This window comes from Rhinoderma darwinii, chromosome 9 (assembly GCF_050947455.1).
Source record: "Rhinoderma darwinii isolate aRhiDar2 chromosome 9, aRhiDar2.hap1, whole genome shotgun sequence".
Classification (NCBI taxonomy): domain Eukaryota; kingdom Metazoa; phylum Chordata; class Amphibia; order Anura; family Rhinodermatidae; genus Rhinoderma; species Rhinoderma darwinii.
In genome coordinates this window covers 88630761-88742305 of record NC_134695.1, presented here as the reverse complement: position 1 = coordinate 88742305, position 111545 = coordinate 88630761, and the positions used below count along the sequence as shown (strand labels likewise).

The 111545-nt window shown below is 44.2% G+C and overlaps 3 protein-coding genes across 5 annotated transcripts; 2 read left to right on the top strand and 1 right to left on the bottom strand.

The window, feature by feature from the left end:
- The first annotated feature begins 6846 nt into the window (after positions 1-6846).
- MYLK3 (myosin light chain kinase 3) lies at positions 6847-31089 on the top strand. The gene is made up of 13 exons (XM_075837105.1): positions 6847-7374; positions 11203-11293; positions 11493-11859; positions 13472-13830; positions 15052-15157; positions 21942-22035; positions 23160-23269; positions 25276-25417; positions 26230-26300; positions 26380-26508; positions 28281-28433; positions 28749-28881; positions 29469-31089. Exons 1-13 carry the CDS (start codon positions 6847-6849, stop codon positions 29538-29540), a joined length of 2355 nt encoding a protein of 784 aa, XP_075693220.1. The 3' UTR covers positions 29541-31089.
- A 1958-nt stretch (positions 31090-33047) lies between these two features.
- ORC6 (origin recognition complex subunit 6) lies at positions 33048-46144 on the bottom strand. 3 transcript variants are annotated; one of them, XM_075838424.1, is made up of 8 exons: positions 42980-43103; positions 41288-41417; positions 39174-39337; positions 38384-38473; positions 37196-37308; positions 36961-37035; positions 35738-35900; positions 33048-35632 (listed from the first exon to the last, which is right to left on the bottom strand). In XM_075838424.1, exons 1-7 carry the CDS (start codon positions 43042-43044, stop codon positions 35773-35775), a joined length of 765 nt encoding a protein of 254 aa, XP_075694539.1. In that variant the 5' UTR covers positions 43045-43103; the 3' UTR covers positions 33048-35632; positions 35738-35772. The 3 variants fall into 3 exon arrangements, with proteins under 3 accessions (XP_075694539.1, XP_075694540.1, XP_075694538.1); XM_075838425.1 differs by lacking the exon at positions 42980-43103 and adding an exon at positions 46058-46144 and having other exon boundaries at positions 33048-35900; XM_075838423.1 differs by having other exon boundaries at positions 33048-35900; positions 42980-43102.
- Positions 46145-46179: 35 nt separating this feature from the next.
- VPS35 (VPS35 retromer complex component) lies at positions 46180-95583 on the top strand. Its single transcript, XM_075838422.1, has 17 exons — positions 46180-46325; positions 50300-50398; positions 58606-58702; positions 59999-60122; positions 60343-60525; positions 63491-63704; positions 63802-63885; positions 64551-64660; positions 65332-65428; positions 66811-66959; positions 73448-73655; positions 73765-73920; positions 82656-82778; positions 85386-85565; positions 86768-87007; positions 90974-91117; positions 93733-95583. Exons 1-17 carry the CDS (start codon positions 46296-46298, stop codon positions 93910-93912), a joined length of 2418 nt encoding a protein of 805 aa, XP_075694537.1. The 5' UTR covers positions 46180-46295; the 3' UTR covers positions 93913-95583.
- Positions 95584-111545: the final 15962 nt, after the last annotated feature.

Genomic DNA, 111545 nt, shown 5'->3' with positions numbered 1-111545 from the left:
AGCTGCCTGGACCGCTTTGTGGCACTGCTGCAAATGAACATTTTATGGCATTTGTTATTTATTGTATAGTCGACTTTTTCATATTAACCCGTCAAGTTGTTAAATATTGTATTCAGAGGTTTCTGTTTCTAGGAAAGCTGGGTGACCGCCAAATGAATATCAAATCTGTCAAGACATGGAAAAGAGGGTTGAATAACTAGTTTGATTTGCTACTCAGGACTGTGGGAAAGCTGGGTGACAATACATATATCTACAGATTTTATTTTATTTGGAGGGGTGTTATTGCTCTTACACCTATTCTATAAGGGTACGGCCACATGGAACAGAACTGACCAAGCCGCGATTCGGCCAACAGCTGTGTTGACACCATGTTTGGCGCAGCTCTCAAATTGCCTGTTAGAGCTCGTCCACACGCTGCGGAATAGCTGTTTTTTTTCCGTCCGGGATTGCGGTTGGAAAACACAGCAGAATACAGTAGCAGCGCAGTGGGTGAGATTTAACAAATGTCATCCACACGCTGCGGAAATATTCAGTGCAGAAATTGACCCGCGGTGCGTATTTTTCGTACGCAGCATGTCAATTCTTGCTGCGGAAAGTGGAATGAATTGCTGCGTTTTTCGGAGAGGTCAGCAGCCCCCAACGTTGAGAAAAACGGCGCAAAATACGCACCATTTTTTGCCGTAAAAACCGCAGGAAATGGTGAGTTTTTTCCGCAGCGGAAAGTCTGATACTTTCAACGGAATTCCGTTGTGTGTGGACAAGCCCTTAATGGTCACATGTTGCTGCGGGTTAAACGGCCCTTTTCTCAGGCAATTCGACTGCCGCTCTGAACGTGGAGACGAAATTGGAACCAGGAGTGTAAGAAAGTAAATAAGAACCCAGAATTGTATAGAATCTTAGGTTTCACTCACGCGTTGCGATTGAGGTGCAGTTAAAAGAACATTGAAAAATCGTATCTGGTGTTTTTTACTGCAATTGGTGCGTGTATATATATATATATCCAAGAAAAAGAGACTGGAAGCAGCACTCAGCAAAAAAATGTGAATTTATTCACCCAACACAGCAACGTTTCACTTCCTCCATGGAAGCATTTTCAAGCAATGAATGAAAACCACACATTGACATATATAGACAGAGCCACAGCCCAATTAACAGGTGTAATGAATCGTAGTAGTTATACAATGTATCAAAAAATACGATATATTATAAAAGTGTAGCAAAAAGTATAGTGCAGAAACATATGAGTCAATCACTGACATTTAGATGTAGATAATCACAACTGTATTAAGTGACATGTATGTGCATATAATAGTGAAAACATATTAATTACAGATTAATCAACAATCACAGTATGATACACAGAAGCTGGCACTCACCAATCTAGGTAAACAAGGACCATCTGTCCACGAGAAGTCAGTGAAAAAAGAAAAAAGAAAAAAGAAAAAGAATTCCGGCGCCATAATCGCCATATTGCGCATGCCCCAACTCACACCGTCTATTGGCTACTGCCAACACGTGCAAAACAAAGCACTATGACCCTGTACATCGCAGTCTGATTACAACATCATAGAGGGGCCGCAGTCCCGCGCAGGCGCAATGCGATAAAACGCTTTAGCTACGCCATAGTGAAAACTGGAAAACTTGCCAGTAATGCGATACCATTCTCGGGATGTATGCACAGCAATGGCTGAAAAAGAACCCTGCACGGAGAGATATATATCACATCAGTATTCACAAAATATGTGGTAAGAATGTAGGTAGATAAAGATAGTAAATAACATCACAATGAAGTTTTATTAAAACCCAAAAGCTCTTTTTTTCTCATAACTTGAAACACGAAGTAACCTAAAATGTATCCGGGATGAGGATCTGACATATTTGCATGTCGAGATTCTTCATATGACGGTATTCCCTTGATTGATTCATTTGGGGGATACCTTGACTTTTGGGTTTTAATAAAACTTCATTGTGATGTTATTTACTATCTTTATCTACCTACATTCTTACCACATATTTTGTGAATACTGATGTGATATATATCTCTCCGTGCAGGGTTCTTTTTCAGCCATTGCTGCGCATACATCCCGAGAATGGTATCGCATTACTGGCAAGTTTTCCAGTTTTCACTATGGCGTAGCTAAAGCGTTTTATCGCATTGCGCCTGCGCGGGACTGCGGCCCCTCTATGATGTTGTAATCAGACTGCGATGTACAGGGTCATAGTGCTTTGTTTTGCACGTGTTGGCAGTAGCCAATAGACGGTGTGAGTTGGGGCATGCGCAATATGGCGATTATGGCGCCGGAATTCTTTTTCTTTTTTCTTTTTTCTTTTTTCACTGACTTCTCGTGGACAGATGGTCCTTGTTTACCTAGATTGGTGAGTGCCAGCTTCTGTGTATCATACTGTGATTGTTGATTAATCTGTAATTAATATGTTTTCACTATTATATGCACATACATGTCACTTAATACAGTTGTGATTATCTACATCTAAATGTCAGTGATTGACTCATATGTTTCTGCACTATACTTTTTGCTACACTTTTATAATATATCGTATTTTTTGATACATTGTATAACTACTACGATTCATTACACCTGTTAATTGGGCTGTGGCTCTGTCTATATATGTCAATGTGTGGTTTTCATTCATTGCTTGAAAATGCTTCCATGGAGGAAGTGAAACGTTGCTGTGTTGGGTGAATAAATTCACATTTTTTTGCTGAGTGCTGCTTCCAGTCTCTTTTTCTTGGATATATGCATGAGGAGCTCGTCACTCCTTGATATTTGGAAGCTAGCACCAACCGTTTCTGGCTATTGACACAGTGCTGCTCCTATGTTTGGATCTTCTCTATATATATATATATATATATATATATATATATATATACATACATACATACATACACTTGCCCCACCCCTCTGTGAACCCTCTCAGCCATTCAGAAGAGCTCAGAGGGGTCACATGACACTGCAATGCAGCAGGAAGAGACAAGTAGTTACATGGGTGGGGCTTGCACCTTCTGACCCTCTGATTGGTGATTCATAGGGCCATGTAGTGGGTGTAATTCCGCCTACTTTTTCTCCTTGGCAGGGCAGAATACTGATACCCAAATCTAAAGGGAATCGGTCTTGGTGATAGGTTTCCTTTAAGCAAATATATAGACAAAAATGCACAGAAATAGACAAGGCGTTCCAATTGCCTGTCCTCATAACCTGTAGGACTTGGTGGGAACTAGGTTGTCAGAACCCATCCTATAGCATTAATAAAGACTTTTTTACATGTTCTGTAGACGAGAGAGATGTCTTCATGACTATCCTGGAGCTCTTCTTTGATGCCTGCCGCTTTTAGAAGATAAGGAGCTGTGATTTAGTCAAAGAGTCACCGTGTCTTCGTAGAAATGCATTGTCCCTGCTCTCCCCTCCTCTTCTTTGTATTTTTTTACTGACTTTAGTGCATTTTTGGGGAGCCTGGGATATACAATGTCTTGTGCATTGAGCTCTGGAAAACAGTGGCTGGAGGGGGAGGGGGTGGCATTATGTTTACTTGGCAGGAGATAATCCTTTCCACACCAAGGGGTGTTACAATGCTGATAGAGGGGTCAGCTTCTCTCACATTCAATTCCCTCCCAGCAGCTTCTATTAAAAATATTTTTTTCGGTATTCCACTTGTCTGCAACCCCAACCTGACTATAAAGTCGTATCCGCCATTATTACTGTGCATCACCCATATTTAATAATGTCTTCTACGAATCCATATTTCGTTTGCGTGCCCGTTTATATTCCTAAATCCTTCCGCAATTCTGGCTAATCCAGATCCAATCCAGTCCTCGGACCCACTCCCCGTTTGCTGCTGTATTAGGGGTCAGCTATGACCACTGACTCCGGCTCAGCTGCATTGTCTATTGGAGTCTGAGGTAGTCCAAAAAAAATCCACCGTCTCATCAGAGGCTCGGGCTGCTGCTCCATCCATCCCCCATGCTTTACACTGCATAAATGCCTAATATAATATTCCATTTAATACACTGAACAAATTGCAATGAGAATTTTGTACATTTGTACAGCAGTGCCAGTGAAAGAGCATTGTATTGATGCCAAGGAGGGTCTTTAATAGCCCAAAATATATTCCTGTCTCAACGGATGCTTAGAAAGTTGTACAAATATAAAAAAGAACCTCTCTAATGAATAATTACAATGGGAGTAAATAAGACGTATCTTATAATCAAAGACATAACTTGCACCTGTAATTATTTGCCTGCGCCCCTAATTCTACCTGACGACATGTCTTCCTGGAGGATCTTCACATAAGATCAGAGACATAAGATCACTCTCAGCTGAATGATCATGTTACATCTATAGGAGGGAGATAAGCGGCTACCAGACACACTTGGCGCCGCTTATTGAATTGGATACAGTCTTTAACTGGTTAAACCTGTTCAATCCTTGTCTCCATATCAGAGGAATGTCAGGCTGAGATTATAGACATCGGATTATGGGTGGATCCTGCAGAAATTTTCCAACAATCACGTAATATCTATGGTCAGCTTTTACACCGGCATATTTTTTTGCCTTTTTTTTTTTTTTAAAACCCCTGAATGCAGTCCCTATTAGGCTATGTTCACACGGGGTCTTTTGCCGAGTTTTTTGACGCGGAAACCGCGTCGCAAAACTCGGCAGAAACGGCCCGAGAACGCCTCCCATTGATTTCAATGGGAGGCGTCGGCGTCTTTTTCCCGCGAGCAGTAAAACTGCCTCGCGGGAAAAAGAAGCGACATGCCCTATCTTCGGGCGCTTCCGCCTCCGACCTCCCATTGACTTCAATGGGAGGCAGGAGAAAGCGTGTTTTATGCCCACGGCGCTCAATGGCCGCGGGCGAAAAACGGCGCGATAATTGCTATTCACACGGAGTATTTTGGGGGAGGAATATCTGCCTCAAAATTCCGTTTGGAGCTTTGAGGCAGATATTCCTCCCCCAAAATACTCCGTGTGAACATAGCCTTAGGCTATGTTCACACGGAGTGTTTTCAGCCGTTTTTCGGGCCGTAAACATCATGAAAAACGGCCGAAAAATTGGAAGCAGAACGTCTCCAAACATCTGCCCATTGATTTCAATGGGAAAAACGTCATTCTGTTCCGACGGGGTGTTTTTAACACGGCCGTTATTCAAAACGGCCGCGTAAAAAAACGGTTGCGAAAAAGAAGTGCATGTCACTTCTTCAGCCGTTTTTTGGAGCCGTTTTTCATAGACTCTATAGAAAAACAGCTTAAAAAACGATCGTTAAAGACGCCAAGAAAAAAAAGTCTGAAGATCAGGAGCTGGTTTCCCTTGAAAACAGCTCCGTATTTTGAGAAGTTTTTTATTTTGTGTGTGCACATGCCCTTAACAAAAATGGCTGAAAATACGGAGCTGTTTTTTACGGCCGTTTTTGGGGCTGTTTTTCTATTTGTCAGTGAAAAATGAGGCATAAAATAACGCCATGTCTGAACAGAACGCCATATTTCCCATTGAAATCAATGGACAGATGTTTGTAGGCATTCTGCTTCCGATTTTTCAGCCGTTTTTCGGGGCGTTTACGGCCTTAGGGTGTGTTCACACTGAATATTTTCAGCCGTTTTTCGGAACGTAAATGCTCCAAAAAACTGCTATAAATGCGGGGGCTGAACGCTTATAAACATCTGTCTATTGATTTTAATGGGAAAAACTGTTTTTTTACGCGGCCGTATTTAAAAACGGACACGTTAAAAAAAAACGCCTCGTAAAAAGAAGTGCATGTCACTTCTTGAGCAGTTTCTGGAGCCGTTTTTCATTGACTCAAAAGAAAAACAGCTCCGAAAACAGCCGTAAAAAAGGGGCTGAATATCAGAGGCTGTTTACCCTTGAAAACAGCTCCGTATTGTCAACCGTTTTTTTGTTAAGCGTGTGAACGTAGCCTTAGGGTATGTTCACACAGTTTTTTGTAGGCAGAAAATTCTGCCTTAAAATTGAGTCTGGAATTTTGAGACAGAATTTGATCTACCTGCACGCCATTTGTTGAAATCAATGGGAGGCGGTTTTGGATGTTTTTTGGCGCGTTTTCCGCATCAAAAAAAAAACTGTGTGATCAGGGCCTTATTCATTTTTTTTTTTTTAAACTCTCTTCCAGTCCCTATTATTCTATTGATCAACATATGGACTTGGCCAAACCCTAATTTCCGTTGACTGGGTGTGATAATGACAAGAACAAATGAATTGCCTTCTTGTATATGTAGAGGAGCGGCGCGGGCCTCTCGTCAGATTCCGTTTCCAAAGAGCCGGCGATATGTGAGCTGTGTATACTTGTCATTGGTGTCTATTTATAGACACAAGTCACAGCCGAATCTTTCAGCTTTGTCATTCCCCAAAGGTGCCGTGGACCTCTTATAATAAAACACAAAAATGTTCATATTTTTCGGCAGGTCCTTGTACCAGGTTCTGCTCCGTCAGTTCTTGAAACATGAAGGTTTGATATAGATTGGATTAGGACGGTCTCACGTTGTCCCTGTTCCATGGTCAGCCAGCAGCCCTGCCGATTCTTAACATGCTTATCCATCACCACCCTCTCAGGAAAGAATTTAAAATGTCCCTGTGACGTCAAAGGACCACCGAAAAAAAGTTCAGTGGCCAAGTTTAGACCGTTGTTTAGAGGCCTCACAATGAGAAGGCAGATAGCACCGGTTAAATCTGTTTGCACACTAGGAATTTAACGCCCATTTGGCCGTCTAAAGTTACCGCCGTATAAACCTAAATCCCCCTCGTAGAGGCGAAATTAGGAAAAGGATTACCAGGACACGACCGGATTAAGAGGGTTTGTCTGCACCATCACAGAAAATGAGCAAACAGGATTCAATAACCTCTTGCTTGGCCAAAATGTACGAGAGCAAATTCGACCATTCTACAGGGACTGGAAAGTCCCAGATGAAGACTCCCGGAGGAGTCAATACCACGGACCGGAAGCTGAATCTTCTCAATGAGAAGATGGATAAACTCTTAAACTTTCAGGAAGACGTCATGGGAAAACTGGAGACGGTTTATCACGGCATGGACGTGCTAGAAAGAGGAATGGACAGACTCTCCGCTGGTCAAGGACCTGTTCTGAGGAGGATAGAAGGACAACGTGACCCCAGCGACGGTAATGAGCAGGTCAAGGAGCACGGTGGAGTCAACGAGTTAATACATTCACTTAAAGTGTTACATATGGATTCTGTCATCCAACAAGAGAAGCTTGATGGTCTTCAGAAAATGGTCTCCACCGTGGACAAGGTGGTGGAGTTTGTCGGGAACACATTGAGAAATTCTAAAATTGTGGATTTTATTCTGAAAGGTTCAGTGCCGTGGAGGACGGAGACGCGTGAAGAGGTTGGTTCTATTATTTTCTTATAAAGTTCTTGCATTGAAAGCCTATGTAGGAAAGGTACAATCCTGGGGACCTCTTAGAGGGCCACTAAACCTAAAGTCCTGAGTATCTATGAGGGCAAGGGTCGAATCCTGGTGACCTCTTAAAGGGCCAGTAAACCTAAAGTCCTGAGTATCTATGAGGGCAAGGGTCGAATCCTGGTGACCTCTTAAAGGGCCAGTAAACCTAAAGTCCTGAGTATCTATGAAGGCAAGGGTCGAATCCTGGTGACCTCTTAGAGGACCACTAAACCTAAATATCTAGGAAGGCAATGGTCGAATCCTAGTGACCTATTAGAGGGCCAGTAATCCTAAAGTCCTGAGTATCTATGAAGGCAATGGTCGAATCCTGGTGACCTCTTAAAAGACCAGTAAACCTAAAGTCCTGAATATCGATGAAGGCAAGGGTGGGATATTCTGGTGACCTCTTAGAGGACTACTCAATTTAGTCTAGAATATCTCTAAAGGCAAGGGTAAAATTCTAGTGACTTCTTAGAGGGCCACCAAACCTAAAGTCTTGAATATCTATGAAGTCAAGGGTGGAATTTCGGTGACCTAAACCCTAATGCCTTGAATATATGGATTATGAAGGCAAGGATGCAATCCTGATGACCTCTTAGAGGACCACCAAACCTAGTCTATCTTCTCTCCATTTGCAGGGCAGTTGAATGCAGCCTAATGTTCCCTGTTATCCGCCATCTGAGACTAGAAAAGAGGCCGTGTGTAGAGAGGTCATCAATGGGATGACTGATAAAAAAAACCCCTCAGCTATCCCATATCCACTACCTCCAGGAACATTTACATCCACATACGTGACTAATATTAGCCGCTTATCTCCTAAGCGAGGAGCTTCAGGTGTACTGGCCCTTTAAGACATATTCCCTATGAAGACTCTCGTAGAGTGATTATGATGAAGCCGAAATACGTGATGTCCCATCTGAATGACTCTTCACTTGAGGGCCGTGTTATTCATGTCTTGCAGATCTGATGTGTTAGTAATTGATAAAGTAAAGACTTTAATGATGAGATATTCCGCCGGCGGAGCCCCTTCTCCCTTCTCGTGTGATTAAGGGGCGGCTGAGGGGCCACTTCACTTTAATTAGATTGATTTCAACCAGTTCCCCAGGAGACGTGTGGGAAACGTGATCAAGTCGTACATGCCGCAATATATATATTTATCTAGTACTTATTAAATGGTCAGTTTAACCCCGCGCGGTGTAGCATCTCCTCTAATCCTCTCCAGGCGAGATTTAAATCCCATTGATATTTTCCGCACCGGGGTCACTTTAAATGAATACATTTGGATTGTTATGTAGAGTTTCTTCCTTCCTCTGCTCCTCCTTGTCTATTGCTCTGCGATGTATCACTGTAGTCCTGAAATTATACTCATGAACCAGGAGGCTCCGGATGAACAGACCCCCAGATAGGAGAATATTGCAGCTCCCGCTTTCCTTCACCGTACGAACATTGGCGATACGTAAGCAGAGCGGCGGACAATTAATGTGAAGGTCGATACTATTGAGACATGTCAGAAAATGTCATCCATGGGGAAGGGGGGGGGGGGGGAGTCGGAGCTGGGCCCCTCACAGATCCTTAAAATGACGGGGCCCACATCGGAGTATCATGCCCCTGGGCCTTTCAACTTGGCATGTAATAGAAATAGATATTACTGCCCATTCATTTCAATTAGTTCGAGATCTTGATCATTTATCGATTTCCAGTACAATTGAATGCACTATCGCTCTCTGTTATCAGCCGGGGAGAAGCTGACTTTAGGAAGTGTATTGCTCTCTTTTATCAGCCATTTCAGACTAGTGCGAGGCCAACTAGTGTCCCTTAATGGCCCTACTTATGATCACTATTTTGTGACAGATCTACAGCGGTGGTCCCCAACCTGAGAACTACAACTCCCAGCATGCACACCAGGGCCCTCAGCTCTCATAATATTGGCACTTTCTTCCAGCACATATGCCGCAGTGACAATTATCTCCAGGACTCATTTTAGAGATTTCTCCTACATTATCTAAGATGTCGCGGTCCTTACATCCTCCAGGACACCGGTGAAACGCCTTCCAGGGACAGAGGGGATATAACAGTCCCTGTCCCCCTCCCCCGGGGTCCTCATGCTCTACATTGCAGCTTTATTATAGTCTCAGCATTCACCAAGATAAAGAAAAGAAGGCCAAATTCTGGAGAATGTTTACTCGTGACGATGTCTGGCGGCGAGTTGAACGCTTTGGCGCGCTGCGTGTTTCTTCAGCAGAAAGACTGAGAATATTGATTTTACAGAACCCGTCGCCTGAAAGGATCAAGAACTAATTCTTATAAATTTTAACTCAAAAGTCCGAGAACTCTGGACACAATTCTCGTCTACAGCTTTATGGTCGCCAATGCCAATCTGTACCCTAAATAACACCCCTCGGACCCTCATATTCAGATTTTCTAAATGGAGTTTCTAATTTTATGTAAATGAAGCTTAATTATACGACACTGAAAAGTTCTGCAACTTTCAAATATACTTTGTATTTCAATTCCTTACCGTTTTCAAGATCTGCGCTATCTGTCAGTGAATGGATACAATCTTGTTGGCATCCAGAGGCTGACAATCCATCCTCAAATTATCCAACTAACGAAGGTGCATAGTTTACTACATAAAAGAGCACTGATGCACTGTAATGAAATGCGCTCACCATTTTTTCAAAATCACTGCTTGCTGTCAAGTTAATGGATACATTATTCTTGCTATCCAGAGGCTGATAATCCGTAATGATATTGTCCAACTGACACAGGTGTAGGATTAATTACATGAGCTCTCTTACACTGTAATGATATGCACTCACCATTTTTCAACATCTCTGCTACCTGTCATTGAATGGATAGATTCTTGTTGACATCCGGATGACATCCTGCCCTAATCATGTCCAACTGACACAGGTGCAGGGTTTATTATGAGAGAGCACTGATACAATGTAATAAGATACCCTCACAATTTTACTGCTTGCTGTCAGTGAATGGATACATTTTTGTTGATCTCCAGAGGCTGATAATTCGTCATGATATTGTCCACCTGACACAGGTGCAGAATTCATTACATGAGTACACTGTAATGAGATGCACTCACTATTTTTTAAGATCTCTGCAACCTGTCAGTGGATGGATTTATTCTGGTTGACACCCAAAGCCTGATAACCCATCCTGATTATGTCCAACTGACACAGGTGCAGGGTTCATTACATGTGAGAGCACTGATACATTGTAATAATAAGATACCCTCACTATTTTCAAAATCACTGCTCGCTGTCAGTGAATGGATACATTCTCGTTTACATCCAGAGGCTGACAACCGGTCCTCATCATGTCCAACTGACTCAGGTGCAGGGTTATTTATATGGGAGAGCACCGATACACTGTAATGAGCTGCACACTTGTGTCAATTGAACATGGAAACAAGGTTTCCGTTCCGTGAAAGCAAGCAAAGAACTTAAAAATTATGAGGAATTGAAATGCAATTTTTAAAGCTTACTGCATACAGTGTTATTATTGAGATCAACGTATTACAATATGCAGTAAGCTCCCCCTAGTGGTGACTGCCGGCAGCCAGAATGTTATCATGTAGCTCTGAGTCTATGCAGGGGATTTGGAGCTCTGTATCAGAAAAACTGCTCTAGAGATATTGTATATCAAGACAATCAGCACAGAATGTTGTACCTAAAAACGACATGGTGTTAAAAAGTGGAGATATATAAAATGTGTCCTATTCTATAACGGAAGATTTTATTTCCTTAATTTAAGGCTAAAGATAAATCCGAAGAAAAAGAGACTAAATCAAAGCATGTGCTCCCCAGCAGAGACCCTCAGGCTGAGACGCAGCGGGCCACAACAGGTATGTGAGGGCTGGAGTTGGGTGGTAGAGAATCTTTATATGGGCCCCTATGGTCCAGTTATTCTATAAACTTGGATTGAGTGATGGATAAAATGCTGAAGGCTCCATCATGTATTCCTCAACAGGAGGTTGAAGTTTTCCTGGTTTATTGCACTGTGCCCATTCATTGACCCATGATGCCTTGTTGTCTTCCTCCCAGGTGCCCATAAAAGCAATTCCCCGGAAGAGAAAAAGATCACCCTAAAGACCCCCCACTGTAGCGGCCTTCAGACCAAAGTTGACTGCACAGGTGGACAACCTCCTCTAGATACAATCCGACGCCAAGAAACATCTCCTACCACCAAGCCATGGGCTCAGAAAGTAGCCGGAGAAAAACCTCAAGAAAAAAGTGTCCACGTCGACCCAAGTGTCCCGCACGGTCAACGTTCTCACAGCCAAACGGACCAGGACAGCAGACTTGAGGAACGTAAGAAGATTCCAGAAGAACCTGGGGGGAATCAAAGTCCCCTCAATAGAAAATCAGTCTCCTTGATATCTCCACCCTGTATAGAAATTCATCTCCCAAGGTAAAGGAAAAAACACCAAAGAACCAAACAGCTAGGGTGGTCCGAAAAAAGCATATTGAGACCCAAATATGCCCACCATGTTCAACCTACGAGATATCTGTAATGAAGGAGTAGAGGTGACTTGACACGGGACGAGGGTCGAGTATCAAGACAGTGGTCCATCTTGGCCATGAACATACTTCTAAACTCCAACATCTTATGGCCATACTTAAAGGATTTGTCCAATTTATGAAACCCATTTTCGTACACCCTATTATTAGTGAATTGTGAGATAATAGAGAGGGGGGGGGGTCCTCTGTTCATCTCGCAACCAGAGTGGAGAGCGGTTATAAAGAGCGTCTCTCTCTCTGGAGGACCTGACCTGTCCTGTATTACACAGACAACACATTGATATGAATGGACACTGTGTAATGCTTCATTTCCCCTGTGGTGGCGCTGCAGAGAAGTTGAACACTTACTGCCAGGTTTCCCCACAGATTACAGGTGATCGCTGGGGTCCCAACTTCATATACTTGTTCATCGAGGGCTGCGATGTCTATAGCCATCTAAGTATACATCCCTTCCCCACCGTAAAAAAAAACAAAAAAACAATTATAGTTTTTTATCTACAATTTTTTATTCAAAAAGTCCAAAAAACCCCCCTTTTCCCATTTGCCCCCAAAAGTAATGTCAAAAATGAAAAATATAATTGATATCACCGCGTCCATACAAGTTTGAACTATTACCGTCGCACGGACCTATGTTAGTCTATGGGGCCATTCAGATGGTCAGTGATTTTCACGCAGCGTACGTGCGCTGCGTAAAACTCACGACATGTCCTGTACTTGCCCGTGTTACGCGCAGCACGCACCCATTGAAGTCAATGGGTGCGTGCAAATCGCGCTCGACTCACGGAAGCACTTCCGGGTGCCGCGTGTGATTCGCGCAACAGTAGTAAAAAGAGTGAATGTAAACATAAAACCAGAGTGTCATCATGATGCCGGCTGCGCGAAAATCACGCAGCCACGCACCATATGCTGATGCCACATGGAGTTTTTGCGCGCGCAAAACGGACACGTTCGTGTGTATAAGGCCTTAAAGTAGTAAATATAATGTAGGCATAAAAATAAACTATATAAATTTGGTATCGCCGTAATCGTATCGACCCACAGAATTAGGTTAACATGTGATTTTTACCGCAAGCTGAACGCAGTAAAAACGAAACCCAAAAAACTATGGGGAAATTGCTATTTTTTTTTTTTCATTTCCCCTTACAAAATCATTTTTCTAAATTACCTAGTACATTATATGGGGAGTTAAACCACTTGTCCAGCAAAAAAAAAAAAAGCCCTATGACTATGTCAATTAAAAAATAAAAAAGCTATGGCTCTTGGAAGTCGAAAATGGAAAAATTAGAATTAAAAAAATGACAAATTGCCTGGTCAGTAGCTGTAGTATTCTCCTGTATGAGGACTGAATAGGACCCCCAACCCAGACCAAACAATCAGGTTACGAACAAAATAGTCTATTTCTGGATTATTGGGAATTCTGAACAATTGGGTGCCGGATTAAAGGAATTTTCTTGCATTTACTCCTAGGAGAACCTCTTCTATTTATCTATTGTATTTTTCAGGGAATTTTCTCAAATCCAAGTGGAAGAAGAACCAGAAATCAAGACAAATGCACAAACGCAACACATGAGTAGACGGGAACCGTCATCTCGGGGAGAAGTTACCAGTAAGGACGGGCAGGTGCCCCCTGCCACCAGGACCTGCGAGACTACAGGGACTCTTAAAGCCAGGAAGACTGAAGAACATGCAAGAAGTGACGGTAAAGAAACCGTCCAAGGAGGAAAAAGTGCGGTGAAGCACCAAAAAGGAGACCAGGGCAAGAAGGACTGTGATGCCACCCGGGCAACAGATCAGAGCCAGGCCTGCAGCTCACCCGATGACGTCATCAGACTGCTGGAAGACGCTTCTCTACATATCATTGGTGGGTAGATCACGTGATCACTCCGGTTCATTGATCTTATTGACACGCGCGGAGTGACAGGGGATCAATGTGTTTTACTATTCTGGTTCTGAAATAAAACGTCACCAGAAAATATGTCCCTTTCTTTTACCAGAAGGGGACTTATATCTGTGTCTTGGAAAGCTGGGTGATAACCAATTTGTTCGCTATTACAGCTCGTCACCTAACTTTTCTAGAGTCCTGAATGACATTTAGGCAGTGATATTTCCATGTGGATTTTTGATATATAGGAAAAGTCCAATCACAATAGAAAAAAACTTTTTTCTCCCTATAACAAAGTTTGGGTCCTTTTTTTTTATACACCCTAACACCTCCTTATAATCCTATTTTGAAGGCTGGATGTGTGCTGAATTAGATCATGAAAGCAGCGCAGAGTATTTTAGGAGATCAGTGTGCTGCTCTTGTGGAGGCACTGACCTGCGAACTAAAGTGATGATGTCTCTGTGTACGGGACTGCATGTGACAAGGGGCAGTGTCATGATGTGAGGAGGGGGTTGTAGGCAAATAGGAGGTAAAGTGTTAGTCGTACCTACAGCAGCACAGAGTATTTCATGAGAAAAGTGTGCTGATCTTACAGGGGGGCAGTAACCTGTCCACCCATGTGATGATGTTAGTGAGGACAGGGCTGCATGTGACAGGAGCAGAGACAAAGGGAAAAAGCAGGTGAAGTAAAAGGAGCAGGTATCCACAGCAGCACAGAGTATTTTAGGAGAGGAGTGTGCCGATGTTGTGGGTGGCTGTGACTTGTCTGATTATGTGATGTTAGTGAGGACAGGGCTGTATGTGACAAGGACGTGATGTGAGGAGAGGAATGGAGACAAGTGGGAGGTCAAAGACTGATGGAGTAGAGGGAGCGGTCCCTCCGCAGCACAGAGTATTTCTTGGGAGGAGAGTGCAGATCTTGGGAGAGTTGGGCAGTGACGTCATAATGACATATAATCCTCCTGTAGTTCCCTATACAATAGCGCAGTCCAAATCTTCAGCGGCCATTGTGCTACAATTGCAACTCAACAATCCGGTCACGATGGAAATTGTAGCTTTGTGACAACCGGAAATACAACGATTCAGAAACTGTAATTAATTTGCTGCCAACTAGTATGGAAACCCCCGAATGTGCCATCTTTACCCACATCTGCAAAATGGGTGATCTCCATCTTCAGACTTGTGTTTGTTATGTTACAGATGACTGTCCGCCGCCTCCTGCACCGTTCAACCACCGAATAGTGAGCATCAAACAAGCCATCCTATCATCCATGTACACGGTGTGCCAACATGAGGTCCTGGGAGGGTAAGTTGTGGGGTACAGAGCTAACAAGTGGCATAGCTATAGAGGAAGGGTCGTCTCTGGGGGGCCTGTAACAAGACCTAACCGGACATCAGTACTCAGAGGGGTAAGCTCCCGAGCCCAATGCAAAATCTCTCAGGGTCCCCCATCTGTCATGTGCCATTTATAATGCTGGGGTCTTCTTAGGCGGCAGAGTGGCTGTTGGTTCCACTCAGACACCAGGGCCCGGTGTGATTGCCACCTCTGCACCCCCTATAGCTGCACCCGTCAGTACTAGAAGTGGAACGGTTGGGTGGAAACTTGTTACAGATTTTGCAGCGGAGCCCCAGTTTTTGGCTGGCAACCAATATGGCGCAGAAAACGTTCCTATAATACTGAATGGAAAATCTGTCTAGTTAAGCAGTGATATTGGGACGGGGAACCTGTCACTACTTAAAGGGTAACTAAACTTTTAAAAAACTTTTGACATGTCATAGTGAGCACGGAGACCCCCACGGATCACTAAAATGAGGCGGCAGAAGCACTCGGGTGAGCGCTTCCCAATCAGAAACAAAGCGGCTCAGTGCTCACCACCGTGTTTTAGTGATCGGTGGGGGTCTCTGCACTTGGACCCCCACGGATTAAGTCACAGTGACAAGTCAGAAGTTATGTCCAAAGTTTTTTAAAAGTTTAGTTACCCTTTAATTACGCTTTTCTATGCAGTATTTATGGGAATCTGGGCCGCAGGCCCTGCGGGAACTGTAATGGCGGCCATATTGGTCGTCACCCGGCTTTTCCAGGAACATAGATAACGAAAAAAAGCTATAAAGAACTTTTAACGACCTAATAGAAGAGGCAGACGAAGCCAACCCCTCCTCAAAAAGATGCCGGCGCGACATTCAGCTAATTACCGCGGATCCGGTTTCACTTACCCTCAGCTGTTATCACTGGGGGAAGCTGTGACAAGTCACACAATGTAATGCAAGGACGTGCCGGGTCCGCCAGAGCGGTTCTCCTTTCTGGGACATAGGGGGGGGGGGGGGTCCCAAGCAGGGGACTCCCCTTTATGACATCTATATCTCTAATAGGGCCTATGGACAGGGTTTGTCCTAATGGGACAACCTCTTCAAGAATTTATATATTTACATGTCTACCTATAGAAAACCTCCATTCTTTACACTGCTGGCTGCATCCAGAGAATTAAAAAAACAAACAAAATGGAAACAAGTTTTATATTACAAAGTGACTTCTTTTCTTATGACTTATTTATAAAAAGTTGACACAAGTTTTGGTTTTCTAATATATTGGGGGGACAGTAGGGGTAATGGAGTGTATTAGGGGGCTAGCAAATGCGGCTGAAATCCAAGCCATGACGTTTTCACAGCACCGCGCATTAATTAACCATGACATTTACAATTTGGCAGTGAAATTGAGTTAGAAAACAGAAACGACTTCTCTTAAGATGTTTAATCCCGAAAACCGTCTGTTTAAAAACACCTACAACTTGTTTGTGTTGGCCGATCTATAAATGTCACCCAGATCCGTTCACGAGCCAGAGGAACGTTTAACCGTTTGGTATCACTGGAATGCAAGGAAATAGCGGCGGGATATAAACCACGGTACCCAGGAATCTCCCGAAGCCAAGATACGGCTCTTATATTTGCTTATATTCTAGGGAATTGAATAGAAAGAAATTCCCTAATAAAAGTCTTTCTTAGTCTCTGTTCACATCTGCGTTGGAGACTCTGTTGCAGATTCCTTCAGATTGAATGGGAGGAATAGCGCTGCACGTGACAAATCCAAGAGACCCCATTATTAGCCAATGCGGTCCGTCAGGCGCCGGTGGTATCGGTTGTACGTTGGTTACAACATTGCATCATGGTCGGCGTGCATCGTTAGGAACGGCGACCACAAGGCAGATGTGAACGGAGTCTAACGTACAATCAGTATGGCTGTCATTACAGCTTGTCACTCAGCTTGGTGACCACCAGTTCATCACAGGAAGTTACATTTGCTGTACTACAGACTGCCTCTCCACACTGCACAGACTTGTTTTGGCTCCCTACCACTCAAGCAATGGAAGACAAGACTTGGGATGCAAATGAAGCTCCCTAAAAATGCTATCCATATTACCCCTATAATAAAACATATAAGAACCTACATACAAGCAGCCAATAGCGGCAGCTTGCATCAGTGCACGGAATACAGGTGCTTGGGAGACATGGGACTGGACCATACGAAAGAGGCTAGCAAGTCACACCGTGGCCACTATGACAATAGATTGACTGCCTCTCCCTGGTACACAGACTTGTTTTAGGTCCCTCACATTCAGGCAACGGAGATTAAAAGAAGACTGGTCAAAAACGTATGCAGCTTCTATCTGCTGTACAATAAACTGCCTCTCATTTGTACACAGACCTGTTTTAGGTCCCTCTCATTCAGGCAACAGAGATTAAGAAAAGACTAGTCAAGAAACCATGTAGGCTTTTATCTGCTGTACAATAGACTGCCTCTCATTAAAGCGTCTCTGTCACCACATTATAAGTGGCCTCTCTTGTACATGATGTGATTGGCGCTGTAATGTAGATCACAGCAGTGTTTTTTATTTAGAAAAACGATCATTTGTGACGGAGTTATGTCCTATATTAGATTTATGCTAATGAGTTTCTCAATGGACAACTGGGCGTGTTTTACTATATGGCCAAGTGGGCGTTGTGGGGAAAAGTGTATGACGCTGACCAATCAGTGACCAATCAGCGTCATACACTTCTCTCCATTCATTTACACTGCACTAGCGATATAGCTAGATCACTATGTGCAGCCACATAAACACACTATAAGCCCTTATTCACACGACAGGGTTTCCCGGCCGGGTGACGGCCGTTCATAAAACGGCCGTCACCCGGCTGCTATAGGAACAATAGACCCCTAATGGGGCTATTCACACGACCGATTTTTTGACGGCCCGGGAAACCTGGCCATCAAAAAATGGGACATGTCCTATTTTCGGCCGTTTACCCGGCCGCCCGGCTCCCATAGAAGTCTATGGGGCCTGGTAATATACGGCCATCACCGGAATGTGTCCCGAGTGATGGCCATGTATTCCGTCGCTCGCTCTCTCCTCACAGTGCAGAGTGCATGTGAGGAGGAGGAGTTGATGCCATTCGGACGAATGTCTGTACGCTGGAGATACACCTTGTGGCAGGGCCGGGGTGTACAGCAGCTGGAAGGGAGCACTGTGCTGGCTCCCTTCCCCTGCTTGTTTTAAAAGCGCCCTGGCCCGGCGACACATTCGATGGCGCCGCTAGCAGCTGCTGCAGCTGCTACTACTGTAGCGACGCCACTATAGCAGAGCAGGGAGGTATCTCCCTGCTCTATGTGCTAGTCCCACATTAGCTCCCTGAAGGAGCAGAATCCCCGTGTGTTCGGGGATTCCGCTCCTGGACAGAGCGCTTGATGTCTCTGTCCATATCTGGGCAGTGACATCAGGGGAAACTCCTGAAGCGGAATCCCCGAACACATGGGGACTCCCCTTCAGGAGTTGCCCCTGATGTCACTGTCCAGATATGCCTGGCCCGGAACGGATGCAAAACCTAATGTAAACTGGCCGGGAAAAACGGCCGATTTTATCGGCCGACACTCGGGCTTGGGCGGGACCCTGTCGTGTGAATAAGGCATAACGCTACTCATGTGTCCTGACAATGAATAGACATTACCTCCAGCCGGGACGTGATGTGTATTCAGAATCCTGACACTTCTCTGCACGTCTCTGTGATTTACAGCACAGCACAGTGAGATCTCGCTGTAAATGACAGTTTACAGCGTAATCTCGTGAGATTAAGCTTGCCTTGCTGTAACTCACAGAGACGCTACAGAAGTGGTCAGGATTCTGAATACACATCACGTCCTGGCTGGAGGTAATGTATATTCATTGTCAGGACACTGCAGTAGCGATATAGTGTGTTTATGAGGCTGCACATAGTGATATAGCTATATCGCTATGTGCTGTATAAATGAATGGGGAGAAGTGTATGACGCTGATTGGTCACTGATTGGTCAGCATCATACACTCCGCTGTACAACGCCCGCTTGGCCATATAGTAAAACACGCCCAGTTGTCCATTGAGAAACTCATTAGCATAAAGCTAAAATAGGTCATAACTCCGTCACAAATGATCGTTTTTCTAAATAAAAAACCACTGCTGTAATCTACATTACAGCGCCGATCACATCATGTACAAGAGAGGCCACTTATAATGTGGTGACAGAGCCGCTTTAAGGCAAAAGACATCAAGAGAAAACTGGCCACTAAACTATGCAGGCTCTACCTGCTGTACATTAGACTGCTTGTGCATGGTACACAGACTTGTTTTAGATCCTCCTCATTCAGCCAGCAGAGATCAAAAGACTAGTCAAAAACGGATGCAGCTTCTATCTAATATACAATAAACTGCTTCTCTTTGGTACAGACTTGTTTTAGGTCCCTCTTATTCAGGCAACAGAAATTAAGAGAAGACTGGTCAAGAAATTATGCAGCTTCTATCCGCTATACATTAGACTGCTTCTTCATGGTAAACTGACTGGTTTTAGATCCTTCTCATTCAGTCAGTAGAGATCAAGAGAAGGCTAGTCAAAAACGTATTCAGCTTCTATCTGCTATACATTAGACTGCTTCTTCATGGTACACAGACTTGTTCTAGGCCCCTCTTATTCAGGCAACAGAGATTAAGAAAAGACTGAAATCACGCAGTTTTGATATGCTATACATTAGACAGCCTCTCCATGCTACACAGATGTGTTTCGGTCCCCCCTATTTAGGGAACAGAGCCCATAATCCTACTTCAGGATATAAACATCAAAGGAAAGGGGGAAAGTGTAGAGTCATGCGCTGTCTATATACTGAGGGGAGGCTTAAAGGGGCCATTATGCAGCAAATATAGATAGGATCTCGCACACAGCCCCCTTTGTGTATGGTCTATCATGTTCTTGCAAGGTTGTTTTTCCGCAGCGGATATATTTACACCCCGCGGTATGCGATACAGAAAGCAGCGTAACATTGTATTACACAGTTAGCGGACAGCTGGGCGAGAGGCTAATCCATTGTAAAGCGTGAGAAAGATGAGATTTAGGCTTCTGGTCTTTCCATGGTGTTTACCATGTACCGGGGCTATTTATAATCCGCGATAACAGCAGCACTTTGACAAACTCCCGAAACATCTCTGAGGTCTTTCCTTCAACATAGGAACACAGGACACGGGTTGTGTAACTTTTTCCATTCCTTTGGCCGCTGTTTCTGTGGCAGGGCGGGGGTTAACTATACAGTACGCAGTTATAAATGTATCCAAGTTGCGTTTGACTTTATTAAATTTTTTACATTTTTGTAATGGAGAACTCATTGTCTTAAAGGGCAACACCCCTCAAAATGGACAATTTGCCGATTGCTTTGTTAGATGACATTCCTGATTTATCCTTGCCGTAGGATACTGATCTGCCTTTGTATTATCTTGGGGACCGTATTCGTCCACGGTTAAACGGCTGGACAGTTCGGACCACCCCTGTACAGCGGCCGCCTACCCCAGCCATTCTATCATTGTGGGGGATTCTACTGCTGGGACCAGGCGATCTTGTCCGTTCTCTGTGGCTTTACAATCAGGAGCAATCTCTTTCGGGTGCATTTACATTACATGTTTTTGGCCACGCTGTAAAAACCTCATAAAAACTGCGCGCAATTTTACCGTAAATTGCCCCAGTATTGCAATGCGATTTTTCACCCATGCGGTTTTAAACCTTCAAAATAAATGTTTTAACTGTAAAACCGCACAGCCGTAATCTGCATCACAAAACCGCGGCAGATCGTGGTAAAACAGTGTGCAATTATATTCCACGATTTTTGATGCAGTTTTTATCGTGTGGCCAAAAATTTCTAATATAATTGCATCCTTAGGGGGAGTTCACACTGAGTTTTTTGGCGCAGAAACCACGTCAAAAAAACGTCCGAAAACGCGGAGGTGTTTTGTTTCCTGGGTAGTTTGACCGCTCGTGGAGAAAAAAAATAAAAATAAATCATATCCTATCTTGGAGACTTTCTCACCTCTCAGGATGGGTTCACACACCCTATTTACGGACGTAATTCGGGCGTTTTAACCTCGAATTACATCAGAAAATACGGCACTAAAGCGTCGGCAAACATCTGCCCATTCATTTGAATGGGCTTTACGATGTTCTGTGCCGATGGTGATTTTTTGTTTACCGGCCGCTGTAAAAAGACGGCGCGTAAAAAAGACGCCCACGTCAAAGAAGTGCCTGTCACTTCTTGGGACGTAATTGGAGCCGTTTTCCATTGACACAATGGAAAAATAGCTCCAATTACGTCCGTAATGGACGCAGCGAAAAACGCCGGCAACATGCCATTACGGCTGAAATTCAGGAGCTGTTTTCCCCTGAAAACAGCCCCGTGATTTCAGCCGTAATGGACGCTGCTGTGTGAACATACCGTTAATCTCCTTTAAAATCAATGGGAGGCAAAAAAAACAAACCAAAAACGCACCGTTCGTTTGGAGAGTTTTTAAAAAAAAAATAATTAACGGTTTTCACATTTCTTCAATTAAAAAAAAGCCTAAAAATGGTCAAAAAACGCTTTCGTTCCAAAATCTGCCTGAAGGAGTTTTGAGGCTTGAAAAAAAACTCCCACAAAAGTGCCCACAAGGTGGCTCACATCCAGAACGTATACATGTGGGTCTTCCAAGTAAGTGAATATAGACTTTAGTTGTATTGTACCATGTATTTACTTTTCGATGTTGATCACTAGGGGGCGCTTCGGTCAAGTTCACAAGTGTGTGGAGATTACGTCTGGCCTCCGTCTGGCTGCAAAAATCATCAAAGTGAAAGCACCCAAGGACAGGGTAAGTAGAGGGGTACAAACTTATGAGACTAAAGCCCACAGGGGTTCTCTGGTTTCATGTTAAGAAAGTCTAATCATTATATAATGAAACTTATACAACTTTCTAATATGTTTTGTGTTTCAATTCTTCCCCATTTTAAAGATCTCTGCTTGTTGTCAGTGATTGAGAACATTCTTGTTAACATCCAGGAATTTAAAACCTGTACAGATCTTAAACTTCTCAGGGCTGAGGATTTGCTACATTGTATCCAAGCTAGACAGTTCTCTGTGAGCTAAAACACATGAGCAGCACAAATCTCTCTCATGTCCTGGTAGTTTGTTACAATGTATCAGTGCAAGTAAAATCTTTCTGCTTGAATTGCAAGTGCACCACGGTTATGCCAATGATTGTATCATATACACGCTCACACACCACAACAACTTTAGCGGAGATCCCATAATCCACTACAAGTTTTCTCTATCACACTATCTGGTATAATCACTATCTCTCATTGGATGCACAGATCCAGCAGGGGGCAGCAGTGTGATGTGAGTTCCTGCAGTAGGAGAACTAACAAGAAGTCTGCAGAATTTTGAAGGCAGCTTTGGATGTGACTAGAGTATAAGACAAAATAAGTCACGCAAACTTTTTTTTTTTTTTTTTTTTTAAAATTCATATGCCTATTCTAATACATTTTACAAGAGGTAAATATATCTGTAATAAAGCTATTCCTTCCAAAGATAAACCAGAATTTTCTTGTTATTTTTGCCTTATTGGGTATTTCAATATTTTGAGGCATGATGTGTGACTACAGCTGTCTGTGGAGGCATTTGCCCTTTAGTGCAGAAAAGTGTAGCAGGGAGGCCGGGGGATCTGACAAGCTCAGTGGATACATTTGCATATTCATGAGCCTTTTAGTGGGAAATGCGGTCAGTGATTCTAGAACATGCTCAGATCGGGATCGGGGGGAGTAGAAAAGGGCACCCCGGCCCCGCCGCCCGTCACGAGGGCGCCTGCCGGCCTGTAATTATCCTTTTATTTCCTCCTTCTCCTCAGTAGGCACCTGGATCACCAGACCCTTCATCTTGTTACACGGCAAGAAAACGATCATTACATCGGTGACTTGTTTTTTTTCCCTTTTACAGGACGAGGTGAAGAATGAAATTAATGTGATGAATCAGTTAAATCACGTCAACCTGATCCAGTTATACGACGCCTTTGAGTGCAAGAACGACCTGACCTTAATCATGGAATAGTATGTATCTCAGCAGGAGGGGGGGACTCCGCAGAATTAAAGAACGTTTCCCCTTTAAAAGTTAAAACCGTCCCCAGTTAATAAATCTCAATTCCTTCATCTGTCAAGATTATTTTTTTTTCATGTTAATAAAGTTTAATCCTATTCTAATGAAGTTATGCAACCTTTTAATATACATTGTTTACATTTCTCCCCATTTTCAAGATCTCTGCTTGCTGTCGGCAAATGTGAATGTCCCCGTTTACATCCAGTGGCTGAAACCCAGTACAGATCTGCTACTTCACACAGCTGAGGGTTGGCTCCAGTCTAGAAATACATGAGCAGCACAAATATTTCTCCTGTTCTGATAGTTTGTTACAATGTATCAGTGCAGATGAAATGTATCAGTCTGGAGTCCAGGCTGTTGAGCTCACAGAGGATTGTCTAGGATGGAAGAAAAAAGCCTCTAATAGCCATATTACACGGGCCAATGATCGGGAAAACGAGCGTTCAGATGATCATTATCTTGTGTAATCAAGACAACGATGAAGTATTAGGTCTGGACAGGTTATCAGACTCTATATGTAAACAAGAATGTTCTCATTCACTGACCACAAGCAGAGATCTTGAAACTGGTAAGGAATTTAAATACAAAGTATTTTAAAAAGTTGTACGACTTTTCATTATGAAATAATTAAAGACAATTGGAAAAACCCTCTAAAAAAAATATTTTCAGCAGTTTTTCTCCTTCCAGACCACCCAATGTCTTTTTGACGGCGGGGGGGGGGGGGGGTGTGTGTGTGTGTGCAGGTCTGGAGTCTACAGTGACAACTTTTTAGTGTCGCTGTAGAAAAGGCATAAGCGCAATCATCCCCTAAGCAGCATCAGTAACGAACATCTCATGAACGAATAAGCAGCCTCCTGAATACAGCTGGGATTAGAGGAACCTCCGATCACAGCTGTTTAACCATTTGATCGCCGCAGTCTGTGACCGCTTGATGATCAACGGGGACTCCCCTCTCTAATCTCGTCACTGGAAACCCAGTCACATAACCGGTGACTGGGTGAACCCTCGAAAATCAGCCCTGGGGACCCAGAAAGGACCCCAGGGCTGTCTTGTCAGTTTGCCTGAAGGGCCCCAGGGCTGTCTTGTCAGTTTGCCTGCTGTTAGGACACACTATGAGATGTCACAGTGACACAGTGTAATATATAATACAAGAGTATGCGAATACATTAGAAGTAAAAAATAAAGTTATTAAAAAGTTATCCTTATCTTTATGGAATTAAAAAAAAAAAAAAATGTAACAAAAAAAGAATACATTTTTGTTCCCCCAAATTGCGCAGGAAAAAAAATGATTTCTCCCGCATGAAACAAGGACTCATATAAAAAAAAGTCAATGAAAAAAAGTTATGGCTGCTGAAAGGCAGAGCGGAGGGCCGGTTCATTAAGGGGTTATTAGTCTGTGTTAACCAATTTCATAATATATCTGTAGGGAGGGGGGGGGGGGGGTTCTGCTTTCTAAATGATAGAATTCTGTCTGAATGCAGCCACCACTAGGGGGAGCTAATGTCATGTGGATTTCTACAGGTAACCACTATCACAGTGTCACACAATGCCAGACCCCTCATCACCTTGGGCCCCATAGGTTTGACTTTAGGGTAGGTACAATACTTTATTTATATCTGATCAGGCCCAATATTGTCGTTATTACAGCTCCAGCAAGGACCGTCACCCAGCTTTCCTAGAGTAGAGAATGGTAAATCTGCCTAGTTATGCAGCATTACCTGAATGAAGGATGTGTCATTTACTGTAACTAGACATAATGAGGACTCTAGGAAAACTGGGCAACTGCGCCAGCTGACAGAAAGTGACAAACTGGATTTTTCAGCATTAGTTCAGACAGTGGGACTCATAAGTGTTTGTGCCCTGCAGCCCATCCATGGGCACCACTAAAATCTGCCTTGGATCCAGTGATCTCCTCTAGTTACACATCAAGCTGTAATGGATTTTCTGTTTGTTTCTCTAGTCTGGATGGAGGGGAATTATTTGACAGGATCACGGACGACAGTTACCACCTGACAGAGCTGGACGCCATCATGTTTACCAAACAGATATGTGAAGGGATTTACTACCTGCACCAACAGTATATTCTTCATCTGGACCTCAAGGTAATGTCCTATGGCAGGGGTCTCATCACTACAACCCCCTTTTCATGTGCCCTATTAAGGCATTTGGATGTCATCGAGGGGGCCCCCTGCCCTAGAGACCTGACCTGTGGCGTGCCACTACATACTTGGGTCTGCTATTCATGAACCTGAGAAAGCTGGGTGACTACGACATTGATTTTCACCCATCTTTCCCTTAATTTAGCAGAGGGCAACTAAAAGGGGAAGTCCATATTTGCAGTCTTTTTGTATTGCTCCAATGCATCTAAAATTAAAAAAATGAAGAAACTTTGCAAATAATCGACTAAAAACCTATTTCCGTTTAGTGTATACAGCTCCTATGCAGAGCTATGGGCTCCGTGATCACGCCGTCATGTGTTACTCTCCATCTGTCCTCTCTTATACTGGCTGTAGGTGAGCAAGAAGGAGAGGGAGTGAAGTAACACATGACTGAAGAATCAGACTACAGAGTTTGTAGTCTGTAACCATAGAGACACATAGGTCTGAATAGCAGCTGTATACATGTGTCTCCATGGTTACAGACTACAAACTCTGTAGTCTGATTCTACAGTCATGTGTTACTTCACTCCCTCTCCTTCTTGCTCACCTACAGCCAGTATAAGAGGACAAATGGAGAGTAACATAGCCCATAGCTCTGCATAGGAGCTGTATACACAAAACGGAAATAGATTTTTAGTCGATTATTTGCAAAGTTTCTTCATTTTGTTATTGATGCATTGGAGTTTTTTAAAAAAAGTAGTTCATTAACTATGCAAGAAGCTGCTGTGACACTGACGAGTCTTTGTATCCTTCAGCCAGAGAATATTCTGTGTGTCAATCGCACTGGAAACCAGATAAAGATTATTGACTTTGGGCTGGCAAGGAGGTGAGTGATCGCTGTCGTCATCAGGGGACTGGTCCAGCTCCCAGTCATGACACTAATGATTTTTTTTGGTGATTTTTAGGTACAAGCCACGTGAAAAGCTGAGAGTGAATTTTGGGACACCAGAGTTTTTGGCGCCAGAAGTGGTAAATTACGATTTTGTGTCCTTCCCCACGGACATGTGGAGTGTAGGAGTCATTACCTACATGCTGTGAGTCATGTGCTGGCTTGGATGTCACATACGCTAATGATTTTCTGAATCATCTTGAAAAATCCAGAATTGTAAGCTCAGAGCAATCAGGGGAGAGGAGGGCGAAACTGAAGAGGTAGAAGACCCAGGTCATGGCTCCGCAGCCAACAAAACCCCCCTGTATTGGACGCACCATGACTAGAACAAAGCTCAGCTTCTCTTCCAGAAACAGCGCCACTCTTGTGCATGGGCTGTGTCTGGTATTGCAGCTGAGCTCTATTCACTTGAATAGGGATGAGCTGCAATGTGTAAACAAGAATGCGCTTATTCACTAACAGAAAGCAGAGATGTTGAAAATGGTGAGGAACTGAATCAGGAAGAATACTAAAAAGTTGTAGGTTTTATTATACAATGATTAAATCTGTTGTCTCATCCTGACAACCCATTTTTCAATTAAAGATGACTCAGTGATCAGCCGCTCTAATGAAGGGCCGACCATGTAATACATCGATAGGCTGCGTCCGATACAAAAAAAAAAATTCTAGCAGTATTTCTGCAGCGGAGATTGCACCCAAATAACAGCACCACAATTTGGTGTCGTTTTGAGCAGAATTCCCTGCGGCTTCCAGGACGCATGCGGAGTTTACTTATACGCAGCGTATCTGCCCTGTGTGAACATACCGATGACCTATCCACAGGATAGGTCATCAGTATATGATCGGTGGGGGTCCGACACCCAGAGCCCACACCGATCAGCTGTTCCGGATGTTATGCAGTGGTCGGTGCCGGAAGCAGAAAGCTCCATACACCATATAGCGGCCGTACTGCAACTCAGCTCCTAGTCACTCGAACAGGAGAAGAGCTGAAGTGTTGCAGTACGGCCGCTATACAGTGGCCCTATGAAAAACCGCCCAATGCCCAGACTACCCCTTTAAGTTTTTGTTTTTCGTACTTGTGACAGTCACACTCAAGTTGTCCAGCCTCAGATAGTCCAAAGCTAAACACACTTGCCATTGATGCCTCGGGAAGCGTCGGCTGAATAAGCTTAATAATAACTTTCCAGAAAAGAGGTGACGGGTGATATTACGAAGGTGTATTCACACGGTGCGCTTTTGCCGCGTGGCCAAAAATCGCACAGAGAAAACGCATGCAGCAAAACCGCACTGTGTGAATACACCCTAAAGAGAAACACAATTGACCATAACAAAACGGGGTGTCTAGGTAACTAAAAACACATCATCATACACCATATTAGGGAAGTCATATCTTGACCAGGGTGGAGAGCGTTTACATAGAGGGTTTCTGGAGGATCCATCCTGTATTACAGACAACATCAACACATTGATATGAATGGACACTGTGTAATACCTAATCTCCCCTGTGGTGGCGCTGCAGGGAAACGAAACACTTGCAGCCAGGTTTCCCCACAGATTACAGCTGATCGCTGGGGGTCCCAGCAGAGGGAAACTTTATGATCAGCTTATTTTCCAGACACTTATTACAAGTAGGGATTGTCCAAAGCGGGGAACCCCTTTAGGAAATAGTAATTGGATTGTACAAAAATTACATAGTACGGTGGTCTCCGACCTCTGACTTTCAAACCGTTGTGAAACTACGTCTCCAAGCAGCTGTTAGGGCATGGTGGGAGTTGTAGTCTCACAACAGCATAAGAGCCCCAGGTTGGAGGCCACTGACTCAGAACATATAAACTCAATAGAAAACTGCCTCTTTTGTGCACTTTTTTAGTTTTAGTTTAGTTTTTTACAGTTACGTTTTCTTCACCCTGGTTCTAGACTCAGCGGTCTGTCTCCGTTTCTGGGTGAAAGTGACGCAGAGACCATGAACTACATTGTGAACTGTAACTGGGACTTTAACGCTGAGACTTTTGAACAAGTATCGGAAGAAGCCAAAGACTTTATTTCTAGACTGTTGGTGAAAGAAAAGAGGTAAGACTCAGGATCGAGTTATCTTCTTAAAGGGGATCTACAACCATTGCTATAAACTTCTGAAGGATTGATCAACAAATTTCCCTCCCAAGCTGCAATAAATCAGACACGGCATGGATGTCAAACCTAAGGGGAGGAGCCAGAGTGTGGGAGGGAGGAGTGAGCAGGGACTATGCATTTGTATAAAGCCCGGGTGACTCGGTAACTGAATATGCTGAACACCTAGCTCATTTGTTGTAAGGGGTACCTGATAAATATCAGACTTTTTTTTTTCTCCCACCTTTCTCAGAAGCTATTCTATATTTTGTCTCCTAGCTGCAGACTAAGTGCCGGTCAGTGTCTGAAACATGAGTGGCTGGTCAACCTGCCTTTAAAAGCCCAAAAATACAAAGTGCGCCTTAAGTCACAGGTCCTGCTTCAGAAATACATGGCACAGAAGAAATGGAAAGTAAGTGGTATATTCTCACAGCCAAGTCGAAGTAAGGTCTTTAGGAGCTCATACACATTATGGAAAGTCTGGATGCAGTAATTCATGCAAAATGAGCCCCGACCAAGTATTGAGGGCAGATACTGGACAGACTTCTCAGTAGGACAGCATTACGGTATTAAAAATAATTTTTTAAATTGGGCTTATATAATATTCTAATTTTCTGAGACCCTAAATTTTGGGTTTTCAGTAATGGTTCCCATAATCATCAACATTAAAAGAAAAAAAGTGCTGGAAATAGATCCCTCTGTGTGTAATGAATCTATAGAATATATTAGAGACACTTTTTGAATTGAATTACTGAAATAAATTAACTTTTTGATGATCTTTTAATTCATTGAGAAGGACTGGGGCAGCGCCTGGTTGAGGGGTGTCCTACAAACAATCCACGGGCAAGAGGTATACCCTCCCTAAATGTTGGTGGATTACTTTATACTCAGTGGAGTACCTTACTTTGATGTCGCTCATACCAGCCTGGGTGCCACAGGGCAGTCTGCCACGTACCCGCTTCTTTTTACCGTTCTCATGTCCGTCTCTCTCTCCTCTAGAAACATTTCTACGTGGTCACTGCTGCGAATCGTCTCAGGAAGTTCCAGCTACTTTCCCCGAAGCCCTCCTAGGGCGACGACGGATCACGCTACACATAGAATGTGCCGTCTCGTCACTGGTTACTGCGAGAGCTGCAGCAACACAAGGACATGGAGAGCTCCTCACGGCTTCAGGAACACAGTACAAACGTAGTTATTTGTCATAGAGTATGTGGTGTGTGTAGAGTTTACCAGTCAGGACGCCTTCTTCAGGATCTTCAAGCTTCCACTTAATCCCATCTCCTCGGCTTTCCACAAAGGACGCCGTGCGGACAGAGAATGCGTTCTCATGCTATGGCCAATCTACCCGGTCCGATAGTCATACTGGAAGTGGGCATTATAGATAACGCAACGGGATGGACATTGAAGAATGGCATCTGATTAGCGATTATCGGCCAAAAAATGTAGCGTGATCACTTTGGAGTCCTGCCCCTACACATTCGATCAATGTCGGCCAAACCCGCTGACTTCAGCAGGACCAGCCGACTATCGAATGTGTAAAGGGGGGGGGGACCCCACACCTCCAGTGACGGCAAATCTCGAGGGAAAGAAGGATCAAGTATGTCGATTTTAACAAACCTGATCTTTTGTTCCCGTGGAATATTCCCATCTACTTGTTGAAAACATATGTAAGCACGGTCGCGTATAGAAGTACATGGGGGAGTCGGGAGGAACAGCGGTCAGTATTGTAAAGGCCCCGTTCACACTGAGTTTTTTGCAGGCACAAAAAAATCTACCGCAGAATTCCTTCCGGAATGTTGAGGCAGATTTTGAAACGCTCAGAAACGAGCGCAGCTTTTTTTTCTACCTCCCATTGATGTCAACGGAAGGTCAGAGGCGGAAACCACAGCAGGAGAGGACATGCCGCTTTTTTTTCCCGCCCACGAGCGGCCAAAAATATCCAGGCTAGAAACGCCTAGACCTCCTACTGAAATCAATGGGAGGCAAATTCGGACTTTTTTGGCGCGGATTCAGATGTGGATTCAGATGTGTGTGAACAGGGCCTAAGGCTGTTTCAGTTTTTTGCAGCGGAAACTGCAGCAAAAACCACAGAAATAAATGGTCGAAATTCCCTCCCATTGATTTCAATGGGAGGTGGAGGCGTTTTAAAAAAAAAAAAAAAAAAAATATTTTAAAAAACGCTCGTGGGGAAAAAAGCGACATGCCCTATCTTGAGGCGTTTTCTACCTCAAAAACCCCATTGAAATCAACGGGAGATGGAAATAAACGAGTTTTGGCACGATTTTTTTTTATGCGTTTTTCTGCAAAAAACGTTTGCGGTTATGAATAGGAAAAAAAAACGCCTTAAAAGACCGTGGCAAAATAACGCTTCAAATCACAGCAAAAAACACATGTGATGCAAATCCACTTCAAATTTTCTGCCTGCAAAAAAACCAGCGTGTGAAGAGGGCCTAAGTGTACGGACCAGCCTCAGCCTTGCACGGATTGCTTCTCTACCCCGCACAGGGATCAGTGATGGAGACGATTTGCTTCGTTATTGAGACATTTGATACATTTCTTTATCATTGTGAAGTTATAAAGAACATCGTGTGACGGCGATTGTAAGTTTTGGTGATTAAATTATGGGATTTGTAAATTAATAAACTGATCGAGTAGAAGTCGTCGTAGATTTATTTTATTTTTCTTCATTAGAAAAAAAAACTTAGTAAATTGGGCTTGGTACATCTGGGCTGGATTCACACACGGCATTGCCCCAGAATTTTTTGGGATCATAAAAGCTGCAGCCGGATGTTATTTAAGGTCTATGGTAATAGAAAACAAAGAGTCGACACGCGCACAGTAGGTTTAGTTTTTGTCATTTGTCAAAACGCCATTCGATAAAAAATTCCATCAAACCTGCTTGAAATTTACGGCCTTTGAATAGTTTGAAGGAGGACAACCTATTATAAGGGCATGTTCAGACGTGGCAGAAAAATCTGTATATTTGACAGTTAATTCAGACGTTGCGAATATCCCAGCGTACTTGTTGCAGGTTTCAGTCTTTGCGTTGCAAAAGTCTGAAATCCGCTGCTTCTCCGCAACAGACGGCGCCTGCTGCAGAGTCCAAATCCTACACCGCAGCCTAAACGATGCACTGTTATTTTACGCAACGACTAAACCAAGTTACCTGAAAAGCAATAGAAACTAAAAGGAACAAAGTCTGCAGCGGAATTCCACCATGTCTGACCATGCCCTAAAGCCGTTGCAACATGATGTGAAATGACGATATCAAAAGGTTGAAGTTACAGGACTCCAGTAAGAAGAGCTTCTCTGCCTCTGGTCCCCATGACTACACATCCTGCCCCCGGTCCCCCATGACTACACAACCTACCCCCGGTCCCCCATGACTACACATCCTGCCCCCGGTCCCCCATGACTACACATCCTGCCCCCGGTCCCCCATGACTACACATCCTGCCCCCGGTCCCCCATGACTACACATCCTGCCCCCGGTCCCCCATGACTACACATCCTGCCCCCGGTCCCCCATGACTACACATCCTGCCCCCGGTCCCCCATGACTACACATCCTGCCCCATGCTCTGATAGCTCAGCATTATCATAGGGGCACCGGAAATTCTTGACACCAAAGCAGAATCCAGCGGTCCTTGTTTTAATTGGATTAGTTGCGCTGAGATCCATTAGTCCTATGATAACATTACGTTTCTATAGCAGAGGGGTTGTGTTCCCTCTTAGCTACGCGCTCTGGAAGAGGAAGGAGTTAACATTTCACATTTAAATAAGAACTACACTATCAAACACTTGATATGTCAGACATATGAAAAGTTTGGATCTGTGGGGTCCGGGTTGATGGGACCCCCACCGTTGCTGAAACTAAGGCGCAGAAGAAGGTCTATGAACGTCGTCTTAAAGAGGACGATGATCACAGAGGAAGGGGCTCAGCTGAGCGCTTCTACGCCTTAGTTACAGCAACTTTGGGGGTCTCCTCAACCCAGATCCCACCGATCTAACTTTTTGATATCAAAAGTTTGTTGAAAGTGTAGTTACTCTTTAAAAGTCTACAAGCCAAATGACACTGTCCTGCAGGGAAGCTAAGTTATAATGTCCAGAGCACACAGTGGGCAGGAAGTGTTGTCATGGGATCACAGAGAGAATGATTTACCATGTAGTTGGATGCAATCCGCTGTTTCAAGCTGGGGAGAGTATTCCTAGTGTAGATTTAGTGCCCCTTTAAGAGGCGAGAACTTGTAAGCTTCGATATCAGCTGAAATGTTAGACCAAGATTAAAAAAACCAACCCCCACGTCTCAGCCAGACGTGACGACAGCCGGAATACAGATTCTGTTCCGATCAAGAGATTCCCTGGCATTATAGTCTTGTGGCTTTGACAATCCTCGAGGCACAAGACAATAAAGGTCTTACGATCTGCACATCTCGTTCTTTATCCCTCGAGACATTAGAGCATGAAGTGAAGTAAAGTAAACTCGTAGTTTAGAGAGACACAAAGTCAGCACAGAATTACTTAGAGTTCACTTTGTGTGTTGTTTTAAATTAAAAAAATTTTTTTTAAACACCAAAATTCATCCAAATGTCAAATCTTTATTTTGACAAAATAAGAGGCAACAAAATTAAAAAAAACATTTAATATTAAAATTCCTCACACGGCTTCCCATACTATATGTACAAGGGACTGAGGCCTGTTCTACAGCATTTAGTGAGTGTAATCAGTATATAATCTAACAGATGCCCCGAGAACAGTATAAAAGAGGCCTCTGCAAGCCATCGCATCCTTGAAGGCTTTATTCACAAATCCGTGTTCAGTCTGTGAGATACAGACCGTATGGCCGCTGTATTTCCCGGACCGAAGACTGTTCAGGGAGCCGTACCCCAGGCATCATAGCCATCCAGGAGGGTGCGAGTCACTGCCATAACTGTGATGCTCGGAGTGCGGCTCCCTGAACTGTGTGCGGTCTGGAAAATGCAGCCAACATATGGTCCATATATCACAGACCAAACGAGGCCACGTAATTAGAGGCAGGCACTATGTTTAGGCTACACAAGGACGTTGGCCATGACACTGGCTGAGCGTCCAAAGATCACTGTGTGCACCGCAGGTCATTAAAGGGAAAGTGGCCACAAGAAATCCAAACCTGCTGGATTTCTTGCGACTGTCAGAGTTGCCACATTCACTTTAATTGCAGCAATCATTGATGAGCGACTTGTGTCGCAGCTAAAGTCTTTGTGTATCCCTGGCATTAGTTGCATGCAAGCAGCAGGATTAATGCAAACTCAATGTTACAATATTCCCAATTTCTAAAAATACCTCTGGAGATCAGCAGATTATTAAGGAAAAAGCAAACCCCCAAAAAAAATAAAAATCTGCAGCACTCCCTCTCTGTTAAAGGGGTTTCCAGTGAGAAGAAATTGATCCTCATGATAGGCCATCAATATCTGATCAGTGGGGTCTGACTGTCAGCACCTCCGCCAATCAGCGGTTTTGAAGGGGCCTCATGCGAGCACTGCCCCCTTTTTATTCTCTTTACTCCTTAGGGTATGTTCACACCGCCTATTTTCGGACGTTTTTCAGGCCGTAAACGGCCAAAAACAAAGAACGAAAAAAAAAAAAAAAAAAATAGGAAGCAGAACACCTACAAACACCTGCCCATTGATTTCAAACGGGAAAAACGGCGTTCTGCTCCGACGGGCCGTTTTGAAAAACTGCCGCGAAAAAAGTGCAGGTCGCTTCTTGGGCCGTTTTTCATGGACTATAGAAAACAGCTCCAAAAACGTCCGTAAAAAACGCAGCGAAAAACCCCACAAAAATCGTGAGTGGCTTAAAAAAACGTCTGAAAACCAGGAGATGTTTTCCCTTCAAAACCGCTCCGTATTTTCAGTCGTTTTTTGAGTTTGTTTGTGAACATAGCCTTACTGTGACACGCTGACACTTGTAGCGCTGGTTCACTTGAACGGTAGAAGGATGTAATACTGTGAACCACCACTACAAGTGTGTTGGCGTTTCACAGTATAGAGCAGCGACAGCAATGAAGTGGGAGCAGCCGCAGACCCTTCAAAACAGGTGATTGGCAGGGGAGCCAAGAGTCGGACCCCCCCACTGACCAAATATTGCTGGCCTATCCTGAGAATAGACCATCAATTTCTTCTTACTGGAAACCCCTTTAACTAAATAAATTGCAATGGATGAAACCAGCAACTAAATCTACATGTGACACACAACTTTAGTTGCAGATTTCTAGGCTGGTTCAACTGTTCATGTACGCAATGTGTGGACTTGGTCTACCATCACAAGTATGGGGCTCATTGGAGTTTCAGAATGCTATTCACAGACAGGAAGCACAGATTTAGAAAAAGGTAAGGAATGGAAAAACAAAAAAATTATATTAAGAAACATTTACATAATTTAGTCATTCTAAGGCCTCATGGACACGACTGTTGCGGCCGCACGCTATCCGCAATTGTGGATAGTATAGAACACATGCTATACTATGGGCCAGTGCACACTACCGTGGTTTCCACAGTCTGTGCATTGTCAGGACCGGGAAAAATAAATACAAATAAAAAATAGGACATGCCATTTTATGGAACGCAAGCTCGGTCCAGGCTCCTTGAAGTCAACGCACATCTGGTGTGTGTGCACGGTACGGGATGGCGGACAGCCCGCGGATGACACTCCTTGGGCGGTCGGTGCCCTAATCACGGACCGTGCACACAGCTACAGCCACATTCATGAGGCCGAATAGTTTCGGAATCTTTATGCCCAAGAACAGCAACTTAGTGACGCCGTAACTTAAAACACTAAAGTAAAATAAAAATAAAAAAAATCAGTGAATGGGTCTATATAAACACATTCGGCAGGAACGCCAGGCGCTTTCTTGGCGTATACGCCGACTGTGGTTTACAAACACGGTGCCAGAATTTTTAAACACCCGTATAAAACACAGGAACATGTGAAGTAGAGAAGTAAAATTAGGGAGCAGCAAGATCATTAAATAGACCTATGGGAGTTCTGACGTACAAGTCTCGGAGCATATAATACGGACCAGTCTCTTCCTCCATCGATGACCAAGCGGAAGGTCTTACGGCTCAGAGATAAAGCTGCAAATTTCCACCCAACACACTGAAGATAGGACGAGGATGGAAGACTCGCTGCAACAAACCATAGTCCTTAAAATAAATAATAAAACAATGCCCAGCTTTGTCGCCAAGACATTATGATCAAGTTGACCCAGCACGGAAGAGGTTAAAACGCACCATTAAGGTCCAGGCTCAGGTTAGGTCCTTGCAGGTTATTGAGGTTTTGCAGCTTTGGTTGCATTTTCCAGTATGTTTTTCTTCCACTCCTCATAGTCCCTCTCCTTGTTTCCGTCCTCAGTGCGCGCCTGTTTACGCGGGATCTCCTCATCTTCATCGGATGCTGTTCACATAGACAGGGGAGGGAATTACATGCGACTTCCTTGCCATTTCTCGGAGTATCACATGCAGTATAGTGTGCCGGGCTATTAAACATTTACTGCAGCTCCGAGCTTAGACAACACAGCAGGTGATCACTTTACTGGTGTCAATACAGGGACGTGGTTGGGAGCCTTTCACCTAGATATTCACCCCCCCCCCATTCCTTTATTTCCTATTGTAGTCCATTTGTAGGTACGTCACAACATGCTCGTGTGGCATACGGCAGAGGCGGCCAGGCTCGTGCGGCATACGGCAGAGGCGGCCAGGCTCGTGCGGCATACGGCAGAGGCGGCCAGGCTCGTGCGGCATACGGCAGAGGCGGCCAGGCTCGTGCGGCATACGGCAGAGGCGGCCAGGCTCGTGCGGCATACGGCAGAGGCGGCCAGGCTCGTGCGGCATACGGCAGAGGCGGCCAGGCTCGTGCGGCATACGGCAGAGGCGGCCAGGCTCGTGCGGCATACGGCAGAGGCGGCCAGGCTCGTGCGGCATACGGCAGAGGCGGCCAGGCTCGTGCGGCATACGGCAGAGGCGGCCAGGCTCGTGCGGCATACGGCAGAGGCGGCCAGGCTCGTGCGGCATACGGCAGAGGCGGCCAGGCTCGTGCGGCATACGGCAGAGGCGGCCAGGCTCGTGCGGCATACGGCAGAGGCGGCCAGGCTCGTGCGGCATACGGCAGAGGCGGCCAGGCTCGTGCGGCATACGGCAGAGGCGGCCAGGCTCGTGCGGCATACGGCAGAGGCGGCCAGGCTCGTGCGGCATACGGCAGAGGCGGCCAGGCTCATTCTTCTACTATAGACGTACTGGTGTGGCACCTTTTGCAGGTGAATATAACCGCCATAAGGAATTTTGTAAGTACTACCTTTTTTTATTATATATAGAGATATAAAACGGCACAAAGAGCATCAAATTTATCAAGAATCTGAATGTTTTCCTCACAACTGGTTTGGGATGTAGTTTCATTGAATATTGCATATGTTATTATGTAAGAAAAGCTCCTTATTAATATTCTGCTCTTCACTTACCTCGGTCTTGTTCTATACATTCCAGTAACGTCCTCTGTTTTTTCCGCGGCTGCTGTGTGATTGCCGTGTTTTCCTCTAGATTGTAAAGACGACGCCGTCAGTATGAGGAGAAAACACTTGTCATCACAGAACAATAAACATGACGGGTTACAGTCCCATCCGCAATCTATGAACGACTCGTTCTAACCCCAAGGGAACATTCCTTCTAAAGTGGATAAAATCATGAACCACTCACGGCAGATCTGAGCTCCAATTTTCTCCAGCAGAATCAACAAACGCTCGAATATGTCCTTCTTCACTCCTGACGCAGCAAGTAATTTGTTCTTTTCCACTTTCAACTTCAGGCACCTAGGACACAATTTATAATTAACCGGCTATAGTTTTGTTTTTCATATATAAAAAAAAAATAAAAAAAAAATAGCTGCTTATTGAATCCGTATCAATAACCAATATACTGTTCTTAACCTTCCCGACACCTGACATGAACTTACGTCATAGCCGGCTGGGGGGATGGAGCAGGCTCACGGGCTGAGCCCGCTCCACACAACGTTGGCGTCGGCCGTATGATACAGCCGACGCTTCCCTGTAACGGTCCCCGCTCATTTAACCCTTTAGATGCCGTGGTCAATAGTGACCGCAGCATCTAAAGCGTTAGAAAGGGGCAAACCCCTCTGACAGCCCGTCGGCACCCGGAACACGCGATTGCGGGCTGCCGATGGTGGTTATGGCAGCCTGGGGGCCTAATGAAGGCTGCCATCTTTGTTCTCCTACGAAGTCCTACTTCACAACTTCATATGGGACGGTCAGTATAGCGATAGAATGCCATATTAGTATTGCAGTAAATCACGCAAGCGATCCAATGATTGCTGGTTCAAGTCCCCTAGGGGGACTAATAGACAAAGTAAAAAAAACAGGTAAAGATGATGCTCTCGGCCCTTGCCTTCGAAACCCACAGCCCCATGTAAACAATATAGCCACTGGCCTACACCAGCAGCTGCCACCCAACTGCATGTATCCAGAGAGCATCATTTTTAACCATTTATTGGTGATTTATACCAATTCTACATCACGACCACCATTATTCATGAGCCAACTGGACAACCCCTATCCATATACCGTACTAGGGCATATGGATTTTAAAGGGGAACCCCGATTAAGACCCCTTCCCCAGTGTTGCTGCAAAGAACAGTGTACTTAATGCAACCATGTATTACAGTCACTCATTCATTTCAATAGGTGCACATGTAATACTACATTTCTCCTGCAGCGGCTTCTGAGTGGAAAACGAGTGGCTGCACGGAGCTTCCGCCATTAACCGCCAAGTTGGCTTATTTCTACGAAGCAGTTCAAAGGGGACCACCCATTTAAACAGACTTGTATATGGTTAAATGAATCATCTTGTTTGAAAGAAAAGCATTCCTACCTGCACGCCGCACACAGGGCCGCGGTGATGAACAATGGTTTGGATAAATCAAGGTCTTCCTGCTGAGCCTGTGGCAGGCTGGACTCATATCTACAAAAAGAAGACAACGGATCTGAAGAAGGAGAATAATTCATAGAAAATATCACACAGCAACGAGCTGCGGCATGAGCTGACAGGAGCCCAAAAGATTTTCAAAATGCATCCTAATGGATTAACCCTCTGAAGCACTTACAATCAGCTTTATCAGGTGCCCCAATAATAACAATTTAAAGGGTGCAAAATAATAACCCCCTTTTCTGGCTGTGTAAGGATATATGTACAACAGGGCACCTCTAAGCCGATCGTCCAGGAAGGACGCAACTAAGGGCTGATGAACGCTGGCACGGAGCCGAGCAGCCGTACAAGGCTCCGCAATGCTTCTAGCAGAGCATACCGCCATACACACGAGCCATTGGAGTGCGCCAGTTTTCTTTAGGATTCATATAGAGTCCTACAGAAAAATAAAAAAACTCCATATGAAAAATCAGAGATCACCTCTATGGCAGCTCCGTACAGAGCACAGTATTAATATGGCCACGTGCATGAGCCCTAACTAATATGAGAGGTAAATCCTATTGCAATGTGAGACACAGAGTCTGGTTGGAAGTGGCGGTAGTGTGCAGGGCCCAGAGATGGGGCCCCCACAGAGGACATAGCCTCGTGTTCTCAATGTTATTTGCCCATATACAGCCCTTTAACGATTATGTTGGCAGCCAAAGCCGGGAGGGTAATGGGCACATGGTTTTCTGACCTGTTGAGGATTTTGGACGCAGTGTTTATGGCCTCCGTGCAGCCATGCTGAACTGCCACGTCCCTGATGCTCAACTTGGAATCCACCCCCAGCAGGCACTCAAATGACTTCAGACAGCTCAGATAAACCTTCTTGTTCAGTCCAGATAATCGAACCAGATAATCCTGAAAAAGGAAATTAAAAAAACAACACATTTACCCTTCGTATAAGATACATTGTAAGTGTTGAGGGGATTGTACTGCAGCGACCACAAGCTGAACATGTAAGTATCAAGTGATAAACATATCATCCAGACATTATAGGTTATACCGGTTTCTGGGTCAGCGGGGTAATAAGCAACTTGGCCGCAATTACTAGTCACGAAGGGGTTGTCACACAACTGTCCCAGATAACCTGCTGAGCTATGCAGCGATACCAGGCTCGGGTGACCTGAGTTGTAAAGGATTAGAAAAACAGGTCTGCATTGTTCAAAAAACCAGCAACACACCCGTCCGTGGGATGAGCAGCATTGCAGCGCAGGCCCCGTCACTGGAATGGAGCTGTAATACCAGACACCACCCATGGACAAGTGCGGCACTGTTTTTGGAAGAAAGCGGCCATGTATTTCTAGCCCTGAACAACCCCTTTAAAGTGCAGCTAAATATTTGACAAACTTCTGACATGTCAGAAGTTTGGATTGGTGGGGGTCCGAGCATGGAGACTCCCCACCAATCTCTAGAACGAAGCAGCTGAAGGTCTCGTGTGAGCGCTTAGCTGCTTCGTGTCTGTTCGGCTTTTTCCGGAAGGCCAATGTATCGGAGTACGGGCTCATAGACTTTGTATTGAGTCCGTACACTGATACATTTATTTCCGGAAATAGACGAACACACGAAGCGACTGACCCTCACCAATGCTCGGACCCCCACCAATCCAAACTTCTGACATATATATGACATGTCAGAAGTTTGTCAAACGCTTAGCTACACTTTAAGGGATATCTAAACCTTTGATAACTTTTTTTGGGGGGTTTTAACTAAAAATATGTATCAGTGTGTTTAATAAAAAAAACAAAAATAAGTTTCAAAAGGTCTATCAGTGTGATTGGTGCAACTTTCTAATTAGTTTTTAAAAATTATTTTTACTTGAGATACAGCTGCTTTGTATCCTGTATACAGATCAGCTGTATCATGCGCTGAGACCCGAATCCGTCAGGTCAGTGGCACTGGAAGTTTCAGTGTCAGCCGGTCCTGCGTGTCTCGGTTCATAACTTAGATGTGATCAATAACGGGTGACAAATACGGAGGACCCGCTGTCACTGACACCGTCAGTCCCACTGACCTGACGGATTCAGGCCTCAGCGCACTATACAGGATACAGAGCAGCTGTATCACTAAAAATAAAAATAATTTTTAATAAAAACTAGATTAGAAAGTTGCACCAAAGTCACTGAAACCTTTGAAAACGTTGTTTGATTTTAATATAAAAGTGTATATATAGCCTTGAACCATTTTCAGTTTAGGGGTCTGGGAAAGCCGGGCAGCAGCCCATTAGGGAGCCATAACTGAGGTGGTGGTTTTTTTACATTCCTAGAGACGGGTAACTAATAATCAGGGATCAAGAATGTGTAACAACTTGACAGAGGAGGAGAAAAAAAGAACTTTACTGAGGAGTTTGATCTCTCGAGTCCGGTCATTCTGGAGATCATCATTTTGACTGGATTTCCCCTTAGACCAGGATCTCACAGTTTTGGTTTTTTTTAGCAGTGGATCCAAAACAAATGCCTGATGCATCGCCCGTCTTTAGTGTCCACTTCTGAGACTGGCTAAAAAAAAAGCTGCATCCAAACTGCGTGTGTGAACCTGGCCTAAAAGCGATTGTCTCACGAAAACGCATCTTTAAATTTAAGCCGGCGCAGTGTTCAGCGGATTGCTGCGGTTTCAGCTTTGGAAACCCCAACCTGCTGCGATCACTTTGGCTGGCCAGATCCACCAGCTGCTCTCCGCTGGGACCCCCTCTATGTCATCCACGTGCCCTAATAGGGGATATGTACAGGGGTTGTCGATTCGTGACCACCTATTATTATTATGGAGCTTGGTTATTCAGTAATGTTTGTAGTGATCCCCCAGCGATCACACCTTATCAATCGGTTGATTCAACGAGGCGGCGGCGAGCTGGAGACACATGACCGCGCTGCTGGTCGCCGTAGTCAGGGCCGAGAGTCCAGAACACTTCACCTGGGACAGGCGCAGGAACTCCTCCGCTTTCCTGAAACGAGTCAAGGTTAAACATGCAGAATGATTAATATATAATGTCCCCTCTGATGTCCACATTTATTATCTATATTAACCCCTTAACGACCGGTCACGTGCATGTACGTGACAGCGGATACGGGGAAGTATGCAGCGGGCTGAGCGCGCTCCATAATCAGCGGGTGACGGATGTGTTACACAGAAGACACCTCACTGCAACTGGCGGAATCAAAGATCACTTTGATTCCGCCCGCTCAACACCTTAAATGCCGCGGTCAATCACGACCGCTGCGTTTAAATTGTTAGAATCAGGGGGGCACCCCCTCAAACACACCATCGCGCCCCCCCCCCCCAGCCTGGAGGACTGATGAAGACACCCAGGACCGCCATCTTTGTACTCCTTTGAAGCACTGGGACCCCTTCAAAGAAGACTGTCCAGATCATAATTTCCTGCAATACATTAGTATTGCAGTAGATCATGCAAGTGATCCAACGACCGCTGGTTGAAGTCTCATAGGGGGGGACTAATAAAACAAAAACAAAAAAAAAAAAGTTTAAAAAAAAAAAAAAAAACTGTTAAAAAGTTTTTATAATGTTGGAAAAAAAAAATTGGAATAATTAAAACAAAAAAAGCCTTTTCCTATTTTTTCACTAAAGCAACATTAAAATTAACATAACTGGTAACATTGCGGTCGTAAAAGTCCCAACTATCACAATATAGCGTTGTTTAATCCGCTAGGTGAGCGCCGTAAAAATTCTATATGTCAAACAAGCAAATTGCTGTTTTTTGTCGCGTTAGCACTCCAAAAATGTTTTTAATAAAAAAGGTAAAGGTCCCATGTCCCGCAAAATGGTATCGGTGAAAAAGACAGCTCGCCGCGCAGAATTTAAGCCCTCACATCGCTAAATTGATTGAAAAATAAAAGTTATGGCTCTCAGAATATGGCGAACATTTTTATTTTTTTCTTCAAAATATGGCGTGATCTGTTTTTTGCCCATTTCACCTCGCAAATAATTTTTTCCAGCTTCCCGGTACATTATGCGGTACAATAAATGGTGCCATGAAAAACTACAACTTGTCCCGCGAAAAACGAGCCGTCACATGGCCATGTATATGAATAAAATTTACGTCTTTTGGAAGGCGGGGAGGAAAAAAAAACAAAATGGAAAAACTCGAATTGGTCGGGGTTAAAGCTGTAAATTGGAGAATTTGTTGTGCAATCATCATCAATTACCCATGCAACTGTTTGGTAGTTGATTACAAACTATGGACTGTACCAACCATCAGCCCTGGCAGTCATATTGGGAGCTGTAGTTCTACAACAGCTGGAGAGCCGCAGTCTGGAGGCCACTGATATAAGGGGTCCAGTTGTCATTGAGGCAGAAACGAGCACAACCCTCATAACAGAAAACAGGACCAGGGTCCATGACAAGGTTCGTCAGTGCACAAGACTGTTCGCAAACGTGATTGAGGTGTAAAGGAATGGCTGATAACAGCAAGCAATAGCTTTCATTCAATTGCACAGCAAGCAGAGATACAAGTGGATGAAGGTTCAGCGTCTCGCCAGACACACGTACCCCAGGACTTTGCTGGAGGTGATCCCCAGCTTAGGCGCCAGTCTCTTCAGCGTCTCCGACTCCATGATCAGCAATGTTAGCTATTTCGCGGGAAACCCGCGGAGCCACAGGTAATAGGTCTCTGCTAGCCGCGCCCACAAGCGTTATCATTGGCCAGCGGACAGCCAATAGACTCTTGTGCGGTAGCGTTCGAAAAGGAAGTGAGAGGTAAAGGCTGGCGCGCTCCCAGCATGCAAGGCGCGCGGCTTGTCAATCAATTGGATGTAAATGAATGGGGCAATGCTGGCACGGACCGGTGTGATCACGTGATCTGTCAGATACCGGAAATCAGGAACTTGTGTGTGGAGGTTACACCCTGACTGACGCAAGGCTGACACTAAGCGTATGTTCACACACTGCAGTTTTGGTGCCGTTTTTTTGGTGCTGTTTTTTCAGCCACAAACTAAGAGTGGATTCAAAAAAGAGGAGAAGTAGCATCTTTTCTATATACTTCCCCTCCCTTTACGAGCTATTCCAGGTTGTGGCTTCAAAAAACTGCATGGAAAAACTGCACTGTGTGAATAAGGCCTAAGTAAAATGAAGGTTCATCTACATGAGGCTGCATTAGTGCCGACACCATAGCTGCCCCCCCCCCCCCCCGCACAAAAAAAGCTTTCAGGGTGACTATACATTGAAATGGAATTGTATAAGCCCCACCTTCAAATTCTGACTACACAAATAGTGCCAGAGTGCCCCAAAAAAACCATGAAGCCTCTGGCTTTGGTTATGGGGCTTTCAGTGTTTACCTGTGGGGACTCTCAGGAAACGTTATCAGGACTTTCTGTTTATGTTTATGGCCATATCAGTGCCTGAGTACCTCCATATCAATGTCAGAGAATCTCCATATCAATGCCAGAGTACATCCATATCACTGTCAGAGTACCTCCATATCACTGTCTGAGTACCTCCATAGCACTGTCAGAGTACATCCATATCACTGTCAGAGTACCTCCATATCACTGAGTACCTCCATATCACTGTCTGAGTACCTCCATAGCACTGTCAGAGTACCTCCATATCACTGTCTGAGTACCTCCATAGCACTGTCAGAGTACCTCCATAGCACTGTCAGAGTACCTCCATAGCACTGTCAGAGTACATCCATATCACTGTCAGAGTACCTCCATATCACTGAGTACCTCCATATCACTGTCTGAGTACCTCCATATCAATGCCAGGGAACCTCCATATCACTGTCTGAGTACCTCCATATCACTGTCTGAGTACCTCCATATCAATGCCAGGGAACCTCCATATCAATGTCAGAGTACATCCATATCACTGTCAGAGTACCTCCATATCACTGTCTGAGTACCTCCATATCAATGCCAGGGAACCTCCATATCAGTGCCAGAGGATCTCCATACCAATGCTAGAGCACATCCATATCAGTGCCAGAGAACCTCCATATCAGTGCCAGAGTACCTCCATATCAATGCTAGAGTACATCCATATCTGTGCCAGAGGACCTCCATATCTATGCCAGAGTACCTCCATATCAGTGCCAGAGTACCTCCATATAAGTGCCGGAGAACCTCAATATTAATGCCAGAGCCCCTTTATATCAGTGCCAGAGTACCTCCGTAAGGGAGAGCCTGAAGGACCCCCATAACCAAAGCTGGTGACTCACAGAAAACACCAGAAAGTCCCCATAACAGTGCTGGAGTGCCCCATAAAGAGACCCTGAAAGCCCCATAACCAAATTTGGTGCCCTGATAAACAGGACCAGAGTGCCCCCATTACAAGAGTATTCTGATATGTATGGTAGGTGGAGGTCTAATATCTGGGACCCCCGACCTATCCGGACACCAGGGTTCCCCCTGTTCGGCCGCCCACAGGAGAGAAGGGGGAGAGGTCTCATAGTGGCAGTATAGGGGGTTCAGAAACAGAAGACGCACCCGGCCCTGGTACCTGGGGGGTCCAGTCTCTCCTCTGCCACATAAGAAGACCCCAGTATTATGAGTGGCACACGGTAGGAGCGGGTCCTGTACTGATTTTGTATTGGGGCCCAGGAGCTTTAGGTTACCCCTCTGCAGGCAGCCGTGCTGGACCAGCCCCCGCTTCATCTCCTCCAATATGCGGCCACCTTGGATTGCTGAATGGGGTACCGGGACCCCTGTTCTCCACATAAGTGGGGGTCTCATTTATGTCAGACCTGTGGATATATAGATGGGCATGTAGTAGCGTTCTTCTCCCATGGTATACGGGGGCATTGCCAAATTTGTGGTGGAATCTGCACCCTTCTGATATACTTTGTTTAAATTACTCACTATTGTAAAGATCTCTGCTTGCTGTCAGTGAATAAAAACATGTACAATCCTACCATTATATCCAGTCTAGACAACCCTCTGTGAGGTGATAACATCAGCAGCGCCAATCTCTCTCCTGTCCTGATAGTTTGTTACAATGTATCAGTTTGGAGTCCAGACTTTCTCACAGAGGATTTTCTACACTGAATTGACAATTGTAACAAACCCTCAGCTGTGGGAAGTATTAGGCCCCGTTCACATCTGCATCAGTTGCTCCGTCATATTTGTCGGACAAAATAGCGCAGTAGGCAGCGCTATCCTGTTCGCCAAAATGGAAAAGACGTAACCCATTAAATTCAATGGTTTTCTTCGGGCGCTGTTGGTGTCCGTCATTTGACGGATTTGGCGCTTCGGTAATTCGTTTCCTAAGGCGGAACAGAATGATGGAAATACAAGCACAGATGTGAACAGAAACTTAGGTCTGTACTGGTTATCAGTTTCTGGATAGAAACTATAATGTTTTCATTCACTGACAGCAAGCAGGAGTGGTGAGAAATATAAACTTTATTTGAAAAATGCAGAACTTTCCATTATTCAGCGAGTCCTGTTCTTCTGTCAAGTGGCTAAACAATACAGTAGCCTTTTCTTAGTTATATCTATTCCTGGAAAAGCTGGGTGACCACCTAAATGGCCGCCATTATGTGACCCGCAGGGGTAGTAGTCACCCAGTTTTGTCCCTAACAACTGTTGGATTATGAGGTAAACTATCCTGCTTAAGGCTAGAACATACCCGTCCGCCTATGCCCACCTCACACTACACGCCAGAGGACACGGCCTGGCACTGGCACAAATCTGACAGGACGGTGCCAGTCTGACGTTCCAGTCTGAGCTGCCGCGTTGTGATTGGCTGCACTCACTATCCATCATCCCTTTCATATCCAATCAACGTAGAGCACCCTTCACTACGACAGTTGACCAATGAGAAGCGCAGTGTCTTAGAGAAAGGCGGGGCCGTGTCTGCAGGTCACATGACTGGAAGGAGAAGCGGAGACATCATGGTGAGTTTTGGGGTCTCTGATCCCCGATGTGTGGGGGACAAGCCGGGGGATTCCTGCGGGAGCTGCTGGGCGTTGTGTACGGACTGGAGGGGCTGGTGGTCCGGTTATAGACTGAGTACTCGGCTGCTGGGCGGTGCTGGGCCCGGACTGCTGTCTAGTTGCTTGGCCTGTGCCCGTATTGCGGTATTAAGGGCTCCTTATAGTTGTGGGGTGTGTGATGTGATCTATAAAGCTAATCCGGGGCGGCAGAGATCCTGTGCAGGTCATAATCCTGTGTGCGCTGCCGGGATATAATGAATATGAATGTATATACACCCGTATACTATGTGGTCAGCTGTATATACTATATATTACATGTATATCAATGCCGCGGGTGCCTTACTGCTGATATGACATGTACCCGCTCATTATACACATATATAGATTTATATTGGTGTCCTTCGGTTCCGCTCAGGTGTCCGTCATTTTGACAGAATGCAGATCTTTTCTTCATGTCAAAAATGACAATCTGCGAACGAATCCCGTTATGGCGCCACTGACGCATGTGTGCGCGTTGTCTTTCCGTTCAGGTTTTCCGTTAAATGAACGGAAAGACAAACCGACAGCATGGTCTCCATTTGCAATCCCATTCCTTTATTTTTTGGGTTTGTTTGCGTCCGTTCCGCTAGATTCCCATTTTTCTCCCGGAAGCGATGGAGCGGCACGCTACGCTATTGTTTCCTTGAATAAACGGGACACTAGCTCCACTTTTTGTGATGTGTCGTGTAGTTTTGCAGATCCTTTTTCTACTGATCTTCAGTTATTCCTTCACGTTTTCTCCATTCACATTCAGAGCGGCTTTCTGCTGGTTGTCCTTGGAAACAGACGACAGTTAAGCTCCACCCCATTGTCAGACATGTGACCTAACACATTTTAGAGATCGCAACAAATCTCAGTCACGCACAGCAGGAAAAATCCGCAGAGAAGCCGTTTATAAATTGGCCTGTGGCCGCGGTTTTTCGGGCGTAATTCCTTCCAGCACTCTGGTGTAGTCTTACGCATTGTTTCCGCCTAGTGTGTTCCTACCCTTAACCCCTCAACGCATTATCACATAACTGTACGTGATAAGGGTTAAGGGGAAGTAGGGAGCGCGCACACCGGCTGAGCGCGCTCCATACACAGCGGGTGACGTCTGTGTGACACAGCCGACACCTCCCTGCGACGGGCGGAATCAAAGATCACTTTGATTCTGGCCGTTTAACACCTTAACGCCACAGTCAATCGCGACTCCTGCATTTAAATTGTTAGAACCAGGGGGGCACCCCCTCAAACACGCCCTGGGCACCCCGTGGCATGATCGGCTGTTTACAATGGTTGTTATGGCAGCCTGGGGGCCTAACAAAGTCCCCCGGGTCTGCCATCTTTGTACTCCTTTGAAGCCTTGCCTCTGGAGAGACTGTCAGGATCCCGTTATACTTCAATACATTAGTTTTGCAGTATATCATGCAAGCGTTCGAACAATCGCCGGTTCAAGTCTCCTAGCGGGACTAATAAAAAAAAAAAAGGAAAAAACTGTTAAATCAAGTTTCTTACAGTGCAGCTAAACGTTTGACAAACTTCTGACATCTCATAGTGACATGTCAGAAGTTTGGATTGTTGGGGGTCCGAGCACTGAGACCCCCACCAATCGCTAGAACGAAGCAGATGAAGGTCTCGTGTGAGCGCTGTGCCGCTTCGAGTCTGTTCAACTTTTTCCAGAAAACCGATGTATCGGAGCACGGGCTCATAGACTTTCTATTGAGCCCGTACTCCAATACATTTATTTCCGGAAAAAGCCGAACAGACACGAAGCGGCTGAGCGCTCACACGAGTGAACGCCGTAAAAAAATAAATATATAAAAAACGCAAAGGTCACCTTAGCTCTCAAAAAAATGGTATAAAAAGTGATCAAAAAGTCGCATGTACCCCAAAATGGTACCAATAATGACAGCTCGTCCCGCAAAATTTTAAGCCCTCACACTGCTAAATTGTTGGAGAAATGAAAAATTCCTGGCTCTCCGAGTACGGCGACACACTGTATGGGATGGAGCGATCGTTTGTTCCCGCACATTTCTGCTATGTCGGCGGCACGTCACTGTTTACACCGGGAGATCTGCTGTCGACTGATATTTCTTGCTGCGTAAACGGGCAGATCGGCAGATGATCGAGCGTTTGGCCGTTGATCGGCTGATCGTCGCCCTGTTTACACAAGAATGATCGGGAACGAGCCTTCATATGAACACACTCGAATATTGGCCCATTTACAAGGGCCCCAACTCCTCTGAGCTCCCACAATGCACTGCTCTCAACTGGAAAATCCGCAGAATTCTGAATTCCGCTTTTGTTTCGCGAGAAACCGAAGCTTGAATCCCCCGTCGCCTCGTTTTGCAAGTGCCACACTCTGCTCGGATTGACCCTACCGTCCAATCAGGAGACCAATAGAGCCTTCACTCAGAGTAGAGGGGCGGAGCTGACAGCGTGCACTGAGGAGAGCCATGGAGCACTTGCACTTCAAGTGACCGCCTCAGTGGCACTTGAGACCACAGCATCGGGGGGATTAAATGTGCAACTAGGTCTCCCTCTACCGTATATCGTGGTTTTAGAAATTTAGAGGCCACAAAACTGTTGACAGATTCTCTTTAAGCCTGCAGAATTGTGAGTGCAGCTCTGGAGTAAAATACATGCTGGTCATAACCTCGTGCTTGTGCTCCGCTAATATATATTCATTAGGTACAGTCGAGGACTTCTTAGAGTGATTGGGTTACCCTATTCAAGGGACCACGAAGCTTATTACGGGATTTTGGATGGGTATTGAGGGGGGTTAAAGGCTGGCACGGTGCCCACGTGTAATGCATTGATGTGCCAGGTTCTCTGGATGGCAGGGGGATCTCCTCTATAATGCCCTAGTAGTTTTATTTGTAGATTAGCTGTCCCATCCCAAATAAAGGGGTAACCGTGTAACACCTGGTGCCATTGCGTGCTCCTGAGCAGGCTAATATCGGGGGGTCCTGAGCGGACGGCTTCCCCCTCAATGACTTCTATAAGCTGTAGTATTATAGGTTATATAGACCGGGGTTGTTGCTGTTTATGCCATTCCCTTATATATTTTGTTTTGTTTTTCTTTGCTCCCTCACGTCTGGTTTTCAGGGCTGCAGAATAATTCCGTAATAATTTTGCCGTCGCCTGCGTTTACCACAACTATTATAATGAATAACGATTCCTAGTTATCCAGAACGCCGACATATTTGGTTGTTTTGCATAATTCATTCTTATTGCTAAACGCGACGATGGCCTCCATGCTGCGGGGGCGGCCGATGTGGTCGCGGATTAATATTCAGCCTGCGAGTCGGAGCCGTAAAACATAAGAGAGGAAGTTGAAGTGTTGAAAACGGGCCTCGTGATTACGCATTTCTTGTCATTTGGGATCTATGGCTCCATGGGCACAGCGAGGACTATGAGCCAGCAGACGTGTTGGCGAGACATCTCACTGTGCCCTCTGACCCTGTACTTTTAGGATATGTTCACACGTGGCGGAAATGCTGTGGAATTTCGTCATGTATTTTATCCGCGGATTTAACATGCAGATTTCTGGCAGAATTTGGACGTTCCCTTGATGACCTATTTCTAGGATTTTATCCCTCATTGTGTTATGGCTCTGACCTCTACCGATCGCTAGAACGAAGCGGCTATGGTGTGTCGCTCGATAGGGCCCAATACAGTGCCACTCTTCTCCATGGGCAGTGTGTGGTACTGCAGCTCAGCTTCACTCAGAGGCCAAGCTGCAATACTAGGCACAGCACACGGATGATGGGGGTGCTCTGTCTGGTACGTCTCCAAAAAAATCCCGCAATCTATAAGCGGATCCCGCTGAATGTGTCGTGATGCACTGAAATGATCTATGGCCAGCGTTCACACCACTGCGTTTCTGTATTTAATTTTTATAATTTTCTTCCCAGCCGACCACACAGCAGTCCCCGCAGGATGAGCAGGAGAAACTTCTGGATGAAGCCGTCCAGGCGGTGAAAGTGCAATCCTTTCAGATGAAGAGGTGTCTGGTAAGTGATATGTAGAGGAGGGGTTAATGTAGACCTATTGGTGCAAATAAGTGGTGTTACCCCTGGCAACCACTCAGAACCCAGCTGTCATGGAGATATAAGCAGTCAGCTGATGGGTTGCCATAGGGAACGCGACTGTACCGACCTGCCCTGTGTAATGCGGTCTTCTCAAATAATGCGTGTATAAACTTCAACCTGAAATCCTCCTAGTCAAAAATGGAACGGAGTACATGACAGGAGCAGGGGAACGACAGGAATAATCTTTTTGATTCATCTTCTTTCTTCGTTTCCTGTATACAGTTCACTTGCTCAAGACTTGATCTATGAGCCAAGTTCGTGTATGTAAGGCTATGTTCACATGCTGTGTTTTCGGCCATTTTTTTGGGGCATAAACTCTGAACGCCTCCAAACGTCTGCCCATTGATTTCAATAGGAAAAGCAGCGTTTCGTTCAGACGGGACGTTTTTTTCATTCGGCCGTTTGAAAAACGCACGTAAAATAATGCCCCGTAAAAAGAAGTACATGTCACTTTCATTGTCAATAGAAAACCAGCTCCTAAAAACGCATAAAAAAATCTTTGATTCTTTAAAGAGAACCTGTCGCCTGCCCCAAAAACTCCAGCTGGCATCTGTTAGATTACGGGCGCCTCACAGATTCTGCCGCTTTTTATTTTTTTCTTCCAGCCCCCACCGTTGCAGAGATATCAGTGCCGTTTAATTTTGGTGCCCGATATGCAAATAATGCATTTGAGTGTCAAGTGGGCGGGTAACACCTGTCACTAAATAAGAGGTAACGGCCCACTTGACAGTCAAAAGGCCTCATTTACATATCGGACACCAGAACTAACGGCCCCGATATCTCAGGAACGGTGGGGACTAGAAGAAGAAAATAAAAAACATCAGAATCTGTGAGGCGCCAGCAATCTAATTGGGATGTCAACTGCAGTTTTTTTAGGCAGGTGACCGACCGGCTCTCTATAAAAATGGCTGAACATCTGAGGCTGTTTTCCCTTGAAAACAGCTTTGTATTTTACAGCCGTTTTTACTTTAGCTTGTGAACATATCCTAAGGGTTAAAGAGGATCTGTCACCTCCCCTGACTTGGCTGTTTTAGTAAATACTTGTATTCCAAATGAAATTACAATTCTGGAGTATATTTTCTTAGAACTCTGCGTTGTGCCGTTCCTCTGTTATTCCTCTTTGAAATGTATGAGTAAATTGACAACTTGGTGTAGCCATTCCCCTCGTCAAAGGGGCGTGGGCTAACAGTCTCATTGTCATCACTGATTGGTCAGTGTCAGTCTGTGTAAGGACACACACACACACACACACACACACCCAGTTGGTAACACCCAGTTGTCAATTTATTCATAACGTTCTAGGAGGAATAACAGAGGAACAGCACGATGGAGAGTTCTAGGAAAAGATGTTCCAGAATTGTTTTTTTTTTATGAGGAATATAATCATTTACTAAAACAGACCTGTCAGGAGAGGGGACAGGTCCTATTAAAATGCTTTATTTATTTATTATAATCCTTATGGCAAGAGCTCCACAACGATACGTCGCCGGCGAGTTGCAGTCAAATCGCAAATTTAACTTTGCTGCGATGTTTCCCTATGGAAGAAAAAAAAAGTTATCTACCATTTTTTCTTGTTGAAACGGTTCTAGGAAATTGTCAGTTCTGTGGCGAATGACATTACGGTACTGCGTGGATAAAACACGGCCGCCCTCCGCTCAGGAAACCCCTGTCTATCTGCTCTATTAGAGTATATTGATGTGAAGGAAGGGGGGCCCCCCGCTCATGGTTGCCCTCTATAAGGCAGAAATGATGACTCCCACTCTGACAAACATAAGACACCCGTGTGTTACATGGACGGCCTTTCCTCTGAATTGCCACCTTGTAATACCACGTTTCCCCTGTAGTGGCCGCTGCAGGGAGATGTCTGACTGGCTGAGGCTTCGGGAGTAGGATTCATGGCTATCAACTGATCGTCACGCTCTTTTCTTACGGAGGAAACTGCCAAAACTCTCATTGTTGCTCTGATTCACTCTCGTCTTGACTCCTGTAACTCATTACTAGTCGGTCTTCCCCTCACTAAACTCTCCCCTCTCCAATCTATCCTCAATGCAGCAGCCAGGTTCATCTTTATGACCAACCGCTACACCAACGCTTCTAATCTGTGCCAGTCACTGCACTGGTTGCCCATCCCCTTCCGAATAAAATTCAAACTTATTACTCTCACCCACAAAGCTCTCCACAGTGCTGCACCTCCTTACATCTCCTCCCTCATCTCTGTCTACCACCCTACTCGGGCTCTACGTTCTGCCAACGACCTTAGATTAAAATCCTCCATAATCCGAACCTCCCACTACCGTCTCCAGGATTTCTCTCGTGCTGCACCCGTCCTCTGGAATGTGCTACCCCAGACAATCAGATTAATTCCCAATATCCACAGTTTTAAACGAGCCCAGAAAACACGTCTTTTTAGACCGGCCTATAACATTCCCTAATCTGACTCCTTCCCATGGCCCTACTTTTAGATTAGTCATCAGAATAAGATTCCCTCACGCTCCTTCTCTTCATGTCCGTCATACACGGATACTGGCTGGTGACCGGCTCATGCAGCTTTATGTTACCACCGCATGTGTATAAAAATGGCCGGACCATTGTACAGAACAAACACTATTACACCTTGTGTCTCCCTTATGTCCTCATAGATTGTAAGCTCTTGTGATCAGGGTCCTCACTCCCCAGGTTTGAATTGTAAATGAACTTTGTCACTATGTAATGTCTGATATTGTTTGTTTCATGTTCCCTCTAAATTGTAAAGTGCTGCGTAATATGTTGGCGCTATATAAATAAAGATTATTATTATTATGTATTTTTTTTTTTCTGCACTGGATCTTTTTTTCAAAACTTTCACTTTTATTAGAAAAAAAAATGGTATAACTTTTTATAGGTTATTCAGCCGATGGGTACGGTATTGATTATACCATTAGTAAAGTCAACCGATCAGGCTAAACTTGCAGAGCTCAGATAAATCCATCCTGCGTTGCGTTCATCTCCCATATGGTCTCCTGTGTTATTTGCCGATGTTTTGCCAGATCTGTGTGCCGGAGACGACTTGTTTCCATGTTACTCCGCAGTGAAGCGTTGCCATAATTGCTGACAGTTTTCTGGAACATTTGGTCCTCCGGGTGCCGTGCTGGTCTCGGCATAAATTTTTACATAGAATCATCATAAGTAAATGTATACTGCTGCTGTATACTACTTGTAGGAATAGAGCAGAGAAACATGCCGGTCATCCTTAAAGGATCAGTAGAGCGAAAATGGGACCCTCACCAAAAGGATTGGAAACCCCAGGCCCCCCAATCAACTATCCTGTTTGCATTGGGGTGGAGTTGTATGGAGCAGTAACTGAGCTTGCTCGCTGTTGTTCCATGCGACTCGATGGGACATGCCGAAACGGCTGAGTGTTCATGTCCCTTTTTAAAATGCTCCCCTTCCCCCAATAATTTGGGGTCCAACTAATATAAAGCTATTACAGGAGTCTACACAGGAAGTGATGGAGTGTAGCGCCACCCGCAGAGACCAGGGGAGCTGCGTACAGAGCCTTGTGTGTGTGTGTGTGTGTGTGTAAATATATATAGTCAAGGCCCTTATACACTGGCCAATAATCGAACGAGGGCTAGTACGAAATCTCTTTTCCAATAATTACACTGTGTGAACGCACGTTTGTCGGCTGATCAAATCTTTTATGCGGCCCAAAAATGTTCTTGTCGGCAGCAAATCTCCCCGTGTAAACATGGGACGTGCTGCTCAGAGGTTAACGATCGTTCCATACAATCTGATCATTTCTTATTTTGATATGTAGATCGGCGCTCGTTTACCAGACAGAATATGTGTAAAATGGCCTTTACTATCGTACCGTATCTAGGCCTCCAGCAGTACAACTTGCCCAATCTTTCATGATAACGAGATGACTCTGCTCATCATGTACCTGTATATACAGCAAAGCTGACAAGTGAGCTGCAGGAGATATTGGCTTTTCATGACTGCTCTAAAACTGTCATTAAACACTGTCCCAAAAATAAAGGAAATAAATGGTCAGTCCTGGCTTAAAAAAAAAAAAGGTCTGACCTCCCCCGCCCCAGAAACCACACAGTCTTGTCCATGGGCTCTGTACTGTATTGCAGCGAGCAGCATTACCAGACGCAACCTATTAGTGTTCCTTTGATTGTTTGATATTAACGCTACAACCGGGCTGACTGCTGTGCGGTGGAAAAGTATAGCCTAAAAAAAATACGTCTCTTCTGACTTTTGCGGGACAGACCATAATAAAAAAAAATTAAAATACATGTCAAAAAAGCCAAAATGTGGAAAAAATAAACAATACCCCCGCTCACAAAAAAATGTTCTCCCCCGCCAATTATTGTTGTAACGCTAGCCCTGACCCAATTACACTAGAACAGACATTTAATATATCAAAATTTATAGACCATCATGATCACGAATAAAAAGTCTATTTGGGGGTAACACTATATTATTGGCAGAAAAAAATTGATACAAAGATATAAAGCATATTTTCTAACTTTTTTTTTTTTTTTTTTTAAACTATAAACCTAATAATGCTGAAAAGGCAAACATTATGTGTATACAAATGATAAATAAAATAAAAAATATCCTGCATTGCTCAAAAAAAAAAAAAGGCTGAAAAATTGCGCCGCAAACCAGACAAATAAAAAAGTTACAGCTGTATAAAAATAGTTACTGTTTGTGGTCCTGAACTGGTTAAACAAAAGATCAGTAAGCAATGCTGCATCCTTGGTTGTACGCTATTAGAAAAACATGGACGCTTTCTTCCAAAAACTGCACCACCCCTGTCCTGGTATTGCCTATAAGCTCCATTGTAATGAATGGAGCTGCAATACCACGCACAACCTGATGACAGGTGTGGTGCTGTTTTTGGAAGAAAGCGTCCATGTTTTTCTAATCATAGACAACCCCTTTAATTTCTTTGTGCTGCAGAGGAAAAAAAAAATAGTTTCTATGGAGAAGATTTGCACGTAAGCGCCCGTCGCCCCGCATTTCATCTACACAACCGCGTGCGGGTATTTGCCTGCTATTGCACAGTGAAAGCGGAGAAAAATTCTACATAAAAAATAATTGTTGCAGAGCCAGTGCCCGTCTCGCCTGGTCACATCGTATTCCCCGTCATTAAACTGATCCGTTTGGTAGATGTTGATTATAATAAATGGGACGAATTCTCAAGATTTATTATTTATTAAGTGACGATAAACCACTTTGCATAATCATGATGGAGCCTTTGTAGGGACATGTGGCATTTTTCAATTATATTTTTCGGATTGTAGAAATTGGCATCGAATATCTACACTTAATTGGCAAATTCACCGGACCCTTAGTAACGTGGAGTAAAACAATGCTGAGCCTATTTATTTTAATGGAGCGCAATGAATTAAACCACAGAACGCGCTACAACTCATGCCTGGCTTATCAATCCACATCTGCCTAATTTCCCACGGGACAGCGACAAAAATTGGTTCTCTAATCAATGTAAATCACTGTGAGCGTCTGGGCTGGCAGGACAAAATTATCCACCACCAGATGCAGACCGTGATCAGCCCGACCTGTCACATCCCACTCCCCAATAGTTCTTGATTATTCCGGTAGTGCTTGATGCGGCAAAGTTATTTTTTTCTTATTTAAAAAAAAATAAAAAATCTATAAATATAAGGGCAATTCAAGGAACAATCATGAAACCGAATGATAATGGAGCAGTAAATATTGACAAAATATAACTACATTATTACTGTCCCAATATACAGGTCTACAACTCCTATAACATTGCTCTCTATATTCAGTAATATAACTACTATAATACTGCTCCTATTTACAAGAATATAACTACTATAATACTGCCCCTATATACAAGAATATAACTACTATAATACTGCCCCCTATATACAAGAATATAACTAATATAATACTGCTCCTATATACAAGAATATAACTACTATAATACTGCCCCCTATATACAAGAATGTAACTACTATAATACTGCCCCCTATATACAAGAATATAACTACTATAATACTGCCTCCTATATACAAGAATATAACTACTATAATACTGCTCCTATATACAAGAATATAACTACTATAATACTGCCCCCTATATACAAGAATATAACTACTATAATACTGCCTCCTATATACAAGAATATAACTACTATAATACTGCTCCTATATACAAGAATATAACTACTATAATACTGCCCCCTATATACAAGAATATAATTACTATAATACTGCTCCTATGTACAAGAATATAACTACTATAATACTGCTCCTATGTACAAGAATATAACTACTATAATACTGCTCCTATATACAAGAATATAACTACTATAATACTGCCCCCTATATACAAGAATATAACTACTATAATACTGCCACCTATATACAAGAATATAACTACTATAATACTGCCCCCTATATACAAGAATATAACTACTATAATACTGCCCCTTATATACAAGAATATAACTACTATAATACTGCCCCTATATACAAGAATATAACTACTATAATACTGCCCCTATATACAAGAATATAACTACTATAATACTGCTCCTATATACAAGAATATAACTACTATAATACTGCTCCTATATACAAGAATATAACTACTATAATACTGCTTCTATATACAAGAATATAACTACTATAATACTGCCCCTATATACAAGAATATAACTACTATAATACTGCCCCTATATACAAGAATATAACTACTATAATACTGCCCCTATATACAAGAATATAACTACTATAATACTGCCCCTATATACAAGAATATAACTACTATAATACTGCTCCTATATACAAGAATATAACTACTATAATACTGCTTCTATATACAAGAATATAACTACTATAATACTGCTCCTATATACAAGAATATATCTACTATAATACTGCCCCTACATACAAGAATATAACTACTATAATACTGCCCCAATATACAAGAATATAACTACTATAATACTGCCTCCTATATACAAGAATATAACTACTATAATACTGCCCCTTATGTACAAGAATATAACTACTATAATACTGCCCCTATATACAAGAATATAACTACTATAATACTGCCTCCTATATACAAGAATATAACTACTATAATACTGCCTCCTATATACAAGAATATAACTACTATAATACTGCTCCTATATACAAGAATATAACTACTATAATACTGCCTCCTATATACAAGAATATAACTACTATAATACTGCTCCTATATACAAGAATATAACTACTATAATACTGCCACCTTATGTACAGGAATATGACTATTATAATACTGCCCCTATATACAAGAATATAACTACTATAATACTGCCCCCTATATACAAGAATATAACTACTATAATACTGCCCCCTATATACAAGAATATAACTACTATAATACTGCCCCTATATACAAGAATATAACTACTATAATACTGCCACCTATATACAAGAATATAACTACTATAATACTGCCACCTATATACAAGAATATAACTACTATAATACTGCCACCTATATACAAGAATATAACTACTATAATACTGCCCCTATATACAAGAATATAACTACTATAATACTTCCCCCTGTATACAAGAATATAACTACTATAATACTGCCCCCTGTATACAAGAATATAACTACTATAATACTGCCCCCTATATACAAGAATATAACTACTATAATACTGCCCCCTATATACAAGAATATAACTACTATAATACTTCCCCCTGTATACAAGAATATAACTACTATAATACTGCCCCCTATATACAAGAATATAACTACTATAATACTGCCCTATATACAAGAATATAACTACTATAATACTGCCCCTATATACAAGAATATAACTACTATAATACTGCTCCTATATACAAGAATATAACTACTATAATACTTCCCCCTGTATACAAGAATATAACTACTATAATACTGCCCCCTATATACAAGAATATAACTACTATAATACTGCCCCCTATAGACTATAATTAGAAGCTCTTCTTGCAGTCCTATTACTGGAGTAGGAGGCAGTTGTAACATCTGTGCACAGTCTCTTTTATGATGGATTTATATAACGGTAACTCCCGTTTCTAATCATTTATTCCTCAGGATAAGAACAAGTTGATGGATGCGTTGAAGCACGCCTCTAACATGCTGGGAGAACTCCGCACCTCCATGTTATCTCCGAAGAGTTACTATGAGCTCTGTATCCTTTCAGTACCTGTGAGTCTTCAGCTTTAGTCTAGATAGAATATTTGGAAAGCTTGGCGGTGGAGTACCCCTTTATTAGACTTTTTCCTCCTTTTTACCCTTGCAGCTCTTTTCTGTTCCTTGTCATTTTGTATCTTCTTGGTTTTCTTGATCAGTCGCTCCCCTCCCCCCCGGTGACACTTTGTTGACTTCTTCCCGTTGCTGTAAGCATGTTATTTCAGAGTCCTGTCACTTGTATATAATTGTAGATGACGGGCCCTTCACACTGATTGCTGTTGGGGTCATCATACTCCTCTTGAGGACAGCAAAATTGCAGTCGCTTCTTCATATTGTCACGTTCAAGACTTCGATCCATGACGAGATGTTACATCGATGGCCGGTTTCTTCTTCTATCTGTCGCCTGCGGATGAAGCTCCGATAACATTTATGACCCTCCGACACCCAGAACTGTCTATTAGTTTTCACTGGCAGTGAAACATCTCCTTGTCTCGTGGTTGCTCCTATTGCGCCCCCTCATGGCCATAATTTTACGTGGTAATGAAATACATGAGCGATCATGGTAAATTCGTTTTTGAAGTGCGCCTATGGGATTATTTAAGGTGTTCTCTCCGCATAGGCGCTGGTGTCTCACTTCTAGAATATTTCCCCGTTAACCATTAGAATGAAGTTGCGCTAGAAAAGCGCCACAACGCTGCTGCGGGTTTGGCCGTTGTCTGTAATCGGCTTCTGAGGAAGTTGAGTAGAGCCAACAAGAGATGATGTTTCAGTGGAAGGGGGTCTCCGCGACATGCCACCGATGTCTATGCTGAGACAACCCATTTAAATGCCATTTCCCATTTAAAGGGACATTCCCACCTTGGACATTTACGGCAAATCTACGTTCTAGTCTATAAATGTTCGATAGGTGTGGGTTCAACCTTTGGGACCTACACCTATCTCTAGAATGGGACCCCGATCCTACCTTCTCTTGCTGCTGTCCGGCCACGACGTGGTCTGGAGTACGATAACAGCCGAGCTCGCTGATCTACATTGTTTCCACAAGTCCCATAGAAGTGAATGGGAGTTACAGAAACAGCGTAGCACAGTTAGCACTGAGAAGAGCGCCGGGATACTTTTTTGTAGCGATCATTAGGGGTCCCAGCTAAAGCTAACCACCAGTGAAGACTTTTGACATGTCTACGACCTATCCAGAGGTTTTGTACACTACTATAGATTCAGGACCAAATTAATTTGACCGTGCGTGAAATCTGCTATTTAGACGGTCATGTGACCTTAATGTGATCCTCCTCAGACATGGCGATCTCCGACGAGCTCCATTACCTGGAGGTTTATCTAACAGATGAGTTTGCCAAAGGAAGGAAAGTATCCGACCTGTATGAACTTGTCCAGTATGCCGGGAACATCATCCCCAGGCTGTGAGTAGGACTGTTGGTGTGGTTGTCATCCTAGCACATGGAATGGGATTGTAACCAGATTATAGAGCTCTGCCGGCCCCTTTATTCTAGTCTTCTGTGGCCTTCGCTCACAGATCCCCTTCTGAGGTCTCAATCACCTGTCTACGCTGTGCGGCCTCTGGGGGGGGTTCGTATTTACCTGTAGATCTGAGACCTGACTGACTTGTCCTTTCTCTCTCAGTTATCTGCTGATCACTGTCGGTGTCGTCTACGTGAAATCCTTTTCCCAGTCAAGGAAAGACATTCTGAAGGATATGGTGGAGATGTGTCGCGGGGTCCAGCATCCGTTGAGGGGACTCTTTCTACGCAATTACCTTCTTCAGTGCACCCGGAATATCCTGCCGGACGAAGGAGAGCAGACCGAGTAATGATAGCCATATCTATGTCATTAAAGGGGGTTATCCCACCAAAACAACTTCTCGCCTACATGATGGGTGATATGCGTTTGATCACTGCGACCCCCACGCATCCAACAAACGGGAGTCCCCTGAATGACAGAGCGGTGGTTACGCATGCGTGTGGCCTCTCTATTCCTTCTCTATAGGGCTGCAGTGCTTGTACATAGAGCATGTGTGACCGCCACTCTGTACATACAGGGGATTCCGGACACCCGTTCTCCGGACTGGTGGGGGTCCCAGCAGTGTGGGTTAGAAAAATGTTTCCAGATAATTATACGTTACATTCCTCATGAAAAGCGCCAATTCCTGGTGGTGTGTACTGGGCATGTAGACACATAATCTGCTCCATTCAATAGACTTGGTTATTGGGCACCAGCAGAGTCTAAGGAAGGAGATGCACCCTATGTCCCAGGAAGATGAGGGGAGGGGGGGCTAAAGGGTTATTTCAATGATCGCTGGGATACTTGTCCAGCAATGGGACTCTCACCTTAGACAGCGGGGTCCCGTATCCTCCGCTGTGCCATTGAGCATGGCACTCTCCATTCTAGACTATGGGGCGTTATGGACACCGCATGGAAGGATCTCTCTCTCTCGTTTGGCAGCGCAGGGGAATGTCAGAGATGGGAGGATGAAGTTGCCCCGAATATAAGGAGGCCAGGGTGGGGGAGGCCAGTGCTTCAAGAATAAAACTGACCCTACAGGTGGGTGGTGGTATTGTGGGCGGGGAGAGGGGATACCTCAGCTACTCACCCCCTCTGTATCTTCCCAAGTACATACCAGCATGGTCACCCCTTTGCCTCTCTGGTTAGATGGAGCGCTGGTGAGGATCAGGCTGGAAGCCGGGGGGATCCTTGGCTTGATGACCGAGGCGCTCTGGTGCTGTTGTCTTTCCTTTGGTCGGGGACAATGGCGTGGTAGATTTGTCCCCATGCGCCCTCCCTCTCTCTCTGGGATAGGAGTGTCATGGCGCTATACTTGCGTGCAGGCGAGCCGATGAGAGATTCTTCCAGTTCATCACTCACAATGTCCGTGCCCTAGGAGAAGATTGTCACAATTTGTATTGAAATGCACGGTCAGATGTTATTTGTGTATTTAGGATGTTCCCCCTCCCGCCGCCCCAGACATCTCTTTTTTTTAGTTGTACTGCTCAAATCTGTGTTTTGGGGGAGTACCGTATAATACTAAAATAAGCACTCAGGGTTTTTTTTTCTGGGCCCCCCCCCCCCCACTTGCAAATGTGATGTAGATGTGTATTGAATTACTTGGTGCTGTATTTTATAGGTAGAAGTTCCAGACCGCCGTAAGGTCACATGAGCTCCACTCTGACAACCCAAATCCTACACCGTCTGTTGTAGGAAGCGTAAGTCAGTTTATAAGTGATCAAGCCCCTCATAGACTTGCACTGAGAGCCTGACTTCCAGTTCTACAGACAATGCTATAGGATACAGGGAGTCCGTATAAAGATCATGCGGCGGCCTGGAACGGAGCGGCTACCCCTGACATACAGTACTAGGTAAGCCCATACACATGTCTACAATACACTACAGTACTGTACATTTGCGTTCAGGAAAGGGGGTGGAAAAAAAATAAAACCCCAGAGTGCTTCTTTAATCTGTGGGGCACCGTATAATACTATGAAGGGGTAGTCTCACCACAGTGACTGTATCTGACATGGTCCCTCAGGGTCTTTTTACACCGGCCAAGGTGGGCCATAAAAACGAGCGCCTATCAACGAGACGGCTCGTTGATTGGCGCTCGTTTGCTCCTTACATATCTGATCATAGTGTGAATCAGGACGTCACCACGATCGCTCATCCCCATTTCCATCACGTCGGCAGCACATCGTTGTTTCACAGGGAGATGTTCTGCGTAAACGATACGATCAGCTGACGAACGAGCGAAGGGCAATGATCGGGATGAACGCTCGTTTGACCGATCATTGGCTTGTGTTAAAGGGCCTTTATTCCCCAATCATAATTTCACAAAATCTGTTTTATTGAAAATGCCTCCTTGTCCAGTTAATGAATACTCACAGTCCTTGGGGAGGGGAGGGGAGGGGGTGGGTCTTCTGATTATCTAGATTGCTATTGTAGTCATCCACCAGCAGTGCAGTAAACGCACAGCCGTCCAGTCCCTGATCCTCGCTGCCGGTCCAGAGACCACACTAGACAATACACAGTCCACTGGCCTCCGTCCTGCACCGAGACGGTGTAATTACCTGTATCGCACCACTGTGTGCAGGAGAAGCCAGGAGCGGCTGCAGATATATACGGATATCAAGCCTTTGTTTGGAGCCCGTGCTGCAGTGAAATACGATTCCTACAACAACCTATGTCCTCTGGTGTTTTATCAGATCTCTCCCCCGCCTGCCCCAAATGAGATAAGAATCGAGGAATAGTCTCTCAACTCTCATTTGGATTTTGCCAGCGGTGCAGAGAGAGACCTGATCTCAGAGCGCCGCACGACAGTGAGATGTTTTATTTACCTGGACACAGGCATGTGGCGGCTGCTAGGCCGTCCGCAAACAAAGTCAAAGGGCGCAAAGTGGGAGCAGGAAGGATGAAAATAAAGGGTTGGTAAGTATAAAACACTACAAAAAAGAACAACATGTAAAAACGGAGACAGTAAAAACTGCATCAGATGAGAAAAAACACAAATAATGGCCGACCGAGCGTTTCAATGAAAATGATTTGATCTTCTATTTAGGAAATGGACACTGAGTAATAAATTGGATCCCGGAATAATTTTTACCTTGGCTGTAATCTTGCGTTTACCCACTGGGTCTGTGTCCCCCAATGACGGCTCTTTACCCGGAGGCCGTGGGCATTTGCTTCCTGGGTCGTAGATATTACCGTCCTGGTTTGCTTGTCTTTTGTATGGGATTGATAATCTAGTAGATTGTGATGGTGTTGATCATCCTTTGTTTTGCAGCGAGGAAGTTACAGGTGACATCAGCGACTCCATGGATTTCGTACTGCTGAATTTTGCTGAAATGAACAAGCTGTGGGTGCGTATGCAGCACCAGGGCCACAGCCGGGACAAGGAGAAGAGGGAACGCGAGCGGCAGGAACTTCGTATTCTGGTGGGAACCAACTTGGTCCGACTCAGTCAGCTGGAGGGAGTCAATGTGGAGCGGTATAAGCAGGTGAGCAGTACGTGCTTTACTGCTGCAGACTGACGCTTCTCCTGGGACCGGATCACTGGGAACAGCCGGGATTTATGTTGTCTGTTTCTCCATTTAGATTGTGTTACCGGGAATACTAGAACAGGTTGTTAATTGCAGAGATGCACTGGCTCAGGAATACCTCATGGAATGTATCATACAGGTGAGCACAAGGTTTATGACCCCTGAGATAGGCGAAGACCTTACCGATCCTTCTGTCTATGCTATTGTATGTCAAGTCATTGCTGCATTTGGGGTTTTCTTGATTAAAGAGAACCTGTCACCTCCTGACATGTTTTAGTAAATAATTGTATTCCCCATGAAGTTAAAGTTCTGCAGCGTCTATTGATAAAACTCTACTTTGTAGCGTTCCTCTTTTATTCCTCCTAGAAATGTATGAATAAATTGACAACTGGGTATTACCAGCTGAGGGTGTGTCCATACAGAGACTGTCCAATCAGTGCTGACAGTGAGACTGTAGGGACACGCCCCGTTGTCAAAGGGAACGCCCAGTTGTCCATTTATTCATAAATTTCTAGGAGGAATAACAGAGGAAAGACACATTGCAGAGTTCTAAGAAAAGATGCTCCAGAATTGATATTTCATGGGGAACACAAAGTATTTACTAAAATAGATGTCATGGGAGGTGACAGGTTGTCTACTTTAGACAATCCCTTTGAATAGCCCCTCCTAGAGCGCATTGGGTAATGGACGGGAGGTCTCCCTAAACTCTTGGACGACCCCTTGGAATTGACCATTCATCTCCCATCCATTTGCATACTATATAGCAGCCCCCACATCTTACATAACATGCGGTTTGTCGCTCAGGTTTTCCCGGATGAATTTCATCTCCAAACACTGAACCCTTTCCTTCGCGCTTGTGCAGAGGTCCACCAAAATGTCAACGTGAAAAACATCATCATCGCTTTAATCGACCGGTAAGTGTATAGTCCCCTCCATGGCACCGGCCGCTTGGCGGGATCACTCTATGGAGGTGCAAAATGGAAGATGTCAGGGGTGCGAGATGGCTGAGGTATAGGACTCGTGGTTCCATCCATTGAGCGCATTGACGTTCCTTTAATATAGTGGCCTCCAATCTGTGGCTCCCCCAGCTGAACTACAACTCTCAGCATGCCTTGACAATCTGCGGCTAGTTGGGCATGCTTGGAGTTGTCGTCTTACAAAAGTTGGAGTCCTCACAATCACTGTGGGGGTATTTTCCAGTCTGTATATCAATATTGTATGAGAGTAATTGCTGGAAACAGTCAGTAAGTAGTGAGTAAGGTTATTAATGCAGGATGATCAACGCTCAGCTGACGGCACATTAAACAATAGTTACTATTTTTAACAATTACAGTTAATTTTTATTTTATTTTTAATCCTTTCTCATTTTTAATTTTCATTTGAATTAGTTCAGCAGCCCAAATCCCTCTCCTGTTCTGATTGTTTGCTACAATGTATCAGTGCAGGTAAAATGTATCAGTCTGGAATCCAGACTTGATGCAATTGTAGCAAACCCTCAGCTGTGAGATGCATTCTGACTGCACAGGTTTTCATACAGTAATATAATTTCCACACTTATTGACATTGTTTCCTTCGTCTCTCGCAGGTTAGCCCTGTTTGCACATAGAGAAGATGGACCCGGGATCCCCGCTGACATAAAACTATTTGACATTTTCTCCCAGCAGGTGGCCACAGTCATACAGGTGAGCGCACACCACAGAGGTGACGCTATATCGTGTAGGGTTACACTATCATTGTGGAACTGTTAGGCCGGGTTCACACAGAGTTTTTTGCACGCAGAAAATCTGCCTCAAAATTCCGTTTCAGATTTTGCTCTGCCTGCACGCAGTTTTTCGCCCGCGGCCATTGAGCGCCACGGGCAAAAACACAGCGAAATACGCTTTCTCTTCCTCCCATTGAGGTCAATGGGAGGTCAGAGACGTAAACGCCCGAAGATGGGACATGTCGCTTCTTTTTCCCGGGAGCCGTTTTTTCCGCTCGTGGGAAAAAACGCCTCCGTCTCCCATTGAAATCAATGGAAGGCATTTTCGGCCGTTTCTTTTACGCGTTTCCGACACGGTTTCCGCGTCAAAAAACGTGTCAAAATTCTGTATGAACTGACCCTTCGCGCCCCCAAATGGTGATAAATAAAGTGACCGATTTTAGAATACACTTTCTATGAATGTAAAATCTGAAAGTTAACGGGTATGTACCTCCCATATATAAATGTTCATTTATGGGCGCCGGATTATCAAATATTCTGGATTATTGAATAGTCTTAGAAAAGCATATCAAATATACCTGTAAGGATAGAGAACCACGAGGCAGACCAATCAAAAGAAGGTATGGATGTATCATCTGGTATCTAATCCAAGGAGTCTTGGTTTTCTCTGTTCAGTCTTTTGGCTATCAGACTTTCTGGATTATTGGAAGTCGGTTAAAAGGAATAGTTCTTTGTTCTTGTACAATTTAAAGGGGTTGTCCATGTCCGGACAACTGCTGACCCATCCACAGGATAGGTCATCAGTATATGGTGGCTGCGGGTCTGACACCCGGACCCGGCACCGATCAGCTGCTCCGGATATTTTAAGGGGTATGCAGTATTTGGAGCCGGAAGCAGATGGCTCCGACCACTCCATAGCGGCCGTTCTGCAGAATAGGAAAGGAATCAGAGCTGCAGTACTGGAGCTCGGCCACTATTCCGTGTCCGGAGCTATCTGCTTCCAGCATGGACGTCCGGTGCCCGGAGGCAGACGCTGCAGCTGATCGGTGCGGGGTCCGGGTGTCAGACTCCCACCGATCATATACTGATGACCTATCCTGTGGATCGGTCATCAGGTGTCCGGTCGTGGACAACCCCTTTTAATCTATTTTCTGAAAATCTGATAATCTTGCTCTCCAAGCAGAAGACTGAGCAGAGAAAACCAAGTAGGAAATTTCTCAAAATTTCTTTACTATGAAGATCTATTAATCGGGCACCTATCAAGTCCCATTCATGCCAGAATACGGGAATTTTACTGTGACCCACCTATAGGTAGATGTCGTGAATCTTAATGTCCGTTCTTGTCTCCCTCCCCCGATGCAGTCTCGTCAGGACATGCCATCCGAAGACGTCGTGTCCTTGCAAGTGTCTCTGATTAACTTGGCAATGAAGTGCTATCCTGATCGGGTGGATTATGTGGATAAAGTGCTGGAGACGACCGTGGACATTTTTAACAAGCTGAACCTTGAACAGTGAGTAGATGAGAATAATAGATGGTCCTCTCTAGTCTCCATAGCCGACATCTCCTCCTCTTCAGCAGAACGCTGTCCGTTCTCCATTGTTATTAGGAATGGCGCTAAGCCTTAATAAGACAATGGGATCCTTACACGTTGCCTGCAGACAGGGCTGTGTCACAGAATATGCGATTTAATGTTGCCACTTAAAGGGGTTGTCCTGAGTGTAAATCGTTATATAATGAAAAGTTCTGCAACTTTCTAATCTATTTTGTGTTTCAATTCCTCCCATAACAAGATTTTTGCTTGCTATCAGGGAATAGAAGAGTTCTGGTTTGTATACAGAGGGTGAGCAACCTGTAGAGATCTAATACTTTTCACTGCTGAGGGTTTGCTACAGTTATATATGGTCTAGACCAGGGGTCTCAAACTCGGCCGGGTAAGTGGGCCGCATATAGAAAAAATGGGAAGTTGACGGGCCGCATTACTTTCAAATTTGATACAATACAAAATTATTGTTTAATCAATTAGTTATTTGAACTACTATAACACTATATTACTAGAATAATACTACATTACTATAATAATAGCGCTAGGTTTAAAATGTGAGATATTTCTCCACGTGCTTATTTCAACAATCCAGCTTTCCAGTTTTAGGCCCCATGCACACGACCGTGTTTTTGCGTCCGCAATTCCCCCGCAAATCCACGGGAGAATTGCGGACCCATTCATTTCTATGGGCCCATACACACTATCCGTGTTTTCACGGGTCTCCGCATGTCCGCACATCCGTGCCGCAGAAACTCCGGACATGTCCTATTATGGGCCGCAAATGCGGTGCGGACATGCCAATAGAAGTCAATGGGCCCGTGGAAATTGCGGATACACCTCCGTGTGTCATCCGCAGTTTTGCGGATTTGCGGAAGTGTTGCTAGGCGACGACCGGGAATGAGTTCTGTCGTCATCATGTTTTAACTAGGCTTTTTTTTTTTCATCCGCATTTTGCGGATTACATACGGATGAACTGCGGAGGACATACGGATGAACTGCGGATGACATTTCACGGAACACGGTCCTGGAATTTGCGGACCAGAAAAACACTACGGTCGTGTGCATGAGGCCTAAGTGTCGCTAAATGCAGTCCGGCGGCTCAGTTAGCACACATGTCAAGATTAGGCAGCCCCTTTTTAGATAGTGCCCTCTGTGGATGCTGCCGCAGTGCCCTCTGTGGATGCTGCCGCAGTGCCCTCTGTGGATGCTGCCGCAGTGCCCTCTGTGGATGCTGCCGCAGTGCCCTCTGTGGATGCTGCCGCAGTGCCCTCTGTGGATGCTGCCGCAGTGCCCTCTGTGGATGCTGCCGCAGTGCCCTCTGTGGATGCTGCCGCAGTGCCCTCTGTGGATGCTGCCGCAGTGCCCTCTGTGGATGCTGCCGCAGCGCCCTCTGTGGATGCGGCCGCAGCGTCCTCTGTGGATGCGGCCGCAGCGCCCTCTGTGGATGCGGCCGCAGCGCCCTCTGTGGATGCGGCCGCAGCGCCCTCTGTGGATGCGGCCGCAGCGCCCTCTGTGGATGCGGCCGCAGCGCCCTCTGTGGATGCGGCCGCAGCGCCCTCTGTGGATGCGGCCGCAGCGCCCTCTGTGGATGCGGCCGCAGCGCCCTCTGTGGATGCGGCCGCAGCGCCCTCTGTGGATGCGGCCGCAGCGCCCTCTGTGGATGCGGCCGCAGCGCCCTCTGTGGATGCGGCCGCAGCGCCCTCTGTGGATGCGGCCACACATCCCTAGATAATGCCAGTGTCCTCTTCAGATACTGTCACACACCCACTTGTAGATAACGCCACAGTGCCCTCTGTAGAGGCTGCCCCAGTGCCCTCTGTAGAGGCTGCCCCAGTGATGTCAGGGGCTTGCCCAGAGCTGGAGTCCCAGGCAGAGTGCTAGTAGGCATCCTGACATCACTGGGACTCCTGCTATGGGGAAGCCCCTGACATCATTGTCGATGTATGGACAGCGATGTTAGAGGCTTCCCCAGAGTCACGGAGCAGAGCCGATAATAGCGCTCTGCCCGAGACTCCGCTCTGGGGAAGACCCTGACACACTGTCCATATATGGGCAGATATGTCAGGGAATTCCGCAGCGTCCCGGAGCAGAGCCTATACTAGCTCTGCCCGGGACTCCGCTATGGGGAAGACCCTGACACACTGTCCATATATGGGCTGCGATGTCAGGAAATTCCACAGAGTCCCGGAGCAGAGCCGACACCAGCGCTCTGCTCCGCTCTGGGCAAGACCCTGACACACTGTCCATATATGGGCAGCAATGTCAGGGAATTCCACAGAGTCCCGGAGCAGAGCCGACACCAGCGCTCTGCTCGGGACTCCGGCTCTGGGGAAGCCCCAGACATCGCTGTTCATATGTGGACAGCGATATCAGGGAATTCCACAGAGTCCAGGAGCAGAGCCGACACCAGCGCTCTGCTCCGCTCTGGGCAAGACCCTGACACACTGTCCATATATGGGCAGCAATGTCAGGGAATTCCACAGAGTCCCGGAGCAGAGCTGACACCAGCGCTCTGCTCGGGGCTCCGGCTCTGGGGAAGCCCCAGACATCGCTGTTCTTATGTGGACAGCGATGTCAGGGAATTCCAGAGTCTCGGAGCAGAGCCGATACTAGCGGCTCTTGCTCTGTGTCCCGCGGGCCGCAGATGACAGCCCCAGGGGCCGCATGCGGCCCGCGGGCCGCGTGCTTGAGACCCCTGGTCTAGACGATCCTCTGAGATACACACAGCAATAGCACACGTCTCTGTACAGGTAAAATGTATTGGCTGGAAGTTTAAGGGTTAAAACTGGACAACCCCATAGAACATTTGCAGGTTCCCCGATTATGTGCCAATTAGAGGGATCCAACGCGAGGTCCGCTGCAATGAGCGCTGTTGTCGCCATGGGTAGCTAGCGGTGGGCCTTTTTTCCCCTTGCAGCATAGCATCACATGGAGCCCATAGAAATCAATAGCTTTGCCATGTAATCCGCAAGTAAGCCGGGTCCTCCAGAGCGTCTCCCTTCTATGTTATAGAGGGGGTCCTAAGGGGGCAACAACCCTCTATTACATCCATATGTTCTAATAGGTATAGGGTCAGCAAGCTTAGTTACCCCGGCTGTTGTGAAACTACAATTCCCAGCATTCCCCGAAAAGCTTTTGGCTGTCAGGGCATGCTGGGAGTTGTAGTTTAACACCTGGAGTGCCGAAGGTTGCTGACCCCATGAATAGGGGTTTATCTAAAAAAACAGCACCTTTTAACAAGCCCATCAGCTGTGTGAGCAGGACTAGGTCAGACATGTTTTTAGCACCTGCGTTTAGACAAGTGTTCCCATTCATTAATAGCAAGCGGTGACTGTCCTGATGGCGCATATGGATGATAAGGGTTGTCTAAACCAGCAAGCCCATCAGGATGTCGACTAGAATGTCCCCATTCACTGACAGAAAGCAGAGATCTTGACAACGCAAAACATTACAAAGTTGCAGAACTTTTCATTTTACATTGATATTTAAAGAGGCTCTGTCACCACATAAGTGCCCTGTCTCCTACATAAGGAGATCGGCGCTGTAATGTAGGTGACAGTAATGCTTTTTATTTTAAAAAAATGATCTATTTTCACCACTTTATTAGCGACTTCAGATTTATGCTAATGAGTTGCTTAATGCCCAAGTGGGCGTGTTTTTACTTTAGACCAAGTGGGCGTTGTACAGGGGAGTGTATGACGCTGACCAATCAGCATCATACACTCCTCTCCATTCATTTACTCAGCGCATAGGGATCCTGCTAGATCCTTATGCGCTGTCTTATACTGACACATTAACGATACTGAAGTGTTTAGACAGTGAATAGACATTCCACGGGATGTCTATTCACAATCTCTGCACTTCGTTACTCTGTCTATGGTAGTTACAGCAGAGGAAGCGTGATCTTGCGAGATCTCGCTGTAAATGACAGGTTACAACGAGATTACACTTCCTCTGCTGTAACTACCATAGACAGAGTAACGAAGTGCAGAGATTGTGAATAGACATCCCGTGGAATGTCTATTCACTGTCTAAACACTTCAGTATCGTTAATGTGTCAGTATAAGACAGCGCATAAGGATCTAGCAGGATCCCTATGCGCTGAGTAAATGAATGGAGAGGAGTGTATGATGCTGATTGGTCACTGATTGGTCAGCATCATACACTCCCCTGTACAACGCCCACTTGGTCTAAAGTAAAACCACGCCCAGTTGGGCATTAAGCAACTCATTAGCATAAAATCGCTAATAAAGAGGTGAAAATAGATAGTTTTATTAAATAAAAAGCATCACTGTCACCTACATTATAGCGCCGATCTCCTTATGTAGGAGACAGGGCACTTATAATGTGGTGACAGAGCCTCTTTAAGCTTTATTAACATATCACGGGAAAGTCATCTCACAAAAATAACTGAATGTGTCCTTCCTCCAGTCATCCCGCTGCATGAAGTAAATGAAAACTTTGCCGCCTCAGGCTGCTCCAGCATGCGACCTATTTTTATAACCTCTGTTGTCTGTGCCGGCAGCGCTGAGCGTCGTGTTCGCTGTGACTCTGCTCTTAAGTTGACTCTCATCTCTGAGACGGGCACCTGTTGATCCCTCGACATGCCACAAACAAGAGAATATATAGCTGGTACATTCGGTTCTGTGTCTGTCGGTGACGGCCGCTCTAGTCCGGGGTCATGTGCCCTTTTTTAGTTATTTACAAGCAGTTTTCTCGGTACGGGATTCATGTTGTAATTTTGCTTTAATGACGGGAGACAAGTGTTGCTTAGGAAACTTTTTTAAAGCAACCGTTGCCCTCTGACTCTTCATGTGGTGCCTCTACTCAAAGGGAAAGCAGTCGCTGTACTGTGTGTTGCTTTAAGACCAGGGAAAAACCTGCCCCCTGGACACGTGGCACTTGTATGAATATAATGAGTGGTGTGTACGGGTTGGCATGTGTTCATATGGTCTGCGGTCGGTACTCTCAGGCCCAACCTCTAGGATCCCACACCATTGCCGAGGATGAGGCTCCCTTTAAATAGACTTGAATGAGAGTGTTGGCATTTCTGATTCACAGGTTATAAAACTTAAAAAAAAAAAAAAAAAAAAAGTGTCCACCTGTTGAGTCACTTTCTTACTATGAATCCTGAGTTATATCCTGTATTATACTCCAGAGCTGCACTCACTATTCTGCTGGTGGAGTCACTGTGTACATACATTACATTACTTATCCTGTACTGATCCTGAGTTACATCCTGTATTATACTCCAGAGCTGCACTCACTATTCTGCTGGTGGAGTCACTGTGTACATACATTACATTACTTATCCTGTACTCATCCTGAGTTACATCCTGTATTATACTCCAGAGCTGAACTCACTATTCTGCTGGTGGAGTCACTGTGTACATACATTACATTACTTATCCTGTACTGTTCCTGAGTTACATCCTGTATTATACTCCAGAGCTGCACTCACTATTCTGCTGGTGGAGTCACTGTGTACATACATTACATTACTTATCCTGTACTCATCCTGAGTTACATCCTGTATTATACTCCAGAGCTGCACTCACTATTCTGCTGGTGGAGTCTCTGTGTACATACATTACATTACTTATCCTGTGCTGATCCTGAGTTACATCCTGTATTATACTCCAGAGCTGCACTCACTATTCTGCTGGTGGAGTCACTGTGTACATACATTACATTACTTATCCTGTACTGATCCTGAGTTACTTCCTGTATTATACTCCAGAGCTGCACTCACTATTCTGCTGGTGGAGTCACTGTGTACATACATTACATTACTTATCCTGTACTGATCCTGAGTTATATCCTGTATTATACTCCAGAGCTGCACTCACTATTCTGCTGGTGGAGTCTCTGTGTACATACATTACATTACTTATCCTGTACTGATCCTGAGTTACATCCTGTATTATACTCCAGAGCTGCACTCACTATTCTGCTGGTGTAGTCACTGTCTACATACATTACATTACTTATCCTGTACTGATCCTGAGTTACAGCCTGTATTATACTCCAGAGCAGCATTTACAATTCTTTCGGCTTTAGAGACTAAATCTCCCAGCATTTTCAGCTCGTTCAGTGTCTACACAGTTTGCTGTGGTGATTAATAGTCTGGGAAGTGTTGTCTTTGCACCAGGATCTGTACAGTCATCTGATGTAGACCGCTTTGTTTGCACCCACTCATATCCTGCAGTGTCCAATACAATCACAATTGGAACTGGCCAGTATATTCTCATACCTTGTCTTGTGTAGCAGCTGTGATGTAGTGTGAGGACAATATGTATAAGCAGAGTTTGTCATTTGGCTCACATCTTTATCTGCTGCATTGTCTTCGCTCTGAATTATCACCCCCCCCCACATGCAACTTTCAGCTCTGCTACATCTGTAACCAGAGTAATGCAAACCGGGCTCTAACATGTGGCTACATGTGTACCTTTCAGCATCGCCACGAGCAGCGCAGTCTCCAAGGAACTGACCCGGCTACTGAAGATACCGGTGGATACTTATAACAACATCCTGACGGTGCTGAAGCTCAAACATTTCTATCCACTCTTTGAGTACTTTGACTACGAGTCCAGAAAGAGTATGAGCTGCTATGTGCTGAGCAGTGCCCTGGAGTACAACACGGAGATTGGATCTCAAGAGCAGGTAACGTCTGAGCCGCGCCCTCACTCTGGTGCCCCCCCCCCCTGTTCCCCGCCCCCGCTCTGTTCTCCATGACCAGAGATTAATGCGATCGCCCTTGATGTTCCGACAGGTGGATGCCATCATGAATTTAGTATCAACGCTTATTCAGGACCAGCCGGACCAGCCAGCAGAAGACCCCGATCCAGAGGACTTTGCTGATGAGCAGAGCCTCGTGGGCAGGTTCATTCACCTTTTGAGGTCCGATGACCCCGATCAGCAGTACCTGGTAAGTAGTCAGTATATTGTCATCTCGGGGACATCTACTAAATTGTTCGTTATTTCCATATAGCTCAAGTAAAAGAGGCGCTCGTATGTCCTTCAACTGCCCTTCAATAGTAGCTACACTTTCATGACTTGTCCACTGGGGGCACTGTTTATTGATGTAGATGATAATTGTTTGCTGTGGTTGAGTCTTAATGATTGAAATGTAAGGCCCAGTTCACACGGAGTTCTTTGACGCAGTAACCGCGTTGGAATGCATGCCAAAAAACGCCTGAAACCGCCACCCATTGATTTTAATGGGATGCGGAGGGAGGTGTTTTTTTTTTTTTTTTCCCATGGCGCTTTTTAGCGCTTGCGGTAAAACAAAAAACTGCATAATTTTTCTTCTCGCCGTTCCGCCTTTGACCTCCCGTTAAAATCAATGGGAAGCAGAAAAAACTTTATTCACTGTTCTTTGGCCAGCAGCGCTCAATGGCCGCAAATGAAAAGCGTCACGAAAATCACAGCAAGAATTTGCAGGAAGGTCAAAATTCCTGAAGGAATTTTGGGGCAGGTTTTTCTGCCTGAAAAAAAACTCCATTTGAAAACGGCCTTTGGGATGATATTACATTTGATGAACGTTAGAATTTAGCCGGCAGCTCCAGAGACGTCCTGCAACCGCTTATCTCCCTTCCTTCAGGGGTTGGTGCTTGATTGATTTGTCAGGATTTTGATATTGATGGCTTGTCCTTAGAACAGGCCATCAATATCCGATCGATGAGTTTCCAACTCCTGTCAGCCCAACCGATCAGCTGATTGAATTGACCGCTGCGCTCGTCCCCTTCATGGTTTACCAGCACAGCGCCATGCATTTGGCAGTGGCTTTGGCTGGTATTGCAGATCAGTGACATTCACTTGAATGGGAACGAGCTGCTGTACCATGCGCAGCCACTACAAAATGTACAGCGCTGTACAATGAAGGGGATGTAAGCACTGCAGCCCCTTTACACAGCTGATCGATGGGGGTGCTGGGAGTCAGACTCCCACCGATCTGGTAATGATCGCTTATAGTAAGAGTAGGCCACCAATATCCAAGTCCTGGAAAACCCTTTTAAAGAGCTTCTCAGCTTTGGACAATCTCTACTTGTTAGAAGGGTCCCTTAACAATAAGCCGATCACAAAGTCTCATGTTGGAGCCAAGAGCGATCAGTGATAATCTGTGTGAGAACTTGACAGTAAGCGTTCAATTGCCCTGCAGCGCCACCACAGGAGAAATAAAGCATTACACAGTGCCCATTCATATCAATGGTAATAATTCACAGCTAGTAAAGTTGCAGTCCTCTAGTGACTGGTGCATTTGCTTTAATGAATATTGGGGGTCCTGAGTGACCTACCCTTTTATTGGACAACAATCAATATTGACCACCATTACCACTCTCAGGGAAGGTAAGTCACCGTATAATGATACATAATTGCCATTTATGACCCTAGGAAAGCTGGGTGACAACCCCAGTGGCAATAATGGTGGCCGTTTTGGTATAAGAGGACGACTCTCAGATATATATATATACTAGGGGTATGTTCTATCTTCTTGTAGTGCTTTGCTCTGCAGTAATTGGAGGTATCCGTCTTATCCGGCAGATGGCTGCAGATTGTTCCAGCTCTGACTCTATTACATTTCATACGAGTGATTACTTTCATGCTGCGCCTTTTCATAGGGACGTTCTTTGTGCTCAAATTACCATTATGATGTATTCAATCGCCTAATTCTCATCCTATCAATCCAGTTTTAATATCCTTTTTATGGAATGGCAGCAGATGCCGGAGCGTGAGTCAGCACATCCCCCCCCCCCCCCCGCGCCGTGCCGCTACCGACACTGCTGTTATCTATGGCGGCCAGAAAGGTCATCGTTCTTTACGTGTCCATCCAGAAATCCCTGAGCCCCCTCCCATAACTATATCCTTATAAACAGCAGAGTCATTGCTCCTATTTGTGACGACGGGCTGTGTATTATTTAGCTATAATTATGCGAAACGCCCCCCCCATAGATTGCAGCCACTGAGATAATGATGTTCGTCTCACTATATTAATGCCACTTTTAGTTGAATCTTTCCTCCCACGGGTCTATGTTTTGCTGTACACCTACTGGGGGGTCTAACGGCACTATTCATCCTAATCCCCTTAGTTTATGAAATGAATTCTAGAACTGCAGTAAATACTGACACAAACGAAGGGCAATTAGGGAACGGGAGCAGGAGGAATGTTGCTGTGCATAATAACGTAGATCTGTATGGTATTCGGGGGCTGTGAAAAGCTGGATGATGACCCTTATGGGCAGCGTTATATCCGCATCATCTGTTGTGAAGCTACAACTCCCAGCATGTCCTGATGTGCTGAATGGTTAGAGCGCCACAACCTGTAGAGACTACAACTACCCACATATCTTCGCATCCACACACTGCTAGGTCTTGTTGAGCGTTGTAGTTTCACACTTCTGGAGAGCCACAGACTACAGAAACTACATGTCCCAGCAAGTAGTGATGTCCTCAGTCTGCCGGGGCTTGTTGAGAGTTGTAGTTTCTGTTGCCAGTCTCTCTCCAGCAGTGGGATACTACAACTCTCAACAAGCCGTTTCAGCTTGAGGACATCCGTTCTTGCTGGGACTTGTAGTTTGCTTGAGAGCTACAGGCTACGGAGTGTGATACTACAAGTCCCAGAAAGTACTGATGTCCTCAAGCTGAAAGGGCTTGTTGGGAGTTGTAGTATCCCACTGCTGGAGAGCTACTGGCTACAGAAACTACAAGCCCCAGCATGTATGGATTACCTCTGGCTGCCAGGGCTTGTTGAGAGTTGTAGTTTCTCAACCACAGGCTGCAGACCATTGCTCCACAGTAATGCCTTATCCGCCTTCATGTCCCTTTGCACTTGTATTTGCTTCCCTGCGCCGCTGATCGGCTTGTTAATTGTAAAGTGAGAGAAGCGGCTCTGAGGAAGTGGGACTGAGCGCTCGGATCCTTTCCTTAGTGTAAACGAGGTCACAGTCTGCACGCCGGCACCTCTCGTCTTACAGCGGGAAAATTCTGATTAAGTCGCCTCCTGCCGAGACTTGTTACTTTCCCGGCAGTGGTTTTAGCTGTCGCCACCGCCGCTCCTGACAGCTCATCATCGCCATGAAAAGAGGCAATTTCCTCACCGTGTCCTGTGTCTACCGAACTAATGACAGGACGCAATGCACAGCGCCGGGTCCAGTCCAGCCGGGTGGTCTGTGAACAACCTGCAGAAATCTGAGTATTAATGAGCCGCTTATTATAGTCTGATCAGCGGGTATTCACCGGTCACATGACCTAATGGTGTAAATAAGTCACGTCAAGCCTAATATGCAAATGAGATGCTAATGAGTCCATAGGGATTTTTGTCCGTTCTATGGACTCCTAGATTATTCAGACTGAATGTAATGCATTAAACGGGACTGTAGGTCCTGAGACTGTCCCATCACGTGAGTGCTGCTGACCTTAAATGAACTGTAACCTTTCTTTGGCCGCTGCGGTAATTTATGGCAGCCCCCAAACCTTTCCTGCAGTTGTAATATCCCTTGGAGCAGGCGTCCGCAACGTTCGGCACACCAGCTGTTGAGAAACTACAACTCCCAGCGTGCTCTAACAGCCCACGGCTTTATTATTCCAGTCAAATGCTGTCAGTGCATGCTGGGAATTGTAGTTTCACAACAGCTGGAGTTCGAAGGTTGCTGACCCCTGCCTTAGAGGACCCATAGATCGGGTATTCCGACCCCTCCCCCATCGCTAGATGGATTTCGACGTGGCCGATACTTGGTTCCTATGGGAGATAAGCCGGTGCCAGTGGAGTCTGGGAACGACTTATTCCCCTCTCACAATTTAAATCACGTGGCCAGGCTGAGCTTTCATGTGTAGATTGCGGCTACAGTGTCCATATACAATAAAAGTCTAAACTGTTAAAGTTGCATGAAGGCGCATGTGCAAGTAGCAGTACGGCGCACCGGGCTGCAGTAACATATAATCTCATCTTCCATGCGTATTTTTTATTTTTATTAGCCGTGATATGCAAATGTACCAACATAATGATTCTTCATGACTCCTCCAGACGTGTAGCCTCATTTTGTTAAGTGCAGTGCCCCTTTTAAGGGAACCATTGCTGTTTAAGGACTCTAAGGGTATGTTCACACGACCTATTTTCAGCTGTTTTTCGGGCCTGAAACTGCAGGGGCTGAACACTTCCAAACATCTGCCCATTGATTTTCAATGGGAAAAACGGCGTTCCGTTCCCATGGACATTTTTTACGCGGCCGTTTCTAAAAACGACCGTGTAAAAAAACGCCTCGTAAGAAGAACTGCACGTCACTTCTTGAGCTGTTTTTGGAGCCGTTTTTGCATTGACTCAATAGAAAAAAAGCTCCTAAAGCGGCCGCAAAAAACGCAAGTTGCAAAACGGCTGAAAATCAGAAGCTGTTTAACCCTTCAGGGATCAGTTCTGTAGTGTTTCATCTCGCCAGGGAGTCCAGGGGCCTCCTCTGTAAATACGAAGTGATTCATTATCTTATTCATTACCTATTTAATTGACTTGGATTGATCCAACGGCAACAAGTGGGAATTTTTAATGTAACATCATGGCTTCTAATCCCCTCTCGGACCGCGTCGTAATCAATTCCTGTGTTTTCCTTTTCGCTTTAAATTACCGCCAACTCTCCATGATCAATCAAGTCCACAGGGGCTGGCAGCAAGCAGAGGTCTTATACGTGTTAGGAACCAGGATTCCTTATTCTTTTAAGTCTAATTGACCTGAATAATAGGGATATTGTGCATGATCTTGGCTCTCGGAAGGCTGAATTGAAGCAGAACGTTTTTGAAAGCTGCTGAAACCCATACACGCGTATATGAAGTATCCCCTGGAGCCGCCGCGCTCTGTTCCGGAGAGCTTGCGTTCTTAATTGCTTCATGTAGCACACGCTTAAGAAGTGGATTTAAGAAGTTGAGAAGCCGGCAATTTTGCTGTATCGCTATGGGGGGGATCTGTATTTGCCCCGTTATTCTTTTATTAATCTCTCAATGTTTTGTATCTGGAGAACAAGCGTTTTTCACAGAGAAAATTACGGAGCACTTAACCACATTGCTCAGCGTGCCGCCTAGTACTGTGTACAGCGGATGTCATGCTAAAGCCGGGTTTGCTGTAGTCCACACTAGGGCTGGGCAGTTATGACCTAAATCCAAGTCACGATTGATTGAACATGTAACCTTGAGTACGATTATTTAGGCCACACCCCTATTGCATGCCACACCCCCTATTTGCATTCTACACCTATGATTTAATCTTTATCCCCTGAGCCTGCTGTATACTACTGTATATAATATACCCCCTGACACTGCCCCCACACGTTATAATGCCCCATAGCTGCCCCCACACAGAATGCCCCATAGCTGCCCCCACACGTTATAATGCCCCATAGCTGCCCCCACACGTTATAATGCCCCATAGCTGCCCCCACACAGAATGCCCCATAGCTGCCCCCACACGTTATAATGCCCCATAGCTGCCCCCACACGTTATAATGCCCCATAGCTGCCCCCACACGTTATAATGCCCCATAGCTGCCCCCACACGTTATAATGCCCCATAGCTGCCCCCACACGTTATAATGCCCCATAGCTGCCCCCACACGTTATAATGCCCCATAGCTGCCCCCACACCTTATAATGCCCCATAGCTGCCCCCACACCTTATAATGCCCCATAGCTGCCCCCACACGTTATAATTGCCCCTATAACTATCTCCACCGTATAATGACCCTATAGTTGCGCCCACACAGTATAATGCCCCTACAGCTGCCCCCAATGGTGCCTGATCATAATAATATACATACTCCCCTAACCCTGTTCCAATGATGAGTGGAGGAGATCCCTCTGCTCCTCTGGTCTGTGCAGCTCGGCGTAGACAGGCGCGATGATGATGTCACTGACTCGTGTCAAGTCATACATAGTGAATGGTAGAGCAGAGACCTTGTGGTTCCCTGCTCTACCATTGGCTTTCAACTGTATCTGCGTACTGAAGATGCAGATACAGTTTTTAAACCGGGAGAAAAAATTTGATAAAACAGAAATTCGCAAGATGATGTCGATTTTAATTGTGTGCGACTACAAGACTGTATGTTCTGCCACATTCTATCTAAACTGGGGATCTGAACCTCTATGTATCCCAATTTTGAGAAATCCCCATCTTTTAGATTGGATACATAGATCTGAACTGCTGCGAGTTCTGCTGGGAGAGAGGACAGAGAGCTGCTTCATGGTCTTCGCACTAAACTCTTACTGCAGGGAGTATACATAGGGAAATACTATTAAAACCACAAGACTCTGGGTATAGTTTTCACATTTACAACCTAGGTAGTGGAGCTGTACGTTGCTCTCATCCATCTTTGTTTCTTCTGCTCCATAACCGTGGTTCTTGCTGATCTACAGCATTGATGTGGAGCAGGGGGCCAGTAACATAGACTAGGTTTATTAGCTACCAACACCAGCTACTGGTAAAATGATCATTTCATGTTGTATTCCACTTTTGGGGAGTATCTATCTTTTTCCATTGGACACCTGGAGCTCAACTGCAGGGAGTTCTGCTGGGAGAGAGGGCAGAGAGCTGCTCTGTTACTGCAGCGAGTATATAGGAAATACTGCTCAAACAACAAGGTCTCCTTTTTGGAGGGCACAGTTTTTATGTTTGCACCCTAGGTAGTGGAGCTGTACATTATTCTCCTCCATCTTTCATTCTTCTGCTCCTTAACCGTGATCTAGAGCTTTGGCGTGGCGCAGGGGGCAGTAGCATAGACCGGGTTTATTAACATGCTATCAACACCGGCAACTGGTAAAATGATCGCTTCCTATTGGGTGAGACCTGCGGAGTGCCTGTAATACAACAAGGTCTAGCTCGGTGGTGGTCATTAGCGCCATGGTCATTGCTGCGGGGAGCTGACCCCATCTTGTTCCTCCTTTTTTAAGAAGGTTTGGGATTTAATGAGCAGCATGTATGTCACGGTTGTTGATAAGCTGCTGGTTTGGGAACGGACTCCGTCCAGCTTTTAATAAGGACATTTTCTTTAAGGACACGGAACAATGGCGGTTCATTACACACACACACAATTACTGCGACCTGCAGATGTAATCCTAAAAATAAACGGAATAAGGAACTTTTCTCTCTCCTCTAGAAATATAATATAATGGAGGGAAAATATATCTTTAATCTGCATCTGATAATCCAGAAACATCAGAAACCAAAGACGGAGGGGAGATTAGAAAAATGGTTCGCGCCACTCTTGTCCATGTCTGGTACTGCAACTCAGTCCTTTTGACTTGAATGGGCATAAGCTGCAATACTAGAAATGGACAGAAGTGTTTCTTTTTCTAACCCTGGACTACCCCTTTTAAAGAGGACCTGTCACCTCTCCAGACATGTCTGTTTTTAGTAAATGATTGTATTTCCCATGAAATAACAATTTTGGAGCCTCTTTTCTTAGAAATCATTATTGTGCCAATCCTCTGTTATTCCTCCTACAAATTTAAGACTGAAGGGGCGTGTCCCTACACAGTCTCACTTAGTCAGCACTGATTGGACACTGTCAGTCTGTGTAGGGAAACCCCCCCCCCCCCCCAAACTGGTAACACCCAGTTGCAAATTTATTCATAAATTTCTAGGAGGAATAACAGAGGCACAGTCCAACATGGAGTTCTAAGAAAAGATGCTCCAGAATTGTATTTCTATGGGAATAACAAGTATTTACTAAACCAGACAAATCCGCAGCGGTGACAGGTCCCATTTAATTTACGACACAGGTCTGTTTATGTTCATTTAGACCTTTCATTTCCAGAGGGTCTATGGCTAAGCGTCATGTATCCTCTCATTTTACCCCTAGTCTCCCATATAGACCGGAGCTAAGTCCCGTACACGATGCTGGACCTATTAAAGGGGTTTTCCCATCTTGGAAAATTATGGCATATCCACAGGATATGCCATAAAAGTCAGACAGATTGGGGTCCCCCCGGACACTTCCTGGTTAGGCCTCCTGTCCGCATGTCGGCCGCATTTCCCGGACCGAACACCGTTAAGGGAGCCGGGCTCCTAGCATCATAGTTATGTATGACGCCAGCTGTCACTGCCTCCCCGCGGGACTGTCACGTACTGAAAACCTGTTTCAGTACGGGACAGTATTCCCACGTGAATACAGGGACACCTAACGTCATACATAACTATGATGTTAGGAGCCCGGCTCGCTGCACGGTGTTAGGTCCGGGAAATGCGGGCGACATGCGGACTGTATATCGCGGACCGAATGCGGTCGTGTGCTTGAGGCCTAACCATGAAGTGTCCGAGAGGCAGCGGAGCAGAGTAGGCTAGAACGGGGTTTAGGGGGCCCCATTCTAGAAATCGGTGCGAGTCCCAGAGGCGGGACCCGCATCTGTCGAACTTTTATGGCATATCCTGTGGATATGCCGTAGTTGTCCAAGATGAGAAAACCCCTTAAAGTTGGAGTTTGGTGTCTGTAACTTTAAATTGGCGCTTCTATAAGACACCTGAGTAACGCTCCGCTTACATCCTGCACCCTCTCAGCTGCAGTTGGATAATTCTTCTCTCTTCTAGGGCCGGATGTGGCGCCGCTCACCGTTGGGATGGAACAGATTACATTGTAATGTGTGTTTTTTGTCTTTCTCTGATCTCTATTTGTATTTTCTTATTTTAAGATACTGAACACGTCTCGAAAGCATTTTGGGGCAGGGGGAAATCAACGAATCCGCTTCACGTTACCGCCCCTGGTATTTGCAGCATATCAGCTTGCTTTCCGATACAAAGAAAACTCCAAAGCGGTGAGTGATTTGTTTCTTAATCTTCAAGATCTCTGCTTGTTGTCAGTAAATTGAGTCATGCAGAGGCTAAAAAAAACTACAGCCCGAAGACCTTTCACAGATTAAGGTTTTGTACAATTGTATCTTCCTGTGTTCTGAAGAGTCTGAGTTCCAGGATGATAAATTTTACCGGCTCGAATACATTGTACCAAACCATCAGCACAGGCAATGCTTCTTATTTTATCCCAGACTATTGACGGGATTGTATCCAATTTAAGTATTAATTTGTTGGCTCTAGATGTAAACATAATATTCCCCTTCACAGACTGCAAGCAGAGATCTTGAAAATGGGGAGAAATTTAAACGCAGAGTGTATTACAGAGTGGCAGATTTTTTTATTTTTTTTATCCTACAAGGATTAAAGGGGTTTTCCCAGCTCCGACATTTATGGCAGGGCCACCGGGTATGACATAAATGTTAGGTGCGGGTCCCAGAGGTGGGACCTGCATGCATCTATGTCTAGAACGGGGTCCCCTGACCCCCGTCTTACCCTTTGCTGCTGTCTCTCGTGCTAATGGGAGTTACGGAAACAGTGTAGCCAACGAGCTATGCTGTTTGTGGACCTCGGGCGCTATGGAGACCGCGTAGCTTGCTGTGCTACGCTGTTACCAGGACTCCCATTCACTTCTATGTTAATTCCGGAAACAGCGTAACAAAACGCACTCCGCTTTTTCTGGAAGGCCCGGCCACCTCTTATTGGCCGGAGGGCTGTGGCAGAAGGTAGGACGGAGGTCAGGGGGGCTCTGTTCTAAAGAAAGGTGCAGGTCCTATATTATATACCATAATTGTCCAAAGTTGGGAAAACCCCCTTTTTAAGTTTTTTTTATTTACAGCGAAAAGACCCTTTTTTAAGGTCCCATGCACATGACCGTAAATTTAGTCACGGTCTGCAATTACGGACCCATTCATTTCTATTGACCACGGACATCTCCCCTCTTCCCGTATATTTGCGGGAAGGTGTCCGGGGCCGTAGAAAGCCTCTGCAAAAGGTAGGACATGTAGGACTTCTTTATGGGAGCACGGGCCAAAAATGCGGGTGGCTGTCCGTGGCCAGCTATGCCCGTAATCGCGAACCGTGATTACGGACACGGCGGTGTGCAAGTGGCCTAAGGGAGAACTCCACTCTGCTGGGTGACATTATCGTAAAATATCTCTCGGGTGGCGGATTTGCAGGGTGAGATCTCGGTAAACGCCCTTAGAGCTGAGATGTGGTGGAGACGTCCACTGGTTTTATGTTATTATAGAATAGAGCGTCGCGTTCAATCCTCCTCGAGTCATCCTGAAACTTTTTTTTAAGAACCAATATGGCTGCCATCTGCCTGGATCTATCCCTTGCTCCAACATTCTTGCTGTTCTGTCGTCGGGAATGCCAGTTAGCAACCCCGTTGGGGATGACAGCGTCAACAACTTTGTTGGCCACCCAACTTTCCAAGAAAAGGATGTAAGGAAGAAACGGCTCAATATAATTCTGACCATTTGACAAGAGAGAACAACTCATGGACTTATATGTACGGATCATATTCAGTTCTGAAGGAGGAGGGGGGGGGGCTCCGTAATCTCTTCTCGCAAATTTTCGTACTATTATGTCCTAATTGCAGTCCTCTAACTGTAATAATGTGCCCGAGTAATCGTGCAAGTGTCCGTGATCACCATGGGGGCCCAACTGGATCCGAGAAAGCGTTTTTCGCTGCGTTATACGGCTGTTTTTGGAGCTGTTTTTCTATAGAGTCCATGAAAAACGGCTCCAAAAATGTCCCAAGAAGTAATCTTTTTCGTGCGCGTCTTTTTACGTGCCGTTTTTGGAAAACGAGGCGCAAAAAAACGCCCCAACAGAACGCTGTATTTCCCATTGAAATCAATGGGCAGATGTTTGGAGACGTTCTACTTCCGATTTTCTTAGCCGTTTTTCGAGGCGTAAACGTCTCAAATTACGCCTGAAAGCACTACGTGTGCACATACCCTAAAAGTTCATCTATAATATGTACGGATAAAAACTAAAGCTGGTCCTGAATAATACAAGTCATCGTGTAACTACGTTGATGGGGAAATCAAAAAAGTTACAGCTCTAGTAATGCGGCAACGAAAAACAATAATGCCCAGTACCGAAGACCCAAAACAGACCCATCCTTAAAGGGTTATTTAAAGAGGTTCTCCGCTTTGGACAATCCCTATGTTAGACTGCTCCCTTAACAATGAGCTGATCACAAAGTGTCCACCCTACTGGGACCCCCAGCGATCAGCTGTGATCTGTGGGGAAACCTGGCAGTAAGTGTTTAATTTCCCTGCAGCGCCGCCACAGGAGAAATGAAGCATTACACAGTGTCCATTCATATCAATGTGTTGTCTTTGTATTACAGAACAGGGCCTCCATGGCGAGAGACGCTCTATCTAACTTTAACAGAGGACCCCCTATTAACTCCGAATTCCCCAATAGGGTGTATGACAATGGGTTTTCTAAACTGGACAATCCCTTTAATCTAGTGCAGTGTTTAAAGGGTCTCCAGTGAGTTGCTGTCTGTCTGACGTTCCTCTATGTGATGGTTTCTTTCTCCGTTCTCTATCTGGCAGGATGATAAGTGGGATAAGAAGTGTCAGAAGATCTTCTCCTTCGCTCACCAGACGATCAGCGCGTTAATTAAAGCAGAATTGGCCGAGTTGCCCCTCAGACTGTTCCTCCAGGGGGCTTTGGCAGCCGGAGAAATTGGATTTGAAAACCACGAGACGGTGGCCTATGAATTTATGTCTCAGGTAATGACCCGCCCGCGTCTGTCAGGTATTTTTTTCCCTTGCTGTCACTTGATGACCTTGTCGTCTCGCGGGAGTGTGTCGTCTGCAGAACAAAGCCGCCTGATGGTTTCACGCTCGTCGTTCATCGTAGAGGCGGCTCAAGGCCTTTTTAAAATGTGAATGACCAAATGGGATGAAATGTCCTCCCCCTCCTCCGCTCAGATGTGGTAGTCTCTGCACAATGCGGTCCTAGCTAGTAAATCACCATTAAATGGCACGTGAACCATTAGTATAGCATTTCTACAGTTTACAGATCTAATAGTCTACATAAAATGTTGACCTCTGCTTCCTGTCAGTAAATGGAAGTCTCCTTTTTTTTTACATCTGCCCAGATCTGGTCTTGCTGAGGGTAGCGGCACAAATCTCTCTTGTCCCAGTTTACTGGCTGATATCTATTATTTACAATATTATATTGTAACAAGCCTATCAGCTGTGTGAGCAGGACTAAAATAAATTACGTTTTTTATCTCGCAATGTGAAAAAAAAAAAAAAACTAAATTCACTGACAGCAAGCATTGATTTTGAAAATGGCAAAGAATTGAAGCAAAGTAGATTAGAAAGTTGCAGAACTTTTTTTTAGTAAGATTTACATCCCTATTATTTTATGGAGATTTTCTATAAAGATTAATTTTTACGGAATCAAATTTGCCTCCGTAATCTTGCAGCAATTACTGGATTCTTATCTCTCTTTGGGTTAGTTGATCGTAGTTTATATAATCCATTAGGTCTTTTCTGTACTGTGAATCAGCTCCCACATACTGAACTCATGGTGGGCTTGTTCTTAAGCATTGCAGCCAATCAAAGCTGCAGTTTAAAGCATGGTGAAGGGACAGCGCAGCTACCTATGATGAGCCAGAAGGTGGATTTTAGATTTCCTTAGACTCCTATTAGACAATGCAGCTAAGCTGTGGTCCCTGATCATAGATCGAGATAGATAGATAGATAGTTCATCTATCTATCCTATGTATCCTATCCTATGTATCCTATCCTTATCTATCTTTATCTATTGTATCCCATGTATCCTATCCTTATCTATCTATCCTATGTATCCTATCCTTATCTATCTATCCTATGTATCCTATCCTATGTATCCTATCCTTATCTATCTATCCTATGTATCCTATCGCTGTAACCAGATTGTCTTCTCTATAACCGGTCTCCAGGCATTTTCACTGTATGAAGACGAAATCAGCGACTCTAAGGCTCAGCTGGCGGCCATCACCCTCATCATTGGAACATTTGAGAAGATGAAATGCTTCAGTGAAGAAAACCACGAGCCTCTGAGGACCCAGAGCGCGCTGGCTGCGTCCAAGCTCCTGAAGAAGCCGGATCAGTGCCGGGCAGTCAGCACCTCCGCTCATCTCTTCTGGTCCGGACGCAACACGGATAAAGATGGTGAAGAGGTGAGAAGGTGTTCAAGCTGTATATATATATATATATATCCACATCTAGCAGCAGGAAGGCCACATGGGCCCCCTTTTTGTTTTATGACTTTTTTTACCCATTTCAGAAGTAGATAGAAATGCAGCAACCTGTCGCCAATATGATTGGAATGTTGACAGCAGCACAGAGTATTTCAGGGATGGAGTATCCAGATCTTGTTGCAGCTAGTGTGTTGTTCACTCATGTGATGGCAGTGAGGTCAGGACTGAAAGAGATGGGGGCAATGTTATCATTTAAGTAGATAAATGAAAGGAGCAGGGAGCCACAGCAGCACAAAGTATGTCAGGGGAGAAATGTGCTAGCCCTAGGGTGAGAAAGTAGCAGGGTATTTTTTTTTGTTGTCCTACTGGTGGAGAATAACTGTATTTGTAAGTGTTATATGATCTATATTAGAAAATCGCTACTTTTAAATCGCTGGTTTTAGATTCTCAAAATTTTTAAGACCTCTGATTGCTGCCAGTGAATAGGAACATACTTGTTTGCATTCATACGTTGAAACCTGTACAGGCTGGATACAATCTTAGCAGAAGTTTTCAGTCTGTGCAGGGTTTGAGGTTCATGATGTAATCAATTCACTGACAGCCGCTGGATGAAAACCAGTATATAACTATTCCCTGAGAGCATGCAGAGTTATTGAAAAATAGGATTTGAAACACAAACTATATTAGAAAGTTGCAGAACTTTTCTCTATTCAATGAATAAGCTTCGTTGTCCTTATAATGGACAATTCCTTTCGTGCATTTCAACTGGTGGTCACAGTCAAGATCTGGGTAATTTGAGTCTTCTTAAAGTGACGCTCCGCTCAACAGCTAAAAATCGATATTTAGCCCACAAAGGAGGCGTTTCCCTTTTAAGACAGGAGAACGGGCTGGTTTTGACCTATTCAGTTGATGATCAGGATGGACTAATAGTTTTTTATTTTTTATTTTCTTCCGTGCAAATATTCTCTGCCCCGGGGCACGTCCTGAGCCATTGTTGTTACTCCATTACTGGTAGAAGCTTTACAGGGACTATATCCCAGCCCTCCATTCACTGCTCGCTCTTTGTATAAGGTTTCTCTCCCTTTTAGTTGCCGTTTTTCTGGCTCTTTCATGTCGGTGCTCCGGCCGCTCTTCAGACTTTCCTGTTTTTAATGTCTCCGTCACTTAGGAACCACTTTGCTGATTGAAGTCGGAGGTGAAACCGGCTCCTTCGCTTTCCTAGAACATTGTTCACAAGATGTTTGTTACTATAAGGCCCCATGCACGTGGCCATACCCGTAATCACGGTCTGCGATTACGGGCACTGGCGGCCGCGGACAGCCACCCATTTTCGGCCCGTTCTCCCATTATAAAGTATGGGAGCACGGTCCGTAAAAAGCAAAAGATAGGGCATGTCCTATCTTTTGCGGAGGCTTTCTAGGTCCCGGACCATCCTGCGAATATACGGGAAGGTGTCTGTGGCCAACAGAAATGAATGGCTCCGTAATTGCGGACCGTGATTACGGTCGTGTGCATGGGGCCTAAGACTTGCATCAGAAGCGGCTGCTTCTAGTCACGTGACTCTTGCTTATATGGCCAATTAAAGGGGCAGACCCTCCACAAACTTTTTAAAGGGGCAATGGTCACCAGACAGACACTTTATAACCGGGCAGCGGTCCTCAACTCCCAGCATGCCCAATACTCCCATTTCACCACTTGATAACAGATATGATCTTATTGTCCTCATCCAGAAAGGCGCATTTCTGAGAGATGATTCCTCACATGTCTCCGCAGTCCTTGAGTTGTATTCTACTTCATAGGACACATAAGAGAATGACGTCAAGGACTTGTGCATGCCGGGGGATTATTGTTTTGCGCGCTCCACCTGCTCTCACTCTCCTCCTTCCGCCGCCCCTGGGTCTTACTCCTTCTTAGCCCTTTGTGATTTACCTTTTGTCTTGTAAGATTTACACGGCAGCCTCATCTGACACAACCCACACGTTCCCTCGCTGCATCGCCCGCAATGGAAAATAAATATTTTTCCATACAAGTCATTAGACTTTTAAAGGAGAACTCCACCCAAAACATAGGCGCTTGCAGCAATCTTCCACTTGACCAGTGTTCCTTGCAGCTGAGATCATCTAGGGGTCTTCTCTCTTCCTGGGACCCCATCCAACGTCTCTCTTTACCTTGTGCCAAGTGATGGGGGTTGTCTCCTAAGCTCCAGTCTTGTTTTTTATTTAGTAACGATGGCCTGTTGCTTGGGAGGTCTGGCAGATAAGTTGTTGCCACCAGAGGCAGAGGTGGGTCTCGTGCCAGGTATGACGGTGGGAGGTCTTGCCAGTAGCGGGGCTGTTAGCCATATTCCCTATGTTATGGTAGAACCAGACAATTTTAGTGGGATCTGCTAGTAACCTCATACTTGTGGTCCACCCAAATTGTCTGGTTCTGCCAAAACTCTCCTATAACTACTCACTAGGATATACCATCGCTTTATGAACTATGAGGGTCTGACTGCTGGAACCCCCATGAAGGGGCCGCAGCTCTGGTTTAGCGACGCTCCCAAATGGGGCTGACGGTAGGTTCCTGCATAGCTGTGGCCCGGAACGCCTCCGTGCTGGAAAAACTGTAAAGGGGGCGCAGTGCTAAAGCAGCGATCCGGCACCTTCATTCTTAGGATGGCTGGGGGTCCTAACAGTTGGACCCCCAGCATTCATAGAGAGATGGTTATTTCATCCAATAATAATTATCCTCCATTTACATAGTGTGAATGAGAGCGGCCGCACACAGGCCCGATCACCGATCCATTCAAACTCCTTGTCACGGTCTTGCTGCCCCCATTCTAGCAATTGTTGTGGATTCTACCAGTAAAACCCCCACCAATCACATCACTTTTTTCTTTACCCTTTTATTATTTTATATATATATATATATAATAATTTTTTTATTTACATCTGGTGAGAACTCTAAATATACTAATGTGGGCAATAGACATTTGGTTGGGTGATTCAGTAAATCTCAAGGTGGCCATAGACAATATTGGTTGCCAAAACCCGCCCATTTCTAGTGGGATCTGCCAACGACTAATGTCTGTGACCCACCATAGACGAGACTTTCTGCGGATCTCAACAAAGGTGACTACGTAACTCGCATTATTATAGGGGTCACCCGACTCTCCACAAAACACCATGGGATCTATGGGCTGTGGTTGCTTTCATGCATTCCCTTCAGGACTGATTGGCCTCTCTGCTTCCTATGAATGGGATTAGTCCATAGCCCTACTAGTCCTTTCACTCTGGCCAATATGGGTCGTGTAAACGAGTGCCGATCAACTAAACGGCTCGTTGATCGGCACACTGCTCCTTTCACAAGGGGGACGAGTACTCGTTACTCCGATCGCTCGTCCCCGTACATTTCCGTCATGTCGGCAGCGCGTCTCGCTGTTTACACACCAAGGTGTGATGCCGACTACTATTATATTTCATGCTGCATAAACGTTACAATCAGCCGATTAATGATCGCTTGCTCGTTCATCGGCGGATCGTTGCTCTGTTTACATTGGGCAATGATCGGGAACAAGCGTTTAATACGAATCGTTTGCCTGATCATTGACAGTGTTAAAGGGCCTTAAGTGTCCCTCAGACATGAGCAATCGATCTTGCAGAGCATGAATACCCACAATCTGGCTCGCTGCAGCTGCCCTCCCCGACAACTTCTCTTGAGGCCCTGTATTCGTATGTTGGAGCTCTCCGCTTTATTTCTATATTGCACCTTTAAACTTTGCAACATGCAGCAAACGCCACCCAGGTTTTTAGGTGGAGTTTCCCTTTACCAAGGCTGAGAAAATCTTGGACTCTTGGAATTTAAATACATTTTATTAGAAGGGCCTTGTCGGTCAGACTACAAAGTAGGTATCGGAGATTTTCCTCGCCATTACTGAGCGTTTCTGGTTTTGTCTTATTTTAGATTCACAGCGGAAAACGGGTCATGGAGTGTTTGAAAAAGGCGCTGAAGATCGCTAATCAGTGTATGGATCCTTCCCTTCAAGTGCAACTCTTCATAGAAATTCTCAACCGATACATCTACTTCTACGAGAAGGAAAATGACGCGGTACTTGAATTCTCATCAAGTCTTCATTTCTTCTCTCCCCCACCCCATCCCCCACCCCAATCATTTTCTTGCAAGTTTTTGAAGATGTGCGTAACTCCGTGATTAGTTGGGATGTAGAATACTGATGTCAAGTCTCCTTAGATCTGGAGTGACATCCCCGACTTCTCCTTCTATGTGACAATAAAAGACGTCTCCGGGACAGGTTTATTTAATGTTTTCTGGATTATTATAGAGGTGATTGTCCCAATTACATTGATGACTTGTGTGGGTAAAAAACAGTTCCCGGACTGTGTGAAGGTTCAGTAGGATGAGAAATGACGGGGTGAACGGGGTCTGCACATTAACTTCTCCTACAGCAGGTTCAGAGATTTGTGATTCTTATCGTAGTGGTGACAAGAAGAACTGACAGCTCCTCTATACTACACCACACAGGAGAGCTGACAGCTCCTCTATACTACACCACACAGGAGAGCTGACAGCTCCTCTATACTACACCACACAGGAGAGCTGACAGCTCCTCTATACTACACCACACAGGAGAGCTGACAGCTCCTCTATACTACACCACACAGGAGAGCTGACAGCTCCTCTATACTACACCACACAGGAGAGCTGACAGCTCCTCTATACTACACCACACAGGAGAGCTGACAGCTCCTATATACTACACCACACAGGAGAGCTGACCGCTCCTCTATACTACACCACACAGGACAGCTGACAGCTCCTCTATACTACACCACACAGAAGAACTGACAGCTCCTCTATACTACACCACACAGGAGAGCTGACAGCTCCTCTATACTACACCACACAGGAGAGCTGACAGCTCCTCTATACTACACCACACAGGAGAGCTGACAGATCCTCTATACTACACCACACAGGAGAGCTGACAGCTCCTCTATACTACACCACACAGGAGAGCTGACAGCTCCTCTATACTACACCACACAGAAGAACTGACAGCTCCTCTATACTACACCACACAGGACAGCTGACAGCTCCTCTATACTACACCACACATGAGAACTGACAGCTCCTCTATACTACACCACACAGGAGAGCTGACAGCTCCTCTATACTACACCACACAGGAGAACTGACAGATCCTCTATACTACACCACACAGGAGAACTGACAGCTCCTCTATACTACACCACACAGGAGAGCTGACAGATCCTCTATACTACACCACACAGGAGAGCTGACAGATCCTCTATACTACACCACACAGGAGAGCTGACAGATCCTCTATACTACACCACACAGGAGAGCTGACAGATCCTCTATACTACACCACACAGGAGAGCTGACAGATCCTCTATACTACACCACACAGGAGAGCTGACAGATCCTCTATACTACACCACACAGGAGAGCTGACAGATCCTGTACACTACACCACACAGGAGAGCTGACAGGTCCTCTATACTACACCACACAGGAGAGCTGACAGATCCTCTATACTACACCACACAGGAGAGCTGACAGATCCTTTATACTACACCACACAGGAGAGCTGACAGATCCTCTATACTACACCACACAGGAGAGCTGACAGATCCTCTATACTGCACCACACAGGAGAGATGACAGATCCTCTATATTACACCACACAGGAGAGCTGACAGATCCTCTATACTACACCACACAGGAGAGCTGACAGCTCCTCTATACTACACCACACAGGAGAGCTGACAGATCCTCTACACTACACCACACAGGAGAGCTGACAGCCCCTCTATACTACACCACACAGGAGAGCTGACAGATCCTCTATATTACACCACACAGGAGAGGTGACAGATCCTCTATACTACACCACACAGGAGAGCTGACAGATCCTCTATACTACACCACACAGGGGAACTGACTGATCCTCTATACTACACCACACAACAGAGCTGACAGATCCTCTATACTACACCACACAGGAGAGGTGACAGATCCTCTATACTACACCCCACAGGAGAGCTGACAGCTCCTCTATACTACACCACACAGGAGAGCTGACAGATCCTCTATACTACACCACACAGGAGAGCTGACAGCTCCTCTATACTACACCACACATGAGAGCTGACAGATCCTCTATACTACACCACACAGGAGAACTGACTGATCCTCTATACTACACCACACAGGAGAGCTGACAGCTCCTCTATACTACACCACACAGGAGAGCTGACAGCTCCTCTATACTACACCACACAGGAGAGCTGACAGGTCCTCTATACTACACCACACAGGAGAGGTGACAGATCCTCTATACTACACCACACAGGAGAGGTGACAGATCCTCTATACTACACCACACAGGAGAGCTGACAGATCCTCTATACTACACCACACAGGAGAGGTGACAGATCCTCTATACTACACCACACAGGAGAGCTGACAGATCCTCTATACTACACCACACAGGGGAACTGACTGATCCTCTATACTACACCACACATTTAACATTTCTACTCTGGCTCCTACACCTGTCCAGGAGAAGAAATTATCCATTCCATTTGTTGGGGGATCTGGGGACATATAGGATATTATTCAGTTCCTTCATATACAGCCGACCTAACACCAGCGCTAAACCCGCGACGTTGTCATTTCAGGTTACTGTTCAGGTATTGAACCAACTGATCCAGAAGATCCGTGAAGATCTTCCCAACCTGGAGGCCAGCGAGGAGACGGAACAGATAAACAAACATTTTCACAACACTCTGGAACATTTACGTGTACGGAAAGAGTCACCCGAATCTGAAGCACCCGTATACGAGGGTCTTGTTGTGTAAAGTGAACCCCATTTGTCCTGTCCAGCATCCTCCGCCGTGACTCCATCTTCTTCTTCTGTTCCGCTCTGAATTTTTTTTATTTTAATCCTCTTTCTTTCCTCTTCAGCGATAGATTGTGCCTTTTGGAAATGCCAAGAATGAAGTCCAACTATTTCCCAAATTTCTGAAAATTAATGTGAAGGTGTCGTACGCAGCGTGCTGAGAAATTAGATCGTTTGACCCCCATTTTTTATTTTGCTTTTCTGGTAATAAATAGTAAAAACAAAAGTTCCCAAACCTTAAATCTCCACTTTTTATCAACAACTTATTTTAAGGTCCAGCCTTCTGTGCTGATTTATTTCTTCATATTTTTTAATATATCGGCCGGAGCTCTGTTTTCTGATTCAGACCTCCAAATCTCCTGCATAGTCATCAAGTTAAATGATATCATTCTGTCTTCCTGCAGCCACCACTAGGGGGAGCTCAGGAGCTTACTGCATACTGTTTTAGGTCAATGCATAATTCTATGCAGTAAGCTGCTAAGCTCCCCCTAGTGGTGAATACAGGAAGATAGAATTTTATCTTTTAACTCTGACTATGCAGAGGATTTGGAGCTCTGTATCAGAAAAACAAAGCCCTGGCTGCTATATAGATATATTAAGAGATGAATCTCTGAAGAATATGTAAGATCTATGTAGATAAAAAAAAAAATGGTTTTGAAGGGCGGACAGTTACTACAAAGTGCAGTTCCTCGTAAAATAAAACAAAATAAAATAGAAATCGACATTTCCGATAAATATAAGTCCCTGATGGGAAATTGTTAATGACGTTTTTTTTACTATTGAGCTGTATATTGTTTTTTATCTTGATCTAGGAAAGCTGGGTGGCAACCACTATATCCATTACATTTTCCACAGGGCTGTCGCTCAACTTTCCCGTGCTCCTGAATGGTATAGCGGCCCAGTTACCAACACATATAGCTGGATAATTTGGAACGTTTACCATTAAAGGCTATGACCATATAGGACCACCCCTGCGGAAGCTATAGTGTTTGTCACCCAGCTTTCCTGGAAACAGATAAAACTATAAATCGCTGAAATCAATTTTTTTTTTTTTTTTTTTAGTTTGAGAACGACTCAAATACATGGGATTTTTATTTATGGTGGGTGGAAAATGTTCTTTAAGTCGGGGGTTCCTTTCTTAAAGGGGTTTTTAGGAGTGTAGTAAATATGGCTATTCACATGCAGGTCGACAGTCCTACTTTCTCAATCCCAGGGACCTCCTTTTCTGATCTCTGTATCCCTAAGGTGTTTATGGGGTGACTGTTCAATGGCTTCGTTTATACCCCCCCCCCCCATTATGTTTTTTTCTTACTGTTTTTTTTTCCTTCATGCAGCAGCCCCCGCTCTAGTTCCAGATGGTATCAGTTTGTGCCTCGAGACTTTTAAACTTCCAGAATTGACTAAGTTGTATTTTAGTGAATGGGGTTCTGTGTTGTCCGGTGAGGGCAGAGCTTTTCTATCATTGGCGTTCATGTTCGGCATCGTATAAGAAGAAATATTAAGAACATTTGTGACCATTTATAGAGTATATGTATAACCGTTATTGTAAATTTAGATATAAATGCGGCATGCACATTTATTCAGTCTCCTGATTTGCACCCGTGATATAATAAAATGAGTATTAACCGTTCAGATCGGTGTCTTTTCTATAGGACGATCTGGGGGACTGGGACGTAAAGGTTTTCCCATCAGGGACATCAGGACATGTCATAAATGTCAGATAGAGGCGGGTCCCACCTCTGGGATCGGCGCTTATCTCTAGAACGGGCTCCCCCTAAACCGCGTTCTACCGCTCTGTGTTGTGGCTGATAAGTGTGATTCCCGACCGTGGATTACGGAAACGGCGTAGTTCGCTGAGCTACGCGGTTTCTGTATGTCCCGTAGAATTGAATGGTAGTTACGGAAACGGCGTAGCTCAGCGAGTTTCCCTTATTCATTGTCGGAAATCAACCACAACACAGAGCGAGAGAACGGGGTTTAGGGACCCCGTTCTAGAGATAGGGGCAGGTCCCAGAGGTGGGATCCGCATGTATCTGACATTTATGACACGTCCTGTGGATATGTCAAATGTCTCTGATGGGAAAACCCTTTTAAAGGGGTCGTCATGAGACGTTCCTTTTCATATGGAATCTGCATCCCAACCCCCTCGGCAAATGGCTGATTTTGCCAGGGTAAGCCGTGGCCGGCCAGACATTTCCCCGGCAGCAGCCAGGTGTCCATTAAAATTAAAGGCCCTTTATGTCATACGTGGACCACCCGTCATAACCGGGTCTGCTCTTACAGAGCGGCTCATAGATTCGGGGGACTCTGTTCTGTGAAGTCCATATTTCTGCATAAAAAGGCTGATGGGAAAAGTGTGTGTAATTATGGACATATTGGTTCACATTCAACTATCCCAGAAATAGGACTTGAAGCGGAGTGAATAGAATAGACAGCCGAGGACGACTGAAGGGTGTCCCTATGAAAGTGACCAGGATCGATCTGCGGAAACCCATGCACGTTCAGCATGATCGCCTTCTCTGCTTGCCAGGTGCCCTCGCTTTCTTGTTCGGACACTGCCTAGGAAGCTGTGCGCTCACAGAGCATGCTCATTAGGATGTCTGAACAACAGGAACTTCATTATTCACTGGAGATTTCCTTTTAAAGGATGTTAAGTTAAAATATACCCTTTTAGTAAGCGTATAAAAAGTGAAAACGGTTTCTTAATATCTTACACCTATGCTGAGATATGATCGCTTGAAGTTACAGGCCCAAAGCTCGAGACTGCACTACTGAGAGATACTGGTGATCACATGTCTTCTGTTGATTGTCAGGTGCAGTGTTGTCACAGAGACCTGGTGTGAATCCAAATTGCCAAATACATTCAATTTTTCTGCAAATGCACACTTAACAACTACTACTATCTCTATCTCTGCTCAGGATCTCTCAGTAGTGCAGCCTCTAGCTTTGGGCCTGTAACTTCAAACGATCGTATCTAAGCATAGGAATAAGATATTCAAGAATGGTTTTCACATTTTTAGTCTACAGAAAAGGGACTTATTCAACGTTTAATATAAGGATGATTTTGGAATTGTGACTACGAATTACAAATGGCCTCACCAGGATGAAGTTTCAATACACTGGTTCAATCAATGTCTTAAACACTTCAAGAACAAAGTTAAGTTGTCCCCTACCCGGCTGTGTATACCCAGAATAAAAGCAACTCTCCTTTTATGTCTAATCTGCAATTGCCAGCGATTCCGCCATCTCTCCTGACAAAGGATCTGACATTTTCGGTAGATCCTTCAGGTCATTTTATTTTAACGATTAAACGCAGGGAAAGAAAGTGCCTACGTCTCGGCTCGCTCCGACCTCCTCCATCAATGTGTTTCATCTGTATTACTTCAAAAGAGGAATAATAAAGCACTAGATTTCGCGCTGGTCTACGCCAGGGCTGACTTCAGGTCAGGCGGAGGAAATTGAATCTGTGCCGCGTCTCCTATCTCATCTGAGCATTTATTCCTCGCAGAGATGTAATTTACACTGAGCACGTTGGCTGCGAGGATATGAAGCCTTTTCTGTGGTCCTTCAGCTCTTTATTTCCGCACTGCCGCCAGGCGTGGCTGGAGCTGCGGCTTCATTAATAGAAATTAATGTCTTAATCTGTGTGTACACGAGTGATCGGCTCTGTGCTCCCTCCTACTGTCTGTAGGCTAATAAAAAGTGAGTGTAGGAACACATGACTTCAGGATCTGACTACACAACGAGGGATTGTAGTCTGTAACCTTGGAGACACATAGTTAGGCATGGGAGCTATATACACAAACGTTTTATTAACCGACTATTTACAAAGTTGCTTTATTTTTTTTTATCTTCGATACATTTAAGCAATAGGATGGTTGCAAAAGTGGACAAACCCTTTAACCATAACCATCTGATGTGCGATGTGCGTGTGTACATTGGGCTAGCAGTTCTCAATTGTGTCTGTAACTTCCATTCATTTTAGTGGTGAGGGACTTTAGTATGTGGAGTGTATTTAACCCATGAATTCCCATTATTTTAAAAAATATATATAATTGATATATTCATTGGCGATTAAAGAGGGCTGCCCTGTGGACTGACACGTGCCACTAATAAAATGAAATAATGAAAATTATAATAAATAAGCAGCAGCTTGCCTACTTGCTGACTATTTCCATGTAGAAACAGCAAAAAGGTAAAGAAGATATAACGTTGGAATCTGTAGATTTCACACTTGATAAAGTTAGCGCCGGTGTTAAACTGAGGTCACATTTACTTTAAAATTTGCTGCTGAGCAATTCACTGATGTCTATAGGTTCTGTCCATAGAGACCAATAGTCTCCAACCTGCGGCCCTCCGGCTTATGCAAAACAGCAACTCCCAGCTTAACATTGGGCATGCTGGATGTTGTAGTTTCGCGGTAATCGACGGCTTTCACGCTTTGAGCTTGCCCCCCCCCCCCCAATCACACACTTGGTGCTTGAACCCATGGAAATGCCGCTACAGCCTCTCGTTTATTAATTGGGCAATGTGTGATGGCATTATGTGGGCACTATAAAATGCACCATGAGGGGAGGGCACCAATAGAAAATACTGTACAGACACCATCTAACCTGTAGCTACCCTTGCCTATAATGCAGGGAGCAGATCGTTTCGTCAGATGATTATATAGTGCCTGGTGTTTAGAAAATACTCAGAATACAAACCGCCTAATCAAGCTCTGCGCAGACACTGAACAAGCAGGGAATGCTGGAATATTTTCGCTCTGAAGCCTACAGAATAGTGAGTGCAGCTCTGGAGTATAATGAAGGATGTAACTCAGGATCAGTACAGGATAAGTAATGTAATGTATGTACACAGTGACTCCACCAGCAGAATAGTGAGTGCAGCTCTGGAGTATAATACAGGATGTAACTCAGGATCAGTACAGGATAAGTAATGTATGTACACAGTGACTCCACCAGCAGAATAGTGAGTGCAGCTCTGGAGTATAATACAGGATGTAACTCCGGATCAGTACAGGATAAGTAATGTAATGTATGTACACAGTGACTCCACCGGCAGAATAGTGAGTGCAGCTCTGGAGTATAATACAGGATGTAACTCGATCAGTACAGGATGAGTAATGTAATGTATGTACACAGTGACTCCACCAGCAGAATAGTGAGTGCAGCTGTGGAGTATAATACAGGATGTAACTCAGGATCAGTACAGGATAAGTAATATATGTATGTACACAGTGACTCCACCAGCAGAATAGTGAGAGCAGCTGTGGAGTATAATACAGGATGTAACACAGGATCAGTACAGGATAAGTAATGTAACGTATGTACACAGTGACTCCACCAGCAGAATAGAGAGTGCAGCTCTGGAGTATAATACAGGCTATAACTCAGGATCAGTACAGGATAAATAATGTAATGTATGTACACAGTGTCTCCACCAGCAGAATAGTGAGTACAGCTCTGAAGTATAATACAGGATGTAACTCAGGATCAGTACAGGATAAGTAATGTAATGTATGTACACAGTGACTCCACCAGCAGAATAGTGAGTGCAGCTCTGGAGTATAATACAGGATGTAACTCAGGATCAGTACAGGATAAGTAATGTATGTACACAGTGACTCCACCAGCAGAATAGTGAGTGCAGCTCTGGAGTATAATACAGGCTGTAACTCAGGATAAGTAATGTATGTACGCAGTGACTCCACCAGCAGAATAGTGAGTTCAGCTCTGGAGTGTAATACAGGATAAGTAATGTCATGTATTTACAACGTGGGGCTCTAAGCTGGACATTCCCTTAAAGCAGTAAGTTTACTTCTCGTCCTCTTAGATGCTGCACCTAATTTCCATCCACACATTTTTCTTTTGTTAGATTGTAAATATTCATCTGAAATCTGCAAGGCCCCAAAAGCACATTTTTAGAACAAGACTGAAATTTTGTGATGTGTGTTTCCGTGGAGATGGCGCGGTCTTATGTGCGTATTCTGGGCTTCTGAGCTGAAAGCTGTTTTTTTTTTTTCTCTTCAAGTAAACATTCCTGTGGAATAAAAATAATTACTTTTCAACAAGCGGCCGTGGCTTTGAGCGAGAATCGAAATCTCCATCATATATCAGCTGAAGGCAATAAAACATCTGCCATAAATAACATCTATTATTTTCTACTGCTTGATACAATGTTCCCTCTTGTATTGCAGCACATTGATTAATATCGATCTATAATCTACCTCTTAAGGTCCCTAGCCTACATAACGTTGTAGAAATCAAAAATCATCACAGTGACTACCTGCAGCCAACACCAGGGGGAGCTCACTGCATACAGACTTATTCATCTTTCATACAGTTCAATACTAGCTGTAAATATTCATATGCATTGAGCTCCCCCTAGTGGTGGCTGCAGGTAATAAGAATTCTTTCAGTTATTATGTTAAGGATCTGCCAGGCACAGCTTCTGTATCCACGCCCATAGGTAATCAGTCTGCACCTGCTTCTATGTCTGTGAGACTGACTCCATCTTCCACCTCTCAGGATGGCAGGCTTAGGAGTGGGAGAGCCTATCACAGCCTGGCCAGACGGAGGTAGCTCCCGCCCTCTGTCTATTTATACCTGCCTTTCTTGTTCCTCCTTGCTTGTGATTCTTCTCTGTTGGTTTCCTGGCCCTGCTGCAGCTTCTTGAACTACTTGTCCCTGCTTCGTATTGACCCTGGCTTACTGACTACTCTTCTGCTCTGCGTTTGGTACCTCGTACACTACTGGTTTGACTCGACTTGTTCACTACTCTCCTGCTCTGCGTTTGGCATCTCGTACTCTCCTGGTTTGACTCGGCTCGTTTAGTACTCTTTTTGCTCACGGTGTTGCCGTGGGCAACTGCCCCGTTTCCCTTAGGTTCTGTGTTCCCTTGTCTGTTTGTCTGTCGTGCACTTATTGAGTGTAGGGACCGTCGCCTAGGGCGGGTCGTTGCAAGTAGGCAGGGACTGAGTGGCGGGTAGATTAGGGCTCACTTGTCTGTTTCCCTATCTCTGTCATTACATATTAAGTCAGAAACTAGAGCTCCCCTTTTATTTATATATATATATATATATATATATTCTGAAATGAATCCACACCGAATTTTTAGGCCAAGAAATATAATAGTTTACGTTAACGTTTAATAAGGGCAGCCTATTCTGAGTTTGTTATGGGGCCCTATAGCTGTATATGCCCATTCATAGGGTTGTTAAATCTGCCTTATTACGGGATGAAACAGTCTCTGTTCCACATGACTGTATAACTAGTCTGTTCAGGAGTCTGGGAAAGCTGAGTGACTCCTTTTGTTAGGTGTAATAAGGGTCATCTATGTTGTCACCCAGCTTTTCCAGAGTCAGATCTTGACGGAAGATATTGACATATTTACTGGTGATTTCTTCTTCTTATAGAGGAAAAACTTATGATCTCCAGTTCTGCAATGTTCTAAAAATACCAGGTCCAGCTGTGAAATCCCATAATCTTTACCAAACATCTATGGAATATACTATTATTCTCTTCCCTAACACCATATGCCCCCCCCCCCTTGAGAACTGGCAATTTGGGTACTAGATCCTGGTTTCAGGTGGACTCCAGTATTGGATTTTCCCCAAAAAATTGGTTATGTGATTGATTAGTGACTTTAATATGGGATTAGTGGCAAAATCACAATACGAAGAAATATACGATCTACAGTATATAGTATTTATATACTATATATTTAATGAAAAACAGGTTGTGCCTTACCAACAAGCTCGTTTTCTGTGAGGAGGTAAGTGCAATTGTGGATGTTGGTTGTACGGCTGATGTTATATAACTGGATTTTGCATAAGCGGCAGTATTATAGTAGTTATATTCTTGTATATAGGGGCAGTATTATAGTAGTTCTATTCTTGTATATAGGGGGCAGTATTATAGTAGTTATATTCTTGTATATAGGGGCAGTATTATAGTAGTTATATTCTTGTATATAGGGGGCAGTATTATAGTAGTTATATTCTTGTATATAGGGGGCAGTATTATAGTAGTTATATTCTTGTATATAGGGGCAGTATTATAGTAGTTATATTCTTGTATATAGGGGGCAGTATTATAGTGGTTATATTCTTGTATATAGGGGGCAGTATTATAGTAGTTATATTCTTGTATATAGGAGCAGTATTATAGTAGTTATATTCTTGTATATAGGGGCAGTATTATAGTAGTTATATTCTTGTATATAGGGGGCAGTATTATAGTAGTTATATTCTTGTATATAGGAGCAGTATTATAGTAGTTATATTCTTGTATATAGGGGCAGTATTATAGTAGTTATATTCTTGTATATAGGGAGCAGTATTATAGTAGTTATATTCTTGTATATAGGAGCAGTATTATAGTAGTTATATTCTTGTATGTAGGGAGCAGTATTATAGTAGTTATATTCTTGTATATAGGAGCAGTATTATAGTAGTTATATTCTTGTATATAGGAGCAGTATTATAGTAGTTATATTCTTGTATATAGGAGGCAGTATTATAGTAGTTATATTCTTGTGTATAGGAGCAGTATTAGAGTAGTTATATTCTTGTATATAGGGGCAGTATTATAGTAGTTATATTCTTGTATATAGGGGGGCAGTATTATAGTAGTTATATTCTTGTATATAGGGGCAGTATTATATTAGTTATAATCTTGTACATAGGGGCAGTATTATAGTAGTTATATTCTTGTATATAGGGGGCAGTATTATAGTAGTTATATTCTTGTATATAGGGGGCAGTATTATAGTAGTTATATTGTATATAGGGGGCAGTATTGTAGTAGTTATATTCTTGTATATAGGGGCAGTATTATAGTAGTTATATTCTTGTAGATAGGGGCAGTATTATAGTAGTTATATTCTTGTATATAGGGGGCAGTATTATAGTAGTTATATTCTTGTATATAGGGGCAGTATTATAGTAGTTATATTCTTGTATATATGAGCAGTATTGTAGTAGTTATATTCTTGTATATAGGAGCAGTATTATAGTAGTTATATTCTTGTATATAGGGGCAGTATTATAGTAGTTATATTCTTGTATATAGGGGCAAGTATTATAGTAGTTATGTGCTTGTATATAGGAGCAGTAATATAGTAGTTATAGTCTTGTATATAGGGGCAGTATTATAGTAGTTATATTCTTGTATATAGGAGGCAGTATTATAGTAGTTATATTCTTGTATATATGAGCAGTATTGTAGTAGTTATATTCTTGTATATAGGAGCAGTATTATAGTAGTTATATTCTTGTATATAGGGGCAGTATTATAGTAGTTATATTCTTGTATATAGGGGCAGTATTATAGTAGTTATATTCTTGTGTATAGGAGCAGTATTATAGTAGTTATATTCTTGTATATAGGGGCAGTATTATAGTAGTTATATTCTTGTATATAGGAGGCAGTATTATAGTAGTTATATTCTTGTATATAGGGAGCAGTATTATAGTAGTTATTTTCTTGTATATAGGGGCAGTATTATAGTAGTTATATTCTTGTATATAGGAGCAGTATTATAGTAGTTATATTCTTGTATATAGGGGCAGTATTATAGTAGTTATATTCTTGTGTATAGGAGGCAGTATTATAGTAGTTATATTCTTGTATATAGGGGCAGTATTATAGTAGTTATATTCTTGTATATAGGAGCAGTATTATAGTAGTTATATTCTTGTATATAGGAGCAGTATTATAGTAGTTATATTCTTGTATATAAGAGCAGTATTATAGTAGTTATATTCTTGTATATACGAGCAGTATTATAGTAGTTATATTCATGTATATAGGGGCAGTATTATAGTAGTTATATTCTTGTAGATAGGGGCAGTATTATAGTAGTTATATTCTTGTAGATAGGGGCAGTATTATAGTAGTTATATTCTTGTATATATGAGCAGTATTGTAGTAGTTCTATTCTTGTATATAGGGGGCAGTATTATAGTAGTTATATTCTTGTATATAGGGGCAGTATTATAGTAGTTATATTCTTGTATATAGGAGCAGTATTATAGTAGTTATATACTTGTATATAGGGGGCAGTATTATAGTAGTTATATTCTTGTATATAGGAGCAGTATTATAGTAGTTATATTCTTGTATATAGGAGCAGTATTATAGTAGTTATATACTTGTATATAGGGGGCAGTATTATAGTAGTTATATTCTTGTATATAGGAGCAGTATTATAGTAGTTATATTCTTGTATATAGGAGGCAGTATTATAGTAGTTATACTCTTGTATATAGGGGGCAGTATTATAGTGGTTATATTCTTGTATATAGGAGCAGTATTATAGTAGTTATATTCTTGTATATAGGGGGCAGTATTATAGTAGTTATATTCTTGTATATAGGGGGCAGTATTATAGTAGTTATATTCTTGTATATAGGGGCGGTATTATAGTAGTTATATTCTTGTATATAGGGGGCAGTATTATAGTAGTTATATTCTTGTATATAGGAGGCAGTATTATAATAGTTATATTCTTGTATATAGGGGCAGTATTATATTAATTTTATTCTTGTACATAGGGGACAGTATCTTGGTAGTTTAATAGTTATGTTGCCATTTAATAACTATTATGTGAGTTGGCTCAAACTCCCTTAGTAGCTCGGTCGTACTTGCCGGAGTTATATGAACTATATTACGTAGAAACAATCATGTTTTCTGCCTCATCGTATTGATAAATGAGAAGATGCCGCTGCCTGATAATACCCACATGATCTATGAATTGCTAGACTTTTACCCATAATTCATTCACGGCTACAAATACAAGTTTTTCCCTTGCGGCTCATAATGTGTAGATAAGGGAGGGGGGGGGGGGTTCGCAACTGTAGAAAAGAGTAGGGTGCGTATTGTTCACTGAGGAACAGCCAATTGTATTTTATCTTCACAAATGCAAACCATTACAAGGAGCAGCATTACATTCACTGCGAGTTTGCACTGCACATATCCATTTCCCAGCGTTGTCTCGTTTTATCCAAATTAAACTTTTGCAATTGGGGTACATTTTTTATGAATGTCTTGATTTCTTTTGTGTTGAGGCGTTGACTTTGGAAATAGGAGCCAGATTATATATAATATCATTCCTTAAGCAATACACAGTGTGTCAAGCATTCAGATATACTACAAGAACCGTTCTAGCCTGATTTACACATTTCTCTACTAGTTCAGATCCATATGAGTAGTATTTATAGTATTTTCTTTTCATGAGGCAGTATTGTAGTAGTTATATTCTTGTATATAGGGGCAGTATTATAGTAGTTATATTCTTCTATATAGGAGCAGTATTAGAGTAGGTATATTCTTGTATATAGGAGCAGTATTATAGTAGTTATATTCTTGTATATAGGAGCAGTATTATAGTAGTTATATTCTTGTATATGGGGGCAGTATTATAGTAGTTATATTCTTGTATATAGGGGGCAGTATTATAGTAGTTATATTCTTGTATATAGGGGGCAGCATTATGGTAGTTATATTCTTGTATATAGGAGCAGTATTATAGTAGTTATATTCTTGTATATAGGAGCAGTATTATAGTAGTTATATTCTTCTATATAGGAGCAGTATTAGAGTAGGTATATTCTTGTATATAGGAGCAGTATTATAGTAGTTATATTCTTGTATATAGGAGCAGTATTATAGTAGTTATATTCTTGTATATAGGGGGCAGTATTATAGTAGTTATATTCTTGTATATAGGGGGCAGTATTATAGTAGTTATATTCTTGTATATAGGGGGCAGCATTATGGTAGTTATATTCTTGTATATAGGAGCAGTATTATAGTAGTTATATTCTTGTATATAGGAGCAGTATTATAGTAGTTATATTCTTGTATATAGGGGGCAGTATTATAGTAGTTATATTCTTGTATATAGGGGGCAGTATTATAGTAGTTATATTCTTGTATATAGGGGGCAGCATTATGGTAGTTATATTCTTGTATATAGGAGCAGTATTATAGTAGTTATATTCTTGTATATAGGAGCAGTATTATAGTAGTTATATTCTTGTATATAGGGGGCAGTATTATAGTAGTTATATTCTGGTATCTAGGGGGCAGTATTATAGTAGTTATATTCTTGTATATAGGAGCAGTATTATAGTAGTTATATTCTTGTATATAGGGGCAGTATTATTGTAGTTATATTCTTGTATATAGGAGGCAGTATTATAGTAGCTATATTCTTGTATATAGGGGCAGTATTATAGTAGTTATATTCTTGTATATAGGAGCAGTATTATAGTAGTTATATTCTTGTATATCGGAGCAGTATTATAGTAGTTATATTCTTGTATATCGGAGCAGTATTATAGTAGTTATATTCTTGTATATAGGAGCAGTATTATAGTAGTTATATTCTTGTATATAGGGGCAGTATTATAGTAGTTATATTCTTGTATATAGGGAGCAGTATTATAGTAGTTATATTCTTGTATATAGGAGCATTATTATAGTAGTTATATTCCTGTATATAGGAGCAGTATTATAGTAGTTATATTCTTGTATATAGAGGGCAGTATAGGGGGGATCTGCATGGCGTTATCTACAGGGGGCGTCTGTATGGCGTTATCTACAGGGGGGTCTGTATGGCGTTATCTACAGGGGGTCTGTATGGCGTTATCTACAGGGGGGTCTGTATGGCGTTCTCTACAAGGGGGGGGCTGTATGGCGTTATCTACAGGGGGGGTCTTGTAGCGGACTTGTTGCGGACTCATTGCGGAATTTCTCCATTGACTTCAATGGAGAGTCAAAATTCCGCAATGAAGTCCGCAGATGTTATGTACATGTTATGTGTGCTGCGGAGCGTATTTGTTTTACGAACATGATATTTCTTCATTCTGTATTGTATGTATTTCTAGGTCTACAGCCAGACTGAGGCCCCATGCACACTAACGTAAAAACGGGCCGTTATTACGGCATGGGCAGGCCCATAGAAGTCAAAGGGGCTCCCGTAATTACGGGTGACTACGTGTGTGCACCCGTAATTACGGGAGCGTTGCTAGGCGACGTCAGGAGATAGTCACTGTCCAGGGTGCTGAAAGAGTAAGGCCCCATGCACACGAACGTGCTTTTGCGGCCACAATTCCCCCGAAAATCCACGGGAGAATTGCTGCCCCTTTCATTTCTATGGGGCTATGCACACGACCGTAGTTTTTACGGTCCGTGCATGGCCTGGGAGCCCGCACCGCAGAAAGAACGAACCTGTCTTATTACGGCCATGTTCTGCGGTCCAGGCTCATTGAAAATAATGGCCGCGGCTATGTGCATGTCCGCAGCCGGCCGACCTGAAAATCACGGCCGCGCACATGGCTACGGTCATGTACATGAGGCCTTAAACGATCGGCAGTAACTGTTTCTGCACCCTGGACAGGGACATCCGATCACAATATACATCATCCTGTAAAAAAAATAGAAGTTCATACTTACCGAGAACTCCCTGCTTCTTCCTCCAGTCCGGCCTCCCGGGATGACGTTTCAGTCTAAGTGACGGCTGCAGCCAATCACAGGCCAATCACAGGCTGCAGCCAATCACAGGCTAATCACAGGCTGCAGCCAATCACAGGCCAATCACAGGCTGCAGCCGTCACATGGACTGCCGCGTCATCCAGGGAGGTCGGGCTGGATGGCGAAAGAGGGACGCGTCACCAAGACAACGGCCGGGTAAGTAAGAATTTCTTTTACTTTTACTAGGGAAAGGGCTGTCCCTTCTCTCTATCCTGCACTGATAGAAGGGAAGCCTCTTCCCCTCAATACGCAACGGCTAGTCCGCGTCAATTTAATGCCCATTTTAGGCAAAGCCGCAACAGAATCTGCAACGCAGATTCTGTGCGGCATTGATGCGGACAGTGGCGGAAGAAATACGCCACGTCTGGGCATGCCCTTAATGTAGATGTATTCTTGTCTCCACAAATCTGTCTTTAATAACTTGTGTGGGTATTAACATTAAGTTTGTTGGAGACCACTACTTGCTATCATGACTCCCGCAAAAGAGGAACGTTTACTTCTGTTTTGTATGTAATGTGATTAGACTGTTCCGTCGTGGAGCATTTAATATGGTTCAGTTGGGTAATTTCATTGGGTAAATCCAGACACCATCCTGGTACAGAAGGCTCCTAACCTTCAATTCATTTTTGCAGCTACTTTTAAGAACAATCTGTTATAAAGTCCTTCTGTAAAGGATACTAATTACTAGAAGAAATAACAATCTCCCACTCACTGACGGCACAATAGTCCTGAAAAATGTTATTTTGCATATTTTATTGAGAACAACACATTTGGTTTTAATTGCATTATGTACAGACAGACACTAATAGTTATGTCATAGATCTGTTATTTTATAATTGTATGAAAATTGCTAATATTACAGGGAAAAATAAACAGTACATGGTGGCTACGGGTCCGGCGTGTGCTACCACGAGCCAAGACGTCCGCCTCCAGCCTAAATCATTTTAATTCAGTGCATATTTCTATTTCCTTCAATGCCGTAAAAATTCTGACCACTTGCAATATTCTGGAGACAATATTAGGTTGGTGCATGAGTTCTTGGTGTCCAGGGCCGCAATTAGTGCAGTGTCAGTGGTCCTGCCATGAGGAGCCCGACCACCACCTCGCCCGTTGCTGACAAAATGATTCCCAGTGGTAGTTTGTTGGAGAATGGAACGGGTTCTTATTATATTTTAGGGCCCATTCTCTTCTCCATATTTACGATCGCTGGAGCCGCTCTTTCCAAGGTCCTGACGTGTTTTATGCGCCGCTGAACACAACGTACTGGGGTCACAAGTTTATAAAGCAAGGCCAAAATTTAAGAGAGGGCCAAGAAGACCCGGGAGTGGTAAATTCATATGGGGGAGTCTGAATTAATGTAGGGGTCTGGTCTGGGGTCTGTATTTATTTAGGGGTCTTGTCGGGTCTGTATTCAGGGGTCTGAATTAATTTTGCCATCTGTACTAGCGTCTACGCAGGTGGCACGTGTGAGGAGGAGACAGAGACTTCGTTCAGGCGTGCCGAATCGGTGAAAGATCGCAGAGTCGGCAGGAGCCAGAACTGCATCTAGGTGAGTGCTATGATTTTATCTGTTACCTTCCTGCACACCTACGGTCTTACCTTTTGGCTTCACAAAAAATAACCCTGCCCACCTGTCTCGCCCCTGCCACTTTCCAATCTCAATGCCTCCCCATCCAGCTCGTGCCAACGTACAGGCTCTGCCCTTCTATAGATGCACTGCCAGTTTTCATATCACCCCTGCCCCCTTTCTGCCACTTTCCATTGTCACCCCCCCCCCCATTAATGGGGGGAACGGCCATTCAACTTGACTGTCTGGGGCCCAGAAATTCCTGATGGTGGGCAGTGATTTGGTGAAGCAGTCTTTGTTGTACATTTATTTAGTGTATCAGTCCCTGGTGTCCAGTGGTTTAGTGTAACAGTCCCTGGTGTCCAGTGGTTTAGTGTACTGTCCCTGGTGACCAGTGGTTTAGTGAATCAGTCCCTGGTGTCCAGTGGTTTAGTGAATTAGTCCCTGGTGTCCAGTGGTTTAGTGAATCAGTCCCTGGTGTCCAGTGGTTTAGTGAATCAGTCCCTGGTGTCCAGTGGTTTAGTGAATCAGTCCCTGGTCTCCAGTGGTTTAGTGTAACAGTCCCTGGTGTCCAGTGGTTTAGTGTAACAGTCCCTGGTGTCCAGTGGTTTAGTGTAACAGTCCCTGGTGTCCAGTCGTTTAGTGTAACAGTCCCCTGGTGTCCAGTGGTTTAGTGTAACAGTCCCTGGTGTCCAGTGGTTTGAGGTCCTGCTCCAGGGGAAAGATGGAGCAGCAGCCAGGTGACAGCCACTCTCTTTTGTTTTTTTTGGTGTATCGGATAGCTATGTAAAATGTCAGGTACGAAATTGAATTAGGTGTTCATGTGATCACTATGGCATTTGTTTTGGAAATTGGATCCATTCTCTGCTTACTGTTTAACATTACTGGGTTGGTACTGGCACGTCCAGGATATGTGCTATGGGGGTGGGGAATTTGTCTCTTCAGTCGTGTATGCACCAGGAAGGGGACCCCATTTTAATTTTGCTATGGGGTCCTACCTCCAGTCTGTATACAGACTTTCTCTTTAATGGCTCTATACTCCGCCTGAACATACAGTGCTGATGCATCATTACAGAGCTGCTCATCCTGGATCTCCTATAATGAGATATTTCAGCTCCAACAATTTCCCCCATTATCGGTTATGTGATCTCTTCAGATCAATTTCCTGTCGCCTGTACATCACCTGTGAGCGACATTTATAACATGTTATTATCTGACTCCAGGTAACAAATATCTGACCTCGGTGAGGAAAAAATGTTAAAGTAAAAGTGGACAAAAGTCCATAGTCCCGGTCAGTTCATAATTATGACAGAATGAAAAATGTACATGTGATACGTTAACCCCTTAAAGATTAAGCCAATGCTGGCCTTAAAGGAACACACCAGAAAAAAACGATTACACTGTTATGTTTACTGCAGGTCCTGGGGGGCGGTACACGACCAAAGAACAACCGATACAGAAGTCATGCTCCGCCTCTTCTGGCCATGCACTCGGTATGACAGTGTATCAGTTTTTTTCTGGCATTTTCCTTTAAAGGTTCGAGGGGATTTTTTTATGTTTTGTGTTCTTGGTTATTTGTAATTTACCCATAAGAAATTGACCCTAATTAAAACGGATTGGGTCCAAAATCAGATCCAAATTGGGTTGTATTCTGATGGACCTTTGGTGTCCATTACTGTGTCAGATCGGTATTCTAGTTGGCCAGTTGGACCCTTTTCATACATGAAGGGGTATCATCCATAGTGACGCCTCTGTGGCGGGTAGCGATGCGCTTCTAAAGTCAAGTGACATGGCCAAAGAGGGTCAGTATTATCCTGATCTAAAAGGTTGTGATAGTTTGTAACAATAATTGTCTAAGGTAAATGAGCCAAATGGTCAATGATCAACCACAAAAATATATTTTATTGTAAATTGTTTACATTGCATTCTTGTGTAAATCCATCGGTTAAAATCCGCCCTTTCTCCACTGTCGTAAAAGGTTCCCAGGCAGTCAAGAGGTTAACGTTGATATTTAATTATTTCTATAAACCTGTTGTAATCAGTTTTGTGCTTCCAGGCTGCCATAGACCAGGCACTGTATTGAATTTATTGTAAAGAGAAGCCACAGGTACAGGAGAGGGGGAGAGAGCAGGGGCTACGCAATTATATGAAGCCTGGGTGACTTTGTGACTAATAGCTCCAAAGCTGCTATAAATGGCTATTGTAATCTAACTACATACTAGAATCAGCAAGAAGAGGTCAAATTAGACTGGTTTACGTAGAAGGAAAATTCATTATATCGAGATACAACAAGAGGAGTTCTCAACATTTCAGAGCTTTGATTTTTTTTTACCGTGCATTTGTATTCAAGTCTCATGAATAATAGCAGCACTCTAATAATCAATGCTGGTGATGGACTGTATAGATGCAAAGCAAGTGAAGTAGATAAAATTAATCCATACATTGCTAATACATAAACCATCTTTAATTCTGTCGTCACGTAAA

Coding starts and splice junctions, on each gene's coding strand:
- MYLK3 (XM_075837105.1), top strand. CDS start 6,847: ATGAGCAAACAGGATTCAATAACCTCTTGCTTGGCCAAAATGTACGAG. Junction 25,418..26,229: donor TTCTTCATCTGGACCTCAAG/GTAATGTCCTAT, acceptor TGTATCCTTCAG/CCAGAGAATATTCTGTGTGT. Junction 28,882..29,468: donor TGGCACAGAAGAAATGGAAA/GTAAGTGGTATA, acceptor TCTCTCCTCTAG/AAACATTTCTACGTGGTCAC.
- ORC6 (XM_075838424.1), bottom strand. CDS start 43,044: ATGGAGTCGGAGACGCTGAAGAGACTGGCGCCTAAGCTGGGGATCACC. Junction 41,418..42,979: donor ACCTCCAGCAAAGTCCTGGG/GTACGTGTGTCT, acceptor GACTCGTTTCAG/GAAAGCGGAGGAGTTCCTGC. Junction 37,036..37,195: donor AATTGGAGCTCAGATCTGCC/GTGAGTGGTTCA, acceptor TTTACAATCTAG/AGGAAAACACGGCAATCACA.
- VPS35 (XM_075838422.1), top strand. CDS start 46,296: ATGACTGGAAGGAGAAGCGGAGACATCATG. Junction 60,123..60,342: donor GGGAACATCATCCCCAGGCT/GTGAGTAGGACT, acceptor TTTCTCTCTCAG/TTATCTGCTGATCACTGTCG. Junction 63,886..64,550: donor TCATGGAATGTATCATACAG/GTGAGCACAAGG, acceptor TTTGTCGCTCAG/GTTTTCCCGGATGAATTTCA.